This window comes from Gallinula chloropus, assembly GCF_964237585.1.
Source record: "Gallinula chloropus genome assembly, chromosome: 1".
NCBI classification, from domain to species: Eukaryota; Metazoa; Chordata; class Aves; order Gruiformes; family Rallidae; genus Gallinula; species Gallinula chloropus.
In genome coordinates, this window is record NC_140085.1 from 120,715,842 (window position 1) to 120,817,771 (window position 101,930).

A 101,930-nucleotide genomic window follows, 5' to 3' on the forward strand; every position below is an offset into this window, starting at 1 on the left:
ACCAGCTTTGAGGGGAACCCATTAGAGACATCACCAAGTGAAGAAGTTTGGCATTGCAGCACTCACGATCTTAAAAATCAAAAAGTCCCCCCAGTAAATTGATAGAGCAATGCTTAAACTAGCATCTCCTTCTTACTGCCATATACTGTACCTACTGTGGGAATGACACTCACTCAGAGCATGTATTTTGGCCGGGAAAGATCCTGTGTGCCTTAATATTATTTATGTCTGTTTTTCTCCAGAGCTCTTTTTGGTCAGGATTGTGATTTACGCTGTTTTTATTCCAGCTACACAGGAGATTCTTTGACGGATTACAACCTCTGCAAACTCCAACTCGTGAAGAAGAATGACAGCTCAGAGACTTAAACCAGACTTTTCACCATCCTGGAAAGGAACTGGCTGCCAGCACTTGCGGTTTTTTTAATGCTCTACCTCCCTCTGCTGTTATCAGCGAGAAGTTCCTCGACAATGGGAAATCATGTACTTGCTGCTTCGATTTCCATGCTCTCGCTCCTGGCAGTGATGGGCGACGCGGACAGTAAGGCCGACGGCTCCTTCATGATGGACTCGGACCCCAGCCGCTGCATGAGGCATCACTACGTCGACTCCATCAGCCACCCCTTGTACAAGTGTAGCTCGAAGGTAAGGACTTCCTTCACCCCCTTGCAGCAGGGTGCTGTGTCGGAAGAGTTGTGAAAATGAGCCATTTTGTGGGGTATTTTTTTTATTACTATTACTATCCCCCCCCCTCCCCCCCCCCCCCGCATAAATTCCTTGCATCCTAAATCCAGCTGCAGAGAGCTACAGATGTAGAGGCATCTGCGTGTGCACATCAGAACTGGGGCTGGGGAGAAAGTCTATTGACTCTCTTTTCACCTTTTCATCACCACGATGGCAAAACTAACGTGCAGTGAATTGTGAGGTTCAAAGGAGGGTGCTGGAGTCTCAGCCACCAGTGCCAAGGAGATGGGCTAGTTTGGAAATTTAGATCCAGTCACCCCCTCTCTCAAGTGAGACATGAATCTGAAGTATGTAAACTGGCCACTTATGAGGTGGCATACTGAGATAAAGAACCAAGCTGTAAGATGGTAATGAAAAACGAATGTGAAAAACGTTGCTAATTTTTTTCCCCTGTTTAGTTTCAAGGCCTTTGTTTTCATGCAGAATGACAATTGGATGTTTACTGTGGGGCTTAGGAGCAGAAGGAAATACAAGATTTCCTTTCATTTGAGATTTCAAGCCTGAAAAATTTTGTGTCAAAGCGCTTTAAGCAGCCCACACATGTAGCCTACAGTCATTTATTTCATTGCGTGGAGAAAAAGAATGGGGAGAAACAATGGGAAAATCCTTGCTCATCCCTTTTGCCTTGTCCTAATTTGTTCCAGTTGAGTTAACACAGCCCATATTCAATGTACAGTCTCCGCCTGTCCTACCATCCCTCTGTCCCACAGAAAGTGGCTTTGCCTTATGCACCCACATGCCTGGGAGCAACCACCATCTGCGATGTGTTTGCCAGCACTGAGTTGGATAAGGGCAATGGGAGGCAGGTACATGATGGGCTTTGGGATAGGAGGGCTCCCTGGCAAACCCCAGCAGCTGTGATCACAGGAGCATTTCTGAGGAGAAAGGATCCACACAGTTCGGATGGATGCAGTGCTGGCTGCAGAGATGCCCCAGACATCAAGTAACAGTGCAGGGATGAGGTAATACCATGGGTGGCTGCGGCCCATAAAACTTAAAATAAAGCACAGAGGCAAGTGTCAACAAGAAAATAAGACCCTCTCAGTGCTCTGTGCTCCCCCATGCACCAGGGTTTCTGCCCTGGCTGTGCCCTTCAGTAGGGCTTGTCTTGTGCTTGCTTGCCCGAGAAGGGCTGACGGTCTCTAAATCAGGCTCAGGGAAAAACCCCTCTCTGGGCTGCTGTTTGCCCAGCCTTGTGTAACCATGCCTGATCCACCAACAGGAGATCAGAGGCTTTTGCCCTACTTATGCATTACTTGTGATTCAGAAGAGATCTTTTTGTTTGCTTTTAGCCTAGACTAGGCCTTCTTACCACCTGGGAAACATCTGTCATTAACACGCAGGGCTGCAGAGATGCACCTCTGTGCAACATTGATTTTATTGCAGTTGACCCCAGTGACAGGCAAAGGTGAAACGTGTAGGTATGTGGGTGATGTGCACGGGTTGTACTTACTGGTACGTGGGTGCTAGCAACCCTCCTCTCTCAAGGCCCTTCAGATCACTTATTAGACCTGAGAATCCGTAGCTGCTGTGATGGTTTGGTCCAGGAGGGTGATGCCTTATCCAACTGGCCCTCTCCCTCAGATGCCTGCTCTGCCAGAAAGCAGGAGGACCTGTGCTATGTAATGCAGGCAAGATGGTAGGTAGCCTCCAGAGGCTCTTTGGTCTCCAGTTTTGGGTAGGATCCCCCTCTGTATCTCTACATGCAGAAAGGCAAATGAGTAACAAGCGGTGACTTCGCTAGGGTGGTGAGAAATGCAGAGTATAACTGACCTGGGCAAACTGCTTCAGATATAAGAGGATAAATACAACACGTCCCAGCCCAGCCCAATCCCTGAGGCAAATCCCTCTTGGAGCATGAAGAATGGGGATTCTCTGGCCTGGGGCCAGAGGACTGGACTGCATTATCCCAGTCTCTCCTTCTCCCCACAACCATCACCCACCTGGCCCCATTCCTTGGCTGCAGCAGGTTACCACAGCACAGCTTTGCTTCTGCTTGGCCTTGCATCACCACTGACTCTACAGGTCTACTGCCATGGCCAAGCCCTCCTGTCCCAGGACCAGCAGGGCACTCACCCGGAGGCAGGCAGGCAGGCAGGCAGGCAGGAAGGAAGGAAGGAAGGAAGGAAGGAAGGAAGGAAGGAAGGAAGGAAGGAAGGAAGGAAGGAAGGAAGGAAGGAAGGAAGGAAGGAAGGAAGGAAGGAAGGAAGGAAGGAAGGAAGGCTGCCAACAACTCAGCTTCTTAGCATCCCTAATGACAGAGAAAAGCAATCAGGCCTTTAAGGAGTGTGATTGATGGAAATGAGAGCACAGAATGCATTGTAATGAAAACCATATTATTTCAAAACTGAGCTTTGAGAAAAAAGCTGTTGACATAAACATCTGTAACTCCAACTGCAAAAATGTCAGTGACTTTTTTAAAATCAAGCCTTTAATGGAAATCATGTTTGAAAACATTATCACATCTCTTGGCTTCCCAAATTCCACAATGGTTTCAAGAACAGTTTTTTAACAGTACTGCAAGTTGTATGGACTTTCTCATGAAGTGAAAAATGAAAACAGTTTCCATACAAAGCAAAATAATGTTGACATTTCCTAGAAAACTTCTCTCTGTTTGTTAAATCAGGCACTTATTTTTTTTTTTTACAGTCTCAGGGATCTGAATCATCCTGCTAGACATATGGCTTCTGTTCTGGATCTAGCATATAAACACAGACCAATATTAGACTTGCTAATGAAAATTAGATGTAATGTCTGTTCCTATATATATTGTGATAAAATATAAACAAGTCAAAAAAAGGAAGGTTCTGCGGGAGTAGCTGTGGGAATTGTGGTATCTCGTTTCCACCGAGTTTCCATTGTGAAGCCTGGACCAACAACTGATGTCAAGCAAAGACTTTGCCCTTTTTTGGCGTGATATATTGGTTCCTCTGAGCCATCCTTTTTCACTCTGTATGTTTTCCCTTTTAGTGCAGCATAGAATTACAGAAGTTAAAAATGGCCTCAGAAATTGCAAGACATATTACGTCTGCTGTCCGTCTTGGTTAAAAAAGGATTATGTCCACTGCGCTTCTCTGTGGAGGCTGCCAATTGTACCCACATGGGAAGCAGTTTTGTTGCAGTTGGAAACGTTCACCCAATATAATTTAATCATTAAAATCCCTCTTGCTTGTGACCTCAGGCAGATGTTGAAAACAGGTTTCCAAAGCCTTCAGAAAAGTAGTCCATTATAGTAACAGAGTGTGTAACAGAGACGCAAGGGAGGGATGATGGGGGAAGGTCATCTGTTCCTGAAAGACAATGTTTGCCTTCGACTTCAAGGAAATGTTTGTGTCAACTCACCAGGCATTGCCCTTCCTGGCCATGTTTAATTCTGCCTGACCCCTGTCATGGAGACCCACTGGTCTTCCCCGTGCTGGATCGCCTTGCCACTGCGGCCAGTGCCGGCTAGATTACAGCGCTGGCTGTCACAAGTGCTTCCTCCACGTGTGCCAGAAATGTGCTGCCACCAACAGCCCCACACCAAGGAATCCAGCCCAGAGAGACACGGACCAGATGAAGAAAGATTTAGCAAAAGTTTGAATATATTTGCTCATGAGGTAGCTCAGGAGGTTTCTGGTAACGCCTGCTCGTGGCCAGGCCACGGACACTGTGTGAAAGTCTGCTCTCATGCCCCTCAGCCCACCTGCCTCTGGGCTGCAGCTTGTTGCTGAAGAGAACTGCAAACACTGTCAGCATCAACCCTCTCCATGGCTTCTGAATCTCCAGAACACAGCTCAAACTATCTGAGTAAAATATTGCCTCAGATTCAGGTCGCTCTCTTTGGTGGCCGTCCAGATACCTAGAGACTGATGATTTTAAGTAAAGAAAACTTATTTTGATCCTAGCTGCTCATACACATGAGCCTTCCCCCCAGCCCCCGCAGTTCCCACGCTGTAGCGCACCGTGCTTCCGGATCCAGTATCGCAAGGTGACACGCACCAGCTCACAGGCGTGGGGGTTGCGGGGAGCCAGGAGGCACGCGTATCAGGATATAAAATACCCACATGTTTTTTACTATATATACACACCCACTGTACTGCTGTGCTATGCCATCACAGCATTACTAATTATTTAGGTGCTAATCTCTATTGCGCTACAGTATGCGATGCAATAAGCAGCTGGTGCGATTGATTAAATGGCAAAGCAAAGCTTTTAAAGTACATGCTATTTCCAGCTCATTTGCACACCTGCCAAAATCCACTGGTGCTGTTCTGGATTTATGAGGAGGAGGAGGAGGAGGAGGAGAAGGAGGTTTAATTTTGCTGAGGACTTCAGGTTAGCCCAGAAATTTAGAAAGCTATCAAAATGAGAAATCGGGGCATTTTTTATCCTGCAAGTCTGACTTGATGCTCACGGTGCTGTGCCATTTGCAAAGATATACAGTCATCCAAAACCAGGGCATGAAACCAGCAGTGTGTTATTTTACATGATATGAATACTGACTGTGATCATATGAAAAAGTAGCCAGCAAAATTCGAGTTTTTAAAATTAGAGTCTCCACAGAATAGAAGATACTTTAAAGACAAGGCTTGCAATTATGAATGCAGTTGAACTCTGAATAAATATTGACTGTTTTTGCATTAGAAAGCTTGCTGTTCGTAAGGAACGTACTCAGACACAGATAATTCCACTCCATAATTACACCGTGGTACTGTAGTCCTTAATCCTGTTCCAGGAGGGCTGGTTTGCTTTTATCTTGACATTTCTGAAAGTATTGCAGATACAGGAGCAGATGTGTGCCATAAAAGGTCCTTAAGGTAACAGTACCAGAAGTGACTAACTCTTCCAGCTCCAGAAGCATCAACCATTAGAAGTCACCTCTGCCATAAAGAAATGTGTGCTGAAACCACAGTATCATAGAAACATTGGCTGGAAGGGATTCTGGAGGTCCTCTGGACCACCCAAAAGCAACTTGTGACCATTGCACATTCCCCCTTACCACTCCTGAGGAGCGTTTGGCTCCGTTGTCTTTGCAGCTCCCTTTGGAGCAGCTGCCACTCTCTTCTGCAGCCGAATGCACAGGAATAGCCTATGACAGAGTGTGCTCACAGTCCGGAGAACTGGTCAAAGTGGGGGATCTAGCAAGAGCTGTCAAGATGCCAGAAGGGAAACTATTTAAGATGTCCCAATCTGATGTCTTTCCTTTGCAGTACAGGCAGGGTTACATAACTGTGTAGCAATTCACCAGCTGCCTGCCTATGGGAAGTGAGTTTTGTTTACTAGGGGACAAGAGTGGATTTTATCTGTCAGAAACAGGCTGGTAACTCTGTAACAATTGTCCCATTCCCTGTGCTCATAGACACTAAAGACACTGACATTAAGGAGCTTGACATAGCCAGTATGCCTAAAGGTAGGCAATAAGCTGAGCATCTTTACATTTCTACTTCATACATTATATATCTAAGCATTTGAGACATTCAGTCGCCCCAAAGACCAGTTCTGCTGATCTCTAGCATACACTCAAAATGTTGGAAAGTATCCAACCAAAGTATCAGCCTGCCTGATGATTTAAGGGCTTGGATGCCACAAATCTGGGGTCAGCAAGTCACCATCCCTGGAAAGCACGGCTGGCTGTGACTGGAGCACAAAGGTCAGCTTTCTGAAAAACAGGCCCCTTAGTCCTTATCAGTGTTGGCACCTGGGACTCTTTTTTTCTTCTGCCCACTTTATCTGCTCTGCTCTCCCAGATACAGCCTGGGGGCAATGCACTGTGTGGGGGCTTGGTGCCTTTGCCGAGGTAGGGATGTGCAGTAAGTGAAGAAAGACCAGCCAGACTGGAAGGAGGTACCCACCTGCCATTGTTAGCTGAGTGCTGGCCGCCACAGGGGCACGTTTCCTAACCCATCTCTGTTTCCTTTGCAGATGGTGCTGCTGGCTCGCTGCGAAGGGCGCTGCAGCCAGACGTCGCGCTCGGAGCCGATGGTTTCCTTCAGCACCGTCCTGAAGCAGCCTTTCCGCTCCACCTGCCACTGCTGCCGGCCCCAGACCTCCAAGCTGAAGGCCATGCGGTTGCGATGCTCGGGGGGCATGCGGCTCACCGCCACCTACCGCTACATCCTGTCCTGCCACTGCGAGGAGTGCAACTCTTAGGGACGCACCTGCCGCAGCAGTGGGGGGAACTGGGATGCTGCTGGCAGGGAAGGCTCCCAAGAAGTCACCAGAGGTGAAGTCGACGCTCCCAGCGTACGATTGCAGTGAGGACAGGACTAACCAGGCTGGATTGGATCTGAGAGCTGAAGTGTAAAATACCCAGGGGCCCTGGATGGTGCCAGTACCGAAGTGTGGGCGGTGGCAAAGGCAAAAGACTTGTTTTTAAGAAGCCTTTCTTTTTTTCTGAAAGGATATTGCTGTGTGCTGCTTCTTTTTTCGGGCTCAGCTCTGAATACAGAGAGGTGTTTTCACTTCCAGCCAGTGGCAGCAGGGCAAAAGAGAGGAAGGAAGGTCATCTGGATGACAGCATCACGTGCTGGGAGTTGGTGTTCGGACAGAGGATGGGCATCAGCTCCCACATACCACCTCTTAACCTATCAATTTATTCTCAGTCTCCTAGTTATATTGGCCTTCAAATCAAACTTTGTTGTTGGCAGGGGTTATCTGTTACTGATCCAGCAGGCAAGCGCTGGATAACTTTAACTGTGGTTTAGAAGAAATTACAAATAAATAATTGAAAAGTGAACTGGGTGTGAAATGTAGCACTGGGAATGCCCAGCCCTGGCCTGCTGAAGTGATTGCTTGCAGGGTACAGCATCCCAGTTCTGTGGCTGAGTAACTCCCAAGAAGTGAAAGGTCATGAAACTCATTATTCCACTCTAAAAGCCTGGAAATGTTACACACCACATCTGTTGCAAAAGCCATTATTCCAACACTAAAAACTAATCAAAGATTAAAATTACATTCACTAAATTCAGTCTTTTCTTATCTTGGGTAGACCTGATGATGTACAGAGCAAGATCCACCAGAATAATGATCAAACCTAGGACTTATATTCATCTATGGCTCTGGGGTCATTGAATGAATAGCACTGTGGCTTTTAAATATGGGCAATCCCAGACATGGGGAAATCACCCTGATGTGCCCATAGGAAGTTTAAGGTAGAGTCTGAGTCCCATCATTAGCCACTGGACTACAAAAGCCTGTATTTTAATTTACCTAATGATCTACTACCTGGGGTCTTGGTAGACTCACCCTCCAGCTTGGCAGCTGCTCAGGGAATCACACAGCTCTTGGCTGGGCCATATGTCCATGCATCCTTGTACACACAAGGATGTAGGAGGCTGTGGCAGGGTTATCATGGGCCCAGATCTCACATGTAGGTGAAGTTGTACCACAGCCTGGGGCTCAGAGGGGGAAGGGGACATTACTGCAGGGTCCTGCAGAGCCGGGCTAGCCAGCACTTCTCTGTAAGAAGCAAGTTGGGCCAGGAGCTGCTTCCCTCTGTGGGTCCATTGTACAAAGAAATCCCCCAAGGAGATGAATGAATTGCAGAGATTTATGGGATGAAAGGACCTCAAAATAACAAAGGATCCCAAGTTTTGGAGTGGTATTTGTAGAGAAAATCTGACATTCCTGCATTAACATGAGGTTTTAGGAAAATTCAGTCATAGTCTCCGGTGACTGTAAGGAAACAACGTAACATATTACAATTCTTAAATAGCAGTATATTCAATCAGTCAGCTGTGTTTTTGTGATGTTCACATAAACTGAGGTAAGACGTTTTTTGATTGATATTATGAAGGTGTTTGGAGCATCTTGGTTGTGTAAGGATTCAGCCAGTGCAGGTTCTACCCCTCGGTAGCCCCCGTGTGCACAGTCCCACAGTTATCCTCTGGGACAAGCTGTGGTGGCTCTCATGCACAACAACATTTGGTGGGGCTCTGTGGTACCAAGGGGAAGTCCTGTTCAAGCCTAGCATTTGGTTCATCTGCACAGCACGACCCAGACTGCAGCAAATGCCATACACAGCATCTCAGGGATGCACAATGATGTTGCAGGAGATCCTCAAGGTCTGCCAGAAAGGGCAGTTGTCTTCTGGTCTACATGGGACTTGCTAGGGCTGCTTGGGCAAAGCCAAATTCCTTTGCAACTGGCTCCCTATGGGGAATATGTACAGTATGTGAAGGCAGGCAGGTGACAGACACTGGCCTTGTAAACCAAATCCTGGAGCAGGATGGCAGTCAGTAGTGGGGAGCAATGAGGGACAAGTACACCCACAGACACCAGTCAGAGAGGTTTGTGATACATGGGAAGAACTGCCTCTGTCCTCCAGAGATGATTTGGAGATGATCAGTTTTCTACAGCTGTGAGCTCTAGGTGACGAAAAGGGTGAATCAAACTGTTAGACACTGAGCAGCTCAGATTAAAATGTCAGAACTGGGAGTGATGAGCCCCAGTGAGCTCATTAGACATCATGCATGGTTTCAGCACTGTCAATTACCTTTTTTACAACCGATGCATGGTCTGAACATCAAAGGGTGAGTGAAGGGAGAGTGAGCTGTGCATTATCACCATACTACTTTATGTCAAAGATCACATGCCTGTCCCTTTTCCACTCTCTTTCAACCTCCAGCATCTAAAAATCCCATTATCCAAAAAAGCACCATGCCTTTCTGTTAATTATATATGAAAAATTCTAGTCCTTATCTGAAACATCAGCAATACTTCGATAACCAAATAACTACAGCACAAAATATGCATGACCTAAGTGTGTGTATAAAGCTTGGTGCACACAAGCAATGCTATGCACTGATCTAAGGAATGGAGAATGTTTGGAGGGTAACTGCTCTACCCGGCATCACTTTCCCCTGAGTCATGAAGCTGCTGTCCTCCTTTGCTGGTGAAAAATGGGAAACTGGGGGGCTATGACAAAATTAATGTGACAGTTTGCAGCACACCTGTATGGCTATGAGTGGGTTGACTGGCTGGACAGCATGTGGCAGAGCATTGTGGACCCTATCACAGTGCTCCCGTAAGGAGAGAGGAGAGGTTATGGAACTGATTCTTACACCCCCTTACTATCACAGTGCTAGAGCTATAATTGCTCAAATCAGTCTCACAGAAGATATTTGTGCTTCAACAAAATCTTTCTTTTTTATTTTTTTTTAATTTTTTTCCCTTTCACAACCCACATTCCTTCTACTTTTCCTCAATTCCTCTAATAAATCATCACCTTGTGACCCCAAAGGCCGTTGCCAAGCATAAATGTTGAGGTGAATTCAACATTATCTGATTTAACCATTGAGCCAAATAAATGCACGGAAGGAACATAATAGGAGTTAAGAAGGACAAGGCAAAGCATACTTGTAAATAGCTAGAACTAGATATTAAACAATGAATGAAAATTTCAAAGCCTCCTTTTAGCTTTGTCAGGCAATCTTCATATTAATATTTAAGAAAAGGAGGAGCTATTCTTCAAAACAAATGCCTCCAAGTCTGTCATAAATCCAGATTTTAATGCTTCTTTTTAAACAGCATTTTAGGCAACTGAGTACTGAATGGAGCACACAAGTGCCAGCCATGTTAAAATTCAGGAGGCATATTGAAGCAAAAGTGAGGCTTTGGGTAAAACTACTGGATTTGGTTCATGGCGTGAGAGAGTCTAAATGGCACTTGGAGATGAAACAGCTTCCTGATTCCTGAGCCTGACACCACTCGGGATACTTAAACTGTGTTTTTCAAGTCAGGCTGCAGCATAAGTGCTTCTTAAATTGAAGAGCAGGGAAGGCAGTGTCTAGCTGCCCAGATAATGTTGTGGGGCTCTTTCTTTGCTAAAGTGTTCAGTTTCTGGGACTCGAATGAGACAGCATTTTCTTCTTTTGCTCTCGCTGCACCTCACTCTTCAGGCACAAAAGGCTGGTCCAGCTGGGACCATCCTGTGGTTTGCTCAAGATGGGATGCAATGCAGACTTTTGACCATCACCACCGTATGCCCTCTGTTCCTTTGATAAAGTTTTTGAGTCTAGCTTGGCTTACTTTTGAAAGCTACCCATCCCAGCAGCGGTGGTGTTACGTTTCAGCTGGAGTGAATCGTGCTCATGGAGACCAGAGGGAAACACCAGACATTTGCTGGTACCCATTGCTTGGAAGAAAAGCCTTATGACACCACTGCATTTTGTACCTATCAGAAATAATCTGAGATTTTCCAGGGTGAAAGACACCATGAACTAGCAAATATTAATTATTCTGGTCCCAGCTGCAGTGGCTTTGTTAGGTGCTTAAAGCTGCATAGATACAAAGCTGGTTTGCTAGTTCAAGCCTTGTATGAATCATTAAACTGAAGAAGTGCTTTCTTGGAGATATCCCCACTGACTTTCTTTACACCTCACCTTGCCCTCCGAGCTTGGAGAACTTCTACCAGGTAACTGATCTTGAGCCTGGCTGCGTCCTGGTGGCCTTCATCAGGGCTTTTGTAAGATACTGTCATGGCACTCATGGCAATAATGGAGAGGTAAAGTTTAGTGACATCCACGGTGCACCACAGCCTGTGCTGGGCCTTCACATGTGCCTTAGTTGTGACCTATTCACCAAGTCCTTGCAGATCTACCATGAATCCCTGAAATTCAAGCAGGAATGTGTAGATTGTAGCCAGAATATTTTTGTGAAAGGCAAGAAGTTACTGTCTCACAGGAATTGTTCGATGTTTTGAATGTCTCACCTCAGTTCTGAGGATCTGATATGAGAAAATAGATGCTCCTGAACTTCTGTGGTGAGTGTTTTTTCAGTGCCTTATTCTACATGTTCAAAGACAGCAGTTTCTTATTGAATTTGTCTGAAACAGGATTAAACCCTCTAGAAAGCACAATTCTGCTTAGCACGGAATTTTTTCTCTGTGTTGGGACACAAGTATTCTTGAAAAATCCAGATGTCATGAAAAGGTCAGGGAGGACGCTCCTTACTTTCTTTGACTCTGTAATTTTTTAAGATACAAGGGCCCTGGAAAAAGAAAAAAATAAAAGAAAAAAATCCAGGGTGAAAGTGACTGACAGCCTTCTAAGACATCATTATAGCGTTGCTTGTTACTATTATAGCTAACAGGTATTGAGGCAGATACTCCTACAAAAGTAGCAGCCCAGTAAGTTTGCTGCATTGCACATGTACAAACAAGTTGGTTGGAAATCCAAATAGTGAGTCTATCACTTTTATTTTGTAAGCAAGGGGCCACAGTCTTGATTTATGGTTCAAAAGAGAGAAGAGAGGTGTTATCAAGGAGGTCGATGCACTCAAAATGGTCCTTGGTAATCCTATGATGTGGAGAAGACCACCAAGAAACAAAAGATCAGAGTAAGAATAAGTAATCTTGTTTGGCTTGCACAAAGAATACATATTTCAGAATGTTTTGGTTTGTTTTTTTTCTTTTTAATAGACCATTTGGGAGCAGTCTAGGAATCAAAAATATGTAAGAAAAAAGGACATCTATTATTTGTTGGAATTATTACTTCTTTTAGATGCCAACCAGCAATACAGCCCATTAAAACAAAACCTTAAAAACCGTTAATCACATTCCCAAGTAATCTGCATATATTTATCTCTTTTTTTTTTTTTTTCTAGGAAGAACTAAAGAGCTAATCCTGAGTTAGAACTATTTTCACTCACATTCACAATTGCTAGTCCAAGCTCCACATGGATCTCAAGACTTCATAACAGAAAACCTAAAGGAGGTTAGCTCCTGCTCTTCCATCCCACATCTCTGCTGTCATGGAATTTCCATGCTGCTAGGATCTGGCTGCTAATGTCAGGCACATCTCCACACCATCCCATACAGAGCTTGTCCAAACACTCTCAGTAACTGGAATTGGGATGCTGGAAGGAGAAACCTGTGACCTGCTGCAGCAAGACTGTGCAGACTTAAACGCTTTCTAATTATATGTGAGCTACATATGTTCAAATTTTACCGCTCCAGGGACTAGAGTTAGTGCTGCCTCACATATTTCATTCGCTTTGAAGTGCAAGAGAGTCCCTACACTGGGAGAACCCATCCCTTTGCTTCCCAATTTCTCCCATGTTGTTTTATTGTTTATGCCTGCTTCTGCCTTTAAGGCCTTGAGCAGTGAGGAGTTGGGAGTCCACCTCCCTTCCTCTGTACTCTCCTATCTGGAAACAGCCTCGTGGGGGGAAATATGTGCATCATCATCCTCTATATTGAAAACTTCTTTCCTCTTTTGCATCTGGTTTCAAAGACTGAGTGATGTGCTAGTTCTGTTTCTTCATCTGCAGGCACTGTGGAGGCCAGGACCTGGGGGAATACCTGTTTTGTGACCTGATGTTGGAAACTCACTAATGACTACTTGGTGATTTTTTTATCCCTTAAACTGTATTATTGGATACAGGGACATGTGTATGCACACACACACACACAGAGACTGGAAGGCAGGGAGGCTGAGACTGTGTTTGCTCTAAGATGGGAAAAGCTATATAGCTCCTAGCCTGGACTTGGCTGAGCACAGCTTTGTGGGAAAAGAACTCTCTAGTAGCCTTTCAACGAGGTACAGAAGAGAAACATGCAGAGAGACACACAAATCTACATTCGTGAAGGTATCTTTAATGCATGTGAACCTCAGCAGTGCCTTTGTTGTCAAACAAAACACCGGCATGAATGGTCTGGAGCCCAGTAACATGGAAGGCGACAAACACAGATTGGGGCTCGACCAGCGGCACCCCGGCTGCAGCGGAGGCAGAGGGCGCGCCCGACCCCGCGCCTACGCGCTGCTGAGCGGGCCACGCTTGTCCCTGGAAGTGGAGCACAGCGTGAGGCTCGGGCATGACGGGATCCCTGCGGATCCCCCCTCCTCCCTTCCCGGGAGAGAGCTGGGGCCCGGGCCGAGCCTTTAGGTGGAGCTCACGGACCGCCGCTCCGGGGAAGAGCGGAGCCGCCGCACCGGCGGGACGCAGGGAGCTGGCCCGGCCCCGCGGGGGGGGGGGGGGGGGGGGGGAGGAAAAGGGAGGCAGAGATAATCCCACCATTTTCACAGCTCGGGTTAATAGCCAGGTTCATCACAAAGGAAAGGAAAAAGGGTTTCCTTCCTAAGTTCTTCGGAGATGACTTTTGTCCTGTGTGCGCGGTGCAGGACGTGAGGTTGCCCGTGGGTCCGCCTTGGCTCGGCTGCGGCACTGGGGGTGGAGTGGTGAGCGCACCTGGCTGCCACTGTGAGGCGAGGACGGCATCAGAGACACGCTGCGTAGGTCCACACAGCCAAGGAAGCTCCCTTCAGGTCTACCTTGCATCTCATGGACATTCAGGATCACAGGATGCTTTGGGTTGGAAGGGACCTTAAAGATCATCTAGTTCCAACCCCCTGCCATGGGCTGGGATACCCTCACTAGACCAGGTTGCCCAAAGCCCCATCCAACCTGACCTTGAGCACTGCAAGGGAGGGGGGAGCCACAGCTTCTCTGTACAGCCTGTGCCAGGAGAAGATAGAGGAGATAGAGGACACTGGATGCATCTGGCACATTTGTCTGCATGGCAGCAGAAGGTTGTGTTGGTTTGTGGGATGGTGAGAGCAGTGCCAAGCTGGTGCGCCTGGGAGGAGGGCCATTGCACAAGTGAAGTGCAGTGGAAAACACAAAGGAGAAGGCTTCTGTGCAGGTTTTGTGCTCAGAAGGGGTAATTTGGCAGGTATGTATCAACTGCAAAATGTGTAGTTCCCAATTGTCCCCAGTTCTCCTTTCTGTGAGATCTGGGAGGATGGAGAGTGGGCACAAATGAGTGGAAGAAAGCTTTATGCCAGCAGCAAACTCCAAATCTGTGGACTGTGCTTAAGGCACACGTCAGGGTTTGCAATTTTATCTAACAAAACCAGGCTTATAAAAGCTGCGTTTATTACTGTGAAAATTATACCAGCCACTGCAAGCAGGGCCTGTGTCAGCTCAGGACGATGGAGAATGTGAGTGCCCTGAAGAGCTGAAGGAGACAGAAATGATCCTTAAACCTGCAAAACATGAAGAGGCCAAATCACTGCATCCATTTTTCTAATTACACATGAAGCTGCCGGTAATATCACACCATACTTGTGAAAGAGCCTGACATAACCCAAAGTTTTGCCCACCGTGTCTTTACATTCCCAATCCTCCTGGGATGAACAGATATTTGGGACAGCAAACTTTTAACAAAAGCAACATTCCACTGATGGTATCCTACTGCAAGCAGTGGGATGGTGAGGATCTTGCATGGATATCCAAGATGAATCAGGGGGTGCTAAATGCCCCATTGGAGCTCTGGCACTGAGTGGGAAGGTTAGATTTATAACAAGTGCTCCTAGCTTGTTGCCCTGGGACTGAAATAAACAGTTTCATGGTTAAAGTGAGCCTGGGCTGTGTGGTCAGTGTGCAGAAGGCCTCTCCCTACGCTGCAACTAGAGTGGTGATGTGTGTTAACAACGGAGCTGCTTTAACACTTTTGTCAATTCATGACATTTTGTGAAATACCAAGACTATGAGCTCTTGCTCCTTCTCGAACTTATTGTAAGTTGACATAAGGTTTGGTCAGGGACAAACAAGGTTGATATTGCCCATCTATAACAACTTCAGCCAGGAGAGTCTGTCTTACAGCATCTGAGTTTATGTAGCTGGGGTACATTATGTACCAAAGGGGAGGCAAAGTTCATCTATTCAGTTAGGCTTTTGACGAGCAGAATTTGTCATCCACCTTCAGCTCCCTAGATGACATTCAGTCTTTACAGCTGAGAATCTGTGACAGGTAGAAGAGGACATGTAAAATGATGGCTACAAAGGACTGTCTGCAACTGTGCTACAGACAAAGGAGAGTCCAGAAGGACAGGAGATATTTTGAAAAACAAACCAAAGCTTTTGTCCAAATTAGACAGGTCTGCAGAACTAGTCTTTCTTACTTCAGTGCTTGCTTGTTTCAGCTGGATTCTCCAAAATTCCTGTTCTTTTTTTCTACCTGTGCAAAAGAACCCTGCTGGTTATGGGCAATTTTTTCTGTGAACTGTTTTCCAGGCAAACTTTCATCAACTGAAACTGTATCTCTACCAAAAATCTTTCCCCGTTTTGTGATCTCTCTTAGCATTATGCAAACCTCCCTCTCACGTATGTGATTTAACTGAGTTCAAGAAGCATCTGGACAATGCCCTCAGTCACGTGCTCTGACTTGGCTGGCCCTGTGTGGAGCCAGGAGTAGGACTTGATGATCTTTACAGGTCCCTTCCAACTCAGCATATTCTATGATTCTATGAAGTTTTAGAAGGAAACCAAGTTATAAAGGAAACAAACTTTAATAGCATTACTGCGGCATGCTTCTCATTATGCTATTGCTTTATTTTCCTCCCCAGTCCCCTGTTTTATTTTTCACAGCATAAAACCCAATTAAATGTAAGCAACATTATTAACTAGGACAATCTGATGGGTCAGGGTTAGGAAGATTCACTATCCCCTTCACATGACAGGTCACTCACTACCCACTCCTGTGAGTAGCTACTGATATCAGCAATAACAAATTCCAGTGTTGCAGCATTATTTTTATTTAAACTGTAAATACTACCCTTGTTGGTTTTCTTCTGCACTCTAAAAATGTATACCAAAACATGACTAGAATATACTGAATACAGCAAGCTATCCTCTGTGTGATACAGAATCTAGTGGGTAGGATTTGGGTCACAGATCAAGGCACTGTCTGTGTCTAACTTCCCGTGACAGTCAGTGGAGACCAGTCAAAAGACAACTGAATCTAGAGTCAACTCATCTGACCAGACATTAATGTCTCCCTCTGGCTGAGCTGAGCAGCCTTCTAGTCTGAACTGACTGTCCTGCCTGTGGATTATAACAGGAAGTTAGACACCTATTGCATAGGCAGACATGTCCTCTCCAGTCTCAATCTGCAAGATGAATTAACCTATTACTTTCCTACATGCCCCCCCCCTAAAAAAGCTCAGTTTCATTACTATTATTACTTTTATTATCATTGTTATTGCAAAAAGTCACAGGTGAGAATCAATATCCTGCAAACAAAAAAGGACAATCTAAATTCAAAGGACCCAGGTCCAGGTGTAACCACACAGCAGCTGTGGAGATCAATAGAGGTCACACTGACACTCTTAACATTATCTCTCTAGCGATATTCTTATACATAAATGAGGAAACATGGTCTAGATGGAACTTCTGAGAAGTGAGTAAACAACTGCTCTCAGAGTAGCTACTAGAAAACACTGTTAAAATGTGAGATTACCAAAACGATAGAATAGAGAGGATGCTCACTATGTTTGCATGTGACATTAAATGTGAGGGACTTCAAATAGAAATTAGTACTCAAGGCAATCCTGACAAATTGAAGGTACTACCTAAAGTAAACAGAAAGGAGACCTGAAAGATGCAGCAGACAGGAAAGAATAATCACTTGTACAAGTACAAGCCTTCATCAGGAGGAGATGGGGAAGTTGTGGTGGGTTATCCTGTTGTTATAAGAAAGCTAAATGCAATACTGGGCTGCATCATGAGGTACCTGCAGCAATCCTCTCACATCATTCTGTGCTAGTGAAGTTTCAGGTGGAATACTGCAATCAGTTTTGAGTGCGAGAAAGATACTTACCAACTGGAGAAAGTATAGAGGAGAGAAATCAAAATAATCAGAGGTCATGAAAACATAGCCTGTAAGAAAGAATTGAAGGAAGTTGTATAACTGTTGTATTTTTGCATGGCTGAGTTCTGGTGAAGGAGGGGGGCTGCAGGGATGGCTTCTTCAAGAAGCAGCCAAAAGGTCTCTGCAGGCCCCAGAGTCATTGCTGACCAAGGCTGAGCCCATCAGCGATGGTCACAGCGCCCCTGGGAATCACATTTAGGAGAAAAAACCCCACAAGCAGCTGCTTTTTGCCATCAGAGAAGGGAGTGAGAAGGTCTAAGAAACTCTGCAGACACCAATGCCAGTGAAAGGGGGAGAGGAGGCGTCCCAGGTGCTGGAGAGAAAGATGCCCCTGGGGCGTCCTCCTGCAGCCCATGGAAAAGGCCGAGACCCCACCTGCAGCCTGTGGAGAGGCCCCACACTGGAGCAGGTGGAGACATGCAGAAGACGCTGTGACCTGCATTGGAGCAAGCCCCTGCCACCCCTGCCAGCACTTGTAGACTGTGGAGAAAGACAGAGACAGAGACAGAGACACAGAGAGCACCAGCGAGCTCCATGCCAGAGCAGGTTTGCCTGGGGGCTAACAATGGGGGGGAAGAAGGCATTTTTGCCACAGCGTGAAGGGAAGAAGAGAGAGCAATCATGAATAAAGTCTGCTAAAAAGGGAGGGGTGGGGGGAGGTGCTTTAAGATCTGGTTGCACTTCTCATTACCCCACTCTGGTGTCACTGCCTGTGCAGTGCAGGGTCATAAATTAGAGAGTTTCTTTCCTTTATTCTGTGGTGGGTCTGTTGTGCCCGTGACGCTGACTGTGTAATGATCTCTCCCTGCCCTTATCTCGACTCCTGAGCCTCTCAATAGATATTTTCTCTCCCTGTCCAGCTGAAAAGGGGAGTGACAGAGCGACTTTGGTGGGCATCAGGCCTCCAGACAGGGTCAAACCACCACAATAACCTAGAGAAGACTGAGGGAAAATCTGCTGAATATATTCAAACATGTAAAAAGCAGCTGCAGGGATTAAATTCCTAATATCCATAATGAAAAGATGTTCTTACACAGAAGACAATGAAGGACTGAAAATAATTGCAGTAGGTGGCTGTTAAGACATGTCCTTAGGTGCCTTTAAGAACAGTTTAGAGAAATGTTTAGGTATAGTCAATTGTACCTCCAGATGGTGCACTGAATTAGATGATCTCCTCAGGTCTCTTTCCGTGCCCCTGTGTGTAACAGTATCTCACTACTATTATGTCATAATAACTTTCTCTCGGGTAACTTTATGATGTGTGACCCCTGAGAAGAGGGTTAATAAAATTATGCCATTAAACTAAGCAAAGGAGGTCAAGGCATGCACCCTCATTGCAGGGGCTGCTGCACAGAAATTATGTCAAATTGATTCTCTGGTCGGGAAGCAGAAAAGGAGAGTCACTTGCGAGCTCCCATTGAAACTGAGCTAAGAAGACAGCAGAGCTGCAGTGTTTAGGAAAAATAAATACACAGTGAATTTATTTCACATAACAGAGCAGCCTGCAGAGGCCTGGCAACATTCAGCTTGTTGAAGTGTAGGCTAAGGGAGCCTATTTTTTCCTGACTGCTCTTTGGCGAGAAGTAATTTAGCTTCAGCTTGAAGCTGGGAGCACGAGACCTCAGTGCCCGCTGCAGATGCCTGTAGGGCTGAGATAGATTTAACCCAAAGTCTTGGACACACTTCTGCATCTGCTTTTACCATTTTTTGCCCCAAATTTTTCTCTCCAAGAGCAACTTGATTCACTTCCTCCTGGTTTATATTTTCTACTCCTGTTCTTGTTTAGACTCTGCACTTTCCAAAGACCTTAAAACGTTTGTCACATAGCCAGAAGGCTTAGAAATCTCTTGAAGTCATGTCCCTGGCACAGCCAGTATCAACATTAATCCTTCCTTATTGTAATGGTCCAGCAATAAACAGATATGCTACTGGTATAAAGTCTGGTCTAAAGTAGTGTCAAGACCGTTAGAAATAAGATATCTTGGTTTTGAATAAACAGAGAGGCTTAGGCTTTACATTAAGGTATGTAGGAAAGACAATGGTTAAAGGGCAGGGAAAAAGGGGTTTTGAAACCTCAGAAAACAGCCCAAGAGAAAGTATTTTGAGAGGAGAAAGTAGTGATGAGGCATAGTGATATGACTTGTAGCTACACTGCAAAAGAAGACAGAGATGTTGGTTCCATAGAGAACAGACACATGGAGCTACGCTGACTATCAGGGCAGCTGTCTCATTTTTCACTAGAACTGGTGAAAACAAGTTCTTTTGTCTTTTCAAAGTCTCACACTTTGAAAAAGAAATTACTATCTTTTCCTCCTATTCTCCCCCCCACCTCCCCAACCCCAGCTGAAGAGGGATTTATGTGTGTGTATTCCCTGCTTTCCGACCTACTGATCTGTGCTCCTGGAACAGTTTACTTTCAACTGAAGCAACATTAAAATGCCCTCTCCTCTCCTGAATTCAAAAGCAAGCTAACAAGGGAAAAAAAAAAAACCCAACAACCCCCTCCCCCCGAACCAATACAAAACCAGACTTTCAGTTGCACCAGGAAGGATCAAGGCCCAATTCCTCATCCTCTGGATTTAACAGAGTACCTCATCATCCAGTGTAATGATGTGTCACACCACACTTTTTCTTACAGCTCATGATCGTTGACGACCTATGGACTGTTTTGGACAATAACTATGATCTGGAACATGACCAATGACAATAAGGAGATGTGGTGACATTATCACAGTTTACTTGAAGAATACTTCATCTGTAATCTGTCTTGAAATCACTAAGGTTATGAACCTTCTGGAGAAGTACACACCAGCCAGACGAATGTTTTGCCTCTATCTTCATTAATTGCCGTGCCCTTTTCAAATGCCAGCACAGAACATTTTTATGCTGAGATCTAAGTATAGGACATATGTTCAGGCTCTGAGGTTTCATAGGACTACAGCAATAACCAGAACATAATTTTTAATTGTATTCTGAGGTGTCGTTCTGATTTTGCTGGATTTTGAATCATTGTTGAACATCAGACAACTCTACCAAAGCTAGACACGTAGAGGAAAAATAACCTCATTGTTGATAAAACTCAAGATTTTCGATTATGCTGCTTCATACATTTAAAACAGGTTAATCTATCGCTTTCATTACAAATAAAAACAGCTTCTCTGTCCTCTTTCAGGCAACATATGTGCGTCTCCCCTCCTTCCCTCTCCCTCTGGGACTGATACTTTGATGGGAGCATGATTAGATATTGGAAAAAGAAAAGGAATATTGCTAGAACAGAACCAATGTTGAGAGAATGTAATAAAAGACCACACTGTTCACATGAAAGCAAACAAACAGGCACTTCATAACATAGCTGAGACACATCACCTTTCTCCTTGACTATTCAAAAGCACATAGTGACAGTACAGTTTGTCTTACATTGAACACAAATCAAAGTGCTAACAAGATGATATAACTATCAAATAATGACACCCGTGATACAATCATTAATCTTACGATGTTCCTCTTCAGTATTTGTTTATGTTAGAAATATTTACAAATAATTCCTTTTGCAGAACACTAATAATGCTAATATTAACACAGGGTAAGACAAGACTAATGCTAACTGCAGAATATATACAGTGACAGTTCTCCTTTGAAATAAACTGTTTGATGCTGTGTATGGTATGCATGACTTTTCAGCTGTAGCTTGCGTATGGAAGTGCTGGAAGTATTTCTTCACAGCAAGGCATTCAATTCTTACGCTATTTCTGGTGGATAGAACTGAGATTTGCACTTCGCATCAGCCAGCCAGACATTTACGAACAGAAAAACCTTCTGTTTTTAAACACCTCTAATGATAATCAAAACAATTCCTCTCAGAAAGAATGCTGTTCCATACTTAGGAATTAATGACATCATTTATATTTTATGCTGTATCGTTAAGCTGTCCCCAGACATTAATATTCATTTGTATTTTATCTTCACTCCTCCATAACACCCAGAGGTTACGGAGTCTGGTATTCTTCACTTGATGATTTCCAGATTTTTTATCCCTCAGGCCCATGTCACCTCTCAGAATTTCTGTAGGCAACCATGCATCTTCAGCACAGTTTTAATTTGAAATACCATGAAGGTGATGTTCGCTCCATGATCATCTGCAAATCACTTGCAGAACATAAAGCTTTGAAGAGAAACAGCTCCTCAGGATTTACTTACAGGGTACGAAGAGTAATTTCCTTTAAAATTCAGCATGACATTATTTGGTGGATAATAAGCAACACCATTATCTCTGGAACAGTCCCTTGTTCAGGATACATTTTACAGTTGCTGGAATGATGAAGACCAGCAGGCTGTGAATGTTGGAAACTGCTTTAAAGAAATTAAACAGTTACTGCCCATGACATATTATCTAACCTTAGTCTTTTGGGGAAAGATTATTCTGACTGCAGAGTGCCATCTTAAGACATAAACTCCAAAAGCCAAGTTGCAAAATCCCCAAGTTTAGAAAGATCCTCAAATCCAATGGTGAGTGCCTTGGCTACACCTAGACCTACTGTGTACCTGCAAGATTATCCACAGAGGAACAGTACTCTTGGTCTGCAGAATCCCTGTGCTTACCTTTATCAGACCATATCCTATCCACAGGTGCTGTACCTATCTCTCATCATTGGTCAACATTCATCTGGCACTCAGAACACCTTGCATATGCTGTTACCATGAATACTTTTCAGAGGGGAGTAAAACCAAAGTACACCTATTCCTAATGAAGAAATCAGCCAACATCAAACAGCTGTCATGACAATATTCCACAACTGGATCAATTAAATGTCACTACCTTTGCTCCTCTCCAGTACCCATGCCAGTATTTGTGCAATCTCAACCTCCTGTCACCATGAAGTCCTTGGTCTAAGCTTTATCCACACTTTGCTGCGCACTGTTCATTGCCAGAGTCCTGTACACCTGCCACCTCTTTTTCAAGCATAGCAAACCACTGTGAAAGTAGGTACAGCAACACTGCCAGACCACAACAAGATGAGAACGAGATGCAAAATTTCACAACACAGCTTGCAAGGTATTAACAGTGTTTACTTTACAAAGGCTTATCCAAAGAAAAACATGATATAGAAAACTCCAGGCATAGTCTTGGGAGCAAGAAATCAAAGATTTAGATAAAGGAGAGTTCCCTAGAAGGAGTCTGTTGTGGTTTAAGGTGTGACTGCCATCTCCTTCCCATTCACAGTGGCTGGAAAGAATGCTCAAGTGAACAACAGCACTGCTGATTTTTCTGGGATCCTCTGCATCTTCTTAGGCCGTAGTCTCGCTATTCCCTCACATGGAATATCAGTGCTCAGTAACAGCACTGCCTGAAATAGAGTGAATGCAGTCACCATCCTGGCTTCAGGAGACTTCTCTGGCGCTCTGTCAACACATAGCTAATGTGAAATCCAGGAGTTTATCTCTGACCTCTTGATCACCCCGAGTAAACACAGGCACTATCAGCCAGCCCAGCTCTACCGCGCAGATTGCACTAGCGCTGCGAACTAGAAAACAGTGTAATGCATTGCGATCTCCCAGGGACAGGAAGATGATGCTGGCGTTCCCTGGGAGACAGCTCAAGGGCAGAACGGAAGGATTTGAGTTTGACTCCCCGATATATAAATCAGTGGCTACAGACGTGCTTCTGCAAGATCTCCCACCACCCACCATGGGACCAAGTCCACAGAGCCCAGCCTTAGAAGCTGGAGAACTAATCCACAACGCGCAACATCTTCTTCAGAGGAAAACCTGCACCTGTTACTCAAGGGAGTGATTTTTTGTAGTGCAGTAAAAGACAGTTTTCATGGGGATACAGCTACCAAGTGCCAGTTTAAAAGATACAGGCAGATGAAAGACTCTCACTTCAGAACACATTCTCTCATTAAGCAAGCCTCATGGTTATGTAATGTCTACAATCCCAGAGTCTCCTATGGAAATGTCAGGGGGGTTGGTTTGGGTTTTTTACAGAAATACCACGTATATTTGCTAATTAATCATAGCGTGTTTACTTTGCTCATCTCTACTATTTTTATTGGTCAGTCAATGCCAGACAAAATGCTGACTATTCTAATGAACTCAGGGTATTTGAAATCACTAACCAATATTCAAAAGGCCATTTCTTTCTGGTATTGTCTATACATATTCTCCAAGTATGAAAGTATGCAAATATACTTGGTTTATTAAAATCTTCCAGCAGTGCAAAGGCATTTATGACTGTGAGTAGGTAAGACCTGACTGACAGAATTGCTTCAATTGCTTCAGCTTTCTGACATAACTTAAAAGTCACATTTATTTGCCAGAAGAATTACAAGACGAGATATTTCTTGTACCTTTGTCCAGGTATCTCTGGACAGGTAACAGTTCCAGAAATCTCTGTGGCTTAGACAAAAGTCTGCCTAACTTTGGTGAACTGCTTGCGTATATTAATGTTCTTTTCATCTAAAAATCATGCATGAAAAGCAAATGAGTTTTTTCAAACCCAGGAATTTTAGAATAGCAATACAATCCCCCTCACAGGGTCTCAGGAAACAGTCCCCCAGCATAAGTCTCTCCACCAACTCCAACAGTCACTGGAACAAGATCACAAAATAATTGCTGATCAGCAATACACCCAACAAAAAACCATGGCAGAAGTTGCACATGGCTATAAACTAGTCCCTTACACCACAGTCTGCAATGACAAATTAAAAAAAAACAAAAAACAAAACCAAACTGAAACTTATTTTGTGACCCGTCTCCAAACTGATGGAGAGACATAGCAGATGAATCAACCCACAGTGTAACTAGCCATGTGCACAGTATAAACAAGGACAGTAACCACTGCTACTGTACTACTTGCAGCAGTTTCACTGGCTGATACATGCAAGTAGCAAGAATAAAGACTGAGAAAGTTCAGGCTCACTCGTCAGGGGTAGAGAACACCAGCAATGGGCAACCAGAAGAAAATACTGCAAAACCAGACAGGCAAAAGGATGTTAGGGAAGCAGAGGAGACTTGAAAAAGAGTACAGACTCAAATCAGTGTGTAGTCTGAGCCCAGAGCATCATTTGGAGTTCTAATAGGACATTTAAAATAAAAGGATGCCTGTCTGGACAAGCAGAACAGATGGAAATAGCCTTGCCAAGTACCCGACTGCAAGTGCCTGCATACAATGAATTACAAATGCCTGACACATCCCTGCCAGATATTAGCCATTCCCCAGAAGGGCACGATAGAAAGCCATAGCCACTGCATACAGAAAGCAGACAATCAGCCAAATGCATGCAATGTCTTAGGACCAAGATTTTAATCTCAACAGAGAAAATGCAGAAGGCTCATTTTTTTTTTTTTTTTTTCAATCTTTCTGCCATCTACTGTGAAATCACAATTGCCAGAAGATGAAGGATCACCAAAGTTGTTCTTCCAAGCATGCAGACGGTAGGGTCAGGCATTTCAACAGGACAAGCTTCTGTTTTCACATTGTAACCTAGATGGTTGATGATATTCTAGATTCTAGATTATATTCTAATTCAAGAACCTAGTTCATAAAGAAAGAACTACAACCAGCTGAGGTCTTTAGGTAAAATGGTTAAAAGTTACTCTCAGCCCTGACAACTCCATTTGAAGCAGTCACCAGCAGAAGAAACTACATCTCCTTGAGCTGAGGAATAGGACAGAGACAAGGTCCCTGGTGCTGTCTGGATGGGTGCTCTTTTCTGTAAAGTAACAGTATTTTGAAAGATCCTGTCTTATATTGCCCTCTGCCAAAATCCACCTTTTGTGAAATACAACCCAGAGTAAGACTAAGTACATAGAATCATAGAATCATAGGGCTTGGAAGGGACCTTGAGAGATCATCGGCTCCAACCCCCCATGCTGGTTACCTCATGAAACCAAAATACTGATCATGGGAAATGTGAGAGGCGATCAAATAATAATTTTATCTGAAAACTTGTTCAGTGCCTGCATGTGACAGTAGGTGAAATTCTCATGTACCTAAATGCAAAATAGTTTAATTTCATTGAAACTAGAAGAGAAGATTGGCTTCTGTCAGAGATCTGCAAACACAAAGTAAGTGCAGCAGGCTCATTTTGCAGAAAATGGAGACTTATGACTGAGCCTAGCTGCATTGTAGAGAAGTACTAATAGAAACAAAATGTCTTTGCAAGTTAGGCTTATTAAAGTAACCACGTGCTTCAAAAGAAGCAGACTATAAAATGGAAGACAATAAGCAAAGATAGACCTAAATACTTAAACAGAAAATAGCACGAAGACAATATGAAAAGCCCTGCTTATTTTTAGATCCAGATTCTATGGATTTTAAACTATTGTACAGCTAGTAAGTTGATACATATATGTTTTTTTAATTCTCTGGAGGAGGTTTGTCTTTTATGGAAATAAGTTAAAGGAAGCATCCAAGGAAAAGTTGTTGAGGGTCTGCACTTGGGAGTTTTTATAGTGATTAAAGATTCTGGAGATAGTTTAGGCCTGAAAAGAGTGAAAGTTGTGCATAAAATAGAAAGAAAAGTAACATGAGCGTGGATAATCTACCAGCAATCTCCAAGAACAGGATCATGTCCTGACCCCAGAGGAATTAGCACAGAAAGATTTGGATTAAACTCAGCATTTTGCAATGCCAGGATTTTGAGTGTTTAGAAAGTACAGAGTGCAAAGGGCAATTACAAGATAAAAACTTGATTCTGATCCAGCAGACAGCTAGTGCTGTTTGTGTCTATGGGTGATTAAAATCTGTGCTATGACGTCAGTAATCATCAAGGCCCCAGTCTTTCTATGAAGATTGAAGTTCAAAAAGTGCAAGTGCGAGATCCTGCATATGGGATGGTGCAATCCCAAACATAGCTACGGGCTGGGAGAAGAACGGATTGAGAGCAGCCCTGAGGAGACTGATTTGGGGTGGACAAAAAGCTCAACAAGAGCTGTCAGTGCATCTTTGCAGCCCAGAAAGCCAAACGTATCCTGGGCTGCATCACAAGAAGTGTGGCCAGCAGGTGAAAGAAAGACATTCTGTCCCTCTACTCCATTCTCACCAGACCCCACCTGCAGTACTGCATCCAGGTCTGGGGGCTCAAACATAAGAAGGACATGGAGCTGTTGGAGTGAGTCCAGAGCCACCAAGAGGACTGGAGCACCTCTCCTGTGAAGACAGGCTGACAGAGTTGGACTTGTCCAGTCTGGAGATGAGAAGGTTCTGGGAAGACCTTAGAGCAGCTTTCCAGTACCTAAAAGGGGGCTACATAAAAGCTGGAGAGGGACTCTTTATCATGGAGTTCAGTGATAGGATAAGGGCTAATGGCTGTAAGATGAAGGTAGATTTAGATTAGATATTAGGAAGATATCCTTCCCTGTGAGGGCAGTGAGGGCCTGGCACAGGCTGCCCAGGGAAGCTGTGGCTACCCCTCCCTGGTGATGTTCAAGGCCAGGTTGGATGGGGCTTTGGGCAGCCTGGTCTGGTGGAAGGTGTCCCTGCCCATGGCAGCAGTGGTGGAACTAGATGATTTTTGCAGCCCTCTCCAACCAGAACCGTTCTGTGATTCTATGTAAAGAGGTTCTCCATGCCCACTTGGAAGCTGTATCTGCATTGCTTCAGGACACTGAGAGGCACTAATGAAAGGCACAGAAAATGAGGACAGCCCATGCCTTCACAGAGGTAGTCCTAGTCTCCATAGAAGAGCAAGAGGCCATTTCATCAAGAAGTCACATCCACGTGCTGCTTCTCAAGAACAAAGACAAGATCCTACGACCTGTACAAAATCCCCAAATTGTAAGTTTCCAGGGAAGATTTGCATTGATTTCTCCTTTTCTTTTAGGTTAGCAGTACTACTTAGCACTTCTGTCACCTTCACTAAAGAACTCTACAAGTAGCTCTTTGCTCTGTAAATACATTCTTGGAGTGGGACTTGCTTCACTAGTCTTGGTGTCCTTAGAGAGACACAGATATGTCAGGAGGAAACATGTCCCATCTCTCTTGCTTTACTATCCTAGTGTAGTGTAAATCAGTCCCTAGACTTACCTCTCTTCCAATGCCCAGAGAAAGGTGCTTGATGGACAGTGCAGATGGTCAACGTAAGATGAAATGCATCCCACCTGTAAAAGCTATAACCTCTTAAACCTCCTCTCTTAAATTTTAGATTTTTTTTTCCCCTAGCAAGCATATTTCCAAAACCATTTGTTATTTTCATGGCTCTTCACTGAAGGCATTTCCATTTACATGGGCTCATCTTGGACTGTGGAAGTGTGCACAGAAATGCGAACAACTGCCCCCGAGTAAGTGCAGCAGTTTTACCATATACATGCACAGTAATACATAATACATACGAAGCAGCCTCCTCAGTGATAATAACCTCTATGTCAATACATGACAATCTGTTGTTCATTATTACAATTATTTCTTAAGTTTGCTTCTTCCAGTATGCTTTTTCCTTTAGAAAAACATGAGTTTTGCTACTCTTGCTGGAGTGTTTCACCACAGCTAACGACTAGTGTGTCCTGGTTTTGGCTAGGATAGAGTTAATTTTCTCTATAGCAGCGGGTGGAATGCCTGTTTGGGGAGTTAGGATGACAACGGTCCTGATAGCACCCTGATGTTTTTAAGTTGTTGCCAAGCAGTCAGGAGCTTTTCAGTTTTTCATTTTACCCTGCTAAGGACAAGGTGGGGGGTACCCAGGAAGCTGGGAGAAGACACAGCCAGGACAGGTGACCCAAACTGGCCAAAGAGGGTATTCCATGCCAACTGTGTCATGCTCAGCATAAAGGGGGGCTGGTAGGGGAAGGAGCACAGGGCTCCAGGATATGCAGTTTTTGGGCACAGTCCATTTTCAGGATGGCTCTGAGCTGTACAGCCTGAGTTGTGTGGTTTGGTGAGAGACTGCATTTGTGTATCACCAGTTTTGTATATTTTGCTATAAAGTCCTGTTATTTTTATTTCTCTCTCTGCTGTCCCAGTAAACTATCCTTATCCCATCCCATGAGGTTTGGTTTGGGTTTTTTGAGTTTCTTTTTCCTCCCCTTCCCTTTCCCCCTCTCCCTAATCCCCTTCCCCCACCTCCTTAGAGAGAGCAGCTGTGTGGTTGTGTGGTGCTTGGCTCTCAGCTGGGGCACAATCACATCATAGGAAACGAGGCATTAGAAGAAACACAGGGGAATAGACATAATTAGAGAATAAGGAACATGACCAATGGATACCTAGGAACTCCTTTTGCCTCCCATTCAGGTGAAATAGGCTAGTTGTGAGTTAATGAAGATTGGCAGTGGCTGGACTGAAAGGGAGTGATCTTTCAAGTGACAGATGGAAATGGTGTGCTGTGATGCAAAGCAGCAGGACCAGGATGGTTAAGAAAAAATAAAAGGTCACCTGCCATTACTCACTAAGAAAAGATTGGACATAAGTGAGAGGCATAACCTGCCTCTTCAGGATCTCTTCAGATTAGGTTATTGGTGAAGGACATGGCAGTAATTTTTGTTAAAACGATGAAAGTGTTTCATTTCATTGTGTGTTCTGAGGTTTGCCAATGCATTTTACACATGGTCTGTTTAAAAGTATGAGAAAGAATTTCACTGCTATGATCTGATTTGCTTTTTTAGCCTTTGCTCATCTAGTTCAAGGGAAAAAAAGTGCTCAAAGACTCTAAACAGATAGAAACAGGCATTACACAGCAAAGTCTGTTGGTTTTCAGTTCAGAATGTATATCTTCTGGTCACTGCTTACAAAACACTGATTATTTTGGAACAATACCCTGTGAATGTAAACTTAATTCTGGTTCTGTCTGAAACAGGAAGATCCTCATTTGAACTGCTCTCTGCCACTCCAGGCCATGCCCTGCCTGGTCATTGCTTTTGTGGCATTTGGGCTCTAGATGAACTGGAGGGCTTGGGATCACCTCATTCAGACCCGTTCTGCAACCTGAATGACATGGTAATGGTTGCCATGATGCACACACAGAGTTTTGTTCAGTTATTACTGGCAATCTCAATTTTAGTTGAGATTCTTTTTTTTTCTCCCTTTTTGTTACCTTCTAAGAGACTTTAATTTTTCTAACTCTTTTACATCAATGTAAAAACATAGCTTTTTATTCCATGATTATCCTTCTCTCTGTGGGTCACCTGTGGACTTGGTTGTTAGGCTTCTGCATGGTAGAACTGGCTTTACACATAACAGATACTGTGGCAGTACCAGGCACCTCTAACCAGGTACGTGTGCTAATACCAATAGCAAAGTATCACCACAAACCTGTCAGTGGGTTTCTTTTGGAGGAAAATTTTGCAAAAGAGAAAAGTAATGGGAAATTAGACCAGCCTGAACTATAGCTAATGGTCAGGAAGAAGTTAGCATACGCAGGGATGAGCTTGCCATTGGGAAAATAATTCATGTTAGCTTAAGGCTTTTGCCCTGCTTTTTCTTTGTTGGCTATATTAGTAAGTATGCATATACTTGTAAAGTTACCATAATTATTATCAATTCTTGCGTCAGAATGGTGGTTACATCAGTCATAGGTTTGTAAAAGTGAGCTCACTAGGACCAAGAGTGGGAAAGGAAACCAGTAGGACTGGCTGGAACAATTTGAGACATCACATCAACCTTCTTCCATTTGTTTGTGGGGTTTCATTATACAAGCAGTCTTGATGAATGGGTTCCCTGTGAGACCTATCGAGGCGATATGTGGTTGACTCCTCTGTGTTAGAGCCTACATACCCTCCCTCCACTGAATGAGAGGCTGCCTCTGTACCCATTACAGATGCTTTTGGCCAAGAGGATCCTTAAATCTGAACAGACCAATAGATAGTAAGAAAGCCAAAATTATTTGGTGTTATAATTCTGTGGTCTAGAAACTTGTGCACTTGCATTTAATGGTTATAGTATCAGCGGGGACCTAATTTTGTTGGTCTTTCTGGTTAAACTGCAAATACACAAAGCAGTTTTCATTCAACTGCAGGGCCCTGAGAACATCACCAGTGCTGACTGCCCCCTGGCAGCCCCCATGGCTCCCCCACCTGTCCACAGCCCAGGACCCCTGCAGGGCCATCAGCCTCTGTCCCAGCAACCCCACAGCAGTGCTGGTGTCCAGTTCCCTACAGCACTGCCCTGCCCTGCCCTGCCCAGCCATGGGCCCTACTGAGATGGGTCCAGCCATGGGCCCATGGGTCAGGACATCCTCAACCCATCCCCATCCCCAGGGAGGTGCCTGATGCCCTGGCCCCTTGTCCTGTCCCTGCGCTATGGTTCTGTGTGCTCATGAGTAACATGTTTACATTCACTCATTGCTTTTACTAATGCACTTAATCTTATGGGGTTTACATGTAATGATTAGTCCTACCTTGAATGGAATCTGACTGAAAAAAAATGTTTGATTTTTGCTTGTTAGCTCTAAATTAATGTCAGACGATTCTATGTTGGATTAAAAATCTTGGCTATTAACATTTAGCCTCCCCAGTTAACATTTGCTGCTAATCAAGATACATTTGGGTCATGGCTGATACTGCCGTAGGGTGAAGGGATAGACTAGACAACCTCCTGAGACTTTTAGAGCAGTTTTGCTTTATTGGAAAGCCTGGCATGGAACTTATGCTCATTTAGTTGCATGGTATTTGAAATCACTGACGTGCTTTCACAATTTTTGCACTGATTGCTTTAGAGAAATTTGAAATATGTATGTTTTAAAATGTGTTTAGACCTACCTGTCTTCTACAACATCAGTATTCACAAAGATGCTAACCAGAATAACAGCATGACCTGGTTGCAGACTAGAGAGGCTGCAAGCCACATTCAGCCTACCTCCAAGGGATTCTTCATCAAAAACCAGTAATGAAGTACAAGCACCAAATCACCAAATTCATTAGGTGCCTGAAAGCACCAAGCCTTAGTGTATGCTTGTGGCTGATGGAGGATGCAATCTCATTCTTCACAACCAAGTTCCTTGTTATCTTTGTCTTCATACAGTTTCTCTGCATGTGACCTGTGCTCCTGAGCCTGAAGCTTTGGCCATCAAACAGCCTAAAACTTGTTGGGTCCTCGTGCCCTGATACCAGTTATGAAGGTCTGGGACCTGTTATGATGCACCATGGTGCCTATCTGTCCTGTGTGCCCAGGCTTCCTCCATGTGCAGTAGGAGATGGTGGCAGTGGTGGGGAAGGGTGGGAGACAGGATGAAGGACCAGGGCTCGCTGTCATGAACTTAGTGCAGTGAGAGTTTGCATCAAGACACAGGAACGTACAAGTATTCCTGGCTCTGATCATAAAGCTGTTGTTGAAGCACCCTAGCAATGCAAGTGCTGATACAGTTTGCAGGTAACAGAGGAATCCATTCTGCCACCTTGATTAAAGGTGATGTAAGCATGTGTTACCTGTCAGAGGGAAAATTCTGCAGTGAAAGCTGGCTTGTCCTGACACAGAGATTTTCCCACTGAATATGATGAAGTCACACTGTAGCACAAACCAAACAACAAAAAGCTGGCTTATTAAATGCACTGCTATTTAAGCTGAGAGGATGTGTAATTCAAAATGCTGCACTGGGTGTCTAACAGTGCCTAAATTCTACCTCTTAGTCTTTGTAAATTCGGAGGTCTTTGGCTTTGACCTCTACTCCATTGACTTTCCAATCATTTCTTAAAATTTTGTCTGGGGCTGTCAGCACACTTTTGCTATTGATGCCATCTCATTGCCACAGTGGTTAAGTGCCTAATGCCATCTATGAACTTAATATACATGCTCTCTTCCAAGCTGAGAAAATGTGGAGTCTCTCAGTTTCTCTGTTTTCTCACAAAGTTTGCTTTGCTTTTAACATTATGCATTCAAAGGATAATGCACCAACTTCCAGGTAGAAGACTCCTTATCTGCTTAATTAGTTAGAACCACATGGGATGAGAGAAGTAATGGGGTCATAAAAAACAGAAACAGAATCCTAATATGATTAGAATAGATGTTTCCAGACACATAAAAAAAAATAATCTTTATGCAATCAAAGAGGCTTCATTAGGATTACACATACCTTTCTGGTCATACCTGTTGAAGATAGATACTTCTGGACTCAGGCAGATGTAGAAAAGAGATATTAGGATCAGCAAATCTGTAAGTTGATATATAAGGCTACTAAAGTGCTTGACAAGCATCAGCCTTGCAAACAGAAAAGCAGAAAGGGGAATACAGTTTCTGTTTAAATGCATTGTTTTGTAAACATTTGGAAAGCAGAAGTGACTGTGATGAAAAAAGAAACCTTGGAAATGCACTTAACTGTGGAAGAAAGGAGGAGAAAACTACCAACTTGGCTTTAGGACACATTTAGCCTGCTCTGAACAGAGCTACATTTATTAATTAGAAGTCTTATATCCATGACAATAGAAAACCAGATTCAATGACCCAGATGCTTGCTCTGTTTTATCTGAACAACCCTTTGAGGGCTTTGTGCCCACAAACACCTCCACAGACCTTCAAGTGACTTTAGGGCATGCACTGCAAACCCCCAACTGTAGGCAATACAGCCCTCTCTGTTACAAGCATTTTACAAAAGGAAAAGAATATATACCTTAGAGCCACAGGAGGAAAATAGGGTCCAGAGGAATCCCAGGACTATGCATTACATATTGTGGACATTGTGAATCTGTGGCTCTTCAGTGTTACGTGCATAGATGTAACCATAGCTACCCTCAATAATAGCCCAAATAAAATTACCTACTTCTGGTTTTGGAATATCCTTCCCTACCTTTCATTGTTTCATATGGGTTTTAAAATAATGTCTGCAACTATTATTCCTTATAATAATTTGGTAATTATGTGTCTCTTGGTCTTGGAGTTTTGATTTAACTCTCCTAAAAATCAGACAGGTAACTAGAGAAAGATAATGTATTTCTCACCAGAAACAAAAAAATCTTCTATTAATTCAGCCTCATCAGTCTCCCAGTAACTTTTTATTCAGGATGTTTGGAGAAACCTCTTTCTTTCTTCTCCATTAACTACTACTCTCAAAACCAAGGAATTTCTCCTTGTAAATGATTAATCATGTGGTACTGCTCCAGGCAGGGCAAGTATCACTCAGAAAAACTGTTTTCAAGAGAAAATATTTATGATACTTTTAATGAGGCAAAGGTTCTTGTCTTCACATATCTTCTAGGTAGAAACACCATAACAAATGTCAAAATGCATGTGTGGCATAAGACTACTTTCTTTTACAAGCAGTTGATACATACACAGCCTTAACAAGAAAGCTGTTAACATCTAAAAGTCCAGAAAAGGGTGAGCAAGCACCCAGGCAAATATCTAGAGAACAGACATAGACATGGGACAAGAGCAATAGAGAAATAACGGGGTGAGGAGCTGTACATGTTCTTCACAAATTTTCATAGTTTTTTAAAGCAAAAGATCGGTTTGATCAAAACAGACATCACCAGCACAAAATGGAATTTAATGTCTAAAATTATCTGATATTATTATCAATTATTATAAAATTATCTAAAAATACGATATTCGTAACTACAGTGATGAAATGAGACCCAAATCTCATATACAAGAACATATCCTAGACGTGAAACACATTAGGTGTAGCAATGCAGCTGATTGCTGACCCCATCAAAAGGAATGTATGTACTAGCTAACTACTTCTTAAGATTACCATGTTCAGAAAGAAATCCAGCTCAAGTGCTGAAGGTGTACTGGTTGATTTCTCACATTCAGAAAATTAAAAGTGAACAAAAAAAATCTGCACAGATAAGAGACAAATAAATTAGGGCCTGTTCCACCTTCTCTCCCTCTTTTGCTCCTTTTTCTACTCCCCTTATCTAGCCTGATCTCTCCTCTTACCAGCAACCAGCCTGAACTTCAGAAATAAAACTACCATTCTGCTAAGCATATAAAAAGGAACAGTACAACTTGTCCCTTCCCCTGATGATGAATTTCCTTGTATTTTCCAAGAGGTGTCCTGGCCTTCCAGATGATAGCTCAGCCCCCAGCATTCTGACATCCCTTGCCCTTCTAGATATTCCTTCTCCTAGCCAAAACAGAAAAGATCAATGATTGTGGAGGTATTGAATTCCCACGAAAGATAAGTACTGCATGTGTTTCCTGGGTATCACTGCTGCAATTATTAACCTAATAGTCACAAAGTAATAAAGATACCAGGTAAATCAAATGAAAATTTCATACTTCCAATATTGAGAACTGTTCTAAACTAATTTCAGTTAGATATTGCTCTTTCTCTAGTTTTTTGGAGTTTGTGGGTTTGTTTGGCTTTTTTTAATTTAATATTTCTTGTAACCCAAACTTCGCCTTAAGCTGAAATCATGGAGTTCAGTTCAACAGTTCTTCAGGTTTTGGAGGGGTTTTCATCCTAAAGGTTGGACTTCATCTGTCAGTTGGCACACAGATTGGAGACAGTAGGCAAGATACAAGGAGAGGAGGTATCCAGGTGAGCAGGGCTGGAAAAGGGATTAAAAAAGGGTCAGAAGTATGGAGAGCACATCTTCATGGAATGAAAGATGCAGCAGACATGGGAGGTGGGATAAAAGAATATGGAAAAAAATTTAATGGAAGAAGTTTTTTATGGTGGTGAGAAGCAGGTTGCCTAGAGAAATTGTCAGTGCCCCTCTGAAAATTATCCCCTTTGCCATGGGCAGGGCCACCTTTCACTAGATCAGGATGCTTAAAGCCCCATCCAATCTGGCCTTGAACATTGTACACTCATGAGACGAAAGGCAGTGCACCCTGTCATTAAGATGACTTAGTACTGGATGTTGAACTTACTGCCAACAAATGAAGTGTCATCCACTGTGGGTGAGATACAGGAGACAGGTCTCCTGTCAAACTAGTCATGTCCAGAAGACATGCTTAGGCAGTGTCCTGTGCTCATCTAACTGTTGAGCTGCTAGAACACGTCCTGGTGCTGTTTGGCCCAGGCTACCTAGCCCAGTGCCACACAATGCCTGGGTTGAACACAAGGAACGGCACAGAGCAGGAACTGTTCCCCTCAGTGAAAAAGAAGATGGGTCCATGAATTATTATTAACTCTGCAGACAGTTGCTCTAGACCTATTTTTGTTCTATTTATTGACCTACATTTTCTTCCCCTCCTTTCTCCCTAAAAAGGCAGGGCTGCACCTGCTGTGTTTATGACGCCCATCACAGGTGACCCTGTCTCAGTACACCACAAACTGTCATTTGAAGTATCATGGAAGAAGGAGAGGGATCCTATACAGACTCTCAAGGCCTGTTTCTTCTGATGTGTGGCTCTGGGAAACAGACAATGGCACAGACTGAACAAGTGTCTTCGGCTCAGAGGAGTCTTGGAGCTGAGTCCCTTCTGCCATGAGCCCACTGAGTGTGGAAGGTCAGGTATGACTGCTGGATGGCACCTGTACTGATACACCTGACAAAACATGTTTGAACGCTTGGACCACCCACAAAGCCACTCCTCCTGAGGCCACGCTCATGGTAAAATAGAAACCTAAGTGATGGAAAGCTCTGTAGGGGACCAGCCTAAAGGCTCCAGGTGACTTTGATGACACTGTTGTTTCTGGACGAGCCATCCCTTACCGGTGAGGCTCCTAGGGGTGCCAGCAGTCCATTGTCAGTGTGGAGGCCAATCTGGAGGACCACTGATGCATGCAGTTAGCACATAGTTCTACTTATTTTGAGGCATTCTCAAGGGAAGACCTAACTGGTTGTCCAGAGTCCACACCGCCACCCTCGGCAGCCTCAGGTACCCTGTGGTGACCCCGGGGCAGATGCAGAGGGTGCAAAAGTAGACTCCAACATTTCCATGCCTTTGCATGAAGGCTGTGAGCCTGCAGTTGCTGCTGAAGGCTGTGGTCCTTGGCCAGGGGGAATGCTGTCTCCCCAAAGAGAGAAACGGGAACACACATTGCTCTTGCTGTGGGTGAGGGGGGCCGATACGAGGAGTCAGCCATCGTCTGGAGGGTCTGGGCCCCCTCAGCAGGGCTCCACCCTCCCGGCGGGCCTCACCGGGCGGCCCGCAACACTCCCGGAGGGGTGTCGGGGCGCGACGCCGGCAGCTCTCGGCCTCGCACGGGGCGGCAGGAGGCGGTGCCCGCCGGCGGGGCGGGACGAGGCGGGGCCCGTTCGGGGGACGCCAGAGCCGGGCCGGAGCCGCCGCGGGAGGGTGAGATTGGCCGGTGTGGGGTCAGCGCCATGGCTGAGAGATACGACGTGGTAGTGGTCGGGGGTGGCATTTCAGGTGAGTCCGGCGGCCCAGGGGCGCGGTGGGGAGTCCTGTCAGCCCCTGAGGCGCCGAGCTTGGGCGGCCGGGCGTGGTGGCGGCACCTGGGCTGCAACCTGCTCGGGCGCAGTCGCCCTCTGCCCCCCGCAGCCGTTGGGCCGCCCGGCCGGGGGGAGGCGGCGGTACCGGCGTGGCGGAGCATCGTGGGGGCTGCGGGGAAGAGTCTGGGCTGGAGCCCGCCTTGTCCTCGGCCTGAGCCAGGCTCCTCCGGGAAGCCCGAGTTGCGAGTGCATCCCGACTGGCTCGGTTCAGCCCCCATAATTCAGGCTGGATGACACACGGTGCTGGCAGTGTCTTGCTGTTTTGTAGGGTTTGGGGTGGGGTTTTTTTTTTAGTTTATTATCTTTATTGTTCTGCTTCTTCCACTGTCCAGAACCGATATAGCTCCTGCTGGGGCCCCTGGAAGTTTCGGGCAGGTGAGGCTGCAGGTGCTGTGTGTATCCTCTGCACCCAGGCCAGGAGCAGTGTGCCCATGACTGATTTAAATCTCGGGGTGCCTTCTGTTTAGAGCAGGTCAAAGCATAAAGGGAGAATGCCTGAAATCTGCAGGATCGATTAGTGAGTTTCTGGGTCCTCATTCAGCAGCGCAGGACAGATTTGAGAGCACAAGCAGCCTGGCAGGCATGGACAGCAGGCCTGGAAGCCACCTTGCATTGAGTGGCAACCTGCTGGCTCCAACCCGACCCTGGCCAGCAGAGCTCCGTGCCTGCCCAGAGAGATCCTCTCTCTTCTCTCTCATCCATTTTGTTCTCAGATGCACGAACCCAAATAAATTGTGCGTGTGCAGTAGGTAATTTTTTTTTTCCCTGTGGCTTTGACATCCCGTTTTGGCCCGTGAGCACTGGGAGGTGTGCAGTGTGGCAGCTCCCGTGCTGAATGTGCATCTCCTCGGTGCATAATGAGTGTGCACGCGTGCACAGGTCCAAGTGGTGTCTCTTGCCAAACTGAAAACAGTTTAGTTAAAATCTGTTACAAAACATTATTTTGTTAACCCTTTCTTTACATAGCTTTTAATTTCCACTATTTATATATGATCCTGGATGTCTATTTAACCTTTGTATTAAGGCATGCAGGGTGCAATTGCAATGATACACAAAATGCAGTTAACAAAATCATTAGCGTTATTTCCTAAGGAGGATTCTCTGATAGCAAAGTACTGAATAATTATTGAATGTTTCAAATATGTTTATGTGATTAGCAAAAAATTAACTGTTGCTTTCTATAAAGCACAGTTGATTCTGAACCTGGTCAGTTTTTAACTTACACCATGTTTCACAGTGAAAGTCAATTGCAGCAAATTCACTGGTGGTAGCTATCTATTTATACCTTCTAAACAGAAACATTTCTAGTGATGTGCTTTTGTACAAGAGTATTGCTACGGGTTCCCTTTGTTTCAGGAGTCGGAGCGAAAGAGTTAGTGTAACAGCTTTTAATATACCCTTGTTTTTCCTGGTTGCCATGGGAATATTTTCATGGCAGGCCTGCACAGCCCACATACGTTTTCCTGAAAGCGCTCTCGGAACAGAGAAGCAGCTCTATGTCTTATTAAATTGTGTGCTTCACTCTTTGCTAACCCACAGACAGCAGCATGGTGCGGGCTGCTGGTGAGGAACCTGTTTTCTATTTGATTCCTTTTACACCAAATCTTCTCCAAAGCACTCTCATGCTGTAGCAGCTTTTCTCCTGCCCTCACAGAGAGGCTGGAAAAATACACACATACAAAAATGACTAATGACTGGGCACCTCTCTTCAGTTACTTTCCTTTAGCTACTATATATGTATATAACTCCTGATTCACCTCTTGTCTTCTACCCACACGCTTCTCTCTAAATCATTGACCTTGCAGCCAGGTGCTGAAGCAGTGGTTTTAGATCTCCTTGCTCTGACTGATGTGCCAAACTGCTTCAGAGATCTCTTTGTTTGTCCAACTGAAAATAAAATTCATGATTTTAAAATGAAGCTTGCCTTGGAGACCAGGTCTGTTACTGCTCCCGATATGATGGGCGTTCCTTTGGAAAGTCACTGTTCATGAGCTGCCTAAGGTGCAGCCAACTGAGACATCACTGTTACTGCCTTTAGGTGAGGAAGGCATCAGTTGATGCATGGCTGTGAAAGAGCAGAAAGCTCTCCTTACCTGTGGAGTAAGTGTGCTTGAGTTAGCTGCTGCAGCTACAGGCAAAGCAGATAACCACAGAAGAAACAGAAGAATTGCTGTGTTGATGAGAGGATGTGAACAAACATGTTGTAGAGGTGCCATTCATCTCTCTTTTCTGTTTGTTTATTTGGGTTAACAAAAGCTGTCCATTTGCCGTGCTCTGACCTTCCTTTGCAGCAGTTCTGCTTATCATTTATCCAGATCTAATTAGTAGAAATTTCATTTGAAATTTAACGAGTAAATAAACCTGATGATGGAAGAGCAGTGCAAAGGCCTTCACAACCCTGACAGTCATTGTTCTTCTCTGAAGGGGCTGATGTTTTATCTAAAGATACCAGTTGGCTTGCTGACAAACAAGGAGTAAAACTAAGGAATTGGCTAATCTAAGTGTTATTTAATGAAAATCTATTCAAAATTAGTCTCCAATAATTTCTTCAAGTCTAAAAAAATTGCCTGTGGTGGCCAGCCATATCCTGGGGTGCATCAAGCATGGCATTGCCAGCTGGTCCAGGGAGGTGATTGTCCCGCTCTACTCTGCGCTGGTGTGGCCTCACCTTGAGTACTGGGTGCAGTTTTGGGCACCACAGTACAAGAGGGACACAAAAACGTTGGAGAGTGCCCAGAGGAGGACAGCAAGGATGGTGAAGGGTCTGGAGGGGAAGTCTTATGAGGAGAGGCTGAAGTCCCTTGGTTTGTTCAGCCTGGAGAAGAGGAGGCTGAGGGGAGACCTCATTGTGGTCTATGGCTTCCTGATGAGGGGGAGTGAAGGGGCAGGCGCCGATCTCCTCCTTTGGTAACCAGTGACAGAACCCAAGGGAGTGATATGAAGCTGTGGCAGGGGAGGTTTAGGCTGGATATTAGGAAGAGGCTCTTACTGAGAGGGTGGTGGGGCACTGGAACAGGCTCCCCAGTGGCCACAGCACTGAGCTCGACTGAGTTCAAGAAGCGTCTGGACGATGCCCCCAGTCACATGCCCTGTGTGGAGTCAGGAGTTCGACTCAGTGATCCTTATGGGTCCCTTCCAAGTCAGCATATTCTGTGATTCTGTGGTTCTAGGAAGATTTCAGATTATCTCAATACAGTTATTATGACAACGAAGACATTGAGGAACAGGAGGTTTTACTACAGAGTAGATTCTTTATTTTATGAGTAAAACTTCTGCTAAAGTTCCTGGAATTTTAGGGAATGATGTAGAGCAAAAAAAATTTTCAAGACAATTTCCCAACTTAAAAATGCATAGATGAAAATACTTTGCCAGACACTCTGTCTAGTGACACTGTTTTTACCTGGTACTAAAGAATATTTAGGTCAGAAACGTAAAATGACCTCTTAGAGCTGGAACTTTGTGTCATGACAGGTTCTTCTGTTCGCTCTGAGCTCTTTTTCTTGGAAGGAGTCCTTAAGCACGAGGATGGAAATGACTAAGAGAAAATGATGAGGTTGTGGCATCAAACTTGCTTATCTTCCTAATTAATTGAGACGCTGATGACAGAAATTTTATTAAAATAGAAACTTGGAATCGGTTCAGAGGTTTTGTTAAAAAACTCTCACCATATGTTTCTAAAGTGTTTTTCTGCCCCTCTTTTTGCCATGGGGATCTCTTTTTTGTTTTAAAAGTTGTTGTCAGATTTTAACTTAATTTTATGCCAGTCCTGTTTAAGAAAATGCTTCTTTTAAATTACTGCACATAGATTTTACAATTAAAGTGAAGTTAACTGATTATTTCTCCCCCCAAAAGGTGAGGCCTTTAATTTTAAGTTATGGTGAATGTTATTTGAAGTATGCCTAGTGTTTTCCTGTTCACAAGCAATGTGACGTGTTCCTCTGGATGTAGAACCCAAACCTACTGCAAGATAGAATATTTCTATAGAAATGTTAAGTTTTTAAAATATGTACATACCTATTCTTGTGTTATTGAGATACCACTGTGCTTTATGTTCTTATTCCCAAGTCTTAATTTGTATTTGTATGAAGCTCTAATGTGCTGTATAATTACAGTAGCTTTCACTGCATCGATGACATAGTTTCAAATTACTTAAAAAACCTCCCCAAAAAGCAGGTCAGGTGTTTTGGGGGCTGTTATCTGAAGATGTTCGGTCAGTTTTAAAATAGACTGAAGCAGAGGGCAAAATTGTTTTTCAAAATGAATGTGGGACATTATTATAAGAAAAGTATACAAGAGATGTGTGATCTCCACTACTTCTTAATGTTTTCATTTTGCTCCCTGGTAATAATTTACATAATATTACTCCTTGGAAAAGAGAGTTTGCCAAATGAGACACTATTTTTTTTTCTGAGAACAGTACCAATCTAGTAGTCCTATACTAGAGGGCAATTTGGAGAGGAAAAATACCCAAACCAAAACAAAATGTTGTCATGGATGAAATAGCCCTGCATCACAAAATGGACTAGATGGCATCTGTGGGAGGATTGCGACCGTCTCTCTCACTCTCTCCAGGATGCATTCAGGCAAAGGGAATGCAGGATATTTCCCTGTCTGTTGACATGATGAAGGTTTTCATTCACACTTTCAATTGTCATTTATGTACCTGTGCTCAGAACTTGTTTCTTTTTGTATTCAGTTACTTTCACAGCTACTGCAAAGGAGTATGAAGCAGTTAGATGGAGCCTGCCACAGTACAGAAAACAGCTGTGTTGTGTTGTGAGATAGTTTGGTAGCCTAGGCAGCAGGGACAGTATTGTAAGTCACTGACTGATACCTCCTAATTGGTCTAAAAGTTGATTTGGTAAGAAGCTTTCCATTCTACCTGCAAGAGCCGGTCTCATCTCCCAAGGCTCAGAGCGATGCATCATTAAGGAAAGCTTTTCCATTAGCTTATTTAATCATTATAAAAGGGTGTTACTGGGGAAAGTTCATTCTGTTTGTTTAGCAAAATGTGATAACGATACTGGAAGGGGCAAGAAAGATAAGATAGGAAGGCAAAACTTTGTCCAAGGGATTTCTGAGTGGCTAGCATGGAAATAAGGGGTGGAGAACCCAAGTTTGTGTGCAGCAGTTGATGTTAGGGCTACAAACTGCAAAGTCCAGAGGATTTTCTTATTTGACCTGCTGGATTGCGTAATTTTTTTTTGCAAACAAGATTAGACACAGGAGAAGCTTAAAGTTGGCAGAAAGCAAGTTCAGCCCATTGTTTACTTGGGCCACCACCCGCAGTGATGCTTTTAGCTCGTTGGGTTTGACAGTGCCTGACTTAGCACTGGACTAGCACCTAACCACACCTCAGAGGGTGGTACGTGTTCATCTGTGTGAGCACATTGGCTCTGATGGAGTGTGTTGCAAGAGCACATCTCCTGGCTGACCCTACCGTTGCTCTGCAGTGTGTGGTTACCACAGAACAGGCTCAGTGCATATCCATTGGAATTCTTTTTGCATGAGACCAAGTGGGAAGACGTGCTGTAGGAGCTCCCCTTTTGAGCTCCAACCCCATCAGCTTGTAAGACCATACAAGAACTAGTCTGAAAAAAAGCCTCCTTCATGCATTTGGTGTGGACATTGGGTATTCAGGATGCACCTGATTTACTTTGCAGATCTTCTGCTGTTCTTCACTGTTTGCTAACATAGATACTGCAGACTTTCTGTCTTGGAAAAAGTTTTGCAAATCAAAGATCATAACATGGAAAGAATAAGCATTTCAATTTTGTCCTCCTCCTCTGTGAAGACACAGTTAAAAACAATGGTCACAGCCACAGCTGTGCACCTGCATTCCCTGTCTCCATCCTCTTAAGTCTTCTCCTTGCCTGCTTTTTCCCCCTTCTTTAGGTTTCTTGTAGCATCAAGAGGTTGCCAGAAGATTGTGTTCTGTGTACTTGTGAATTTCGATTTGCTCAGTTGCAGGAGGTGCTTTCTAATACTACAAGCAGTGCTGGAAGTTTCCCTCTGGGACTGCTGAGGCTGTGTAAGTCTGCATCCCCCTGGCTGCCTTCTTGGGCAGTACAAACATGGCTTTTGCCACACTTCTCCACAGTGATAGGAGTCTGGGTCTAACACTGTTGCCTGCGGCCCCAGAGGTTGTGAGCAGCAGCTCTGTACGCATCCTGGGTGCGTTCAGGGTGTCTAACCTGATCTCAGGAGTATGCAAGGACTGAAGGATGGCTAGAGACTGAGTGCAGGTGGTCTTGCCAGAAGGTGGAGAACAGTGGCAAAAGCTAAGTAGGCATGCTGGGCTAAGTAGGAAGCCTGAGCAGTGCAGGCTTACACAGCCCTTGTAGTCCCAGAGGTAAACTTCCAGTGCTGCTTGTAGTATCATAAAGCAGCATAAAATTTGCTCTATATTTACATATCTTACGCAGCAGCTAATGAATTAGGTCTTATACATAATTTAGTCAATTGAGAAGGCTTTTCTTCTTCAGAAGTTACTATTCTGTATGTAAACAGTCTGGGTGATTTTGGCACGCTTCCCGCTGGCACAGTTTTCTTCTCTGTGGCACAACTGACAGCTATAGTTAAGCAGTTCTGTTACTTAAAGATTAAAAAACCCCATATTGTCTCATTGCCCCTTCCCAGAACGTGAATGGCTTGCCTTGGTGTTGGGCCTTGGTTCTGCAGCTGCTTCACCGAGTGCACTGATACTGTGGGAGAGTTTACCGTGGTTATAAAAGTTTGTTGAGCAATGCCATGGTGGATTGAATACCTTCCTTTGGTTGTCATTTACAGAGAATGTGACTTGATTCACTTACAAAGCTCTCAGTTCTGTTCCTGCCACCAGGCGCCATTCAGCTGGCCCTCAGTTTCTTCAGGAAATTGCATTAATCTCATTACACTTTCAGTCTTTTAATTTTTTTATACCATTTTTGAACTTAATGTGATTTTCCTTTTGGTCTGATAACCTCTTTCATCCTTGCACACTTACATCAGATAGGTTTTTTTCTGCCTTTTGCCATGTTTTGCCGGAATGTGGTTGTTCCTCTAACTGACTACCTTTATTTTCTTACAGACTGATTTCTATCTAAGGTTTATAATTCCATATGTGTGATCCTTCCTTAAAGATACCTTTTGCTGATTTGAGTGGTGAATGAGAGTGCGTTGCAGTATGCTACTATTTAAACCATCATCATCTAGTATTAGTTTAAATAACCCATCCATGCATTTGTATTTTGCACAACCTTTTTTGTCCTGTTAGTTTTCTGTTCAAACAGCTTGTTTAAAAGTAATATCAGTGTGGTTCCTTAAAAACTGTATTTGTTCCACAGACTATTATTATGACCAGTAATTGGGTCTGGAGCGCTGTAAGTAAACAGAAACAGGAATGGGCTTCAGTGTTGTTGCCCAGAGGAGCTGTGGCTGCCCCCTCCCTGGCAGTGTCCAAGGCCAGGTTGGATGGGGCTTTGGGCAGCCTGGGCTAGTGGAGGGTGTCCCTGCCTATGGCAGGGGGTTGGACTTAGATGGTCTTTAAGGTCACTTCCAACCCAAACCAATCTGTGATTCTGTGATGTCAGTTGTGGAGACCCTGACTTTTGGGTAAGTTAGCAATAAAGAAGATGCTTGGAAGTGCTTGTCAAGTCACACAGGAGTTGCATTGACTTGTTCAAGAAACAGTGATAATATTGTTTATGGGAAGAGCAGGCTTCCAGAGAAAGAATGAAGTATATTCAGGGACAAAGCTGCCTATGGGAATTCAACTCATCTTTTTCTTCTACCCATGTCATCTGTCCTTCTCTGTGCTGTCTCCACTGCCAGAAAGGTGTTCCCACATACCTAGCAAATATGTGGGGTGCTGTCCCCACCCCACCCACAGCCCCATGGTACTCAGCTGCATGGAATTAAGAGAAAAGGGCTCTTGATGACATCAGGAATATTTTCAGCTATGGATGGAGAGCAAGGACTGCTTAAAGAAATAATGAGCATCAGGACTTTTGTAGGGGGTCTGTGCGTGTTTGTGTAGAGGAAGGGAGGGCAGGGGGCAGGATGGGAGGAAACTCAAAGTGCAGACCATCCCCAGAAGAAAGAGTAATCCAGTCTAGAAAGTTTGACACCTTGTGAGCTACTTCTGGTAACTGTTGTGCATGGCAAAATACGTTATAGATGTGCTAATTTTTAACGCTGCTTTAACACTGAAGAGTCTGTCTGTCTGTGGCTCATTAGAGTTTCTGACATCTTGTGGTTCCAAGGATTAGGTTGTGGTGGTGACCACTGTTTGGCATTCCATGTTTAAGGTGGTTAAAGAGTTCCATCTTCCAAATATTACTTTGTACTAATGAACTTCTTCACATTTTTTGTCTTCTACCATACTGCTTCAGCTGGGAGTGAGGGGGTGGAGAGGAAAGATGCCTTTGTAGCCTCCTGCCTTCCAGCCAACTGGATGTTATCTTGATGATATAATTCATATGTAAAACATTGAATGCAGTCTGTTTGGTTGACTGCACATGGCAACAGCTGATCAAACAGCCAGTTCATACTATGCATCATGATTACCTGGATAGCTTGCATATAAACTTGCATGCTGCTTGAGTGATAGATCTGTGATTGAATGCGTTAAATATTGGAGCAAGACATGTCTTTTGTTCCAATCTGAGTTACTTTTTTATAAGGCTAGCTTGGGCAGAGACTGAACCAGTTAGTCATGCTGAATAGTGAGCAGAAATGAGGAAAGGAAAGAATGTAAATTATTTTATACCCTGGATACTTCTCTTTTCCTTTATGCTTCCTTTCCCTTCAGCTGTCGTGTCCCCCCCCACCCCATTATATCACAGTGGTACGCTTTTTTTTTTTTCCATAACACTGATGCTTTTGAGTTGTCTGGCTCAGACTTTCTCCTGCCTGCACTTAGAGATGGAGGGAAGACAGTCACTTGAAAATCTTATTCAGTGGTTCCCTTTTGGGCTTCTCTGAGTGATATCTATGTTCTCAACCATTAGTATCTCAGCTGAAGTTAGTTAGCTGAAGACCAAGGAAAACATGGAATGAAATGGATTCCTGTGAAATGAGAGCATGGTAGCTCTGCTGGGGCCTTTGCTAGCTGCCATGAGAAATTACTTTCTCTAGATGCATGTCTGTGACTCAGTAGATACTGAAAAATCTGGGTAATTCCATGCTGTTCTCTAATGTCAAGATATGAGAATGGCAGTTCCCAACTTCTATTTGATCATGTATTTTGAGCATTTACTTTTCTCAGGGGACTAAATAAATAATTGTTTGCTTGATCACATGGCAAGACTTAGTAAAAGAGAGAAGCATTTCTCTTCTGAAGCAAATGCAGCATAATTTTGCAAATTCTTCCAGACATGGCTTAGTCTTTTTTTTTTTCCCCACAATGCTGTGTATGGAGTGCAAACCTCTTCTTCTGAGTAAATCTGGCTGGCATTTTGTTTGTTTCTGTATCTCCTTGTAATGGTAGTGCCTAAAAGGATGCCTTTAGTAAACTACACAGATAGTGCCTCAGCCAGTTCACTGTGCTGAGCTTTGTTTATTCCAGTGCTACGGTGTGTTTGTTGCAGTGCTGCCTTGTCTTTAAGTTATCTTTATCTCCTTTGTTTCTTCCCTCTGTTATATTTTGAGGCAGCCTAGGTTGGCAAACTAGCAGAAAGGGTGACCTAAGCCAAAGTAGGCCCTGGGATTGAGAGTGTGAGATAATACTCCAGTACTGATGGTGATGATGATGCACTTTAACTCTTTGGTAAATCCTGGGGCTGTAACAGAGGACATACAGAATATGTTTTTGTGGGGTTCTTTTGTTGTGTTGTTTTGTTTTGTTTTAAAATCTGGCTGGAGCCAACCTAGAAACAGACTTTTGACTCATCTTTTAAAGTGTGAAGTAGGCATTGAGTGGGTGTACCACTCCATGTGTAAGACGTGACACTAGAGATACTCATCTTTTGAAATGCTGGACCACTCAGTTTCATTAATCTAAAATTCAGTTGGATCATTTCACGTCCACTGTATTTTTACAGAAGGCCTGTGCAGGGGCAGAACAGCTGCAGCTTCAGCACTTGAGTACCACCACACTGAAGGCACTGAGTTTCCATTGGAATGCAACAAGCTGTCTTCATGCCATGTTTGGCAGGGCTTTGAACTTAAGGCACTGCTACTTTGTTCCTCTCACTCATGACCGATCACGCTCTGTATCACCGAACCGGGTGGGATGCCTGGGACAAGTGTAGGCTGGATGTTTTTAATGCTGGTTTAAAGAACTCCACTGAATAAACACTGCTCCCTGCACGTTGGGTGAACCATCTAGGAGCACTGCCAAGGAGAAGAGATCACAGAAAGTCAGGACTAGAGTTTGTGTTTGCATAATGTTGCATTAATTCATGGGGATGCTTGTATTTACCTCAGTCACAAGCTTACAGAACCAATGCTCAGACAGAAAAAACTCACTGCCTCGACTAGACAATGAAATGCTGACAGAAATAAATCATCCTTGCTCATAGGGTGCTGTATCCTAGGCAGAAATGTAATGTCCTTTGTTCAAATATTTGAAGTAAATATATGTTTTATGCAGCTGGGCAGACTGTTAATGTTGGCCTTGGGGTTTCTGAAACTGTAATTTTATTATTTCCTTATTTTTTAACTTCTCTAATGTTGTAGGTGAATGATTCTCATTGTAATGGAATTCATTGCCACACGGTGATATAGCTTAAGAATAGAGAGTATTTCCCCTCCATGGTCAAAATACTTGCATAGAAAATAGTTCCATTGATACCTTTTGCTACTGCTTGGCATGCATGGAGGTAAGGCATTGAGAATAACCAAGAGTGACAGTTTACAGGGACACAGACCTATTGTGTTTTGAGGTTCTGAACTATAATTTTTGTATCTTTCTTCCATGAGGTTGAGTCAGATATCTGAAGTACCTTTGTAAAGCTGGCCCAAATTAGTGAAGTTAAAAGATTACCTTCACCCTGAAAGCAAATGGATATAGGTGAGGGGCTAAGTTATTAAAAGGTCTTGTCAGGTTGTGGGATCTTCTTGTCCTTGTAGCCCTTCACTTTTCAGCAGTATTGTCACCTAGACAGCTCTTGGAGAAATCTGGATGCTGTGTACCTTGTCTTGCAGAGGACCAGAAAAGCAGCAAAGCGGGAAAGCTGACTGTTACTCACGCTCACCATTTTTGGTAGCCTGATGTGAACTGAGTGGTAGGCAGTGTGCTCTTAGCTATCCCTGTTGTAGTGCTCCTGTTACAATTCTGAGCATGTCCTCTGAATTTATAGAGGGATAGTATTCTTCACAAGAGCAAAACCCCTTGACCTTTCTGTAATGTGAGGAAAGCTGCAAAAAATGCTTCTGTCACCTTAACTCACCCAGCCCCCGGGGCCAATGTTAGTTTTTTCCTTTTTTGTTGTTGTTTTGCTTTTTATTTTGCTTACAATCCTTATCAATACTGCCTTACAGGCATTACTGTCTCAAGCCATTATTTCAATTAAAACATTTCAGCTCGCTAATGATGAGTGACAGAGGTAAAGGTGACCAGCGCCAGGTTCAATCTCTCAGTGGCAGAGCGGTAATCGGATTGTGCTCATTAGAGCAGCCGTCGCAAATGAAAACAATGCTATTAAATTGCAGTTTCTAGCACAGTAATGCAATAAAGAAACTGTGGAAGATTTGAAGGAGAAACCCCACTGGTGCAAAATGGCTGCTTAGCTGTGGTTAGGCACATGCCTTTCCTCTGGTTCTGCTCTCCATCCCTTTGGTATCGCAGCCGTGTGCAAACTGCATTGTGCTAATGGCACTGAATTTACAGGATGTTTTGGGGACAGCTCTTGAAAGGAGGTCAGAGACCCCTGAGTATCAACAAGGAGGCTTTTGATTTGAACATCATAGGAATAAGGTCTAAGAAATAACTAATGGGATTCTCCATCAATTAATCTAATTTTTAGGTGCTAGGAACTTACCCAGAGACTAGTACATGTCATAGGAGTGTTTTTCTGTCCCCCAAACTTTACCTCAATTGTTTGGGACATATTCCTCCTCGTTTCTTCCTATTGCCCAACCAAAGTCAAGCGTTGCAGTTGTGTTAACCACTGACAACAAGGTTCTCATCAGAAATTCTGTGGTGTTAAGTCAAAAGTATTTTGTTTCACTGGGTACAGTGCAGCAGTTTTGGGCAAACTCATTTATTTACAGTGTGAATTTTTGTATCTACCTCTGAGAAATGGAGAGCTGGACATGGTAGGTAAGGGTTACTATATGCAAACAACTAATAGTGATGAAAGTCATGTTCCCAATGTAATTCCTCAGCAATGCTGGCTTCTATAACTTTGTGTAGGTTTTTACAGTTTTGCTGTTTTTTTCTTTATATTTCAGCTACTTCAGGTTTTGTGATATTTGTGAGACTCATCACTTGATTAGAAATTAAATTTCAGGCCCTTTTGGTCAAAATGAGAATTAGATTCAAAACAAAGAAGACAAATAGAAATCCTGAGACTTCTGCAGTAACAGCTTCAAGCTGCTCAATGTCCACGGACAAAATGGTCTGACTAATATTTTTGAATACTTCTTACATTATAAAATACATGAGTTCCTTTAGTGACCCTGAACTCAACTCTTGCTTGTTTATATATAATAAATTATGGTATTTTTCATGTTCTTTCCATCAGTCTTGTGAAACATTTTTATATGCCACAGTTTCTCCGTTCACCCCAGAGCCAGAGGACTGTGCTTGTTCAGCAGGCTGAGTCATGATGACATTTCCAAGCTGCATTTGGTGACAGATCCTATGTCAAGCCTCATGCTATGTTTGTTTACTGCCCTGGACCTCATGAGGAGTGCTCAGACTCCAGTGCTGCAGACTGCTCTGCCCGCTGGCTCTGGGTGAAGAAGCATCTGTTACCTGACATCTCTGCAGACAGTGATTTAGATGTGGGTGAACAGGTTGAGAGCAAGGAAAAGGTCTTTGAGAAACTTCTCAGTTTTGGCTTTTAGGTACGTTGCAGCAGCCACCCTTCACACAGGCATGCTTGAGCTCTTGGGTGGCTGCCTGGAGGGACAGCTGCACCTGTACCTGTAATATACACTGGGAAAACCAGGTGTTAGCCCCTGCTCAAACACGATATCAAGGGCTGTCAGCAACTAACCAAGCCAGTGTAGAGCTTCTTCACATGTGTATTTCCAGATTGTGGAGACACTACAAAGGAAAAATCAGTTCTTTGTCTGTTTTAAAAGTTACATGTACAGCCAATGTTTGTATACGAGACTAAAGTGTCTGGCATCTGGTACAAATGTTAAAACTTCCCTGGACAGCACTCTCTAAACATGTCTTTGGTGTTAACATAAATTAAGAGGAGGAGAGAGAAACATCAGTAAATTTAATGAATCTGAAGAAATCCAGGTGTGAGACATATAAGGTCTGCAGTAAGACCTGCAAGTAAGTACAGTATGACATCAGCCCTTCTTTCTGTTCAACTTTCAGTTTTAGTTGAAGAGAGAAATTTATAAGATTATAAAGTAAACAAATTTTTGACAACCACCTTTAAAGCTATTAAATGAAATGGCTTAGAGGCTCTTTCTTTGCTCCCTGCATGAATTTAAATTTGTAACTTGTAAATTATTTTTATAATTGTATATATGGTAGAGAAGAGATTTTTTGTTGTTGTTGCTCTTTGAAGTGAGACAGTAAACATGGGGAAACATGATAAAGTAGCGAATAATACAGAGAAGGTACATCAGGAACTGTGGAAATGCCTTCAGAAATGAAGTTTGTTTACAGCTTGATAATCTATCCCCCTCCAAGTTACCTGCCCTGCCCAGTGTACACTGGAAGGGAATGGGGTGTAGACTGAGGGAGAAATAAAAACTTGCTGATGGGCTGGCTTGCTGATGTGTATTGTTTGTCTAGCCATCCAGCACGTGACAGAGGTACCCTATGAAAAAAAAAAAAATCACTAAATGGAAGAAGACAGAAGTATCACTTAGAGAAATCTCAGAGATGCAACTTCCAGTCGTGTCCTTTCTAGTGAAATTTTTGAGGAAATGTCAAGGTAAGAGTGTATTTCAGTAAATTTGGTGATTCCAGGCAGAATCAGACTAGTGTTATGAAAAATTTTTTTTTAAAAATCTCCTTTTTTTTTTTTAAAGTAGTCAGGTGTGTTTGACTCTAGGGCTTCATTGTAACCCACTTATACAGAGGGGTATTTTCCAATCCAAATGGGAGTTTTTCCATTCCAAATGGTTTCTGTCCTAGCACAGAAATTTAAATTTCTCTCTCTCAAAAAAAAATCCAAATTAGTTGTTCTTTTAATATGAGAAAGCTGTTAATGCTAGGAAGTGAGGTTATAATGAAGCTGTTTAATTAAGTGATGCAATTTAAGATGTTGAGCAGGTGCAGAGATCTCAAACAGGGAAAGAAAGAAGGTGGAACTGAAGATGAAATAATTATTGTGATTATTACATTTGGGTGAGATCCTTGTGAATTCAGAGTGCTGCACGATGCAAAAGCGATTTTCATGGCTTGAAATGTGCATTATGAAATTCAGCGGGGAGGCAATCTCTCACCAGCATCTCCAAGTGCCTGCGGTTGGCTACCGGGTTGCCATGGTAACAGATGAAGGCTTGCCTGGTTAAACATCATCTAAGCACAATGGTATTTTCAGTCTGGGGCTTCAAATAAGACCTATCATCTTGGCTTCTTTGTTGTCTGCATTAATTATCTGCCTACTGGTTTTCTGAGCAAAACCGCAGGTGAGGCTGCTTAACCGTGTGTTTTCCACTCTACCTGTTGCCCCTTGAAGAGATCTGACCTGCAGTGGAAGCCAAACCAGGTTCCTGTCCTCTGCCAAGCGGTGGCAAAGGTGGCTGAGCCCATATATTACAATTCACACTTGATTCTGTTGAAATGCTCCTGGGGAGGAAGGGAAGGTGCCAGTGGGTGACAAAGCAGTGTGCATGACATGGTAGCAGCAGCAGCATCAGTCACGCTTTTGGGTGAACTTTACATTTGGATGTGGGGGTTTGCCTCACTCGTGAGCAACAGGGACAGTATTAAACATCCGACTTTTGTCAGGGGTGTGTGAGGGGTGAGAGGTGAGCCAGGGGCAATGTGAAACTTGTGAAGGGTTAAACTTACAGGAGATGTCTCATCATGATGTATGACCATTTTTCCCAGGCTTTGCTTCACAAGCTTCATGCGTGCCCTGTTTGCAGCAGTTGGTGTATTAAGCACAGAGAGGCCACTCTGACTCTTGCCCAGAAAAGAGGCTGTGGTTTGTAGGAGTTTCCTGCAGCAATACTTAGTTTTTGAAAAGCAAACCTCAACCTCGTGTTCCAATATTCCTGTGCTAGTATTCATTTCCATTTTAATATGTTTTTGTTGCTGTTCCTGGTGCCTTATCTATCTTTGTATCACTCTGGTTCAGAGCTCTCCCTCCACAGCATCTAGTCCTCTCATTAGTGCAGTAACAGTCCAAGAGCCCATTTGGGATCTTGGGTCCAGCTCCAGGGAGCAGGTATGGGATGATGTGTCAGTACCATAATTCCCAATGCGTGAGATACCAGAACCAACATAATTCCTGCCTGTCAATATTGCACTACAATGTGGTGTCTGTGACAGCAGTCTTGCTTTATCATGTACTGTGGATTCTGTGAGGCCCTCTTGGTCCTTTGCTGACCCTCCTGAGCCTCTGCCTTCACTTCTACCTTTATCCCCCAGTTACTTTATTGTCATCTCTGTTAGTGACAAGGGAGGGGAGCCAGAGGTGGGTGGAGCTCCTCACCTTTGTAATCAGTTATCCATGTCAGTTCTCCAGCGACACTGTGGACCAGAGGAGAGCTGTCACATAGGTGAGAGAAGGGGATGAACCACCAGCCCTGGAAAAGGAGCAAATGGTGCTTAGTTTGGGAACCCTGTAAGATGCGACTTTCACTACAGAGTCCAGCCCAAATGACACATCCCTGCCCCTAAAGAGATCTGATCTGCTGGAGAATGGGCATGGGACAGTGAGATATTAATGAGCTGATCCTCACCTCAGCACTGGCTTGGATTTTCTCTTTGCATCAGGAAAGAGTTAACTGTCTCTAACAGGGTACTTCTCTGAATTTGGGGGAGGGGGGTGTGTGGTGTGTGGAGAGGGAGGATGGAAGCAGCACCTGCCCTAAAATGAACAATAAGGAGTAAACAATTAGTAGCTGCAATAGGGTGGATGAAAGGCACGTAAGGAAACAAGGAGATGGTATCTCAGCTGTCCACCGTGAATTAGCTGTGTTTCAGTTCAGTCTAGAGAGCTGTCTCTATCAGTTCACAAGCTTCTCTCTCTTTAGCTCTTGGGAATAAACTGCCTTTGTTCCCAGCTGGACTGAGATGTTTATTCATTCGATTTTAATGAAGAAAGTAAAATTTAATATTCCTTAATCAGTGTTGGTAACTGAATATCTTTAATCGATTAGTTAATACCTGTTACTGTGATAAGCCAACAGAAGCCGGCAGTGACAACAGCCTTCAGATTATGTATTAATTCTGTGAATTATTAATCACTACTATTGGTCCTCTCCTACTACTATTGATGAAATACCTCTCTTTTTTTCCCCCCTCTTTAACTGGTAAGCTATGTTTATTTAGAAGTTTTATTTCCTGTTTTTTCTTCAGTAGCCAATAATTTTTTGCAAGTTGTTTGAAGGGATGGTCTGTATTTTGCATACCATGACTCTTTTCTGTATTTTGTTCTTCCTTGGTATCCTAAAATATTTGTGAGTGTAGTCAAGGCCACTGTTCCAGCCAGATGTTTTTGCAATATATTTTCCTCAGCAGGGAAGTATGCAAAGAGCCTTTATCAGCATCGCTACTGGTTTTCTCACTAATGATTACATGAAAACCCAAGATAAATAAGCCCATGAAGCTAGAAATAAGAGCAGGGCAGTATGAACTTTTAAAGGAAAAAATCTGCTGCTTTTCTGCAGGAAATATCAGATCCTTTCCATAGGTAAGGCTGCACCATTGTCTCTTCTTTACAGATGGGGAAACACAGAGTTGAAGTGATGTGAACAGCACAGTGCAGCAGGTTCACTGCGGTGCAGGGAACAGGACCTGGTTCTACTGCACCCAAGCCACTAGTTGATGATCAGGATGTTCTGTAGCAGCTTTAGTAGCTCTCATTATTTGTCTATCCAGGGCTGGTCTATTTATTGTCATTTCATTCAGTCCTGCCATGCTAGCTTTGCCCATTTCTTTTTCATGGCTGCCTTATGTTTGGAACAGTCTGCTTGGACAACTCCTTCTCAAAAACTACATGTATGAGGACACAGAGAGGAAACTGATGGTTCTCTGATGGTGATAAGGCAGAGGAATACCTATATTTTGATGTATGAGTGTGGATCCAGCCTGGCCTGTATTGAACTTTCTTCAGCACATCCAGAGGATGATTCAGCCCTCTATAATATTTCTCTTGTTGTATCACTAGAAATTTACTCTCGTGTGGCCAAAGAAAGAGCCTCAGTTTATACAAATATGTATGATTAAGTAAAAGGTAGAAATGATTTTAAGAAGTTGAGAGTTTGCAGACTCTATTCCCTCTGTGTTGTGCACCCTTTCTCATTCTCTTTGTTTCCACAGTGGCTTGACAGACTTCCTGCAGAGCCTAGTGGTAATATTTGCCTCTGCAATTATGAGGATTTATGGCATCAGAACCAAAATCAGATGTTCCTTCCTGTATTCCCATTGTTGTCTCTCTTGGTGTCTCAGCTTTAAGAACTGGAAGATGGAAATAAAAGTGTATGAATAAAATGGATGCAGAATGAATCAATTTTTGTTTGGCGCTCACCCATATCTTTTCTTTCTGTGGCCACACACAAGCACACATTCTGTCCCTTCTGAGTCAGGCCATGCATTCTTCAGGAGAGGAAACTTGTGACCTGTCTGTGTGGGAACTTTGCTAATGTCCTTTAAAATATTGAAAGCTGGAAAGCAGACCCTTACAACAAGCTTCAGGAAAACTTGTAATTTAGGACAGTCCTAATAAAACTTTGCTTCCTCTGTGTTTGTTTTTTTTTGTTTGTTTTGGGAGATGTAGGGGGCATGTTATAAAAGATTATGGGCTGATATTAGAAAGCAGAAAGCTATCCTTCACCAGTTCTCTGTCTAACAAGTGCTGGCTTATGCATCAGAAGAGCTGAGTATGTGGTGCAAAAGGTGCTCAGCACAATTAAACTTTAACCACATTGTGGGTTTTTTCCAGTTTCTTTTAATGATTATTGTTTTCTGTAATTTTTGTCTATTCCCCTTGGCAAAGTGTTGGAATTAGAAGTTCAGGATTCGGATGGATAGCTGTGACAAGTTACCAAAGCATAGCATACATAGAATATTCTTTAATTGTTCGTCTTTTTATCTTTTAGGTCTCTCAGCAGCCAAACTGCTGACTGAGTCAGGCTTGAATGTGGTGCTACTGGAAGCCAATGACAGGGTTGGTGGAAGAACTTTCACTGCAAGGGTAATTACTTCCAAACCCATCTATACTACATGTACAAAGAATATGTACTATATGTATGCATGAAAGGCTGGTGTGGTGGGGACAAAAGATTTCCATGTGATCTGCAGGCTCTTTGAGTGATCAGTCCTTTCCTTTGGGAAGGAGAACATGATTAGCTAAGTTTCAAAATAATTTACTGGGGAGAGAAACTCAAGAAATCTCTAATTAAAAACAACAAGGCAAACCATGCCATGAAGAGCCTCGAGCTGAACAGTAACAAGTCCCATGAGCAGTGTTGTATGCTGGAGTGTCTGGGAACTGGAACCAATATATCTCCCTTCACTCCTTTATCTTCTGCCCTACCTTGACCTGGGAGACACCCTCCCATTCCACTCATCAGAAAATCTTACCTTTACTACTTCCTAATACAGTCTGTTTTGAACTAGTCATTGGCTACTTGCGCGACTGAGCAAGAACCGCACAGATGTGTCTGACTCTGTCCTTCTCTCATGTTTGTTAAGGCTGTAATGTAACAACAGACCAACTAAGTTGGTTATGAAATCCTGATCTGAGATTCTCCTTAACTGCCACACAAGAACTCTACTAAAGAATTGAAGTTTTCCATGAGGAGAGGTATCTTGGTCAAAATGTTCTGGAAGCATTTGACATGAAGAATTCCCTCTAGATTGCTCTTTTAATCTGTGTGTAATTTACAGAGTACTTATCTTTTTTTTTTTTTAATTTTTTCCCCTTTTGTGTGTTTTGTGTGATAAACTAGAATAAGCAAGTTAAATATGTGGACCTTGGAGGAGCTTATGTGGGGCCAACACAAAATCGTCTCCTGCGGTTATCTAAAGAGTTGGGAATAGAGACATATAAAGTGAATGAAGTTGAGCATCTAATACACCATGTCAAGGTAAGACATTTCTCAAGCATGCTGCTGTAGACAGGCAAGTTGTAGTGATCTCCTTTCTCATTGTTCTCCATCCATGCTACAGTGGAGTATACCTGTTTAAGTAGCTGTCATCTGAGTTTCTTGGAGAAAAATGTGTTAATCATGAAGAAATCATACGAATTACTGTATGCATGCACATCTGTGTGTCTACTCTGTAGATGCATTCTGTTAGCTGAAGCCTTGGTTATAGGACTGAGGTCTTGGTTCAAAGCTCTCAAAAAGCTTCATTGTTTATGAACAGCATGACCATGACTTTTCTCTACAGATCAGCTGTCAAGTATACTGCCCAAGGTGTCTGAATGTCCCTGTCAGAATTCCAAGAAGTATCTTCAATCAGGCTGAAAGTTTCTCAGGATGGGCTTCCTAAACCAGTGATAATTATTATCCTGACTGAAAGAAACAGGACACAATAAGTCTGGTTTGCTGATGGGGAAACTAACATGCAGTGTAGCAAAAGACATTGTAATAGTAATTGCAAAAGGCTCTGGGAGTCAAACCTTCTTGTGGAGGCAGATCTGAATGATCTGTTCACCATCTGAAACAGGGCAGCTATGGCAAAGCTGTTAAAAAGCCCACGTATTCTCAGCATTTTACTATGCTTTCTTCAAAAGAGCATCCTTTCTCCTTTCCTGATATAAAGCTGTGTTGCACACCCACAGAAGGGAAACTCTGTGTTGGGCCTGAGGAAATTAACATCAGGTTTCATTGTATGCTTGTGAAAAGCCATCCTGCAATGACTGGAAAAATATTTGTCAGATAGTAGTTAGTGTTTGTTCAAAGGTTAAAGAAAACATTGACAGATATAAAAACAGCACTAGAGGAAAAAGTACTCTGCCATATGTTTTTCCAGTATTTTTCCCACTCAATTGTTATAAAAAAGTGTGTTCTCAAAGTGCTTTGCTATGGTGACTGTCCACAATTGCTCCTTCTGTGGTAGAACTGATGGGTACATACACACTGTTCTGTTTCATGTGCCTCTGGCATCATCCTCAAAGCCTTTCTGCTTGCTTAAACTATTTAGCCTTCAGAGTCTCCTCAATAGCAATAGGAGGTCATAGGAAGACAATAGACATGGCCAGTCAGGATGACTAGCTCTCAGGACAACCTAGTTATCCTAGTGTGGGGGCATTCCAAAATTCTGCCAGATGTCACTGAAGCCAAAGCCGAAGCTAACATGTGGGCCTGAGTTATTGTCAGCAGCCAGTCAAGCATGGCTTCTTGTTTAGTAAGCCAGACCCCGTTTTCTTTCAGAATCTGTAGGAACCAGCTTGTGGCGGGATATTGGTATTACTGTGCTGGTTGAAGTAGCCTTTTGTTTTCCAACAGGCTTTCAGAATAAGGAGAACAGAGAATGGCACAAAAGTAGAACTTTGGGCTCTTGCCCAGGACAGTCAGTCTTTCCCTTGACCACAAGTGTCTTATTGCATGAGTTGCCAGAGGTTGTGTGTAGTCTGTTACTGTCATCTGCGGATAACTTTTAGACCAGGGTGGTGAGTGCTGATGAGAGTCAAGGCTCTCAGCTTTCCTCCATACCCAGCACTGATGGGACTTGCTAACATTCAGGGACATAACCCAGGCTGGCAGAGAGAGGCATGCCTTGAGGCATGCTCCCCTTAGAAGAGGCCTTGTGTTGGGACACGAAGGCATTAGAACACAAGTCCAGCGAGTCCTTACAGTAGTATGGTGTGCATCCAGAAATCCAGAGGTGAGGGAAACCACTCTGCTCCTGCATTCATTCAAGGCATCCAAGCCTGGAGATACGGGGCGCTTGCTACTTCGGCTAATGCCTGTATCTGTGCAAACAGAACCTGGGGAAACTGTGAGGAAGACTGAGGGCCTGGGCTTCCTCCAGCACTTAATGTGTCTGTGCCAAGACCTACTGAGAGATCATAGAATCAGAGTGGTTTTGGTTGGAAGAAACCTTAAAGGTCGTGTAATACCTGGGACTACACAAGGATCATGGGCAGGGACATCCTCCACTAGCCCAGGTTGCCCAAAGCCCCATCCATCCTGGTCTTGAGCACTGCCAGGGAGGGGGCAGCCACAGCTTCTCTGGGCAGCCTGTGCCAGGGCCTCACTGCCCTCACAGGGAAGAATTTCTTTGAAATATCTACTGTAAATCTACCCTCTTTTACTTTAAATCCATTAGGCTTGTCCTGTCACTACATTCCCTGGTAAAGAATCCCTCTCCAGCTTTTATGCAGGCCCCCTTTATGTACTGGAAGGCTGCTCTGAGGTCTCCCCAGAGCCTTCTCTTCTGGAGGCTGAACAAGTCCAGTGCTCTCCACCCATCTTTGTATGAGAGGTGCTCCGGCCCCCTGATTATCTTCATGGTTGTCTTCTGGACTCACTCCAATAGCTTCATGTCCTTCTTATGTTTGAGCCCCCAGAGGTGGATGCAGTATCTGAGTGGGGTTTTATGAGGGTGGAGTGTCATGCTCATAGGTGACACATTATGTGCTTAACATATGCCAGCGGGATGGAGCATCCATGGCTGTTTGATGCAGTCAGATGTCTCAGTCTGTGTGCTGGCAGGCAGGTGTGAGATTGACACTGCACCTTACACAGAGTCATGGAAAAAGGTGCCCTGGAAGGGACCATTGGTGGTTCCTATTCCACCCTGGGCTTGGAGCAGTGTCTTACCTCATAGTTATGTCAGGGGCCATTCCCAGTTAAGTGTAAAGTCTCCAAGGAGATATATGCCACCTGCTGTCTGAGGTGCTCCCAAGTCATGCTAAGATCCTGCAGGCTGTACTCAAAGTTTGTAGGCTTATGCTTGTGGCTGCATGTAGGAGAGCTCCTGAAGAGAGGAGGAAGTATGTGCCAGGATTCCCTGGTAGCCAAGCAGGAGGTAGAGAAGATACTGCACAGTGATTGGTTCCTCCTTTGGCTTTCAGCCATGTGGCTTGCCCATGTGTTCCCTGAAAATGGACAGTGTTCTTGTGCGCTCCCTGAAGTTTTAGTACTCTCAAGTCATAGCTTGCAAATTGGATTCCAGAATGTACACAGGTCTGTTACTCCTGTGTGTATTTGGACTCACTTGCTGATCCAAGCTTTTGACTGCAGCCAAATCTAATTAAATTCTGGACCACGACATTCTCTCTGAACCCAGAGAGGCAGTGAAACCTAAAGGTTTTCATTCTTCTCTCACTACACCATCAGGCATCACAGTGCATCTTGTAAAATCAGCTGCTGTTTTCACATATACCCAAAGGCAAAATCAAGCTTTTCATAGTTAATTAAATTCATTTTAGAGGCTTTTTAATAGGAATAATATATGTAGCTTCTTTGTACTACAAAATGAAAAGAATGCATTTTGTTGATCTCTGGGTGGGTCTTTGCTAATTAAGCTTTACCAGCTTGATTGGGTTGTGTGGTTTTTTCCTCTTTAATCTTTTTTAGTGTCAGGTTCTATTGTGAGATTATTTTTGGTCTCACTTATATTGTGTGTGATATTTTCACAGTAACTCAAAATTATATTTCTTCCCCTACATATTTTTTGTTCCTCCACTTGTTAAGCAGCCTTTTTCATGGTCTTGTAAATGAGAAGAACATACTAATATCCTTTGTGTGAATACTGGTTCATCAGCCTTACTAAGAAAATGAGTATAGATCTGCAAATAGTATTTTGTAGGCAAACTGCTGCTAGAACACCATTGATTTTCAAGGGCTTAACTGAAGTTAGCATCATAAATCAGATTTAAGAAACAAAAGCAGAAGTATCTGAGTGTTCTAATAGTGTTCCTATTGGACTGATAAGCAGATGTAAAATCCTTCCTAAAATAACTTTTCCTTAGCTGTCCAAGAGAGTGTTTGGGCTCTACCTTAAGTAGGTATGTTTCCAACTTTTGATGGGTGGTGTTTGCTTTCCTCACCAAAATGTCAGGTTTTATCTCAGAAAAACAAACCAAAGTGCATAATAGCCCAGGTAATTTTTTACTTTTGCCATGTAACAGTTCCTGGAAAGAAGTGTTGAAATATTAAAGCATACCAATTAATGAGAGTTTAATTATCAACATATTCATTAATTCAAATTGCATTTTGCTGTTATGTAGTCCCTATAGCCAGACAAACTTCCTGCATTTTAAACCACAAATTTATCAAATGTTATTAGATGTAGCACAGGTTCCTTTGCTGAGAAGCAAGGTAACTGAAACTGGTTTACTCTGCCTGTCTAAATCTGTGTAAAGAAACACTGCCTTGTATGACTGGTTTGCCAAATCTTTTTAGAAATTGATTCTTTTGTATGTAGTCAGGATGGTATTGCCTTTGTCCTTCTGTGGTGCCAGTTGAATTCCCTCTTACCCCATTTTTGCTGCATGTAAACCTGGCAACATAGACTGGCAACAAGACTCCTCTTACTGGCTACGTTAGACCAACAGATCTTCTTTCTCAAAATCTAGTTGTTAGCCTGTGGTAGTTTCTCCCACTCCTATTGATGATTATTGTATTTGTTTTCCAGTTGTTTTCTCCACTGGAACTACCTGTGGGATAATGCCTAAGATACTAGCATCATTGCTAGAAAGTATTATTGCTTTTAATCTCTGTGTCATCTCAGTGCAGCGTGCAGGTAGTGCCAACAGCTGGCTTAGGTAGCTGGCTGTATGGACAGTGTCTTCCACCTGAAACGTTCCTACTGTGGTCATAACTGAAATCAGTCCTGCTAGTTGTTTCCTTAGCACCAAAAGGCAGGCTTGGCATTGCACACATCCAAGGGGGATCTTTCAGGTTAAAATGCTGAAATGGTGAAATGCGAAGCATTGTCTTCCTACTCACTGGACACACTCTTGACAGAGAGTTGCTGATTATTTCATTACCTCAGTTTAGTTCCCTGCAAAAGAATGGAGTTTCCTCACACCCATTCATCTGCCAGCAGCACTGGCTAGAGTCGTCCAAATGCACATCATGCCCTCTTCAAGTTTAGCACAACTTTCATGCAATTTGAATCACAGAATTGTAGAATCATTTAAGTTGGAAAGGACCTTTAGAATCATAGACTCCAGCCATTAATGTAGCACTGCCAAGGTCACCACTAAGCCATGTCCCTAAGTGCACACGTCTTTTAAATACCTCCAGGGATGGTGATTCAACCAGTTCCTGGGCAGCCTGTTCCAGTGCGTGACAACCCTTTCAGTGAAGACATTTTTCCTAACATCCAATCTAAACCTCCCCTGGCACAATTTGAGGCCATTTCCTCTTGTCCTATTGTTTGATACTTGGGAGAGGAGACTGCCACCCACCTGGCTACAACCTCCTTTCATGTAGTTGTAGAGAGCAATAAGGTCTCCCCTAAACCTCCTTTCCTCCAGGCTAAACATCCCTAGTTCCCTCAGCTGCTCCTCATAAGAATTGTGCTCTTCACCACCATAAGACTTGTGAACCTTCACCAGCTTCGTTGCTCTTCTTTGGACATGCTCCAGCATCTCAGTATGTTGCAGTGAGGGGACCAAAACTGAACACAGTACTCAAAGTGCAGCCTCACCAGTGCTGAATGCAGGGGGGATGATCACTTCCCTAGTCCTACTGGCCACATTATGTCTGATACAAGCCAGGATGTTATTGGCTTTCTTGCCCACCTGGGCACACTGCTGGCTCATATTCAATCGACTGTTGACTGACACTCCAGGTTCCTTTTCACTGGACAGCTTTCCAGACACTCTTCTCCAAGGCTGTGTAGTGATGCTTGGGTTGTTGTGACCCAAGTGCAGGACTCAGCACTTGGCCTTGTTGAACCTTATACAGTTGGTCTCAGCCCATTGATCCAGCCTGTCCAGATGCCTTTGAGGAGCTGTCTCAAGCAGATCAACGCTCAACTTGGTGTTGCTTGCCAACTTACTGAGGGTGCACTCAATCCCCTTGTCCAGATCATTGGTAAAGATATTAAAGAGAACTGGCCCTAGCACCGAGCCCTGGGGAGCATCTTTTGTGACCAGCCACCAACTGGATGCAGCTGCATTTACCGCCACTGTTTGGGCCTGGCCATCAAGACAGCTTTTTACCCAGCAAAGCATACACCCATCCAAGCCATGAGCAGACAGTTTCTCCAGTACAATGCTGTGGGAAATGGTGTCACTAAAATGCAGCCTTTCTCTCACTCACTGAGTCATCTTGTCACAGAAGATGATCAGGTTAGTCAAGCAGGACCTGCCTTTCATAAACCCTTGCTGACTGGGCCTGTTCACCTGGTCATCCTGTAGATGCCACATGATGGCACTCAAGATGCTCTGCAACTTTCCCTTGCAACGAGGTCAGACTGACAGGCCTGTAGGTCCCTGGTTCCTCTTTCCAGCCCTTCTTGTAGAATGGCTAGCATCCATTCAACTGTGACGTCTCCAGTTAGCCCAGACTGCTGATAAATGGTGGAAAATGGCTTGGTGAGTGTTTCTGCCAGCTCCCTCAGCTCTTGGTCAGATCTCTTCTGGCCCATAGACTTGTGTGTATTTTAGTGGTGTAGCAGGTCGCTAACCATTTCCCCTTGGATTATGGGGGAGCCATTTTGCTCTCCATCCCTTTCTTTCAGCTCAGGGGGCTGAGTACCTGAGAAAACTGGTCTTACTATTAAAGACTGAGGCAAAAAAGGCATTAAGTACCTCAGCCTTTTCCTCACCTTTTGTCATTATGTTTCCCCTCACATCCAACAAAAGATGGAGATTCTCCTTATCCTTCCTTTTGTTGCTGATGTATTTATAGAAACATTTTTTGTTGTCTTTTACAACAATAGCCAGCTTAAATTCTAGTTGGGCTTTGGCCCTTTTAATTTTCTCCCTGCATAACTTCATGGCATTCTTGAAGTCCCCCTGAGTTGCCTGACCTTTCTTCCAGTGGTCATAAACTCGCTTTTTTTCCCTTTGAGTTCCAGCCAGAGCTCTTTGTTGAGCTCTTTGCTGTATTGTATTTCCAGGAGACCTCTGTTAAGTTGAAGTTCCCCAAGAGAACAAGGGCTAGCAATTGTGAGACTTCTCCCAGTTGCTTTGTCTGCCTCTTCATCCTGGTTGGGTGTTCCATAACAAACTCCCACCATGATATCTGCCTTGTTCCCTATGCCCTGATTCCTATCCATAAAACACTCAACCTTGACCATTCCCATGTGCTTCCATGGTTTCTAGCACACAAATAACCCTTGCATATTTGCTGCCACATGGCTCTTCATCCCCTGTCTCTACTGAGATGGCAGACCTAAGGACCTTGCCAGCACACCATGCCTGAAACATTGGCACACTGCCCCCAGGCTTATTTCTAAATAAATTTATCCCTTTCCCCTTCCAAATTTAATTTAAAGCTCTTTCAATGATCCCTGCTCATTGAAATGCCAAATACACAATAGGCATCTCAGGGGAGAATGCTCAGGTGAGCCCAGTCTGCAGCTCATCACTGAAGGTGTATATTTAGTCTTAATACATGCTATATTTTTAACTAGGATCACAAATCTGCACTAATGTTAGCAGGTTACATACTAATCTACAATAGATTCTCGGAAAAAAAAATAAAACTACAGCCCTCTTGGGTGTCATTCATTTTCAGCACTATTGTGCTTATTAAAGTGCAGTTTTCTGTGGTCTTCTTCATGAATAAAAAATGTGATGGTGCTGTTGTATTGGGATTTAATTAGCTGAATAAGTGACTGCTGTATCTAAAGTTATAGAATTTAGTGTTTCTTCCATGATATCAGTGATATATGCACTGAAGCTATGCAATATGATTTATTTAAGCTTTTGACCTGCTTCTTTTCAAATCTAAGGGCAGTATCTCCTGGCATAGTCAGTAGAAGTATATAGTGTAACAGCTTAAATGGATTTTTGAATGACTAGATAAAAGTGCTTTCATTTTTCTTTGTGTGTCTTAATTAGAGTGCAGTCAGAGAATGAAAAGTCTGTGAGGCTCTCAGTTGCCATCAATTTAAGTGAGGTAAAATGGCATCACATCTTTGGGGTTTTTTTTTCCCTTTTTGCTGACACTTTGAAGCAAGAACTTGGGGAACTGAGAAGAATACACCTGAATCTTTAAGAACCTGGGCCTCAGGTGACTTGAAAAGGAAGCCAAGTAAATCCAAAGATGTTTAAATTACTAGAGGGCCTTAGTAGTTACACATATAATTACTGGAATGGAAATCTATGTTATTTTAACTGTTTATGAGATTGGAGGATGCAGGCATTCCTCTCACAAGACACCATATCATTACTGATGCTCACTGGTAACCTCAAAAGTCAGTCTGAGGACTCAATAGACTGAGGCTGGTGAAAGCATCTTCCAGGCTCCCACAAGGTGTATCCTCCATGCTGTGAGTGAAGAGCAGTCACTGGCACGAGTATAGGAAAGGCTGGTCTTGTTTCCATTTTGTTGGACCTGCCCTGTAAATAAAGGGGCATCTTGCCTTTTTGTGCCAGCCACATGGCAGTAATTGCAAGGAGGAACTTCATAATTAGGCCTTTTTAATTAAAAGATGGATAATATTTCTATTACAGAAGCCTAAAAGAAGCAGGATTATGTACAGCAAATCTGCAAAGCGATTCCTGTCAAAGGAGACTGTAAAGCACGGTCTTGCAAGGGATGTTTATTGATCAAGAAGATTGACTGGAAGACTGGCAGCTGTGACCTAATAGTAGCATGAGGATGAAAGTAGGAAGAAAAATTAACTGAAAATAAAGTATGCATTACTTAATTAAATCCAAATGGAAAGAAACTTCCCCAGTCTTAGCTCTCCCAGACCCCAGGGTCTGTTCCCTAGGAGATAAGGAAAAGGAGCTGGTGCTCTCACCTAGCTTATTTAATTTGGGTTGCTGGGAGAAAAGCTTCAATTGCATCTGATTGTAAGAACTGATTTTTGTTTCCCTTGAGAAGCTGATTGAAGTGTAGAGAAAAACAGAGTTACAGGAATGTGTATTTCATACAGGAACAGCTGGCTGAACGTACTGGGTTTCACACGCCCGTAAAATTTTATGTAAGGTTTCTTTTTTTTTGTTTTGAGGTAAGAAATTTAATAACTTGATGTATCTCAGAAACAAAAGTAGTGAGCCCAACATTACCTGCTACTTTTAAAGATGGTGTTTTAGTTGCAAGAGTGTTTGTGCCTTGTCTGCTTGGTTATGTTATCTGTGGGCAAAGCTCATTTGATGGCTTGCTCCCAAATGAAACTCCCCTTTTCTCTTGTTTTCATTTATTTTTGCCCATTTATCAGCTTTTGGGAGAGGAAGGAGGGTTTTTTAAAGACTAATTCTAGAAATACCAAAAAGTTTTTCTATTGATTTTATCCACTTTGTTGGCAGATTTGATTCAGGTGTTGACAGCCACAGGCAGACCCAGTTTCAAAGAGGAGTAAGAAAAAAAACAGTCCCTAGAAACCTGGGCTTCATAAAATACCTGTTTTTCTGTAAAGGTGTGTTTTAGTGTCTGAAAAAAAAAATCCCTTTCTAGTTGGAAGGAGAGTTAGTTAAGTATTTTTGGAATTGATTGGAACACGTAGTTATCCTTGCTTTTAAACTCAGACCAGATCCTCAATTTTCCTTTCTAAATCACTTCAGTGCTGTTGTTTTTCTTCTGCCTTTTTTCAGATAAGATAAACATTTAAGGGGTTGTGTGATTGATGTGGCACTGTGAAGAGAGACTTTATTTCTATAATATGGCAGAAACAAATTGTTCCAACTAAAATCCTTTCCTTTTCAGGATGCATGTTTCAAGCCAACGTGTCTGGCTGTGCTACACTTAAAATGGAATTATTTTTGCTGACCAAATTTTACAGAACACTCTGGCATCCACAGCTGACGATCTCAAATTAGATATTGAAATAGATTTTTGAGGTTATTTAGGTGCCCTTTAGCTTTGCACCATTAGTTACCCAGGTTTTCTTGTGCTACATCTTTTGAAATTCAACAAGGGCAAGTGTAGGGTCCTGCACCTAGGGAGGAAGAACCCCAGGCACCAGTACAGGTAAGGGGCTGATCTGCTGGAAGCAGCTCTGTGGGAAAAGACCTGGGAGTCGTGGTGGACAACAGGTTAACCATGAGGCAGCAGTGTGCCCTGGTGGCCAAGAGAGCCAATAGCATCCTGGGATATGTCAAGAAAAGTGTGGCCAGCAGGTCGAGGGAGGTTCTGCTCCCTCTCTCTGGAATATTGTGTGCAGTTCTGGGCTCCCCAGTTCAATAAGGACAAGGAGCTACTGGAGAGGGTACAAAAAAGGGCTCCAAAGATGATTAGAGGACTAGAACATCTCTCATATGAAGAGAGTTTGAGGGATGATCTGCTCTCTTTGGTGACTAGTGACAGAACCTGGGGGAATGGCATGAAGCTGCGACAGGGGAGGATTAGGCTGGATGTTAGGAAGAGGCTCTTTACTGAGAGGCACTGGAACAGGCTCTCCAGGGAAGGGGTCACAGCACTGAGCTTGGCTGAGTTCAACAAGCATCTGGACAATGCCCTCAGTCACATGCTCTGACCTGGCTGTTGTCCCTGTGTAGAGCCACGAGTTCGACTCAATGAACCTTATGGGTCCCTTCCAACTCAGGATAGTCTGTCACTTAGGATTTTTTGGCGTAGAGAAGAAAAGACTGAGGGGGATCTTATCAATGCTTATAAATACTTGAGGGGTGGGTGTCAGGAGGATGGAGTCAGTCTTTTTCAGTGGTGCCCAGTGACAGGGCAAGAAGCAACAGGCATAAACTTGAATATAGGAAGCTCCACCTAAACATGAGGAGGAATGTCTTTACTGTGAGAGTGGCAGAGCCCTGGGACAGGCTGCCCAGAGAGGCTGTGGAGTCTCCTTCTCTGGAGATGTTCAAAACCCACCTGGATGCTGTCCTTTGCAGCCTGTTCTTTGTGATCCTACTCTGGCAGAGGGGTTGGACTAGATGATCTCCAGAGGTCCCTTCCAACCCCTGTGATTCTGTGATTTGCATTTTCTAACATATATATATTCTTACCTTTAGGATATCTGTCACTATAGTGGCCAGGTGAGTGTATGAGCTCCTGAATGGTGTCCCAAAGAAGGAAACTTGAATAAAGCTCATCGCTGTTACAGTGTTCTGAGTAGACCTGTATACCTCTCTCAGCTTTTATACCTCTTTCAGCTTTGTCTAGCTAATTGCTATGTTTTATTGAGAATTATGATAGCACAGGAGGCTTAGTCCCCCCGACACGTATTGTAGGATGCTGTGGATTAGAATAAAACAACCCAAAGCACACCCCACAAACCAAACAACAAAGGAGTTTTCCACAGGGCAGCAGATGAGAAACTGAGCGTCTGAGAGAGGTACAGAGTTAAAGCCTTTCTGTTTCTCAGTTTCCTTCTTAAAATTTTGCATCTTACTGTTTCTGTGCTTTATATAAATGACGTTAGTAGGATCTTAAGCTGAGAGAAGTAGGTGTGTGTGCGATGTGACAGTGCTGTGAATCAGCAGAGGGCACTACGTGCCTATAAACCCATGTAACTGTGAATTAAACATGCAGAGTCACATCTTGGTGAAGTTAGCATCAGTTACTCCTAGGTTGAGATGGTTTAGCTGAGGGAATATCTGTGCTCATTCAGTGATGCAGAGAATGCAGCACATCATCCCGTTTCTTCTGATGAAACCTGACTATATCTGTAGCATGTTTATGCCATGCTGTAAAAAAAATGCATGGATCATTGGCACCAGGGGCTTCAATTCACAGTACTGCATCCCACTTGGGCACTGCCTGGGTATACAGTGTTTAGGGAAGCATGAAGTTGTCTTGCGCCTATGAAAGCAGGCTTTCTCCTGAGATCCCACTCTGCATGGAGATACTGATGATATTTCCTGGCAGAGTGTGTCCTTTCTCAGCTAACCTGACAGGAGAAAGTGTGTGGGATCTGGTCCCTATGCCCTCACAAGTGCTGGGGCTGATATTCAAGGGGCTACTGATATTCATTTGACATGATGTGGTTTTTTTATCTGCTATAATATATTATGTCAGCTATTTGACCTGAAACAGAGCTGACATAGAAATAAACTTTCTGCATATACTATATTATGTGGTTCCAGTGTAACTAAGCCCAACATTGGTTGATGTGAAACAGATGGATCATTTGGGAATTGTAATATTTGTGACAAACACTGGATTTCTCATTATCCTGTTTGCTTATTCCTGAGACAGCTGGGTTGCATCTTCTGTATAGTTTCATCTTCTTCAGTATGTTTTAGTCCATACTGCAGCAACAGCCTTTGTAAGCTGCAAGTGACCCATCCAATAGCAGGAAGATCTCTACTTGCTGATGTTGGTGTTCTGGTGCTCTGCTTTGGCAGCATTGCAAGTGGCATCACAGTTTTTAAATATATATATATATGTGCCTGTGTTAAATACTAATAAGTCCTTAAAAGAAAAAAAGAAATAAAATGTAAGAAATTCTTCTGAGCATTATAGTACTGGTTGAAATATCATGTTAAAGGATCAGAATGGGTGGTTTTTATAGTTGGTTTTATACTGCTCTGATTTAGGTATAAAAATATTTAAACAGGAAATGTTTTGTACATCTTGTGGCACATTTTTCATCTGTGTCTTATTTTTCATTAGAGATTACACAGCACTAGGAGATATGGAGAATGCTAGTCCCAGCAATATGATAGAAATATCCAAATTTTGCCTAAATATCAAAAAAATTGCATTTGCAAAACTGCGAATTCATCAGAAGTAGAGCTGGAATATTTCAGTTTGGAAAGTGCTCAGAGCTATGTGTAGTAATGTTTTGGTGCTGCTATTTTTGTTTCTGTGTAGAACCTTGTCTTGCTGTTTCTTCTCAAACAAAATTCTGATTGACAGCTCCTGGAGTTTTATCGGTATAGAAAATAAGGATCAGGCCTTAGGTAAAGTCTTAGGAGCTGTTGAAAGTAACTTTCACAGGAGACTCCCTAACTTTGATGGCTGTTTTTATTTTTCCAGGTTGAGGGTTTGTTCTTGTGCTTTATGAGGCTTGTCACCCCAGATTTCTGCACAGGAGGCATACCTGAGATTCCCCGTTCAGCAGTTCAGATGCAGCGAGACAGAAGCATACTAAAACAAAGATATGTTTTGTGTGTCTCTCAGCCGTATGCTCATGAGGAAGCACCACAGGGAATTCATAAGGCTTGAGTTAACTCAGAGGGGATAACTCAGTTAGGATTGCCTCTGGCAGAGCAGGAAACTCAGAAGAAAATCAGCAATAACCCATTCTGATGCTCTTCTGGGTTTCTTGAGCACAGCAGTGTGCGTATTTCATAAATCTAAATCTGGGAAGTGCTGGGTACTTAAAAGCAGACTGATATGCTCTGTCTTTGGAATACTTACACAGTGTTTAAATTAGTGAAAGGTGGCTCTAGTGTTTGAAGAAGGCATGGTAAAGCTGACTTCTTGCTGCCACAGGACTTAGTGATGGTATTTGAGTGTGCCTGAAAAGGCTAAAAGGTAATTACCAACATGGTTCAGATGTTACTAGCTAGGGCAGGAAGGTATTCAGTCTGTTAGTATTTGTTTGTCTTTCATAGCCCTTTGGCATTAGAACATGAAGGTCTACCTTGGTTCAAATTAATTCCATGTTAATTCCATAATAGTGCCCAAATGTCCATATTGGGACCAAATGCTTTTGATTAAACAAATTCATTAGGTTCCATCTCCATCTACAGGGATATGCTTTTCTGATTCCAATTTAATGCATTTTCATATGGTTGAGCCCAAGGGCTGTAGAAATGTGCCCTGTTTTTTTCCATCCTGAATGGAAAAAAATCCCAACACCCCAACCTTCTATTTTCTGGAATATTTGTGAGCATGTGCTATAATGTCCATTCTTAAAATGTAAATGTCAAAGTTTTCAACCCTGGTGCCTCTGACTGGAGATGTTGCTATGACAAAAATTCGGATTGAAAATGTTTTTTAAAAAATTATATTTTGGCATTTTACAATCTGTAATCTCTCCTCAAAAGCACTGCAAAATAAAATTGTAGTTTTGAGGCTGTTTCTTCTTACGTCCGTGTGCCAAAGAATTAAATCCTTTCCTCCCACACTTCCTAACTTCCATTACCTTGGTGTTTCTGGCAAGGATTTCATTAGTCATGTGTCCATGCAAAGACTAGGTGAAAAAACAGTTTCTTCTTCATTTTCTCCAGCCCTTTGAGGTTTTTATAAACTATTTTTCTGTTATCCTTAGGTTTGTTGGTTTTGGGGTGGGTTTTTTGCCGTAGTGCTTTTTGAGTATATCTCTCTCTCTGAATTAGAATTCCTTAAAGTTATTAGCCAGCATTTTTCAAGGTTATGTCTCATTTTGTTATTTCTGGACCGAGTTTTGAGTCTTTCAGGATCCCTTTGTGCCCTTTTACTGTCTCTTCTGGTGCTTGCAGACACCTGCAAATTTGAATAATTTGCTCTCTATCCCTTCTTTCATATTATTAATAAAGGGGCTAAATCATATAAAGCCTGTCACTTCTTTGTGTAAGTGCTCTTTAGATACTGCTCCTCTCAACACACAGTGGTGGTGGCGTTACCTGCTGCCAAATATTAAATTTTGATGCAGTATTTCTTTTGAAAGCAGTGTAAATATTTTTTAATGATGGGTTTGTGTGGCAGTGCATCAAATATCTACTAAAAGTTTTTCCTTCTGCCAATTGACATTCATGCTGATGCAGTGCCCACTTAAGTACATAATCTAATATAGGTTTTGAAAAATCAGCTGTGGCACACAATATGGCCTTTATTGTTTACCTATTTTATGGCGTCCAGAATGCACAGCGAAAAAAATTAGTAATCACATAATGCTAATGAGCTTTTTTTTTTTGTTAATTTTTAAGGCTCTTATGCTGCCATCCATATAGCCAGCCAGGGAAATCCCATATAAATAAAATGGCTCTACAAATTACCTGTCATTTTCCACTCTTAATTAAGCTAGACCTTCTGAATATCTAGTAGTGGCAATACAGATATATAAAATCTAACTATTAAACATATAATGATGGAATTAGGATGTTCATAGTGTCACACTATCATTCTCTGGAATTTATGGCCAGAGTTGTTGGATTGGGAAAATGAGTTATTATTAGTAAATGCTACATCTTTCTTTAGGGATGGGAATTTTTAGCTTAGATGAAACCATATTTTTTTTTTCCAGGGAGGTCTCTAGGCTGTGATTTTTGTATATAATTAAGCTCATCACAGATGCTTTTGTCTGAATGTGAAAGGAAAAAAACATACCAATACACTAAATACAATTAACAGTTTGGTCTCTTCATGAATATTTAGGAGAAAACATTGTAAGATGTATCTCTCTTTCAGTAGCAAATATCCAGTTCAGCAGTGCTATTCTATCTCATTTTTTGGGTCTGATTTTAGTGACTCTATGCCAGGGTATTTGTTTGTTGCCCAGAAATGCCCAATAGACATCTTCAAAGATTCAAGGCAGTATCAGTTCTGCACACAACTGACTTAATTGAACTGCACATCACTTTGAAGCTGCATGTGCAGAATAACAGGACCGCATAACAGTTGAGATTGGAAGGTACCCCTGTCTTGTCCAACCACCCCCGCTTAAGCAGGGCCACCTAGAGCCAGTTGCCCCGAGCCATGTCCAGACAGCTTTTGAATATCTCCCAAGATGGAGACTCCAAAACCTCCCTGGGCTCAGTCACCCTCATGGTCAAAAAGTGTTTCCTGACATTCAGAAGGAACCCCTGTGTTTCAGACTGTGCCTGTTGCCACTCGTTCTGCATGCACACACAGACGTGATCAGTTGGAAGCTGTTACGTGTGTTGATTAAAGTTCTTCTTTCTTCCAGTGAACACTTAATTATTTGGTACTGCTTCCCACATATAGAAGCCATGATTGCAGTTGTATTTAGTTTTTATTGTGTTTTTATTTGTTGTTCATCTTGTAGGGTAAGTCTTACCCCTTTAAAGGTCCATTCCCTCCTATGTGGAATCCGTTGGCCTACCTGGACTACAACAACCTGTGGAGGACCATGGATGACATGGGAAAGGAGGTATGTCGTGAGGAATTGTGGCTGACTGTCTGAGTTCAGCTTTGCATCCTTGAGGGACAGAGTACAGATGGGACATGGGTGCAGGTAGGCAAAGACGCTCTAGCCTAAACAAACCTGGTGCTGGCAAGAGCAGCAGCGTGCCATGCATTTTGGTGCATGCTGGTGGTAAGTCCTGTCAAGCTCTTCTGAAGGCCATGCTGCTGAGGCTGCTTTCAGCCACACCTTTTCTGGATATACGAACATTAGGGTTTATGTAGGTGATTTTTAGCACTTTGCCTGACATTTGGGCAAATAATAGTCTAAGTGGTTTGTAGACCTCAAATGTATGTACTTCTCCACCCTCAAATTCAATGTGTCTGGTTTAGTTTGTTACCAGTAGTGCATGTTTTCCATTGACTGAGCTACAAGAGTTTGAGAAGAGGCTACTGTTACCTCTGTAGATGAGTGGGAGAGATACAGAATAACTCAGAGACATTCCCCAGCACTGTACTTTGCCTTTCTAGGCAAAGATCTTAACTCTAAAATTATTTTCTATTCTTCAATCTAAAAAAAAAAAAATAAAAATTAAATCTTAAAACAAGCAAACAAAACCAAAAACTCTGAAAGCATCTTCTGTTTGCTGTATTACCTGCCAGGAATTTGGAGGCTGAATTGCCATGGAAAGATGGGATTTTCTGTGTGGTTTTGCCTCTTTCTTGTGCTACTCATCACAAAATGAATGAATGCTCTTTAATGTCTCCTTAGATTCCCAGTGAAGCCCCATGGAAGGCTCCCCATGCAGAAGAATGGGACAAAATGACTATGCAAGATTTAATAGATAAAATTTGCTGGACAAAGTAAGAAACTCTTTGATGTGAAATATTATAGCTTATATTTATATACCTTAGAGCTTCAAGTAAGCATTAGTGCTTTGCAAACAGCTGTAACTACCACTAGAATACAGCCTTTTTAAATAAATGGGGTGAGAAAAATCTTGTAATAATGGACCACAACACCTGTCAACACACACAATATGTTCTGTTGTATTTCCATAACTGTTTAGACTAAAATAAAGACAAAAATGCATTTCAGTGGGGTTACTTCTGAAGAGATGGGTATTGCTTTCATCTGTTATGTGCACTTTACCTCTCTTTACTGCATGTTTAACCTTTAAGAGAAAAATGCTTTGGCTACAGCAGGTTTTTGAATCAAACTTTTAATGGAACAGCACACATTTATTCTGTGTTGGACCAGCTGATTTTACCAAAGTGCTATAAAAATATCATTTGTCTTGAAATAGCACTAAATCACTTTAACACCCTTCATTCTATTGTTTAACTGCTGCACTATATACCACCCAGGGAAACTGAAAATGCTTCCTTTTTTTATGTATACATCGCAGCAATTTTTCTTTACTTGCCATTCAACAGCAGCTTGATTGGTTTTCTTCGCTCTGAAGGGAAAAAAAAAATAAATTAATTCTGTTTCACTGTAAAGCAGATTGATTTCTACAGCAACCTGTTCAGAATTGTTAAACACCCGACACGTGGCTGCCGCAAGCCTGCACCAGCTTGGTGCAGAAGCCTGCTAGCACCCACTCCAGCTCACACTTTCATTGAAAGGGGCATCTTTAAAACTTCAGCCAGCTTCAGAAAGCAGCGTGGTCGTTGTTAATGGACAGTAGGTTCTTGTCCAAAAAACTTTTACTCTTCTGGCTGTTTTGCTTTCCCAAAAGTGGCAGTTGCACAGAAGCATGCAGAAAGCCTTTCTTCTTTGTATCACCGGTCACGTTCAGTAAAACCGAGCAGAAATGTGTGCTGGTGGTTCTGCTGGCCATCTGAACCCCTGATTTGGTAAGGAACTAGACAGGTTAGCAGAACACCACGCTTCGGTAGTCAGTCAATATTCGGTGTCTCACGTGACTGCAGCCTTATCTTTTCAAACTCTGATGGAATCAGACTTGACATTTTATCTGAATATTGGCGTAACTGTCGGCCTCCCTTCATTCCAAGATGCTTTTCAGATTTTATATGTGCATCTCAGCTTGATTTGCCCACTTTGTTCAAGATTTAGGTAACATGCTGTAGAAACTTCCCAGCCTGGAAGGTAATGTTCCAGAAGGGTAATCTCCTGCTATTTCCTCTCATCTAACAGACTGTACAGATTTGCTTTTGGCTAGAATTGCATGCTGGATATACCATGAGTGCTCTTGGTTGAAATCATGCTGCCATTCCTAGGTAAAACACTGGGAGAAATTGGGAAACTGAAATGCTGAAAAGCAGTGGGAGAAGGCAGCAGAAAGAAACTTGGAGAATTTAACCACCATCTAATCCTTCTGATTACAAAATATTAATAAAAACCATATACTAATTATCCCATTACGTAAAATATCATTCAGAGTTGATCATATTTACAGTATGTGTTTATAAAGACAGTAAGTATTTTCTGTATTATTTTTGCCTGTCAAGAATGAAGCCAGAATGAATCTGTATTTCATAAAATTGATCTGCTTACTTCAATAAGTCTTTGCATTTTTAGAAAGGACAGAAGATACCTTTTTTCCTCTGCAGATCTATAGCTGAGTTTGAAATAGTATTTTTGAATTATTTCTCCTTTCTCCTTTAAACACTGTCAAGAAAAGGAAGAAGCAATTAAAAGTGGATTCTGTACTGGCTTCAGAAGTTATTGATTGCTTGATGCCTGGCATATGAATTACCTCTAGAAACTCAGTCTGTGTCGTTCACAGTGCAGTTAAGCTGAGAATCTCCTGGTCCTGTGTATGTCCCTTTGAACTCCTCCTTAGAGGGAGGGCAGATGAAGTGTTGACTTTTAACAGGAGCAATGTTTCCTGGAGCCTTGATCAACCCTGTCCTAGTTCACCCCAAGTCTTGCACAGGTTTATACCATAATTTCTAGTAGAGCTGTTATGAAGGCACCAACTGGAGGACGTAAAGCAGTGATCCTCCTTCAGACACAGGCTGATTTTCTACTTCTGTGTTCCTCACTGCTGGCTACTGTATCACCGTTTAAAATACTGACTTGAGGAGCCAAAAGTATTCCTTCCCTTTCCTTGTCAGACTTTTGCATGAATCCATATATGCTGTATCTTCACATACAGCTTCCTGCTTCTGTTTCTTTCCTTGTGTTCCAGCTGCAGCAGCTCCCTGAGCCCAGCAGAGGAGCGGGCAGTGCAGGGATGCTGACTAATCCAGAGAGCTGAGATAATTACCTTAGACAAGACACCTAACTTTTTCTTATGAGAAGTGTTGGATAATCTCTGTGCTGTGTACTTGAGGGATGGGGCATTCGGCAGGTGCAGACAGAGCTGCAGGTCTTGTATGTAACCCAGGAACCATGGGAGGACATGGTGGTTTTGGAGCCCAGTGAAGACAAGGAGGGCTTGCTTCTCTTTATCCTCAGTCTAGGCTGACAAGCTACCTTTGTATTAGAAGCACAAAGTGATAGTAGCTTTCATTGGCTCCTGGAGCCCTGATTGTGCTGAAATACAGCAGTGCTTGGTTAGCATTTTTTTTGTGGGGTTACTTGACAAATGTTGCATAAAAGGAATTTATGTTGTTTCCTATTTCAACTGAAATTAAGGAATTCTTTGCTCTCAGTGAAAAAGAGGTTTCCAAAGACAGTCTCTTGTACAGTTCTCTTCTAAAGAACAAGATTATGACCCTTCATCAGCTTTTAAATTACCTCACTTTCTTGTCTTTGCTGCAGAGCTGCCAAGAGTTTTGCAACTCTCTTTGTGAATGTGGATGTCACTTCTGAACCCCACGAGGTCTCTGCCCTGTGGTTTTTGTGGTACGTGAAGCAGTGTGGAGGGACAGCGAGGATATTCTCAACAACCAATGGAGGGCAGGTACTGTCAGCCATCACCCCCTGCGGCTCCTGACAGGCTCTGTTTCAACTTAATTCCTTTGCTTGTTTGTTTAAGTTCAGAGGGCCAACTGAGACATTTGTGATCTTGAGCCAATAGCACATTAATAACTAGTTCCATTCATTTACACATTAATCTGCATCTTGCAAAACTTAGTTTTTGCAACTAAACAATAGTTGAAAGCTATTCCTGTGCTGAAGGCCTTGGCCCAGAGAGCAGTTCCAGACCCTGGCTTCCTTTTGGGCTCTGGTTAGAATGTGTATTTTGCTTTTCCACTTTATTATAAAGAGAGTTACTTTACACTTAATTCTTTCATGAGGCTGAAGCATGCCTTACCACTTCAGAAGCACCTAACGGGGATGGCAATGCTAGCTGTGTGAGTATGTAGAGTGCTGCAAATTAATGCTGAAAATGTAGCCCAAAACTGGGTTCCTAAAGACAATAGCTCCTGGGATTAAAGCTGTTAATGTTTTAAAATCAGTCTGAAGAACATGAACACTGCCTGCTTAAACACGTGGTATTGCTCTGAAATGTTTGAGATCTGGTATATTAGTGCTGCTTCTGCATTTCAAGAAGGTAAAGACTCTGTTAATGGTATTCCTCTTGAGAAATGGAAATTTTACTAATTATATTAGAAATAATTATATTTTAGAAATGCAAATTACTCATAAATAAATAACTAAAATTACAAATAATACATTAAAAGATGTTAAAATGCATAAATATGCATAGATAAGCAATAATTATAGATAATTTAACTGTATATAAGTTGCATAAAGTATTACTTGAATTCTGCTCTGTTAGAGGTGATTTAAGTTAGTTTAGATTACATATGGCAGGATACGTTTTCGGTCTGAACCATGCTGCTGATTCGGAGCCACATCCTACCTCTGACACACAAACCTCTGCAGGGATCAGAATGAACTCAAAGAAAGGTTTAAAGGTTTAAGCTCTTTTCAGAAGTCTTGCTGAGTCACACAGGTCTGTGAAACACATTTAGAGGCCACAGGAAAAGGGATTTTCTCATGGGGTTACTGATACTTCTAGTTTTGGCTGGTGGCCGAATATGGGAAGGGTTTGTTTTGAGGAGTTCACTGAAGGAGAAAGGAACATGGGCACGTCTTCCAAGTGAGACTGATGATCTTTCCTAAAAAAGTTTGATAACAAGAGGGGAAAGGGATTTGTTTTGGATGCCATGCAAAATGTTTGTCATGATGTACACTATGCATGCATCACTCTGCTGATTCTGCTTTGCTGAGCTGTCGTTTTCTGCCTTTCAGGAGAGGAAGTTTGTTGGGGGCTCTGGCCAGATCAGTGAGAAAATAATGGAGCGCCTGGGAGCCCGCGTGAAGCTGAGGAAGCCGGTCGTCCGCATCGACCAGTCGGGTGAAAGCGTCATAGTGGAGACCTTAGATCATGAATTATTTGAGGTAATGAAACCTCTGACTCTCAGACAACACTTTGTGCTGGGATGTCTACAGAACCTTTACCTTGTCCTTTCTCTGTAGCAGGGATTAAAGTGACTGTGGCAGAAAGTCTCACTTCCTCATTGTCCCCGAGTAACAGCAGCGGTAGAGCTTAAAGTGATGCCTGCAAACCAAGCGTATATTTGAACTCTTCCTTCACTAGCATCCCTTCTAGTACTCAGTTACCTTTTGAGTTAAAGGATAGTTTTAAGGTGAACACAAAAATGAGCATAAATGCTTCAGGCTTTGCTTCCAAGCCCCAACAGAGGAGTCCAGATGGAAGGGAGACCAATGGACTCTTGTAAAACAGAAAATCTTTCCACTGGCTTTTTTTCCAGCGCTGGGGAAAGAGCAGCTGCCCATCATTGGAACAGATGGCTATTTATATAATGCTTGTTTGTTGTTTAACAACCGGGATTTTGTGAAGGTTCAGTTTTGTAATTCTTATGCTAAATGCCAAAATTTCTTCTGAAGATACACCCTGCAGCCTCCCCAGATGTCTGCCAAGATCATTAGAGCAATATACTTAGGATGAAGTAGCGGAGAATGTAGTTGGCTTACGTTGAATTTCTTTTCCAGGGCAAATATGTGATCAGTGCCATTCCCCCAGCTCTTGGCTTGAAGATTCATTTCAACCCACCCTTGCCACCAATGAGGAACCAGCTCATCAACCGAATCCCCATGGGCTCAGTCATCAAGTGCATTGTGTACTATAAGGAAACTTTCTGGAGAAAGAAGGGTAATACTTTGTAATTGAAGGGCATAGTAGCAACAGAAAGGGGGAAGAGGGTACATGGTAGTTGAGTAGACTTTGTGTTTAGAGAGCGCTGGACCTCAGAAAGAGACTTTGAACACTTTTATGCCATTTTTGCCTTTCCCTGTTTGAGAAACTTGAGGATTCAACAACAGGAGATTGCTTTATTGCCTTTCTCCTTTAAAAATGTTTGAAAAGGATTGTTAATTGCCAGCACATTTTAGATTTGAACTTCTCTCTTCTGGAGATGATCTAGTGCTTCTCTGAGCCAAAGGAATGCTACACTGCAAGGGAGCTCTGCACTAATCTTTGTCAGCTGATGGGGATCACTTTAATTGGGTTTTGTTCTTATTTCCTTTGTTTTTATATCTTCCTACATTAGAATCATAGCCTCTGAGAATGACAGAGATTGGGTGGGACCTCTGGATGTCATCTAGCCCGATGCCTTGCTCAAAGCAGGGTAAATTTAGGTCAGGCTGTTTAGGGGTTTTTCTAATCAAGTTCTGAGCATTATGCAACTTCTTGGAAGCTCATTCTTGTTTGAACAGATGGATCCTAACTTCTTCCCCACTTTGTACTTACCAGGGTATTGTGGCACCATGATCATTGAAGATGAGGATGCTGCAATCGGTTTAACACTTGATGATACTAAGCCTGATGGCAGCTTTCCTGCCATAATAGGGTAAGAGACAGTGAAGGTGTCCAGTTAATGCCTTTTTATTTTGCCTTAGTGGCAACAGCTGAAACAGAAAAACTGCTACTTTTGAAGGGAAATACTTCAGAACAGTTAAAGGGTTGAATATGTTCTGTGGTGTGTGAGAAATACATTCTATGAACTTTACTTTTAAAAAAAATCTCCCTATGATTTAGTTGCTAATTTGGAAAAAACAAAATTCTGTTTTTCTTCTCTTTTTCTCACTGTCTTCTTTTGCGTTTTTGTGTGGCAAAATACAGAACTGGAGAAGAGGAAAGGAAGGAGAAGAAAAAAGGGAGTGATTGCAGAAATGTGAAGTTTTCTACAAATAGTTTGTCATCCCTGTATCTTCCAGTTGTGAAAATGAAAATTTGTTTTCTAGAATTATAAGTTTGTTATTGGGGTGTTTTGTTGGTTGGTTGGGGGTTCTTTTTAAACAATTTTCACCTCTTGTTGTCAGAAGCCTGCACACACTGCTGTGTAACAGTACGGTCATTGGGAAACAGGTCATAACTTGAATCTCGGAGCAGTTCCTTCCAGAGCAAGTCCTGCATAGCATATAGGGTTAAATAGAGAGGTGAAATGGATATTTTGGATAGATACCCAAAAGCTAATACTATGTATCAGAAGGTATTGGCATTTTAAATAATGCAGTAAGTGTAGTAACATAATGGAAATGAATTGATTGTTTTCTTCCTTTTTTACAGCTTCATTCTTGCTCGGAAGTGTAGAAGACTGACCAATCTCACAAAAGAGGAAAGGTGAGTACAAACACTGGAGATCTGCACGAAATCTGAGTAAAACTTTTGCTATAAACAAGCAGAGCAGGAAAAACAATGCCCTGATTTGAAGGAAGTTGTAACTTTGCAGCAGTAGGAAGACATGTTGCTTCACGGAAGAAAATCTCTTACTTCCTTTTGGATTAAGACCCCACAGAATTCCCACAAACAGGCAGCAGATGGAGTAGCTAGCCTCTGCCCTTTGGACACTCACAGGTCCTGGTTCTTATTTTCCAGCAGGCTGCTCTGCCTATGTGACTTTTGCAAAAGAACTGCTCTAAGCTGCTGCCTATGGAAGTGGTGTAGCTGTTCCGCAGCCCTCACTGGAAAGTGTCCAGAGAAAGTTTTTGTCCTCATCCCTCTGCACTGCCACCCCTCTGGCTTTGTGCAAGTGCAATGAACTCTTAGAAGGCTCATCAGAAGGGGCAGGTTTGGCCTCTGTGCTTTTTTTTTAACTTCTTTTTTCCCTCCTAATCATCCTGGAGGGTCTTTTCAGTGTCTGTAACCTCGTGGCTGGCATGAACGAGGCTTCCGCATCATGAAGGGGTCAAAAAGCTGCCTCCAGCTTTCTGCCCACAGTTATGGGAAAGAAAGGCCCTTCAGGCACAGACTAAGGTCTTTTTTACTGTCTTATTGAAACAAATCTCTGTGTACAATAGGGCTTTTTTGTTTATTGCTAAAATAGAATTTAGAAAGTAATGAGTTTTTTCCATCACACTGATTCATGGTACCTGATCAAATTAAAGCTACAAGTAGAGAGTATGGACATGAGGACAGCCTTATTTTGACATGGAGAAAATACATTTCTTTTTAAAGCATGCCACGAGGAATACTGTGTCCAAGTAAACATTTTTACACTAATAGCTAGTCTAGCTACAGAAGCTGTAGTTGTCTCAGTTTAGCTTTGCAGGTGGTCTAGCAGCCTGTGGATAATGGGTCTAAATGGGATTGTTAATGTCCCGGCCTGGTATCACAGGCGACTTTTAATTTTGGCAGGAATGGACAAAACAGCCTTTTCCTCAGCACTCAGGCTTTGAGATAGACCCCTGTCAGGTGACTGACAATAAAAGTAGTATAGAAATTCTGAAATTCAGTGTGCTCAGTGTTTTAAGCCATCATAAACACCAAATGGTGTCTTACACCATGTGCCAGTACACCAGCCACATCTGAGCATTATGTGAGAAGCTCTTCTCTTATGAAGGGCTGTCCTGGCTGTTTTCAAGGCACTGTGGAGGAAAGGTTGCCTCCCCCTGGGCAATAAAAGCATTAGCACAATTGCCTGACTGGTGCTGCCTACAGCTAGGATTTAAAGAAGAGGATTTTTCAAGTCTTCTGAGGAGTAAACCTTGGGCTGGTACCTGATAGAAGTACCCTAGTTGCAGGGGAAGCGGGTTCCTCTGGCTCCTAAAGTCCTGGTCACTGTCAACCAAGAACGTGCTGAGCTACACTGCAGCACTTCTCCTGCACATGAGCACAAGTCTCTTTCCAGTGGAAATCAGGTCCCAGGAGAAGGCAGAGCGCAAACCTGGATCTTCTCCCAGTGTACACTCAGGGTGCATCTAATTCGTGGTGTTCAGATGGGGGCTGTGGTGTTTGCAGGGAAGGATCTCTTCTGAGGACAGGCTTCTTGTGTCATCCTACAGAGGATGTATTCCCTGCCTGGCAACACAAACTCCCTTCATCATGCTGATAGAAAGTTTTTGGTAATCCTTGGATATGAAGAGGAGGATGCAGAGTCTGTGGCAGCTATCCTAAATCACGCCTGGGAAACAGCAGTAGTGGGAGGGATGGAAACTGTTTTACAGCCTAAGCCAGACGGAAGGGAGTAAAACTCACTGCTGCCTTCCAGCTGGTCTTCCCAGGCCAGGTGCCAATGAGGAATGATGGTGGTTAGATTGTGCCCTACCTTTCCCAGCTGTGCAATGAAGCTGATGGCATCACACGCTGCTGTGGAGTAAGAGAGAGGAGAAAAGAGCTGAGTGTCTGCATGTGTGCTTCTCCTGCATGGGGAACAGTGTCACTCCCAACAGGACCATGCCTAGGAAGCTCCAGGCATAATGTTCTTTTTTTTTTAGTACTGGTGGCAATTTCATAGCTGAGTCCAGACCCAAGAAATAAGGATTTTACTCACTGCATATTCCGTATGTTCTGTGCTGGAATTATCTATGGATCCATAAATCAGTATTTATTTAAAGTGTTCTGGGACAAAAAATACAGGGGTCCCTGAGACCAGCACATCTGCAAAGATTACTCTTATTAGGGGGAACATCCTCAGGGATAGATTACTGTTGGCACCATTCAGTACTTTAGAGACATAATTTCTGTGTTGTGGGCTTTATTTGAGTCGATACCTTATTATTGATGAATACTTCTTTCCAGTGTTGAAATATTTTCAGAGTGTGAAGATGCTCTTGACCTTAAGCTTAACTGGTTGGGGTTTTTTGCATGGCTGTCTGAACCTACCTTTCTCTGTGTTTGCAATGTCGTTGGGAAATAGCAGTGAGTTTGCACCTTCTTGGAGCCCTACAGTTGGCTGTACATGAGAATCCCTGCCAGCCTCTGGTTTGCCATCTCCAGGCTCCCTGAATGGTCTGCAAGTCACATGTGGGAAAAAGGCAGGGCACAGGCAGATCTAGAGGGGTTCTACGCATCCCTTTGGTGGTGCTGGGAGGACCAGAAGCCAGTGAGTGCCAAGGTGATAACTCACTTTCCTGTGGAGCTCTGTGGTGTTATTGCCTGCCCTGAAACCAGGAACTGGTGGGCATTTGTAAGAAGTCGTGGGCAGACTTCAGCAGAGGCTTTCATAGAATCACAGAATATCCTGGTTTGGAAGGGACCTGTAAGGATCATAGAGTCAAGCTCCTGGCTCCACACAGGGCCAGCCAAGTCAGAGCATGGAACTGAGGGCATCATCCAGGCACTTCTTGAACTCAGCCAAGATCAGTGCTGTGCCTGGGGAGCCTGTTCCAGTGCCCAACCACCCTCTCAGTAAGAGCCTCTTCCTAATATCCAGCCTAAACCTCCCCCTTCACAACTTCATGCTGTTCCTTTGGGTTCTATCACTGGTCACCAAAGGAGGAGCCTGCCTCTTTGCTCCCCCTCATCAGGAAGCCATAGACCACAATGAGGTCTCCCCTCAGCCTCCTTTTCTCCAGGCTGTACAAACCAAGGGATTTCAACCTTTCCTCATAAGACTTCCCCTCCAGACCCTTCCTTCACCATCCTTGTCACCCTCCTCTGGACACTCTCCAGTACTTTTGTGTCCCTCTTGTACTGCGGTGCCCAAAACTGCACCCAGTACTCAAGGTGAGTCCGCACCAGCACAATGTAGAGTGGGACAATCCCCTCCCTGCACCGGCTGGCAATGCCGTGCTTGATGCACCCCAGGATACAGCTGGCCCTCCTGGCTGCCAACAAACACCCCCAAATCCCTCTCATCATGGCTGGCCTCCAGCCTCTGATCCCCCAGTCTGTATGTGCAGCCAGGGTTGCCCATTCCCAGAATGGGTGCAGAATCCGGCCCTTGCCCTTGTTAAACTTCGTGCTGTTGGTGATGGCCCAGCTCTCTCATCTGTCCAGGTCTCTCTGTAAAAACCTCACCCTCAGTGAAATCAACAATTCCTCCCAATTTGGTGTCATCTGCGAACTTACTTAAGACACCCTCAAGTTCTGAGTCCAGATCATTTATGAAAATGTTAAAAAGAACTGGGCTTAAAATGGATCCCTGGGGAACCCCACTGATGACTGGCCATCAGCCATGCTGGATCATGCTTTTCAAATCACTTTATTCTCCTCAGACACTGTGTGGGTGCTGCTAGTGTGCAGGGCCTGGTGTTCACCTCATGTAGGGAGAACAAAAGGAAACGATCCCTTTTGTTGTTGCTGTGGCTGGACTCATGACACCCCCTGACTGCAGTGAGATGTTGATATATAGAACCTGCATCGCTATGGCTCCTCAACTTCCTCCTGGACAGCTGCAGTATAGCCATGCAATCCTGCTTCTGGAGCAGAAGGCTGACCCTTGGTCCTCCACCCCTGAGCACAAAGGAGGAGATGCTTCCTTCCCTTCTTCTGCTACTGGGCTTGACACCTGCCAACAGCAAAATCACCCCAGGGTGATTTCACCACGGCTCTTCCTGAACTTGTAGCAGTCTTTACTTCCCTACTCAAGTCCCAGCCTGCACAGGACAGGACAACTGCACAGGAGGACAACTTTTTCAAAGTCCTTCAGGTCATCCTGATTTTTTTTTACCTCCTCATCCCCGTTCTGTAAGATTCTTTGAGTTCAGCTGCTCATGGGTATAGCTGGGCTCCCACGTAGCTGGATTGCTTCATACAGCAGTATAGATACAGGTTCCTTATATGGCTTATATAGCTGCAAGTGTAGCTTGTACTGTTATGGAGCTGGGACTGCTGTGTTGCTGTGCCCAGCCTGGCTCTCTGGGGAGCACAGGATTTGCTTCCAGAAATAAAATGTCTTTTTGTTGTGTTTGCGTGCCTGTTTTTCATAATTGTTAACTGTTAATTTCATCTTGATCTTCTTGTGTTTGGGAATTGGTGCAGTGCAGCTAACAGCAAACAGTAAGACCCAAAAGCTTGTAGGAATAAACGTAATTGCACTCGGGGTTTGCAACAGAATAAAGTATATTCATGGATTTATAGACTCATAAACTAAAACAGGAGGAAATTTTATAGACATGGAAATAAAGTGCTGATTCCTTGAGAGCCTCAGGCTATCAATACCTACATCTTTGTGGGAACAAACCAGTAGTTAGACTATGTGCCAAGACAAAAAAGTGCAATGCCTTACTACTTTCTTTTCCTGACAGCCCAGAGCACCTTTGGATAATGTATGGATTTGGGCTGCTAGAGGTATCTTAAGGGAACAGCTTGCATAACTGCTGGTAAAACCAGCTTTTATGCAGCACAGGAGTTTGAGTTATTTCTAGTGATTCAGAGGATGAGCAATGAGGATAGATCCCAAAAAACTGGAAGCTCAAGTTCAAGCAGATACTAATACTTGTTCTCTTGAAACTAGGACATACTAGAGGCAGTTTGTTTTCTCTTTCCTTACACAGAACTCCTCTGTTGTTTTTCTTTTGCAGGAAGACGAGGCTGTGTGAGCTGTATGCAAAGGTTCTGGGTTCAGAGGAAGCTTTACATGTAAGCACACAGTCTAAGCCACGATGTCCCTTGTCAGATTTGTTGGGCTGGGGAAGGGCAGAATGAAACCAGAACGCAGCCCTGCTCCCATACAGCGCTGTGTAGCCTTTCGGAAGAGGTACCTGCTGCGGCGGCGCTTGCTGCCCTCTGTAGAGGAGTGATGAGAAGGTTGTGGCAAGCCTTGGGTTGTGTTTGACAGTGAGAAAAAGAGTGAGCTTATGAAATGGTTAAAAGGCAGGTAAGTTCTGGCCCAGCTTCATGGGTGGCATTCACAGCACTTACCACTACACATCTCAGCTGCGTTCAGATGTGGCAGGCTTGACTCTCCCCCTCAGTCTGTATGGAGCATAATGTTCCTTCTTTCACAGTAGTTGCCTTGGCTGCCTGTGTTTTTCTTTTCCCCTTTCCCTTGCCTCCTCTTCCCTGTAACAGTAAATAACCTATAGGATTTGTGTGATCTCTGTCATGTTTTCAGCTAGGATAGAGTTAATGTTCTCTCTAGCAGTGGGTGGAATGTCATGTTTGGGAGTTGGGATGAGAGCAGTGCTGATAACACACTGATGGTTTAGTTGCTGCCAAGCAGTCAGGAGCTTTTAGTTGTTCATGTTGCCCTGCTAACCAGAAGGCAGGGGGTGCCTAGGGAGCTGGGTGAGGACACAGTCAGGACAGGTGAGCCAAACTGGTCAAAGAGGGTATTCCATGCCAATTGCATCATGCCCAGCATAAAGCGGGGCTGGTGGTGGGTGGAGCAGGCAGCGGTTGGGGATGGTCCAGTTTTGGGACGGCTCTGAGCTGTACGGCCTGAGTGGTGTGGTTTGGTGAAAGACTGCATTTGTGTATCATCAGTTTCATATATTCTGCAATAGGGTCCTGTTACTGTTATCTCTCTCTCTGCTGTCCCAGTAAACTCTCCTTATCCCATCCTGTGAGGTTTGCCTTTGGTTTTTGCTTTTCCCCTTCCCCTTTTCCCACCCCAGGGCGAGCGGCTGCGTGGTGCTCAGCTCCCAGCTGGGGGCAGAACCACCACAATCTCACACTTGATTTGTGATCAACACTCTTTATCCTTTAAGGGCAGTTTTATGCAAGTTAAAAGTTGTGGATACCAATCCTGAAATGACATCATTTTAAGCAGAGTGATGCTGTGCACAGAACCACGCAAGTGCGGAGTTTGCGTTTCTAACAGCGTAGAGTTGTATCCAGTGTACATATTCTAAGTGTTATATCTGTGTACACCGAAGGTTAATTTTGCTTTACATGGCTCAAAGCATAAATTTACATTGACAGATTAAGAGGATTAAATTCTACAGTGGCTAGATTAGCCAGGGTTTTTTTAAAAGAAATAGCTAGCAGTGTCTAAAATGAAAGCTTATTGTGTCGCATCCATGCTGCATGGAGAGACTTGTTAAACGTGCTTGTCTTGTCAGATGGTGACATGCAACAAACCATAAGCTATTCTTTGCTGTCTCCTCACTTCTTTTATCAGCTTCCTTGCGACTTTGTCCCTGCCTTGAGTGAATTAATCTCTGTTTTACAGCCAGTGCACTATGAAGAGAAGAACTGGTGTGAGGAGCAGTATTCCGGGGGCTGCTACACAGCCTACTTCCCACCAGGCATAATGACTCAGTATGGAAGGTACGGTGTCTATTTATAGTGGGCTTCGGAGTAGTAAGATAAGACCAAGTTAATAAATATCCTCAGGAAGGGTCATAAATCCTCTGTCACTGTTCGCTTTATACCTTTAAGATCACCAGGGAGTATTTTAAACAGATACTATAAAGCCCAACTGAGACAAGTGGAAGGTTATGATGGATGAGTACAGTATCATTGGGGGGGTTTATTCACTTTTATTATTCGGTGAATGCAGCTGACAAGGTTCTTGAAAGGGAGTTGGGAAGTTTTCACAATCTGTTTACAAACCCGGTGTTGGGTGTTTGATGGTGTTACCATTTCTGGCACATCTCTATCTGGGTTTTTTAATGAATGCTGGCAGAGCATTAATTCCTGCCAGCACTGACAGTAATGAGTGATCTCTTTGGATTGTTCCTTTCCTTTTAGCAGTCCAGGCTTAATACAGTAATCAGTCTTTTCCCACCTAAGTTTTTTGCATGAAAATAAGACTATCAAAAAGAAAGAGACTTGCTGGCCAGACTGGTTGTTGGATTCATATGTATAGGTTTTAATGTGGTGGCACAGTCCTACTTCTGAAGTGTAAGTTTTCACAATTTAAGAAGAACTTAGAGCAGTAAAGCAGTTGTAATTGAAAGCATGTGAAGGGCTTAGTTTTTAAAGTCATTGAGTCATTTTAAATGATAATTATTGCAAATTCAGGCAGAGACACAGTCGGTTTTGTTTTGGGTGTTGTTGCTTATTACTGTAGATGTCATGGGGATGTACTTCTGAACGCCACACTGTGCCAGTACCACCCAGCGTTGGTGTTTCTGACACTGGATAGAATCGTGGCATAGAATAAGCCTTGTCTCAAGCTCATTGTCCTTCACACCATGTCCTTCACACTATAGTCAGATTATTTATATATACCAGGTTCAGATCAGATGTTAGGAAAAATTTTTTTACTGAAAGAGTTGTCAGGACCTGGAACAGGCTGCCCAGGGAGGGGGCTGAGTCACCATCCCTGGATGTGTTTAAAAAAGGGGTAGATCAGGTACTTAGGGATATGGTTTAGCACAGGACAGGAATGGTTGGACTTTCCAACCTTGTAATTCTGTGACATTCACACCTCATGTCCTTCACGCTGTATTCACAACCATAAACACCATTGCAAGAGTTGCAGTGTAAAGGATGAGAAAATACATATGCTGGTGTGTTTGCTGTAAGGATCAAAATGCAGCACAGGCTCCCCCTCCAGCTCAACTCACCCAGAGTTACTGTCTTGAAATGCTTGCTGCTATTTATAGCACTTTTGTTCTGATATTCACCCAAGGGTTTTGGTCATCTTTCCTGACACGGCTGATGTGACTTACTGCTTGTTCCCCTTCAGGATCATTCGGCAGCCCGTTGGCAGGATCTACTTTGCTGGCACAGAGACAGCCACAGAGTGGAGTGGATACATGGAGGGGGCTGTGCAGGCTGGGGAGAGAGCAGCCAGAGAGGTATGAATGTAAGCTCAAAACAGGGGGCACTGTCAAATATCCTGAGGAAAATTAAAGATCTTTCTATTGGAGGTGAAATGGGAATTGAGTGTTCACAGCTTCAGGTGTTCAGAAATCTTGATGCAAATCCCTGCTTCAAAAAGGATGAAGGTTTTGCACTTAGATTTGGAATGCTTAAGAAAGGCTCTGATTCTTCAAACTCTTCTCAGTTTCCAGGAATGAGATCCTTTAACAAAAATCTCAAATTCTCACCTAGTCATTTTTTGCTCCACATGGCACTTTGTTGGTTATCGTACTGAGAGGTCATGGCTGTTATCATCATCGGCAACAGCTCTGGTCTGCAGCTCTGCAGAGCAAGCCAGTCCCTTCCTCAACTGCTCCCAACAATACCACTGACACAGTGATATGCCATCGAGACAGCCTTACATGAAGTCATTAAACACAGACTTTAATGTTTTGCTTCTGAGAAAATGTCAATTCCTCAAATATTTTCAGGAGTACTACAGTTTCTGGAGCAGCCAAAGAAATTTCATCTTTGATTTGTGAGGTGAAGGGAACCTTGTGGCTAAGAACTAGAGTCATAGAACAGCAACTGGTCTGGAAGGGATCTGTAGAGTTTATCTAGTCCATACCCATGCCCCAAATGACAGGGATCAACTGTCCTTAAACTGACACATTTGTCCTGCCTGTTCCTGGAAGCCTCCAGAGGTAGTACTTCATGACATCCTCAAGGGCATTAGAGCAGAACGTCCACAGGCCTCGGCAGAGAAGCTGGCAAGTGAGCTTGACTGGTACAAAATTCTGTTTTCCTTTCCTCATTTACTTGTGAAAGGAAAATATGTTTAAAATCTAGTTCAAGAGTGCTTCTCACTCTCTGGTATTGAAAAGCTGGTGGGGCCCATGAATCTTGTCTAGCCCATCGTAAAAGGCAGCAAAACGTGTTACATCTGTAAGTGCCTGGCATAGGAAAAATGTTAATATTGCCATCTCCATTTTATTGTACAGTAGAAAAAGTTAATCTCTGTGACTTCACATGACTATCATTTCAGATAATCTTCACTATCCTACTCATCTTTGGTACTTTGATACTTTGAATAGTTATATTTCCATTGTGAAGGTTTTATTTTTAGTCTTGCTTTTCTCTGGCTGAAAGTGGTGGTCTGTCACTCACAGGATTCTGTCCCTCTTTCTACATCACAGTAAAATTTTCAACCAGGCTAATAGAGGCTGCATCAGTTGCCCCTGTGGTGGCCAGTTCATGTACACTTCACTTTGCCATGAGTGTATACTTAACTCCTAGTCATATTCGTGCTCCCCTGTATGAATAGGGGGGCTACTTGAGGGCTACTCAAGTTCTGTCTCACGTGGACCAGCTAAGCATAGGGAGGCTTTTCTGTTACTGTTGCTACACTAAACATCAGAAGAGAGTTGCACAATTTGAATGCACAGGGGTTTGTGTGCTCAATAGTTATCTTAATTGTGCCATTTTAAAACAAAATTTAAGGCAGCCCTTGTTCCCTTTCAATTGTTCTTACTAAAAAATGTTATTTGTTTCCAGATACTGTTTGCTATGAGGAAAATCCCAGACAGTGAAATTTGGAAGCCAGAACCTGAATCAATTGTAAGTCTTTCTGTAGATTAAATGAACTTTTCTCTTGCTGTTTTGCTCATGAGAGAAAATTCTGTTGGCTGCTTTTATTTAAATTCACTAAACCAAAGCCATGATAAACTTTTCCTTACTCACTGAAACTGCCCTTCCCTAAACAGGAATGTGATAGAAATTCAGAAAAGGCCCCTCTCTGACATCTCTGTAACAGGGGATTGGAAAGATCTGCATATTTTAACTAGTCTATGAATCCTTCCCATCTGTCTCTTCCTCTTCCCTTTAACTGAGCAGAAAATTTTGGTACACTGTACTTCTTCACGTGAACTGCTTCAACACAGTTCTGTTTCTGCTGCCAGAACCTCTTGATTTACATCCTGCCTCTCTCAGTGGAGATGTTATGTTGAAAATAGATGCTCTCCCCACAGGATGTTCCAGCCTTGCCCATCACTACAACCTTCTGGGAGAGGAACTTGCCATCTGTGCCAGGACTGCTAAAGCTGATTGGATTTTCCACTTTCTTCACTTCTGTGGCTGCAGCAGGATTATTTGCCTACAAAAAGGGACTTCTGGTTCGAAACTGAGAAAGGTGCCAATGCAAAGCCTCACCCTTGAGCGGCTTTCTTTTTTTCACAGGTCTTTTTGGTGTGTACTTCCCTGTCTTCAAAATCAGGTCAGGACTGGGGAAGAGGAGAAAACACTAGAGATTAGAGGCTAGAGGGGAGGGATAAAGGAATGGAATCCATATTCATAAAGAACCCCATGAATCCAGGCCTGTTTCTAGCAGTGACTTTGTTGTTGAATTTTTAGGATACCCTGCCAAGTGTTATCACCTTGAGGTTTTTATCCAGATCTCGGAGCAGAAATGACAAAATACCTGTTAAAAAGCTTGTTCCAGTTGTTCCACTTAGAGCTGAACCAGACCCGGAACTCCAGGTCTTCACAGGCACTTCCATTTCTAGTCATTAACAAAGGTTTTCTGCCTTTCTGTGTAGTAGACTGGGAATAGAAATCCATAGCTTAAAGAATAATTAACCACTTTATGCTAATTGCTGTTGAGGATCAACCTAAAGGACATCAGGCCTAATTTATCCATCTGAACTATGCAAGTGTGGCCGTAGGTTGTTAGCGTTTCCAGTGGCATTATCTGCCCTACAGTGAGCGAGGAGCAAGGTTTTTCTGCCTTTGGCAACGAACTGGAGCTCAGGGCTCCCCAGCTGTGTGCACACTGCCTGGAACAGCAGAGGTCCTGTGTCAAATCAAGTCCATCCCTGTGTAAGATCAGATCTCCTCTGCCTAGAAAACTGGTGGGCTCTGGACTAAAAAAGGTGTGTGCAGCAGCATGGCTGGTCAGGCTCTCGGGCCTAATGATGAACGGGGAGACCCGTGCTAGTGTGGTGGTACAGACACAGCCCTTCAAGCCTTTTCACCTTGTCTGAACATCTCTGCCTCACAGGTCCCCTTTTAGCTCCCTAAATTGCTGTAAGACCTTATGGCTCTCTACAGCTACCCAAATGGGGGTATTAGTCAGGTGGATGTCAGTCTCCTCTCCCTAGTAATGAGCGACAGGACAAGAGGAAATGGCCTCAAGTTGTGTCAGGGGAGGTTTAGATTGGATGTCAGGAAAAATATCTTCACCAAAAGGGTTGTCAATTGCTGGAACAGGCTGCCCAGGGAGGTGGTTGAATCACCATCCCTGGAGCTATTTAAAAGATGTGCACACAGGGACATGGCTTAGTGGTTGGACTTGGCAGCATTGGCTGTGCGGTGATCTTAAGGGTCTTTTCCAACCGAAATAATTCTAAGATGGTGAGAGGACAAATTAGCCTCTGCTTACCCCAGGAAGTTTTCAAGCCATCCATATAAACTCTTCTATATTATTTTCTTACCTGCTTCCTTTCTGTCATCTACCTAAGTTTATATTGTGGACAACCTTGAGGCTGTCTTTGGCCTGGTAGGGTGTAGTGGGCTTGAAAATGTGTTAGTGTAGAAAACATGCCAAACTTTATCTGCCCCCGGCCCCAACACTCGCTTTATGTTGAACACAGCTAAGATGATTGAGAGCTTCTGTCTCTCTGAACATCCATATAGCTGTGACCAGCACTTCTGCTAACTGCTAGAGAGATCAGAGAGAACCATGGGTAGGATAGTCACATGCAAGTGCTTCTGCCCTCCCTAGCTTGGTACCTTTCAAACAGTGTAAAGGAATAAAATAAAATTAAATAAAATGAATTGAAACTAAATGAAACAAAACAAAACAAAACAAAATAAAATAAAATAAAATAAAAAATCAAACCCGAGGTGCCTGCCTGACAGCGTTGTGGTACCCAGTTCCAGGTGTATCTGCTGTTTTGCATCTGCCTTACACAAAAGAGGGAGCCATGGGTAGAACAGGCAACAGGGTTTGCTGCACATGAAGTTTGAGAAAAGCTGTATATCTGGAGTTTTCCTGAGCCCGTTTGCCACACTTCTCCCTTCAACCAGTGTTGATTTATATGTGAAAAACTGTACTGCAGTAAAAGCCATGGAGGGAAGTATAACAAGAATATACTCAGCAACTGCCGTGAGCAGACGGTAGAACCGCACCACCAGTCTCCAGCAGATTTTTGGGGCTACCATCTGATCTTGCTCGTGCAGAGCATCACTTCCCTCTCCAAATAGTCCCATGGAAATCTACTTGAATCACTTACAGAGCTGTAGTGTTTGTGAGACGGGCGTCGATTTGCGGCCCTTCGGTTCCATTCCTTTTAACTTGATGTGCCAGTTAAAAACCTTCCTGTGGCAGCAGCTTGGATTTTATGACAAACGAATATCCTCATAACAGCCTTTTAAAATGCATGGGGGAACTTTCCAGACGTACAGATCTTTAAGTCAGAAGATCAGCGCGGCGGTGCACATATGGCTTCCCTCATCGTATCGCGGAGCACTAATTGGCCGGGACATTTGCCCACCGCCGAGCGCTCCTTCCAGGCTTTCTCTCTGTGTGATTTATTTACTACACGAATGAGGAAGCGAAAGCTGAATGGGAACTGTGTTAAGTTCAGAGCTTTTGCACCACAGACAAGTCTCAGGCCAGAAATAAACACAGGAACCTAAATTTGGGAAGACTTTTTAAGAGGTGTGTCCCTCTAAGAGCTAGACAGTGAATACATACTTAACGTATAAAGAACTGCTGCATTTGCAGGTGACTGCTCCGCCAAAACTGTTTGGAATTGAAGTCCTGATTCTGCCCTAGAAATACTCTGTAGGTCCCTGAAGGGGAGCAGGTCCATGACACTAGGGATAAATCGGCTTCATTCACATCCAAAATGTTTTCCTCTCTTCCTTGGTCCTGCATCTTGTCATAGGTTTTTCACAGTCTAACAAGAAAATGTTCTGTGCCACAGGGGCAGAAAATCCAAGGAAAAACAGAAGTTAGATGTCTTTAGAACCGAACTGAGTCATAACTGAAGCTTTTCCTGAGATTGGTTAATTTGAAATTAAAAAATAATAATAAAAAAGAAAAGGCATATATAACGCTGTCCTTGTACTCTAGTTTCAAAATGAAACAAAAATGGAAAAAAACCAACCCCAAGCCTTTCTCATGTTATTCTGCCACAACTAGAAGTTAGGCCTGACTTAAAACCTCAAGTTAAATTTGGATCCCCTGAGATTTCTAGCCAAATCTGATGAAGCTGGGCGGTCTGAATGGCCACGTCTGTATTAGCACTCGGAAGTCTCTGTCTTCTTCCTTCCAGACTTTGAAGCCATTAGCAACACTCTCTTTGTCTCTACAGCCCTGTCTTGCTACGCTCGTGCTGTGGAGCTCGTCACCACTGTGGGATTAGACAGAAGGAGTTGCTGCTGATCTTTATTTGATTTTAATTTTTTCTTTTTTTGCTGATTTTTTTCTCGACATCTTCCCTGTACAAGGACCGTGTGGCACTTTGTGTATGTGGATGCCAGTGTGGTGAGAAAATTGGCAAATGTAGGTAGAGAATCAGGTTGCTTTCCCATGGGTAAAGGGAACTGTCAGCACTGCCTCATGTTTTTACAATTCCTTTGTGCCAGCCTTTCAGAGATAGGAATGAAGTCTGGTTTAATGGGTAACCAGTCGTGCTCTGTTCTTAATTTATTACTTGTCTGATGAGAAATCTGCTGTCATGAAAGTTAGAGTGATTTACTTGCTTTGTAAAATGGAATAAATAAATAAATAGGAACAACCATGAAAATAACTGTATTTGTTTCCTATGAACTGATTTGTGTTACTGTGCATATTTCCTAAGGCTCTTCAGGGTCTGCCAAAAACAAACAAACAAACAAAAAGGTTTACTTGCCCGTATGCTGTTCTGATAGCAACTGAATGTTGCAGAGGATGTTGGGTTGTGGCATGAAAATCTCTGTTAGCCGAAGTTCCTGACAGCTGATTGTATACACTGCCCGGCAATAGCAGGGAGGTGAGCAATGTGAGGCAGCCCTTGGTCCTTCCTTTAAGTAGTGCATTTTTCTTCCCAGTACAGATCTTGATTCCAAATAGCACATTTGCCATCAATAAACCAAGTTGTTAATCACAATTAAGCATATGCCTAAGCGTTGTCCGTCACTGGAACCCCAAGGCCTGGAGGAGAAGCTTGGGACTTCCATTAATATCATCCTCCTGTGCCCTCAGTGGGACTGACGTAGCCTCTACGGACGTGCAGACATTTTAAGTTTGTGGCTTTAGGTTGTGGGTTTTTTCCAGCCATGAAAGAAGGAATCCTATGTCCTCCAAAAGCACTTGGATGCAAAAAGGAGCCAGGATTAAATGACAACAGACCTGACGCCGCTCTCGGGCAAGACGCAAACCCACTGGAATCACGGACTACAAATGCTCACAAGCAGACCCGGCCTGTGTTGAAATGGACTGACATTCCTCCTGTCATGGCCACCATCTTAAGACCACCTTGACTGCAGAACCTGTTTGTCAGTAGAGGTGAAACCAAGATGGCCGGAGCAGCCTCGCCTTCGAAGTGTCCCAGCAGTGAAATTGTTCAGGCGCTGCCAGAGCTGCTGCTGGTAGCGTGTCTCCCGTGGTCACGTACAGGTCAGTGTTCAGTGATGCCTGCCTCTGTGTTTTGGGGAAAAAAGAGTGACTTCACGTTGCAGGAATATATATGCTCTGTGTGTGTGTGTGTGTGTGATGAATTTGTGCCTTTTATAACTGTAGCATTTTCTCAAGTGCCTCTGTGGTGACTGTCTCCCTTGGCTTCCTTCTTAAGTTCCCTTTTCAATAGGCTCTGCAGATATTTTTATCTGACAGCTGTGAACTTTTTTTAACCTTAATTAGAATCAATAAATATTGTCGTGTCACGTTCACTGCTTGAGGCTTTTGTTTTCTGGAAGCCCCTTTTGACTGGGTTGGGATAGCAAGTATTGCTTAGTAACACAACATTCTGCATTTCATAGCAAAGCCAGTGAGGTGTCTTCAGTTTTTCTTAGTTCAGAAAGCTCTGTAAAGAAGGACAGAAAGATTAAAAAAAAAAAAAAAAACCAAAAAAATCCCCACAAAAAAACCCAAAAAGCAAATAAAACCCCTAACCCCCCAAAAAAACCCTACCCCAAACCCAAAATCACATTTGGCAATAGCTCCTAACAGATAGATGGCTAACTGTCTTACCCTTAAAGATTGGATTTTGTTGCTGTGGGTGGATTTGGAGCATCAGCATCATGGAGACGCCTCGCTCATAGCACCTTGTCTACCAGAACACGTTTGGGCCAGCACATGTTGCACAGCGGTTCATGAGAGTCAAGGGTGGGTGGCTGTAACTGACAAGGGGCAGGAGCAGACCTGGTACCCACAAGTGCTGTAAAGCCCTTGGAAGAAAAGAGAGACAGTAATCACTGGTTTAATGTTATCCTGCAGCTCAGTGTCAGCACTAGAGAGAGAACCCAGCTGAAGAACAAATTCGGCCTTGGGAAGGGGCCCGTGTCTCTCAAAACGTGGTCTGAATGCTGGAAAGAGCATAACCATCCATGTGAAAAACGTGTCAAAAGCATGCAGTGCTCTTTGTATGGGCTTCACCTCAAACACTACTTACCAGCTGTAAAGGAGAACAAATACTGTTAAAGGCAAAGTCCTCCCCTCATCCTCAGTACGCTCTGTAAAGCAGCCGTCCCCAACGCGGTGTGCTGGAGCCAGCAGCGCACCACACAGGCCCTCAAAGCCCATCACGAGCACTTGCCACTCCAGCATCCCTGTCTTGGGTCAGATAAGAGCTGCCTCTTTAACTCTTTGTTCAGATGTAACCTGAGGAGGTACTGGAATGATATTATTAATTGTGGTTTATTTGTCTGTTTATGAAGGTTTCAGTGTGCGTAACACCTGTAGAAGATACTGACACGATTTCCTGAGAAACCAGTTAGAAATCCCACTTGTCACAGGAGAGGATAGGACGTATTTGCAGATTGTTTCACAAAAGTCATGCAAAACTCACTTCTAGCATGAGACCTGAGGGTTGTTTTTCACTTTTACCTGATGCAATTGTACCGATCTACTCACCTGGATAAGGGCATAAAGTCATCGAACCCCAGCGGTACCTTCCGGGGAGGGTCCCATTGAGCGCCGTCTCCCTGTCGCAGAGGAGACCTGTGGAAGAACCGCCCGAGGAAGCAGCACCCAGCAGAAACACCCGCCTTTGGCTGACAGAGTTTGTCAAACGTCTTGGTTCGCTCCTGTGCTGCCGCCTCCTGCACTCAAACGCGCTCTAGTGCTTGGCTGGGGAGGGGTGGGAGAAGGGGAAGCACATTAATAATGCACCGAGGCACCTCTGTCAGCTCTCAGGCTGCTCGCTCCCACTTTGCATATGCTCCAAGTGGTAAGAAAACACTCTGCACAGCAGTGTTGCGTTTAGCAGAAATTACATTATCATTTCAGATGTGGAAACTTCTATTCCAGGTCTGAGGCAGCGAGATGTCCCATCGGGCTGGGCCGTCATTATCCTAAACAATTGAAATGCATGCTTGCACTTAATCAAAATCAAGGGGAGATGTTACTCCAGCCTCCACTTGCCAGTTCAGTCCCAAATGGAACGAGAATATTAAACTAAATTAGAAGCTGTGCCATTTCCCTATCACTGCTTTAGGAGCTGCTGGAGTTTGGCCAGAGCGCGTTCTCCGAGGTTGCCCGTTTGAGCAACACCTCTATCTATATTCAGAAAGCAAACTGCTCCTGAAGAACCCCCCTTCTCAGGGGAGGGGAGTGTTCAGGTGTGTTTAGGCTCTGTGCTCACATTTTTCTCCCAGCTCCTCCGTGCTGCTAAGCAGCAGAAAAGACTTAAGCTCGAGACTTAAGTCCTAAGACTTGAGAGGGAGTCTTGTGGTGCTGGCAGAATAGTGGCACAGCAGCTGGTTTGTCACCCTGGTTTCTGCCGGGCAGTGGGTAGCACTCAGAAGCAGAGGCTGTGGGTGATACCTGAAGCAGCATTTTCACAAGGACAGAAGTGTGTTTGGGTCAGTGCTCAGACACTGTGTAGCTCAGGTTAAACGTACTGACTGGATTCACTAACAACTCTGCTTTTGAAGAAGGGTGAAGGACTGATACAAAGCATGTTTGGCAAAAAGGTGTCCTTGGAGAAGAGCTGAACAGCTGATAAGGAGGAGAGGTCCAGCCCCCAGGTGCCAGAGTTGGGGCACTGCCACAGGGGCCTGATGCTGGGGGAAAGGTAAAGGTGGGAGGGGGAAATCACCACCACCCACCCAGTTAAAGGGCTATGCAAATGATTCCCCACACACACACCTTCAAGAAGCATGGTGCTATTTTAAATATGCTTCACCAATAGTGGGTGATGTGGTAACTCCGAACCAATTAGTGTCAATTTTGGCAGGTACTTCTAATCCCATAACAAGGTAAGTAGGTTGTAGATTCTGCGTGCAGTGGACTGGCCGTGTGGAATTACCACCTCACACCCATCTCTGTGCAGGTGTGGAATAAATCAAATGTCTCTGCTGTGTGTGTACCAGTGTATTGCACACTGGGTAGCAGCGACCTTGCTTTTAGGACACGACAGGGATGGAGCCTGCCTTTCTCTGCTTCCTCCAACGTGGTGTACCAGAGCTCGGAGGGGAGTTAGAACCGGGGCTTGAAGCTGGGGACATCCATCCCTTTCCTTTCACACGTTTCCATTCCAGAGTTTGCTGTTTTGGGTTATCCAGCAGGAACGGCAAGTACCAGTGCAGAAAGTACCCACCGAGACCTTTCTGCAAATCAAAGCGTTAAGCTCTCGGTTTTGCCTGGGAGGTGACAAAGCTGCCGCTGTGTAGCCAGACGGTGGCAGCCTTCCTTTCTGCCGCGGGTGGCTGCTGTGCCGCAGGAGGCGGCCGGCCACGCTTGGGCACAGCTGTCTGCAGCTGGTGGCTGCGGTCGCTAGTCTCCTCCCCACCCTCGCTCCCTTCCCCCATCCCCCCCCCCCCCCCCCCCCCAAATGCTAGGCGCTGCTCTTTGTAATCTGGCCGGACATCCTGGATGTAACCAATGTTTGGATGAAGATGACGGTGCTCAGGTTGTACTCCAAGGCGCTTCCGAGTGGAAGTCCAAGTCCCAGCACAAGCGGTAATTACACCCTGTGCGTTGTTTCCAAACCCACCTTAAGGTGGGTCACAGCTAGCACCAACCCACAGCCCTCTTTGATCTGTTCATGGCTGTAGGCTGGAGACATCACATCTCCAGGGACCACTGGAAGAGGAGGTGGGCAGCTTGGAGGCACTGCTGACCTCTGGTTGGACTTGATGATCTTCCAACCTAGAGGATTCTATGATTGTGGTGGCCAGTGCTGCCCTCCTAAAGCTTTCATCTCCTCTCCTAAGTAATGCACTCTGGAAACTTCTCCCTGCTCCTCCTTTGTGTCCTGGGTTATTCTGTGCCTAGTATGTAAGAAGAGTCAAAAAAAACCAACCCCAAAACCCAACAAAATCAACCAAACAAATAAAACCCCCAGCCAAACGCAGAGAGACTGAGACACACAGAACAGAAACCAGGAAGCCACATGCAGCAAATAAGGAGCAGAACAGAAACTGCAACTGGAGCCCCAAGCATTGATTGCCAAGTGCAGGAGCTGAGCGAGAAAACAAGTTACAGTTGACTAGCAAAGAGCACATTTAATTTTCCCTTCTGGATTCTCACCAAAATGGAGTTTGCTTTCCCCTCCTGTGTGGAAAGCAGCTGTTGCAGAGGTCACTTGCAAAGCAAAAATTGTTTCAACAGCCCCCTGGAAGAGAAACAGCCCAAAAGGGAAAGAGCCAGCTATAATCACGTGCCCACAGAACAGGGCTCTCTGGAGGTACCTGTTTCTCTGTTTCTTGATGCTGCTGTCAGGAATTGAGAGCCAGAGCCCGTGCAGAGAACATAACACCAGCCTCCAGCTCATTCCTGCCTGGTCTCTGGCAAGTGAAGCCACTACTACCAGGCAGCAGGGTCTGGGCAAGGGGGCGTGGGAAGCGACTGGCTGTAAGCCTGCACTCCATGGCCCATCAGAGCGTGTGGCAGTGGCACATCCCCTGGGTGGCACTTCTATTCACACAGACTAACACTTGTTGTGCCCCTGGTTGGGGTATGTTTGATCCAGGGGGAAAGCGTGAAGCCAGGGGCCGGATCAAATGTGGACTGGGAGATCTTGCTGGTGCACGACTGTTGAAGAGACCCCAGTGCAGGCTGCACCCCTTGCTTGCCCAGAGTGGATTCTGGGGCTGGAGGGATGCTGCCTGACCCTGACTTCTCAGGCAGCTGCAGGTCCTGGTGGCACAGCACCCATTCTGCATCGAGGACCCTGTCTGATGGCAGCTGGGGAGGGGCAGCCATGCCGCCCTGCACAGGGGCTGCAGCTGAGGAGAGCGGGACAGACAGCTGGTGGGAAGCATGAGGCTGGCAGGAGTGTTTCCCCATGCCCGGTGCCCATTTCTGTGGCTCTCAGAGGTGCTGAAAGGCTGATTATGTGGCACGCTGCAAGGGGCTTGGGCAGAGCCACTCTGGTAGTCGTAAGCAAAACCAGCTTTAATTAAAAAAGAGGCAGGTTCTCTCACGTGCATCATCTCCACTCGCTTGTTTCGGGCCAATTGACCTATCTGCTCTGTGGTGCTCCTTGTTTCACTGCTAGCATGGAGGTCTGGTCTATTTTTTTTCTCCCTTTCCCCTCTGCTGCTCCTTCTGCCAGTGCTCTAATTGTTATTTCCACACATGAAACAGGAGCTTTTTCACCTGAGGCCTTTCCACTTCCCAGGTGTATCAAAGCAGTGCAGTTCCCACCCTGGAGCCCAGGGACTCAGGGTGGACCTTAGACACAGCATCTCCCCCCTCTGCCAAGGGAGGGCAGGGCTCTTCCTCCAAGAAACTGCGGCGCCAAAGCACCCCTGGTCGGAAAAGGTCCCCAAAGGCTTTCCCACCCCACAGCCAGGCTGAGGAGCCCGCTCCATCCCCGGTAGAAGGAGGTATTTTTCACCATGCCTCAGCCTCACGATTTCAGCTATGGCAGCAGCTCATGGAGAGCTGTCAGTGGTGACAAACTCGGTCCCATTCTGCTACAAAATTGGTTTAAGAAAGATGCCTGGCTGTTTAATATTTAAGCTTGATGTTTAATGTTTAAACAGGGAAATTGTTCTGATTGCCAGAAAGGGCACTGGAGCAGGATGGAAGCTGGTCTATAATCTCTGACAAACGCTGCCCTTTCCTGGCAGCAGCAGCGTGGTGCCTGGCAGCTGCGGGAGTTTCAGAAATGCCAATTTTAATCAACCTCCTTCGTTTCAGTTGCTGGTTACCACTCCCACGGCAGAGAGATGGGCTTTTTTCCTCTGCGGAATTGGGAACATCCTACCAGGCCCTGTTCAACAGCGTGAGAAGAGCTCAACTTGCACTTCAAAACCCAAACTAACGGCAGTGGAGTGTGTGTGGACAAGGGGAAAAGCGAAGCTGGATGGTGGTGGCCCGTGGGGGTGTCCCGGATGGTTGTCTTTTATGCTTCCTCATGGAAGAAACAAGTGTCCATATTTTTCTCATCATCTGAAGGAATGCTTTGGAAATGAAGCAAAAATAAATAAACACGGTGACCCTTCCAAGGGCTCTGAACTGCTGAAGCAGGAGGGTCCTGTGGGAATTGCTGCGGGTACACAAGTAGGAAGCCAGTAGAGGCAGAGGGCAAAGATGACATAAGACACTGCAGCATTATGTGCCAAGCAGTGGGGGTCTTGCCTGCCTCCAGCAGAAGTGGGGACAAACCAGCAGCAGCACAGCTTGAAGGGGTAGGGAGGGAGGGGAGCCAGGGCAGAGCAAGGTGGGGGTTGTTCAGCCTGGAGAAGAGAAGGCTCAGGGAAGAGCTTACAGTGGCATTCCAGTACTGGAAGGGGCCTACAGGAAAGCTGGAGTGGGACCAGTTACAAGGGCTGGTGGTGATAGGACGAGGGGCAGTGGTTTTAAACTAGAGCAGGGTGGGTTTAGATTAGATGCTAGGGAGTTCTTTACTGTGAGGGTTGTGAGACACTGGCACAGGTTGCCCAGAGAGGTGGTGGAGGCCCCATCTGTGGACACATTCAAGGTCAGGCTTGATGGGGCTCTGAGCAACCTGATCTAGTTAAAGGTGTCCCTGCCTACTGCAGGGGGTTGGAATAGGTGACTTTTAAGGTTCCTTCCAACCTAATGCATGATTCTGTAATCTGGAAATCCCTTCTGCATGCCCACCCAAAACCTGTCAAAGTCTGTCCATAACTAACTGCTGCAAACACACATGTGGATGAGTATTTCCAAACAGATTCCTATGGATGGTGTTTTCCAGGCAGGGGACATATCCCCCTGGGCAAAGCATGTAACTGTGGTGCAGAACCATTCCACACAGCAAAAGGCTTGTCAGGAGTGAGCCCACGCTCCCACCCTGAGCCCTTGGGCAGGCATTGAGGCTACCCAGGCTGCACAGGGTGATCCTGGCATGCAGGAATCCCTGCTCCCCAATGGCTGGCGCTGGGGGGAAAATATTCTGCGGGGAACCTGGGAGTCGAATAGCAATTCATGTCAGTCACCCCCCCCTAAAATGTTCCTAGGGTGGATGCTGAAGTGACCTGTCAAATGCCCTGTCAAAAATCCTTTAATAAAGTATTTAATACTACCATTCGGTGTGCTAAAAATCCAACACTGCTGCTTCCTACTGAGACCATTCTCACCTTTCCAGTGTGGGCAAGTTGAAGTGCAAGTTCAAGGTAGATGGGAAAGCTGAAAACATAGATAATCTTCTTATAAATAATGTGTTTAGGCTTTATTCCCCCAGAGAAACTGGCAGTGGCTGACTGATGCTCCCATAGAATGACTGTCAGCAGTGATAACAGTAGCTCAGGAGACATGAACTGTCTGCACAACCTTTCCAGTGCAGTGTTCAGTGGCACGGGGCACCCTGAGCACCTGCTCACACCTGATGACACGGGGCTACCTGAGGCTGTCTTCCCTCTGGAAAGGGCCTCTGGTTTGGAGCCCACCAGCACCTAGGCTG

At 43.8% G+C, this 101,930-nt stretch overlaps 2 protein-coding genes across 3 annotated transcripts; both read left to right on the forward strand.

Annotated features, from left to right (window-relative positions):
* Nucleotides 1–423: 423 nt before the first annotated feature.
* On the forward strand, nt 424–6,873 carry NDP (norrin cystine knot growth factor NDP; the record flags this gene model as incomplete). The annotated part of the gene is made up of 2 exons (XM_084267434.1): nt 424–642; nt 6,646–6,873. The coding sequence occupies 2 exons, from the start codon at nt 424–426 to the stop codon at nt 6,871–6,873; spliced, it is 447 nt and encodes a 148-aa protein (XP_084123560.1).
* Nucleotides 6,874–36,491: 29,618 nt separating this feature from the next.
* On the forward strand, nt 36,492–94,785 carry LOC311194820 (amine oxidase [flavin-containing] B-like). 2 transcript variants are annotated; one of them, XR_014617463.1, is made up of 16 exons: nt 36,492–36,566; nt 55,040–55,134; nt 55,892–56,029; nt 71,913–72,017; nt 72,762–72,853; nt 75,723–75,864; nt 77,163–77,312; nt 77,928–78,087; nt 78,688–78,784; nt 79,504–79,557; nt 84,681–84,738; nt 86,273–86,370; nt 87,737–87,848; nt 89,407–89,469; nt 89,880–90,124; nt 93,228–94,785. XR_014617463.1 is itself a non-coding variant. In XM_084268037.1 (16 exons), the coding sequence occupies exons 1-15, from the start codon at nt 36,521–36,523 to the stop codon at nt 90,033–90,035; spliced, it is 1,566 nt and encodes a 521-aa protein (XP_084124163.1). In that variant the 5' UTR covers nt 36,492–36,520; the 3' UTR covers nt 90,036–90,040; nt 93,228–94,785. The 2 variants fall into 2 exon arrangements, 1 of the variants encoding a protein (XP_084124163.1); XM_084268037.1 differs by having other exon boundaries at nt 89,880–90,040.
* The last annotated feature ends 7,145 nt before the right edge of the window (nt 94,786–101,930 follow it).

What these genes read in the sequence shown, in the direction of transcription:
- LOC311194820 (XM_084268037.1), top strand. Translation starts at nt 36,521, where the DNA reads ATGGCTGAGAGATACGACGTGGTAGTGGTCGGGGGTGGCATTTCAG. An exon ending in CAACAACCAATGGAGGGCAG is followed by an intron (nt 75,865 to 77,162) that starts GTACTGTCAGCC and finishes TCTGCCTTTCAG; the next exon opens with GAGAGGAAGTTTGTTGGGGG. An exon ending in ATAATGACTCAGTATGGAAG is followed by an intron (nt 86,371 to 87,736) that starts GTACGGTGTCTA and finishes GTTCCCCTTCAG; the next exon opens with GATCATTCGGCAGCCCGTTG.